The 144,179-nt window shown below is 37.5% G+C and overlaps 7 protein-coding genes across 7 annotated transcripts in view; 1 reads left to right on the top strand and 6 right to left on the bottom strand.

Annotated features, from left to right (window-relative positions):
- Positions 1-29,553: 29,553 nt before the first annotated feature.
- Positions 29,554-30,492, top strand: LOC122748023 (olfactory receptor 51S1). Its single transcript, XM_043993762.1, has one exon. It carries the CDS (start codon positions 29,566-29,568, stop codon positions 30,490-30,492), a length of 927 nt encoding a protein of 308 aa, XP_043849697.1. The 5' UTR covers positions 29,554-29,565.
- Positions 30,493-42,101: 11,609 nt separating this feature from the next.
- On the bottom strand, positions 42,102-43,031 carry LOC122750597 (olfactory receptor 51A7-like). Its single transcript, XM_043997348.1, has one exon. The coding sequence runs from the start codon at positions 43,029-43,031 to the stop codon at positions 42,102-42,104; it is 930 nt and encodes a 309-aa protein (XP_043853283.1).
- A 23,207-nt stretch (positions 43,032-66,238) lies between these two features.
- LOC122748022 (olfactory receptor 51F1-like) lies at positions 66,239-67,183 on the bottom strand. Its single transcript, XM_043993761.1, has one exon. It carries the CDS (start codon positions 67,181-67,183, stop codon positions 66,239-66,241), a length of 945 nt encoding a protein of 314 aa, XP_043849696.1.
- A 10,167-nt stretch (positions 67,184-77,350) lies between these two features.
- Positions 77,351-78,295, bottom strand: LOC122750404 (olfactory receptor 52R1-like). Its single transcript, XM_043997123.1, has one exon. It carries the CDS (start codon positions 78,293-78,295, stop codon positions 77,351-77,353), a length of 945 nt encoding a protein of 314 aa, XP_043853058.1.
- Positions 78,296-105,525: 27,230 nt separating this feature from the next.
- Positions 105,526-106,464, bottom strand: LOC122750102 (olfactory receptor 51F1-like). The gene has a single exon (XM_043996756.1). It carries the CDS (start codon positions 106,462-106,464, stop codon positions 105,526-105,528), a length of 939 nt encoding a protein of 312 aa, XP_043852691.1.
- A 16,427-nt stretch (positions 106,465-122,891) lies between these two features.
- Positions 122,892-123,845, bottom strand: LOC122750015 (olfactory receptor 51F2-like). Its single transcript, XM_043996653.1, has one exon. The coding sequence runs from the start codon at positions 123,843-123,845 to the stop codon at positions 122,892-122,894; it is 954 nt and encodes a 317-aa protein (XP_043852588.1).
- A 20,238-nt stretch (positions 123,846-144,083) lies between these two features.
- The window catches only part of LOC122750074 (olfactory receptor 51F2-like), a 951-nt gene continuing 855 nt past the window's right edge, over positions 144,084-144,179 (bottom strand). The window contains exon 1 of the mRNA XM_043996732.1: positions 144,084-144,179. This exon is cut by the window's right edge and continues 855 nt beyond it. Coding sequence (XP_043852667.1) covers positions 144,084-144,179 — 96 coding nt within the window.

Raw genomic sequence — 144,179 nt, 5'->3', positions numbered from 1 at the left:
AACATTAAGATAGAATCAAAACTAAAAAAAAAATAGGATGGAAAATTAGCAAACAAAAAATTAATCTGACCATATAATGTTATTACGGTGACATGGAATATCAAAATACAACATCAGAAAAAGAAAATGAAATCAAAGCAGCTAAAGCAAAGCCTCAAAAAAAATGTGAACTGGTATCAAGCCTAAAAAGAACTCCTGGAATATGTCAAAAAATTTAAAAACAAAAGAAAAGAGGTAGAGGGAAATTGGGAAGAAAAAAATGAGAGTAAGGCATGGAAAAAGAGTTAGCAGTTTGGTAAGAAAGGAAGAAAAATACTGAAGAAAAAAATCAGAATAGTTCAAATGGTAAAATGGACACAAAAATCCACTATGGAGAAGAATTGCTTAAAAAGCAGCTTTGGCCAAATTAAAAAAAATATTTACATAAATTCATTGGAGAAAATAACTCCTTAATAAGTAGAAATGGCCAAATGGGAAAGGAATCCCAAAAGCTAACTGAAGAAAATAATTCCTTAAAAATCAGAATTGGGTAAGTTGAAACTGATGACTATATGGGACACCAAGAAAAAAAAATAAACAGAAGTAAATGTTAAGTATTTCAACAGAAAAACTACTTTCCTGGAAACAGATCAAGTATAGATGATTTGGGAATTACTGGACTACCTGAAACATATGATAAAAAAAAAAGATCCTTGACATCATATTTTAGGAAATTATCAAGAAAATCTGCCTTTATATCTGAGAAATAGAATGTGAAATAGAAATTAAAAGAATTCACTGATCATCTTCTTAAAAAGATCCTAAAATACACACTCACTGTAATATAATGTAAAAATTCCAGAGCTCTGAAGTCTAGGAGAAAATATATCAAGCTGTCAGAAAGAAACAATTAAAATATAATGGAGATAAAGTCAGGATAACACAAGATTTAGCAGCTTCTACATTAAATGATTGAAAGGCTTGGAATATGATATTCTAAGTAGGATTTTAACCAAGAATCATCTAACCAAAAAAAATGAGTATAATCCTTTGAGGAGGGGGGAGATGGATATTTAATGAAAAAAGAACTTTCAAATATTCCTCATGAAAAGACCTTGGCTGAATCAAAAATTTGACTTTTAAATGCAAGACTCAAGAGAACCAGAAAAAGGTAAACAGAAAACAAATCATAAGAGGTTCAATAAAGTTAAACTATTTGGTTTACATTCTTACATGGGAAGATGATACTTATAACTCCTAAGAAGTTTCTCATTCCTAGGGAAGTTAAAAGAAGTATGCATAGAAAGAGAACATGGGTGTTGTTTGACTCTGATGGGGTGATATATAATAAGTAAAATAAAAATAAGGTGTGAGAAAGAGGGATACACAGGGAGAAGAGGGAAATAGAATGGAGTAAATTATTTCACATGAAAGAAGTATGAAAGAGTTTTTACTCTGGAGGGGAAGATAGGGAAGTGGTAGGAAATGTTTAAATCTTACTGTCATTGGAACTAGTTCAGAAGGAATAATATACTGACTCAGTTGAGTATAAAAGTTATCTTACCCTAAAGAGAAGTAGGAGGGGAGGAGGAACAAAGAAGGAAGGGCCTGATAGTAGAAATGGTGGATTGGAGGAGTTGGTGTTCAGAAGCAAAACACTTTTTGAGGAATCACAGTGTGAAAGAATTAGGAAGTAAGGAGTAGGAAAGGAGTTAGAAAAATAGGGAGGAAATAGGATGGAGGGCAATACACAATAATCATAATTGTGAATGTGAATTGGGACAAATTCACCCATAAAACAGAAGTGGATTAAAAAACAGAATCTTACAATATACGTCTTTCCTTTTTTTTTTTTTTTGGTTGTTTATTTTTTGTGGGGCAATGAGGGTTAAATGACTTGCCCAGGGTTATACAACTAGTAAGTGTCAAGTTTCTGAGGTCACACTTGAACTCAGATCCTCCTGAATCCAGAAACAATGCTTTAACCTCTGTGTGAACTAGCTGACCACTACAATATTCTTCTTCTTCTTCTTCTTCTTCTTCTTCTTCTTCTTCTTCTTCTTCTTCTTCTTCTTCTTCTTCTTCTTCTTCTTCTTCTTCTTCTTCTTCTTCGGACAATGAGGGTTAAGTGACTTGCCCAGGGTCACATAGCTAGTTAAGTGTCAAGTGTCTGAGGCTGGATTTGAACTCAGGTCCTCCTGAATCCAAGGCCAGTGCTTTATCCACTGTGCCACCTAGCTTCCCCCAATATACTTCTTACAAGAAACTTACTTGATACAGTGAGACACATAGAGTAAATGTAGGGGGCTAAAGTAGAATATATTATGTTTCACCTGAAGGAAAAAAAGCAAGGGTGAATTTATGATCTCAGATAAAGGAAAAGCAAAAATACATACAATCAAAAGAGATAAGCAGCAATACTACATTTTTTTCTAAAAGGTATCATAGAAAATGAAGTAATATCAATACTAAACATATAAGCACCAAAAGGTATAGTATTCAAATTCTTAAGGGAAAAGTTAAATGAATTATGAGGAAATAGTAAAAATATATTAGTGGGAGACTCCTTCTTTCCCCTTTCAAAACTAGATAAATCTGGGGCAGCTAGGTGGCACAGTGGATAGATCACCGGCCTGGATTCAGGAGGACCTGAGTTCAAATCTGGCCTCAGACCCTTGACACTTACTAGCTGTGTGACCCTTGGCAAGTCACTTAACCCCAATTGCCTCACCAAAAAAAAAAAAACAACCTAGATAAATCTAAACAAGAAATAAACTAGCAAGAAGTTATAGAATTCTAGAAAATTTAGATGTGATAGATCTCCGGAGAAAATTGAATGGAAATAGGAAGGAGTATACCTTTTTCTCAGCTATGCATGGCACTTTCACAAAAAAAAATGGCCATGTATTACAGCATAATAATTTCAAAAACAAATTCAGAGAAGCATCAATATTAAACACATACTTTTTATACATTAATGAAATTTATTTCAATCAATAAATGGCTATGGCAACATAGATAAAAAATTAATTGGAAATTAAATAATAAATCCTGCAAGAAAGAAATGGACAATGAACAGATAGGAAAGATAATTTCATTAAAGAAAATGACCACAATGAGACAACAATCTGAAATTTATGAGATGCAGCAAAAGCTTTACTTAGGAGAAAACATATCTCTAAACACATACCAATTAAATAGAAAAAGAGCAGATCAATGAATTAGGAAGACAACTAAAATAAACAAGAAAAAGAACAAATTAAAAACAGCAATATTGTTTGATGAAAAACTGTGAATGACTTAGCTATTCTCAACAATACAATGATCTAAGACAATCCCAAAGGACTATTGATTAAATATAGTATCCACCTCCAAAGAAAGAACTGATATTGATGGAACACAGACCAAAGTATGCTATTTTTCACTTTCATTTTTTCATTTATACAAAGTCAAAGGAAAACTAAAGTAATAAATCAGTTATACAATTTCTAGATACTATTAAGGGCAGCTAGGTAGTGCAATGGATAGAGTGCTGGACCTGGCATCAGGAAGACTCATCTTCCTGAGTTTAAATCTGGACACAGACACATAAGAGCTGTGTGAAAGTTATTCACTTTGCTTCAGTTCCTCATCTGTAAAATGAACTGAAGAAGGAAATGGCAAACCACTCCAGTAGCTTTGCCAAGAAAATTCCAAGTATTCTTATTGCTCACATAACCTGGAAACTGCTTTTCTCTTTTAGTATTAACTTTTAGGAGGAAATATCAGGTTTTGTGTGTCAGGTTTTATGATTTTTTTTGTATTAACAAGAAGCTTTTCTATTGTAATGCATGGACATACAGTAAAAAAAGATAATTTGTTCCTGTAAGATTATTTTCATGAAGAGATGAAAAATTGTATTTTATATTTTAAAAACCCAGGTGTATAATAGTGTGATATGTTTTTGGCAGTATAGATTAATCTATTAATCACAAACTCCAACTAATCAATATAGCAAATGTAATTGTGGTCATGCAATAGAGTTTTTGTTTTAAAAAAAACTTGTCTGTCCTAATCAAATAAAATGGCTAATAATATAGATAAGCTAGAGTAAGTTTCCATTAAAAGAATATCATCACAAATCTAATGTTACATACAAAAGGAGGTAGACTTTTACATTTTCCCTAATTATGCCCTGCTCCAAAAGTATAATAACACAGTATAAACAGTAACAGAGCTTTCAAAGATTTAAATATAGGAACTATTTCACAAGTATTAACTGTAAATATAATTGTCTACATGGATTATATGTATGGATCCCATGTTTTCTTTCCTTGATGCAATTACAAACAGTTTAATTAAGGCTTGTCTTCAAGATCCCTGTAGGCTTTACAGTATAAACAATAACAGATTATGAAATGATTGCATAAACAACTTTCCCCAATTCTCTCACATTCAAAATATATCAACCCTTTGTTAGCTTCACGGTTGTCAAGTTATGCTCTTGTTTAGGGTTAAAATTCTAGCTAAACTGTCTAAAATATCTAATGAGTGGTCGCCAATAAATTATAAGCTTTAGCAAGAGTTAGACTTTTAAGCATTTATTAAGGAGAATAAGAATTTGGTAAAGAGAGAGAGAAAGACCTAGATTCCTATCTATTAAAGGGAGAGTGCATTTCTAGCTCCGCTCTCCACCAGAGTCCAAAGGAAAGAGAGTGAGACTGAGCACCAGTCTCTTCCTTCCTCCTCCCACTAGCCCGCATCACTTCCTCACGCCAAAGAAAAGAGTCCTGGTCTTGCCCTCAAAGACCTTCGCTTCATGGGCAAAACTCTTCTACAGTAAGTCTCCAGCAGGTGGCATCATTCCAATCGTTACACTCTGAACAACCATAATTGCCCCAGATCTGATGGCTCAGATATTGTATCTACATATGGTCTAAAATTGTTTGAGCAAGTAATCCATTAATTTTTAAAATGTAGGCTTTTATAATGTAGCATATTAACATAAAGCTTGAAACCAATGTTCTAGTTATCATGATGTATATTTCTCAGGTTTAAGTTCAATGGGTATCTCTCATTCACTGTACTTTGTAAAGGTTGGGCACCTTTCAGTGTTAAATGTTTTGCTTTGTACTTTATAAAAGATGGAAGAGTTATTAGAAGTTCATTTGCTCCATATGAACAGTCCAGGAAAGAATTTGAATAGTAATGATCTTGCCTCTATATTTTTTTCTCCTCTCACTTATCTTCAGTAAACAACAGGAAAGATAGAGTTAAAAAATAAAAACCTAGAGAACCCCAAGTGCTGTTTGGTGACTGTTGATCAAAGGACCATTGCCCACTTATGGTGTAGGGTTCTGACTTAATGATTTGGGAAATGTATTGGCTGGTCACTATAAATTAGGATGAAGTTTCTCACCTAGGGGATTTGGGCCACAGTGATAAGAACAGTAACAAGGAAAGGCAAAACATAAAACATATTCTGCCTTTTCAGGATGACCCTGAAGTTGTTTTCAAAGGTCCCTGTTCTTTCTGAAAGACCATAGCAAGACTGCAGTTGACCAGCATCTTCAGCTGAATGGCAGATTGAAAGAAACAATGGAACTGGGTAGGTCACATGTAGACACATACACATAAAAATAAACATACACATACACATATGCATACACATATATAACTGTCACAAGAAGCAGGGCCATGACTCTAGGAGCATGGCTGTGTGACCTGATCCTTGACAAATGCAAACCTAAAGCAGATAGTCTGCTATCCTGGTGAGGAAATTCCTTATGCATACTGACACCTTCTGTGTGTCTGAGAATCTGAGAAAATTTACCAGGATGTGGAGGGGGGAAGTAACTTGCCTCAAATCACACAGCCAGTGTGCATCTTAGGTGGAACTGTATATTTGCATCCAAATATGCCTGACTGTGAACCTGCATCTCTATTGTAACAGTATACCCTATGACAAAAGTTTTTGAAAATTAAATATTGACTATATCAGAATGTTTCTCATGAAGTCACATATACATATGCACATAAAACACCCTCATATATAGGTATACAGTCATACACATACACAAAACCACACAGCAACATACATATGTACACATACACACATGTTTTTGACAGAGCTATACATATATGTATGTACAATATATAGACAAATATACACATACACTCATATGCACACATATCTATACAGATAAATACATACACTCACATACACTCATACATATACCAATACACATATATGCAAATGCACAAAAATACACATACACATACACTCACATATCCACATTCTTGTATCACACAATCATTGCTTAGGGAAGATTTTTAGAATTTGAGGACAAAACAGAAAACAAGCCACTTTTTCAATGGAAGTGAATGTTGTATACAATATTGTTTTAAGAACAACTTTGATTGATTAAGTAATTTTGACTATCACAGATACCCAAAGTAACCACAAAGAACATATGAAGGAAGACACTATCTGCATCCAGAGAAAGAAATGATAAATAGAAACATATATAGGATAGTTTTACATACATATATACACATATCTATATTATATATACACATATCTATACACACATATACACATATACATGCACACACACATACATAAATATATATATTTGTGCCTTATGATAGCAATTGGGGTAGAGAAAAAAAAGGGGAAAAATTATGTGATAACTTTATTGTATATTTAAAAACAATAGCAAATTGTATGTAATAGATTTCCAGTTTCATGTACAATCATATATTTTTCTATTCTACTATATTGAGAAAATATTTGTATTGTTTCTTAAGTTCAGAGTAAAATAAAATTTTTAATAGAATTTTATTTTTCAAAATATATGTAAAAACAAAATTTTAACATCAATTTTTTAAAAACTTTGTGTTCCAAATTCTCTTTGCCCCTCCATTCACACCCTCCACCCACAAAAACTCAAGCAATTCAAAATAAGTTATACATGAGTAGTCATGGAAAAATTCCCATATTAGCTAGTTGTGAGAGAAAACATTCAAAAAAATCAAAACTTCAGATTAAGGAATTGTCAAAGAGGAAAAGAAAAAAAAATTAAAATGTGTTTCCATCTGTTTTCAGATACTATCAGTTCTTTCCCTGCAGATGGGCTGCAATCTTCATAAGTCTTTCAGGGTTATATTAGAACATTGCCTTGCTGAAAATAAACACATGCTTTCCAGCAGATCATCCCCCACTATTGCTGTTATTTTGTATATAGTACATTTCACTCTGCTTCAGTTCATGTAGGTCTTTCCAGGTTTTTCTGATAGTATCCTGTTCATCATAACCTGTAAGTTTTACAAAGAATTTTCATCATAAAAGCCCAACAAAGTAGGTACCATACGTTTTGCCATTATAATCAATCACCATAACTATTTCCCTCCATCCCACTCCCTTCCCATGACATTTACTCTCTCTTCTTTTTACCTATTCCTCCTCAGAAGTGTTTTACTTCTGACTCTCCTCTCCCTCACTCTTCACTCCTTTTTTTCACCCTTCCTTCCTTATCCTCTTCCCCTCCTATTTTCCTGCAGGGTTAAAATAGATTGCTCCTCCCAATTGGGTATGAAGGCTATTTCCTCCATGAGCCCACTCCAATGAGATCAGGATCCCTGAGCTAATTCTGTATTCTAAATTTTTCTTCCTCCCTCCCTCCTCAACCCTCCCTATGAGATCAAGCAATTCAATATTTCACACTGCTGCAGTAATGCAGAACGTCTTCATCTTCCTTGAAAGTGTTTTGCTTTTTACTGCTCTCTCCCCCAATTTGCCCTTTCCTCCTTCCCTTCTTCCCCCCTCCCCTTTTCTCCCTTCTCCCTCCCCCCTGTCTCAGGGCAAAAATATATTACTATACCTACTTGAGTATGTATGTTAGTCCTTTTTTGAACCAATTATGATGATATTAAGGTTCACTCACTCCCCAACTCCTTCCCCCTCTTCTACTCTCCTCCATAAGCTTTTTTCTTGTTTCCTTCATGTGATCTACCTCTCCTCAGTCCATCTCTCCCCTTCTCCCTCCCCCAATTTATTCCTCCTACATCTTAACCCTATTTTAATGATGTCATCATGGATTAGTTAGGTGGCACAGTGGACAAAGCACCAGCCCTGGACCCAGGAGGCCCCAAGCCCAAATCCAGCCCCAGACATAAGACACCCCACCCTGTCTGCCCTATAAAGAACAAAACATAAATGCTTTACAGATATCATCCCTTCATATTCAGTTCGGCCCTGCCTTCTGTGAATTTCTTACTGAGATAGTTCTTATGATTTCAAAGTATTATCTTCCCATGTAGGAATGTAAGCAGTTTGATCTTTTAATGTCCCTCATGAAGTCTTTTTCCTGTTTACCTTTTTGTGCTTCTCCAGGGTTTTGTATTTGAAAGTAAAATTTTCTATTCAGTTCAGGTCTTTTCATCACAAATGCTTGAAAGACCTCTTTCTCATTGAAATCCCATTTTTGCCTCTGAAAGATTATACTCAGTTTTGCTGGGTACATGATTTTTGGCTAAAGTCCCAGTTCCTTTGCCCTCTGGAATATCATATTCTATGCCTTTTGGTCCTTTAAGGTAGAAGCTGCTAGATCTTGCTTTATCCTTATTGGAGATCCACAGTATTTGAATTCCTTTTTTCTAGCTGCTTGCCATATTTTCTCCTTGGCCTGGGAGTTCTGGAATTTGGCTATGATATTCCTGGAGGTTTTCCTTTGGGAATCTCTTTCAGGAGGTGATCAGTGGATTCTTTCAATTTCTATTTTAGCTTCTGCTTCTAGGATATCAGGGCAATTTTCCCTCTCAATCTCTTGGAGGATGGGGTCTAAGCTTTTGTTTTGGTCATGGTTTTCAGGTAGTCCAATGATTTTCAAATTATCTCTCCTAGATTTATTTTCTGGGTCAGCTGTTTTTCCAAGGAGATATTTCACATTGCCCTCTATTTTTTCATTCAATTGGATTTGCTTTACTGTGTCTTGGTTTCTCATAAGGTCACTAGCTTCCATTTGTTCAATCCTAATTCTTAGGCAGTTATTTTCATCAGACTGTTTTTTTTTTTCGGGGCAACGGGGGTTAAGTGACTTGCTCAGGGTCACACAGCTAGTAAGTGTCAAGTGTCTGAGGCCAGATTTGAACTCAGGTACTCCAGAATCCAGGGCTGGTGCTCTATCCACTGTACCACATAGCTGCCCCCATCAGACAGTTTTTTAATCTCCTTTTCCATTTGGCTTTTCAAACTGTTGACTTTTTTCTCATGACTCTCCTGCATCACTCTCATTTCCCTTTCCATTCTTTCCTCCTTTTCTCTACATCTTCTTTCTATTTCTCCTACTTTCTCTTCAAAGTCCCTTTTGAGAGCTTCCATGGCCTGTGAGCAATTCACATTTTTCTTAGAAGCTTTGGATGTTGGAGCTTTGACCCTGTTATTATCTTCTTCTTCTGAGGTTGTATTGTGGTCTCCCTTATTCCCAAAGAAGTTTTCAATGGTCTTCTGCTTTCTCTGCCTACTCATCCTGGCTTACTATTTCTTGGCTTTTAACTCCTTCTTCAAGTGTGGCACTGTTTCCAGGATACACTGTTCAAGCTACAGAGTGGCCTGGGCGATGGTTGGGCTTCTTCTCAGCCTGCCTGGACTCACATTCATTTGATTTTAGACTTTCCATTGTGGGGTGGGGAGGGTGGGGCTGCTTCTCAACTCCACTCCTGTTCTCAGCTTCAGAGGGTCCCAGGTGTTTTGGGTTGAGGGGGGTTGGGGCAGGTTTTAATCTCACCTGGCCTGTTCTCAGGTCCAGAGATAACCTCAGGCCTATGTACTAAGCAACCAACCAGCAAAGCTTTCTGTGGTGTGGTTCTCAGCTTCGATGAGACTGCTCCCCTGCTCCCCTCCCCCACCTGGGTTTCCTGCTGCTCAGGATTTCTTCCTGGTTCATCGTTGGGATGGGACAGTTGAATCCTTTCCCCCAGTCCACTGGTACCCCTGCACTTACCCTCCCCCATGCCAGCCGTTCAGTCTGACCTTGCTCAGTTCCAGAAGACGGCGGTGCTGCAGCCGATTCAGAGGCACTGGGGCAAATTCCTCTGGTGGGTCTCTGGTGTGTCAGCCTGATTGTGGGGTTAGGCTTTATTCATGGCCCAGCATGGCCCCTTGAAATCTATCTATAGCTGGAGAAAACTCTCAGCCCATATTTTTGTATGTTTTTCTGCCCCAAGGATGCTTTTATTGCTATTTTTGGGGTGATTGTATCAGGAGCCCTAGGGGTTTAATGTCTTTCCTCTGCCATCTTGGCTCTACCCCTCGTAAAATAAAATAAAAAAAAATGACAGATCATAATGCAATAAAAATTACATGTAATAAAGAGCCATGGAAAGGTAGACTGAAAATTAATTGGAAACTAAATAATTTCATTCTAAAGAATGAGTGGGTCAATCAACAAATTATAGAAATCAATAACGTCATCCAAGAGAATGACAATAATGAGACAATATACCAAAATCTATGAGATGCAGCCAAAGCAGTGCTTAGGGGAAAATTTATATCTCTAAATTCTTATATTAATAAAAAAGAGAAAGAGGAGATAAATGAACTGGGCATGCAAATTAAAAAGCTAGAAAGAGAACAAATTAAAAATCCCCAATTAAATACTAAATTAGAAATCCTGAAAATTAAAGGAGAAATTAATAAAATTGAAAGCAAGAAAACTATACAATTGATAAATAAAACTAAAAGTTGGTTTTATGAAAAAAAAACCACAATAAAATAGATAAACCATTGGTTAATTTGACACCAGTATCAAAAATGAAAGAGGTGATTTCACCACCAATGAATTGGAAATTAAAGCAATAATTAGGAACTATTTTGCCCAGCTGTATGCCAATAAATTTGACAATCTAAATGAAATGGATAAATATTTACAAAAATACAAATTGCCCAGGTTAACTGGAGAGCAAATAAAATCCTTAAATAAGCCCATATTAGAAAAAAGAAATTGAAAAAGCCATTAATGAACTCCCCAAGAAAAAATCTCCAGGGCCAGATGGGTTTACAAGTGAATTCTACCAAAGATTTAAAGAGCAAATAATTCTAATACTATACAAATTATTTGGAAAAATAGGTGGAGTTCTACCAAATTCCTTTTATGACACAAATATGTTATTGATACTAAAACTAGGCAGAGCCAAACCAGAGAAAGAAAATTATAGACCAATTTCCCTAATGAATATTAATGAAAATAACCTTAAATAAGATATTAGCAAAGAGATTACAGCAAGTGATCACCAGGATAATACACTATGACCAGATGGGATTTATACCAGGAATGCAGGGCTGGTTCAACATTAGGAAAACTATTAACATAATTAACCACATCAATAAGAAAAATAACCAAAATCATATGATTATCTTTTTTTTTTTTTGGTGAGGCAGTTGGGGTTAAGTGTCTGAGGCCAGATTTGAACTCAGGTCCTCCTGAATCCAGGGCCAGTGCTCTATCCACTGTGCCACCTAGCTGCCCCTCATATGTTTATCTTAATAGATGGAGAGAAAGCTTTTGACAAAATACAATACCCATTCCTAATAAAAACACCAGAGAGCTTAGGAATAGGTGGAACTTTTCTTCAAATCATAAGCAGTATATACCTAAAACCATCAGCAAGCATTATATGTAATGGAGATAAGTTAGAGGCCTTTCCAATAAGATCAGGCGTGAAACAGGAATGTCCATTATCATCTCTATTATTTAATATTGCACTAGAAATGTTAGCTTTAGCAATCATAGAAGAAAAATGAATTAAAGGAATTAGAATAGGCAAGGAGGAAACAAAACTATCACCCTTTGCAGATGATATGATGGTATACTTAGAGAATCCTAGAGAAGCAACTAAAAATTTACATGAAACAATTAACAACATTAGCAAAGTAGCAGGATATAAAATAAATCCACATAAATCATCAGCATTTCTATACATGACCCAAAGTCCAGCAGCAAGAGATAGAAAGAGAAATTTGATTTAAAGTGTGGTAAAATTTATTTGGAGTAAAGATTAATATTCCCATTTTTAGCTAACTCATTTGGGAGGGTTCAAACCTGGCCCACCCAGAGGTTAGGAAGCCAGCTTTTTGAAGGACCTCCCCTTTTGGGGGAGGGGAGATTGAATGCTCCAGAAGGGAGGTGGACTTCTTCAGGTACTGGAGCTGGCTTCTTTCTTTCTGCTTGGCCCCCAGTGGTGGTGGTGCATGGTGCGTGCTGCTTCTCGGTCTGGTGGGCTGTTCAGGCTTGGGTGAGTTAATGATGGAAAACCCTAAATTACTTTGAACTAGCTTAATTGGAAATCAGTATGGGGTTGCATAGGTTAAGTTTAGAGTTAATATTCATCTGTATTTCCATTTTCCTATTTCCTTATCTTTGATTTTTATTAGTTTCACCCTTGTTGTTTAATTCCCAAGTAATAAAATCTGATCCTTTTGTGAACAAAAGCTTAGAGGCTCCTTTCTTATTGGCCTGGGAGAAATATCTAAAAAGGGATGTTCAGAGGGGAGGATGAAAGCTTAAAGGTCCCTCATATTTCTGGGACCCTAATATTAAGGTGAGTCACCCAAATAACACTCAGTGTATCAAATTTTGGCCCTCACAAAAGTAACGGTTGAAAATAGAAAATACTTGGGAGTTTACTTGCCAAGACAAATCCAGGAACTCTATGAACAAAATTACAAAACACTTTTCACACAAATCAAATCAGATCTAAATAATTGGGAAAATATTAATTGTTCAAGGATAGGCTGAGCTAATATAATAAAAATGACCATTCTACCTAAATTAATTTCCTCATTCAGTGCCATACCAATCAAACTACATAAAATTATTTTATAGAGGTATAAAAAATAATAACAAAATTCATCTGGAAAAACAAAAGGTCATGAATATCAAGGGAACTAATGAAAAAATGCACAGGAAGGTGGGCTAGCTGTACCAAATATGAAGCTTTACCATAAAGTGGCAGTCATGAAAAGTATTTGGTACTGGCTAAGAAATAGAGTGGAGGATCAATGGAATAGGTTAGGTACATGAGACCCAGTAGTAAATGACCTCAGGAATGTACTGTTTGATAAACCCAAAGACTCCAGCTTCTGGGATAGGAACTCAGTATTTGATAAAAACTGCTGGAAAAACTGGAAGACAATATGGCAGAAACTAGACACAGACCAACATCTTATACCTTGTACTAAAATGAGGTCAAAATTGGTACATGATTTAGACATAAAAGGTGATACCATAGGTAAATTAGGAGAGGAAGGAATAGTTTACCTCTCAGATCTTTGGAAAGGAGAACAGCTTATGACCAAATAAGAGATAGAGAGTATTATGAAATACAAAATGTATGATTTTGATTACATAAAATTAAAAAGGTTTTTTAGAAACAGAAGCAATGCAGCCAAAATTAGATGGGAGATAGAAAGCTGGGAAACATTTTTTAGCCAATATTTCCGATAAAGGCCTCATTTCTAAAATATATCGGGAACTAAATCAAATCTATAAGAATCCAAGTCATGCCCCAATTGAGAAATTGTCAAAGGATATGAACAGACAGTTTTCTGATGAAGAAATCAAAGCTATCTATTGCCATATGAAAAAATGCTCTAAATCATATTCGATCAGATAAATGTAAATTAAAACAACTCTGAGATGCCACCTGACACTTATCAGATTGGCTAATATGACAAAAAGGGAAAATAATAAATGGTGGAGAAGCTGTGCATTGTTGGTGGAGCTGTGAACGGATCCAACCATTCTGGAGAGCAATTTGGAATTATGCCCAAAGGGCTATAAAGCTGTGCATATCCTTTGATTCAGCAATACTACTATTAGGTCTTTTCCCCAAAGCGATCATAAAAAGGGAAAAGGACCCACATGTACAAAAATATTTATAGCAGCTTTTTTGTGGTGGCAAGGAATTAGAAATTGAGGGGTTGCCCATCAGTTAGAGAAGGGCTGAACAAGTTGTGGTATAAAAATGTAATGGGGGGCAGCTAGGTGGCGCAGTGGATAGAGCACTGGCCCTGGATTCAGGAGGACCTGAGTTCAAATCCAGCCTCAGACGCTTGACACTTACTAGCTATGTGACCCTGGGCAAGTCACTTAACCCCAATTGCCTCACCAAAAAAAAAAAATTAATTAGAAGAAAATGAAATGAAGGCTAAAAAAAAAAAAAAGAATTTCTTAGAAAGGGGGGCAGCTAGATGGTGCAGTGGTTAAAGCACCAGCCCTGGATTCATGAGTACCTGAGTTCAAATCCAGCCTCAGACACTTGACACTTACTAGCTGTGTGAACCTGGGCAAGTCACTTAACCCCCATTGCCTGCAAAAAAAAAAATGTAATGGAATACTATTGTGCTATAAGAAAAGATGGGCAGGTGGATTTTAGAGAAACCTGGAAGGGCTTGCATGAACTAATGATGAGTGAGATGAGCAGAACCAGGAGAACATTGTACACACTATCATCAACATTATGTGTTGATCAACTGTGATAGACTTGATTCTTCTCAGCAATACAATGGTCCAACATAATTCCAAAGGACTCATGATGGAAAATGCTCTCCAAATCCAGAAAAAAAAGAACTGTGGAATCTAGATGCAGATTGAACCATACTATTTCTTTTGTTTTGGTGATATTGTTTTTCTTTTTTGAGGTTTTTCCTTTTTGCTCTGATTTTTCTTCCATACCATGACTAATGCAGAAATATGTTTAATGTGATTGTACATATATAACCTATATCAAATTACTTGCCCTCTTGGGGAGGGGCAAGGGAGGAGAGGGAGGGAGAAAAATTTGAAACTAGAAATCTTATAAAAAGAAATGTTGAAAACTATCTCTACATGTAACTAGAAAATAATAAAATACTTTTATTTATAAAAATAAATGGAAACTAATATAAAACTATTTAAAATGAATCAGGTCACCTAGATATGAAAGTTCTCCTTCCCACTGGGAAAAAAAAATCCCTGAATAAATTCCTCAAATACTAAAGTTTAACTCATGTAAATAGGTTATTACTTATTCAACATGCCTAAGGCAATGGTTTTATACCAGACCAAATAGTGTATAAAAGGACTAGCTGCTTATATAGAATTTAGAGGAAGAGGAAGACTGTGTGCATCAATCCTTTTCCAATTCTCTCCAGAAGAAACTGTACCAGATCCCTGGAAATTCAGAATCCCTTGTGTAATTAATAGCAAGGCATCTGGTTAGCAAGTCATGTTCTTGTGAATTTGGTTGGTGTTAATCATTTCCTCTGAGCTCATCTCTCATGGGTGGATTGATAAAATTAAGTCCTGAGTTGTAGAAGCTGAGAATAAAACTTGACCTAAGGTAACCCTTTCAAGAACCTGTGAATACTGAAGGTCCTGCAGGAGCTTTTGTCTCCCCAGCTCACCTCCATCTTTTTATCTTTAGCAACACATACAAATAGATGTATAAATCACTGCCTTATATATGGTACAGTGAACCACTCAGAAAGTGAGGATTCAAATAATCAGTTATACACATATACACATATATTCACATACATATATACATATACACACATACATAAATGCATGTATGCATGCATGTACATATGTATGTAAATATTCTGAGTTAAAAGTAATTCCCAAGACACTTAAAAACTAACTCCTAAAGTTAGGAACCACCAAAAAAGCAATCAAAAGCAGTTAGCAAAGGAGGCCTTTAGACTCTGAGGAGCTCCCCACAAAAGTCCAAAATATGTTTTTATATTATTTTTGTCAAAAAAAACGCACACTTAGGTCCCAGATCAATCTGCCTGAATGCAAAATTAACTCATTTCGCCTCCAATCTTCACCTTACCTTATTTGCCTACAATAGTATCTGGGATGTTGTGAAAGAATGTGTGTGTGTACGTGTTGAACATAGGTTAACTAAAGCTCTTCCAGTTGCACTAGTAGCCTGTCCAAAAGCAAAAGCTGAGATCATAGGTGTAAGATGAATAATTATAATGATCAGGATTAGCCCTGTGAAGAATTGCAAAAAAAAATGCACCCCTCTCCATTAAAGATTTGGGAAATTAGGGAAGACAGGTGATGAAGTGGAAAGATTCATGGGTCTAGACTTATAAAAACCTGACTTCAAATCAAGACTCAGAAATATACTAGATGTTATAACCCTAGACAAATCACTTAACTGCTTTCTGACTCAGTTTCTTCAACTGTAAAAAGGATATTAAATTTGCACTCACTTCCCAGGGTTATTGTGATACTTAAATGCGATAGTATTTGGAAGTGTTTAGCATAGTGCCAAGAACAAATAGATGCTTCCTATGGGTGTGGAATATTAAAACAATAGAAAAAGAAAATCAAGAAGTGTAGCTGTTTCCCCTGGGCTTTATTGTCTAATCCTGAGCCACAAGGCCACAGAGACATAGCTTGTAACCTGAAGCCTCAGAAGAAGAACGATGGAAGGAGTCAAATCACAGATGGGCACAGATGGACTTTACTATCGTCAGCCACCACCACCTCCTCCCTTTTCCAATCTGAAGAGGATCCCAGTTTCATAACCATGGAGGTCATTAGATCTGGAGCCAAGGCAATAGTCCTATTGTTATATCTTGAGACATCTGTTTTTTCTAGTTTCCTGGGATGGCAGTTAGAATTTAGTGGAGAAGTCAGATTCAGCTCTGGTTGTAGTAGATAAGGGCACATGATATGATCCAAATGGAGACAACCCTTTTGTTCAACTCATTACTCTGGTGTTTAATTGTTTAAGTTGGTCATTAGCTGTGGAAAAAAATACACAGAAGTTCCCAGTCCAATGGATCCTTTCTTGAACACTTGGTCTTTCTGATAAACCTTCTATGGGCAGACTTTATTGGATATGATTAGGGGCAGGAAGGAAGTACCACCCTCTGCTTCTTCTGATCACTTATATATTAAAAAAAAAGTAAAACCACAATAGATACTCAATAGACTAAATATATATTAATGCATTAGAAGTGAATAAGCATTTATTGGACCCTGACTGGGAGTTTTAGAGAATGGAGAAGAGAGAATGGAGGCCCTGATCTTGAAGATTTTTAAGTTTGCCTAGAGATATGAGATTTATTTTATTTTATTTGCCTATGAGATTTATTTGAAACAAGGAAAAGGAAATAATACCACATAACAAATAATTAATTCCTAAAATGGATTATACAAATAATATGCACTAAAATAATTCATATAATTAGTAGAATATAAGATCCTGGAGGATGCAGATGTTTCTTTTCTTTCTCATTTTCCTTCTCCTTCTTCTTGTTCTTTTTCCATAGAGACTATTACAGAATATTATACATAATATAAAATGGCACCCGACCTATGATGTCATTGGCATAAGGAATTCCCAGATATGCAAACTCCCTCTACCAATCTACATAATATATCTTTAATAAACATCCATCTGATTACATTGGCTTGTCTAGGAGAAGATAATTATTCTGGGCCAGTAATCAAGGAAAGTTTCATTAAGGTAGTAGGATGGGGCACAATTAAGTCAGGCCTTGAAAAATGGCTTAGAACATGATTACTAGGTTTGTATCCCAAAGATATAATAGCAAGGGAAAAGGAACCACATGTACAAAAATATTTCTAGTAGCTCTCTTTGTGGTGACAAAGAATTGGAAATTGAGGAGATGTCCATCAATTGGGGAATAGCTGAACAAGTTGTGGTATGTGAATGTAATGGAATACTATTGTGCTATAAGAAATGATGAACAGACAGATTTCAGAAAAACCTGGAAAAATTAAGTGCACTGATGCTGAATGAAGTAAGCAGAACCAGGAGAACATGTACACAGTAACAGTAACATTTTATGATGTTCAGCTGTGATAGACTTAGCTCTTCTCAGCAATACAATGATTCAAGACAATTCCAAAGAACTCATCATGGAAAATGCTGTCCACATCCAGAAAAAGAACTGTGGAATTTGAATGCAGATTGAACCTGTTTCTACTTTTTTGTTGGATTTTTTCTTTTTTTGAGGTTTTGTCCTTTTGCTCTGATTCTTCTTTCACAACATGATTAATGTGGAAATATGTTTAATGTGATTGTACATATATAACCTATATCAGATTACTTGCTATCTTGTAGAGGGGGGAAGGAAGGGAGGGAGGGAGAAAAATTTTGAATTCAAAAGCTTATAAAAACAAATGTTGGGGCGGCTAGGTGGCGCAGTGGATAGAGCACCGGCCCTGGAGTCAGGAGTACCTGAGTTCAAATCCGGCCTCAGACACATAACACTTCCTAGCTGTGTGACCCTGGGCAAGTCACTTAACCCCAATTGCCTCACTAAAAAAACCAAAAAAAAAAAAAAAAACAAGACAAAACAAAACAAACAAAAAAACCCCAAATGTTGAGGGGCAGCTAGGTGGTTCAGTGGATAAAGCACCAGCCCTGGATTCAAGAGGGCCTGAGTTAAAATCTGGCCTCAGACACTTGACACTTACTAGCTATGTGACCCTGGGCAAGTCACTTAACCCTCATTGCCCTGCAAAAACAAACAAACAAACAAAAACCAAAACCAAAACCAAATGTTGAAAATTATTTTTACATGCAACTGGAAAAAAATAAATACTATTAAGAAATCAAAAAATAGATGAAGAAAATTGCTTAGATTTGGCAGAGTGAAGGAGAACAAAGTTCCAGACAGGCAAAAGTCTAAAAAAGTGAAGAAGGTAATAATCATGGCCTATTAGGGTGACAATGAGGAACCTGGCCTTTCTAAACCAAAACATTTAAGGACAGGGAATATGGGACTATAAAAAGAATCAGTCAATTGAAAATCTTATTATGTTCTAATTCCTGTAGTAAGTGCTAGGGAAAGAAAGAAAAAGCAGAAATAATTCCTGCCCTCAAGGGGTTTGCAATCTAATATCTAGTACAACTCCCACACAAATGTCCTCAAAAATATTAATCTTCACTTAAATACCTCTAATGACAGTGTACTCAATCATCTCTGAGACAGGAAATTCCATTTTAGAATTCTACTTATAACAGCTTTCTCACTGACCTCCCTGAGTATTTTCCTAGAGCAATCCACTCTTCACAGGCTACTAGATTTATGTTGTGACTATAGCCTTCTCCCAGGTCAAGAATCCACTTCCTCCTTATCCCTAATTCCCTTCAAAGCTGTTCTCCAGTGTCACCTCCTACATGAAGCTTCTTCTTTACTGTATTCCCCCTCCCAAAGTATCTGCTAACCACTGATCCCATGAAAATTAATTTATATTTACTATGTGCATCATTTGGAAAAGGGAGTGCCTTATTTGATTGCCATTCTTATCAATGTGTTGTTTCCTCTCAAAAATTATCTATCTATATATCAATCCATCTACCCACACACCTCTCTCTCTGTCTCTCTGTCTCTGTTTCTCTGTCTTTCTCTGCCTATGTTCTCATATTTACATATATATACATATACATACACACATACCCACACCCCCCCACATATATATATATATATATATATATATATATATATATATATATATATATATATACATATATACATATGTTGTTTCCTTGGATAAGATATAAGCTTCTAAAAGGGAGAGGCTGTTTCATTTTTCTCTTTATAGCACAGCTCCTGGTACATAGTAGGCAATCGATAAATGATTGTTGATTGTGTGATTGATTGTGCATTATATCTTACTCATAGTAAAAAAATCTTTCATCTCCTTTTTCCTACCAAATCAAGTCTAAAACCATTTGCTTGATACTCAATCCCTGCCTCCCCTAACTTCAGATGCCAGAATTTTAGACCTGAGAGGTTGAGTCCAAGATCCTTATTTTATAGATAGGAAACTGAGGCTCCCTGTCCCTCACCTTTATTTCTTCCTAGATAATTTCACAGCTCTTTTTATATATTAATTGTGACTCTGATTACAAAATGCCCCTACCCCGACCACATATACCAGCTTACTACTGTGCTCCTCTACTCTCTGACCCTTTCTGACAATCTCTTTCCCAATCCTGTTACCATCCCCATTAAAATCACTTCCCTAGGTTAGACAACCATAGACAGTTGTGTTTCTCTTCCAGAACCTGTTCAAAAAATACATAACTTGGGAGAGGAAAAAGGACCTAGAGAAGCCTTAGCAAACTCTCTTTTATTAGCATATTAGCATCCACTTCAAATAACAGATTAAGATATTACTACCACGAAAGGTTCGTCAGCTTGAGAGGATAACATTTAGGGTATGAATTTCTCAGTGATTAAAGAATAAACTGGAAAGGGCCTGAATTGGGAAAACTTGAAGATGCTGGGCCAATAAAGCTAGGCCTTGGGCCCTGAAGACATGGAAGATGGGGAAATGACACAGAATCAATAGTCCCAAAGAAAAAAATTAATGATCCTATTAACATCCCTCCTGGCTAGTTCCTAGATCCCATAATACCAAGACTGAAGAGAGAAATAACTAGGGACGGGTAGAGGGAGGGTGGAAAATTCCTCTTATGGTGAGGGAGTTGATGAAGCCCTGGGGATGCAAAAGTTAATTTCCTGTTTCCCTGCCTCTGAGAGCTTGAGAGAGTTTCAGAGTGACAGAGACTGGAAGAGTAGAACTGAGAGACAGGATCTGGTTACAGGGGCTGGCTGTTGAGGATTATGGTCAACAAAGACACCCTGGTTGAGGGGGAGGAGTGGGCACGAGGGCACACAATGAGGCCATGTGTAGGTGTTAGGGATGCTCTAAGCTAATCCCTACCCATGCTGCAGAACAGAAATGTAGGGAGCCTATTAGGTGTGCGGATTTCCAGAAGATATTTGATCTGTTTGTAAATAGCATTAAGAACATGCGGGAGCTATGAAAGGGATTCGAGAGTTTCCTGAAGATGTGAGAAGAAGAGAGAATAGAGAGGCTTCAGGGAGGGTGAGAAATATGAGGCAGCAGTAAGGTAAAGAGGGAGGTCTATTGTTCTCAATTGTGGTATCATATGCATAGCATCTTACATGCTATATTAAGTAAGTAGGAAGAATATGAGAAGTGTCAGGAATCACTTTGTGACTTGAATGTTTTCTCTGCTTGAGATAACCTGGTCTTCATAAGGATCATGTACTTAACTTTGGCCCTGTTAATACAGTAAGGAACCTTTTGATTAATAGGAATCAGTCAAACCAAAATCAATGACCCCAAGACAGAATAATCTCCCAAAGGGAAAGGCCTGCAGAAGGCAATATGCTACAATGGCTAGAGTACTAGATTTAGAGTCACAAAGGCCTAGGTTTAAATCTTTCCTTTGATACCTACTAGATGTGTGACAAAAGGGAAATCAATATCTTACCTCAGTTTCCTCTTCTGTATAGTAAAACCTGGTAGGACTCTCTCACAGGGTTATTATGAGGTTCATTTCTTAGCATATATATGTAAATCTCTTTGATAACTTTTAAATTCTGTGTGAATGTCACCATCTTAATAATAATTCATGCCCAATAGCAATGGATGAAGAAAATAACAAATAGCAACCACATAACCAAGGATAGGGTTAATAGACTCATAGGCTCATAGGTTGAGAACTGAATGATACCTCAGATGCTAATTCTATATTTTATTTTATTTTTTGCTTGGAGCAATGAGGGTTAAGTGACTTGCCCAGGGTCACACAGCTAGTAAATGTCAAGTGTCTGAGGTTGGATTTGAACTCAGGTTTTCCTGAATCCCGGGCTGATGCTTTATCCACTGCACCACCTAGCTTCCCCCTACCCTATATTTTAAAGAAAAGGAAGCAGAGGCCTAGAGACTCAAGTGATTTGCCTTTGGTCACACAAATAGTAAACATAATAAGAGCTAACGTTTATATAGCTTAAGGTTTGAAAGGTATTGTTTATATGTTATCTCATTTGATCTTTACAACAACTCTGTGAAACAGCTGCTATTATTTTACTCACCTGCCAGATGAGGAAAATGAAACAAAGAGTAGTCAAGTGATTTGTCCAGAATCATACTGCCAGGACATCCTTGAGGCAGGATTTGAACCCAGGTCTTGCTGAGAAGTACAGTGCACATTCTAAGATTTTTACCAATCAATTATGGGAATTGAACCCAGTCTTCTGATTCAAGATCCCTTTTGCTTTTCATTGAATCATTTTCATCTTTGGGTCTACTGAGTATAAGAAGTAGTGGAGGGGGTAGAAGCTGGGGACTTGTCACGTGACTAGTCTAGGACAGACATCACTCCAGTTCTCCTAATGACTTGGGGGACCATAATACAAACTGATATATACACTTCCCTCTAATGACCGTGTGATGTAGATAGTGTGAGTAGAACTATACTTACGGTCACACAGACAATGAGCAGCAGAGGTAGAACTGTCATCTATGTCTTCTGACTCCAATTCCAGAATGCTTTACATTATATCACTACCTCTCTTAGAACATCTATATTCCCTGGTACTTCCTCACTGAGCTGCCTCCACCATGGGGTTCTGGAAAGTAAAGAATGGATCAATACATCTGGCTTGTCATCCCGACTCGGATGCCCCTTCCTCTAGTTTTCCTCTAGTACCATTCCCCTAGGCAGGATACTTGCAGTAGTAAGAGAGGTATGTAATTTAAGTGATTCATATTTTTAGAAGGAAGATGCTGTGGTGAGTGAACCCAAAGAGGAAGCGATGAGGGTAGACCTGGAAGAGATAGGGAGACATGGTAAGATAGCATAAGGCAATTAGATAGGAGATGGGGGAAGAGAAGGGAGGAGAGGAGGGAGGGGAAAAAGATGGCTGAGGTTTGGGGGGGTGTTGAGAAGGGGAGAGAAAGAGAGTCATTCCCACCTGGAATTATACTTCTGAGTATGTAGGAATCATGAGAAATGGCTCACGGCATTCTTCCAATGGGGCCATAGGCAGAGTTTCCAAAATCAAAGCTTAAAAAAATATAAGTCTGTGTTATAAAAAAGCAACTTTCCTCTGTCATTAAATACCAGTTAGGGTTTTGCCTCTTACCTTTGCCTGTATCTGACTGTAAATGCTTACTAAATTGTCTTTAAGAGTCAGTCTTTGACAATTTCATAGTTACCTATCATGTGTTAGGTTCCTAGAAATGTACTATGGGAGCTCTAAGGCCTGCTAAGATCACTCCAGTGATTTTCCTCTCTGGGCTTCCCTAACCACTTCTGACTAAGTCTTCATATTGAAGACTGGGGAAGAGGAATGGAAGACAAAGAGAACTTTGAGCTATTGGTTTTGAGTTTCAAGAGAACAGAGAACTTGTCTAATCAAACTTGCTCATTTTACCATTGAAGAACCTGAGACCTAGAGAAGTCAAGTGAAGAGAAGTCCAAGGTCACACAATGTCAAATAAAAGATTTGAAATCAACCTTTGTGATTACAAATCTAGTACTCATTCCATTAAATATTTTAACTCTAAGGGATCAAACTGGTTTATATTAAGGAGTCTGTGCATCTAGCTGTTACTCCACCTCTCTCTAAGATCTAGGCGAGGCCAACAGAAATGAGACCAAATACTAATTATCCCCTCTCAAAATACTAAAAATCCCTTGCTTCATTTCATAGGCATCTAGGTGGCATAGTACATAGAACATTGGGCCTAGGTGGAAAAAACCACAGGAAGACTTAGGTAAAAATACAGCTTCAGAAACTTTCTAACTGTGTGACCCTGACCATCACTTAATCTCTGTATGCCTCAGTTTTATTTTTTTCAATTGTAAAATAAGGATAATAATAGCACCTACATACCAGGGTTATGGTGAATAACAAAGGAGTCAATATTTTCAAGTGTATAGGATGGTGCCTGGAATACAATAGGCACTATCCATTTCTCTATCCCATTCTTTTCACTTCTTATGATCTTTCCAGCCTTTGGTTCCTCCTACTTCTTTTTGTTTTCATACTTCTGTGGACACCTCTGTTTGTATTTTTCTGATCTCTAAGTTTTCTTCCTCTCTCCCTTAATTCAGTCCCCTACCCTATACACCATTGCTACTATACAAATCCTTTAAGCTCAATGATTCACTTTTACTGTGTCCCTGTCCCTGTCCCTGTCCCTGTCTCTGCCTCTATCTCTGTTTCCTTTTGTCTCTTTCCCTTTGTCTCTCTGTTTCTGTATCTCCCTATTTGTTAATATATTTCTTGTTATACCTCTTTGTTATTTAGTTTTTCTTCTTATCTTTCTTTATTTGCCTCTATATATGAATTTAAACCTATCTATATTTATTATTATTTTTTTTAGTGAGGCAATTGGGGTTAAGTGACTTGCCCAGGGTCACACAGCTAGTAAGCATCAAGTGTCTGAGGCCGGATTTGAACTCAGGTCCTCCTGAATCCAGGGCTGTTGCTCTATCCATTGCGCCACCTAGCTGCCCCTAAACCTATATACATTACCCCTCCACTTCTATGACTTCTATTTTTCTACTTCTCTCCATATTTCTGCTTATTTCTGTATTACTGTTGTTTACTCATAGTGTATTAATATCAAAGCAGTCTAATTGTTTAATGATTGAAATTATTTTATTTTATATTGAGAAAATTATCAAGCGCATCATATTAGAAAGAGAAACTAATTGTACACAGAAAGACCTTAGTTAAATTTCGGCTTCTGATACATACTACATGATCTTGCATAACTCACTTAACTCAGTGCCCCAGACAATTCTCTCATGCCGTAAGTTGCAGAACCAGTGTTGATCAGCCTTGAAAGACAGTGTTTGTTTCCTCATGAGAAATTCTCTACACTCTCCTTACAGGAAAAATATAACAAAATAAACTACCTTAACATCTTTTGTTTTCATCCTCCTTCACCCTCTCACTTCCATTTGGCATTTCCTCCCTCCAGGAGATATTTAAACTTCTACTTCTCTCACTGCTCTTATCAGGACCTTGAGGTATTTACCCAATCACTCAGTATTGTTTTTCCCAGTCTACCATAGCAGAGTCCTGGACACTAATTTGCCACAGAGTGGTGCTGATTACAACTGCTGTCTGTGGTGCTGAAATTCACTAGTCTATAGACCTATCCACTTACTATTTGGGGACAGGTACTACAGTGAAAAGAGGCAAATGTTCCATAGGCTATCCACTGTGCTGAAGCCCCCGTTTTCCTTCCTCGTTGACATAGTTCCAGTGTATGATATTGCATTTAATTAATAAAATATTAGATCAAATCAATGAAAATTTATTAAGCACCAGTCCTATATGACAGGCACAGTACTATGTGCTAGAGATAGAAAAAAGAAATACAACTGTTATTTATTTCAATAATCTCACATTCTAACATGAGAAACAACAAGCTACATATGCAAGATTAATCAGAGATCATCTTGCAAGGTATTAGCATTAAAAGATACCAGAAAGAACTGTAGTACTTATGAAGGACTTTAAAAACAAATGCATTATATTTGACCCCAGAAGTAATGAGTCATTAAATTTTAATTGGGTGGTGACATAATCAGACCTGAACTTTAGGAAGATTAATTTGACAATAAGTAGAGGATGGACTGGAATGGGTAGAGCTTGAGGCAGGCAGACTGATGAGAAAGTTCTTGTAATAGTCCAGGAGTGAGGTAACAAGGGCCTACCCCATAATGATGGCCTTGTCAGAATAGAGAAAGGGACAAAGGAAAGATTTGTTATGAAGGTAGAATCAACAGATTTTGCTTCTTTGGGGCTGGAGTGCCATCTGAGAGACACTGAAAGGCCCTGTCAGAGATGTGAAAAGAGTCTATATTTAGAGAAATAATGGAGATATAGGGATGGAACTTAATATACTCAAGATCATAGGGAGAGGAAGCTGCAGAGTAGAACTAGAAATCTTTGAGATCTTTGAGATCCTTCCCCACATTGTGATTCTATCTTCCAGGTAAGGGGACCTTTCTCTGTACCACATTATTTCCTGTCTTATGGTTCATTTCTCTTTGACCACAATCTTAGTAATGTGCTAGAAGCATGCATGCATTTCAATGGGGAACTTTTGGAAACAGAAGGAATAGGAGTCCTAGAAGTAGTATCTGAGTCATAAGGGGAAATATTTGGAAGCAGGCTTTCAGTGTCTCTCACTAAAAAGTATGCCAAGATCAGCCACCAAAAAGAGCCATAGTTTATACATATATTTTTTCAATACAGATTCTATAACGCAGGTTACTAAATAACATGGATAACACAGTGTTTGTCTTCTGGAGGCTTCCAAAGGCTCCTCAAGGGCACTCGTCAGAGTTTGGTGATGGTAAAGAAACATTTTTATGTCAGTAGGTTTCAAGGTCATCCCTGACCCTGAAATAATGTAGAGCTAATAAGTTTAAATAATCAGAGATGAAAAATACCCTGAATTTGAATTATTTGGGCCATCTGGCAATTATCTAACAGCCTGTGCTTGAAATATATGCATTGCTAAGTTTGGTCTGTGATAGGGATTCAGAAGTGAGAGAAGACTAGAGTTCATACCCAGATAATGTGTCCACACACACAAGTCAGACTCTCAAAGGCAGTTTAATGCTTAGTGCTTGAGAAGCTCTCCTACAAAGATGGTATTAACTGGAAGACAGATGGGAAACTCTCAGGAGTCTAGAGGAGCTCTCTGTTGCCTTGGATACTCAAGTCTGTACTCCTTGCCACCACCACTCCCATCTCTCACATTCCCATCAGCTTCCTCTCCCCTACTTACAGTGGGGATTTATGGATTGGTCAATATAAATCCTCATAAAGAACCTGCATCCACAGAAGCTAAATAGATACTACAGCACTGGTCCACAGTTATCTATATTCTGCTGCATCTATTATTCTGGTGAGTAGAGGGCTTGGGAAAGGACTTGGCACAAGATTCCTCTTCCACCCATGGCCAGAGACTAATAGGTTAATTCAATGGGTCAAACTAAAAATCATCTCTTTACCCATAATTGGGATGCCCTTACCAGGGTTCATACCACCCAGAGTCTTTCACTGTAGGCCCTATCAAGACCTACCTAGCTAGAAGCTAGGCCTTTCCCTGGTACTTGAAACAAAACCTTTCTATCCTGTGTCTCATTGCCCTCAGGGCCATGTTCTCTGATTTCCAAGGTGACAACGAGATACCCTAGTAAATGAATTAACTAATAGGGAAATGCTATTCTCAGTCCCCTCCCAGTTCCCACTGACTTTCTCCATGACTATTGTAGTATAGCATCCCTGGCATTATTGACTAGTCAAGGAACATGATGAAGAAAGAGCATCTCAGATCATTCAGGGTGAAGGTCAAATGTTGGGATAAAAAGGTGAGTTCAAGGTTATCTGAAAGTCTCTTCTAGCTTAGAGTGTATGTATCAAGGAGAGGGAGGACACCAAGATAAAAAGTAAGGGATATGAAGTTATTAATGATGTTTTCTATGAGCTCAGTTGTGTGTGTGTGTGTGTGTGTGTGCATGCACATGAGAGCTGAAATTCAGGGTTTGAATGTTTTGTTATGTTCAAGTTTCAAGTTCAAGTTTATTTATGTTCTCATAATTAGTGATTACACTACAATACAGTTATATCTGGTTTCCATATATGCATACCAACATATTGGTTTCTACATGTATATATAAGCTTCCATGCAATTGTATGTGTTACTATGCAAAGGCACATAAAAGCATAGTCACATGTTTTCAGGTGACTTTTATATGATATATATATATATTATAATTATGAGTATTTCTATGTAGGCATTTATCTATACATATACATATATATTAATATACATATATATGTGTATATGTAATAGATTTTCCATTAATTTTTATATTGAAGCATGTTTTAAATAAGGGTACAGTTGTGAAATTAGGAAGGATATTATACCTATATAGTATATTGTATATATGCATATATACATGTATATCTATATACCCATGTGTCTGTGTGCACACATATATTAATATATTCAAGTGCATGTAGAAGGAAAGGCATTTTGGGAGGATGAATAGAGGTGATAGAAAAGATACTTGAAGAAGGTTAAGAGACTTTCTTGAGGCTTTTCTAGATGTGAGACATATAAGATATTTTGGATACAGTCCAAATTAGAGGTAAACGGTAGACTAAGCATCTGTAATAGTTCTCTTCCAAATTGAGCAGTATAAGATAGTAGAGCAGATATCTCCATGTATTGGTGGCAATCTGGATTATACCGATATATGGGAATCAGTATCTGTATATACATATAGGCATGCAACTTTTATTTAGGAGTTCATGTGAATAGCATGTTACTGAGCACATAAGTGAGTATGAAAGTGTATTTATATGCATGTAGTCAGGTATAAAGCCTGTTCACCTATGTGTGTTTTTGTTACATTGCATCTTTGAATGGATGTGAGAATGGATATATGTGAAATGGATGCTTGTATGTGAATGTAAGGGCATGCATACATCTATGATTATAAGCAAGTTCATTACTATGTTTGTAGGTATGTAAGTGTCCATGTGTGAGCATATTTCAGCCTTTGTTTAGGAGAGGAAGAAGAAAGTTAATGCAGTTGGTCAAAGAGTAACCTGAGGCAGCAAGAGGTTAAGATTGATCAGAGAAGCCTGTTTTCCATAGTTACCCCAAGAAGGGCCAATAAAGTTCATATATTATTCCCCAATTGACTCCCATCCCACCATACCCAACCAGGATAGATATCTTGGTCTATGATAAGTATCATAATCAATAAGGAACTGGAAGGGGGTGTATAGAGGATTGAAGGGAAAGGGACTTCATAAAAAAACCACAATGAAGAGTAAGGTCTCTGCCCCAGTACTGTACTAGAGATAGTATTTGGAAAGAAGGAAGTAAAGGGGAAAGAAGTGAGATCTAAGGAGACACTAGAGGGAAAAATAAATGGAAGGGGTTATTAAGTGAAGAAGGTTAGGGGTCATTAAACATTAGATGTCTGGGGAGATATTAATGATTATTACCTAGGGAATGGACCTTACAGAAAATTAGGAGGAAGAGGACTGGGATCTGGGAAGATAGTAGAGTAAGTGTAGAAAGGAGGAATTCTAGGCATAAAGGTTAGAGAAGACCCTAGAGAGTCGGAGTTTGAGGTCATGAGAGACAACAGAGGTGGAAGTATAACGCATCTCAGAAGTGATAGTATAAGTTGAAGGACAGCAGGATCATGTGATTTTTATGTAGTGTAGTACCTGGTACAGTATCTTCGCATGGCATTTAATGAATGTCTGTTGAGCTTGAAGGCTCAGGACTCAGCTCTCAGACTTTTAGGAAGGCAGATTTAGCCTCATGTATGGTAGAGTCTACTACAAATTACTAGAGTGGAGGACGAAGATGATAATGGGAGAGGTATTCATTCAGAGGAAACTAGATTGAAGTTGATAGGATTTGGAAGAAGGGTCCAGAATTTATGATATTAAAAGGAGAGAGAAGGGTAGGACTTAACAATGTGGTCAGAAGAGTGGAGCCCCAGGAATAGCCAGCATTAGAGAACCAGAGCTGGGAGAGCTGTGACTAAGCAACATCATGCAAAGGAAGTAAAAGCACCAGACTAAATTTCATTGGTGTTTTTCTTTTTTTTTCAAGTTTTTGGTGTCCACTTCTGAGGCCTACAGTGTCTTAAAAATTATTCACACTGGCAAACCCTAGCAACAGCACATCAATGACTCCTACCTTCCTGCTGGTAGGCATCCCAGGCCTGGAGAACACACCATCATGGTGGGCCCTCGTTTTGATTACCATCTACCTCCTGTGTGCCCTGGGAAATGGAACAGTTCTCTGGGTCATTGCTGTAGAGCCTTCACTCCATCGCCCAATGTATTTTTTTCTCTTCTTGCTGGGTATGTCTGATATGGGCCTGGCCACAGCACTAATGCCCACACTGCTGAAACTTTCCCTTTTTGAATTCCACACAGTTCCAGCATTTGCATGTCTCCTCCAGATGTTCTTCATTCATGTTTTCTCTGTCATGGAGTCCTCTGTCCTCCTGGCAATGGCCTTTGATCGGGCACTGGCCATCTGTCGCCCTCTACAATATCCGGCCCTACTCACAAACAGTATGACTAGCAAGATAGGACTGGCCATCATCTTCCGTTGTGTGAGTCTCCATTTACCCTTGCCATTTCTTTTGGCCTGGATGTCCTACTGCCATCCCCAGGTCTTATCCCACTCCTACTGCTTACACCCAGATATTTCCCAGCTATCCTGTCCTGGGGCCCAAGGTGCAACCTACAGCCTTTTTGTGGTCTTGTCTGCTATGGGTTTGGACCCTATCCTCATCTTCCTGTCCTATGCCTTCATTGGGCAGGCACTTCAGAGTATAGCATCACGTGAAGATCGCCGCCGTGCCCAACACACTTGTGCTGCCCACATCTCTGCTGTGCTTCTTTTCTATGTACCTATGATCCTCCTAGCACTTGTTGACCGACTGAGGTTACCCATTCCCCATGCTGCCCACACTTTTCTCTCCTATATCCACTTCCTGCTTCCACCTCTGCTCAACCCTGTTCTCTATAGTGTCAAGATGAAAGAGGTCAGGGAAAAGATCCTCAGAAGGTTCCAGACCATAAAAGTCAAATCTTTTCCATGAGACAGGGAATAAAGCAAAAGTCAACAGGGACATAATGTGACATATTGCCCCATCTTTCATGTTCCAGTGCCAAACACTGGCATGTTTGTTTTCCCAGTAAAATGCTTAACAATATAAAGCACATGCATGTTTTATATGCAAGTATATACATATATTTATGTCCATGTGTGTACTTGCATATGCTTATTATTGTGTAAATGAAATTCCTACATGAAGAGATGTGCACATATCCATTTTGTGTCATTCAGTCCTCAAAGAGAGAGAGAAAGAAAAATCACAAGCAAGGTGGAAAAATAATTGAGGTCCACTGACTCTAAGCTCAGTGCTCTTTCCAGCACACTGCAATGAATTCTGTAAGAAGAAATAAGAAAATAAGATAGAAATAAGACCAAAGGAAGGAAGAAAAGAGGGCTTTAGGAGTTGCTAGTGGCTTTATAACCCTGTATCTGTGTAAAAAAAAACAACTCAGCTACTGACCTAGGAGTGTATGTGAAAGTTTGCAGACATATAAGGACCTCCTCTCTCCCCTCTTTCCCAACTTCCTCTTGCAGTCAGTGGCTCAGGATTTCCCCATAATCTCTCATGGGGATACAAATGAAGGCCAAAAGCCATCTGGAAGAATAAATGGACATATGGATATGGGAAGAATAATAAGGTCTAGCCTATCCCCTACCTCAACGTGGCCATACCTATTTACTGATGGTCTGTAGGGACAGCATTTAGTCATGTTTCAGAACCTCATCCCTACCCCCCCAACCGACTCTTTTTCCCAGAACACTTGAATAAGCCTGTGAAAATAAGATATTGCTTAATTATCATTTTGTTCCCTTACTAGAAAATGAACTCCATAAGGGCAAGAAATTTGTCTGATCTGCACTTTTAATCTCTGACAATTTTAATATCATAGGGGAGGATTGTCCTCTGGCTTCATCAAAATTATTGACACAGATCCTATGCTTATATGCTATTCCTACAAGTCCACTTGGATCTTATCTATCCACTATACACTGATGATACTTACAAGTTGATTGACCATTAGTATTGGAAGAGATTTTGTGACCTTCTGGTCTAAGTCTCTTATTTTTCCAATAAGCAAACTGAAGCCCAGAGAAGTAAGGTGAATTGACCAAAGTGATACAGCTGATAATTGAGATTCAAATGTTGTTCTTCTCACTCCTAGGTCTTTGTTTTCCCTCTATGGTATATTGCAAATGCTTATACAATCTACTTACATGATAGTGTACATGGTGTGATTTGGGGCTTCATTATTTTTAAACATCTTTATGTTATTGATCTTAGGTTGAAAACACCTGAGGCACAGGGGTTGGGTCAATGTACTCTGCAATAGATAGCAACCAGAACAATACTACATTAAGACAAATGATTTCAATAATGTTTATTATAGTGGTGAAAATATTATATTTAATTATGGACATTTGAAAATATAATCGTGCTCTATTAATAATTTAAAAGCTTAGCATGCAGAGGTAAGTGTAATGATCAAATAAAACAAAAAAATTGACAGCTTTTTAATGATTTCAATTTATTCCTTTTGTTTTTACATCACATTGGCTTCCAAATAGATCCTCCATGTCCCCTTCTTTTCTCAGAGAACCTTATCTTAGAACAAATGACATGACATATTTAAGAATCTATATGAAGACAAATGTTTTCTGTAGGGACCAAGGAAAAGATATTTCTAGCTTACACAGTGGCCTCAATTCTGTCCTTCCAGTGTCGTCCAGCCCCTTCATATTTCTTCAGTCTCTGGACCTGGATCCACTGAGCTATCAACTTCACACCACATTCAACCATCCATGGCACACAGATCTCTGTGCCTGTCCTGGTCAAATTTGGAATAACCTACTCCTTTCTCCAGAGTAACCCATAAGCTCCCTCCCAAGGGTAAATTCTTCTAGGGCATGAAAGGATATTTAATTAGAACAAATGTTAACACAAATGAGATGGCTGGTGGTAAAAGTCAGGAGCTTTCAGTCCTCTATAATTCATTACATATATGGGTCCCAGATTCACCATTTGTAAACTGAAAATGACCTGAACATTTTACTGAATCACAAGCTCTAAAAGTGTGATATGACAGAAAACATAATAATGGAATCTTAGGCTTCATTAACCACAATTACAGCAATGGTGATCACAATAGAGGCAGTATGGGACAATGCAAAGACTCCTGAATCTGGATTCAGGTAAGCAAAGTTCAAATTCTATATCTGACTCTTGTTACCTGTGTGATCTTAAAGAAACCATGACCACCTTGACCTTCAGTTTCCTCAATAGTTTTGGACTAGTTACATTCTGAAGTTCATTCTATCTCTAGAACTATTCTAATAACTTAAAATTATCAACTATAACTGTATTAATAGTGAACAATAATAAATTTATATGACTTTAATGTTTACAAAAAGTTTTCCACATAGTATACCATTTTATCTTCATAAAAACTTTACAAGATAGGCAGCATAAATATAATCATACTTATTTTATAGATGAGAAAAATAAGACTCAGATGTTAAGTGATGTACTCAAAGTTACACAGCAGGTAAGTACTGGCATGGGAATTTCACTCCAAGCATTATGAAATCAAGTCCAATAACTTCTCCTGTCCCTACACTAGATTGCTTTCAGCCACAATAAATAGAACCATAGTGTTCAGTGTGAGTGAATTTATAGTGCCTATATATCAGGGCACTTAACTTTTCATACATGTATGCGTGTGGGAGTGAGTGCATGGGGGAAAGGAGGGAGGTGTCAGAGGGGTGACAGGGGGGAAGAAAGAGGACAGAGAGAGAAGGGAGTAGAGAGAGTAGGAAGAGAGAAAAGGAGAGAGAGAGGGGGGAGGAGGGAGAGAGAGAGGGAGAGGGAGAGGGAGAGGGAGAGGGAGAGGGAGAGGGAGAGATAGAGAGATGCACCTCTTTGGGAGAGACTTGTGAAGCCTATGGACTCCTCAGAATAATGCTTTTGAATAATTGAAGGAAATGTTGAATTTTGGTTCGAGGTTAGTGAAAAGGAAGATGTAACTTTCCCATTTAAATTCATGGACCCCGGGGGCAGCTAGGTGGTTCAGTGGATAAAGCACTGGCCCTGGATTCAGGAGTACCTGAGTTCAAATCCAGCCTCAGACACTTGACACTTACTAGCTGTGTGACCCTGGGCAAGTCACTTAACCTCCATTGCCCCGCAAAAACAAACAAACAAATAAATTCATGGACCCCACACTGAAATTTATTTGGGGTCAGAGGTTAAGAACCCCTACTTTATAGTCTTCCCTTGTCAGAGTTAAACAGGAGTAAGGTATTCAGCACTGATTTTTTTTTTTTGTAAGGACACTGATGAGTTCAAAAATGCATATGGGAAGGTGACCAGGGTTTGGAAATGATTCCTTATTATCATTAGAAAGAACTGACAATATTTAACTTGAAAAAGAGGTGATAGAAAAACAAGATGTTATATTCAAATATTTGATAAGATGTCATGATATAGAAGCAAAGTTGAACTTTTTTTTGTGCTTTGTTTTTTTTCTACACTCAAAATACAAAACAAGGACCAATGGATAGAAATGCAAGGAAGGTAGATTTGGGTTCAATACAAGGAAAAACTCCCTAAAGATTAGATATTTTGAAATTTTGTAATATTTACTTTTAATTTTTTGATGTGTTCTTTCCATTTATATTATTATGGTTACTTCATATAATATTTCTTAGCTCTGCTTACCTCACTGTTTCAGTTCATATAAATCTATTCTTGGTTGTCTATATCCATTAAACTTCATTTCTTAAAAGATGGTAATATTTCATTGTGTTAAACGTGTAGCAATTATTTTTTGGCCATTCCCTAATTGATGGGTAGCTACTATGTTTCCAATTCTTAGTTATCATTTTTTTTTAAAGTATTACTATATATGTTTTTGAATGTATGGACTTTTTCCCATCAATAACTTCCTTGAGGTATAACCTGAGTAATGGAATAGCTGTTCAAATGGTGTGCATGTGTGAGTTACTTTATTTGTATAATCCTAAATTGCTTTCGAAAATGGTTGTTCCATTTTATAACCCCACCAACAATGTATTAGTGGACCTATCTTTCCACAACCCCTATTGCAATTTTTTGTCATTTTTGCCAATTTGCAGAGTGTGAGATAAAACCTCAGGGATGTTTTGATTTGCATTTATTTTATTATTAGTGAGTTGGAACTTTTTTTTGATGTGGTTGTGAATACTTTGAACTTCTTTTCAGAATTTTTTATTCATATTCTTTGACCAATTATCTATTGGGAAATGGCTATTAGTTACATATATGTGTATTGTATGTGTTCACATATTATATATAGTCTATATACACACGTGTGCATATGTATGCTATATACACAAAACAAGATTAAATACTCACAATGCATTGTACAAGTAATATACATATATGTAACACATATATGTAATATACATGGTTGCATATGTAACATGTATTATATAATATTTTTATACCAAATCCATACCAGATTAATTTGATAGAGATTTTTTTCCACTTCATATTCAACCACTTACCTCTTTATCCTAGATGCAATAATGGAATCAGTGCAGAAGCTTTTCAATTTTAAATTCACTTTTCTGCTATAAACACACTAATCTTCCTTTAGTCACTTTAATATTTTTAAGGTGGTCCTGTTCCACTTGACTATCTTCTCCTCACCCCTAATCCCTTTACTCATTTGTTATCTCCTCCAATTTTGGGTTTTATTTATTAGTTCCTTTTTCTTTCCTGATTTTATCTGGTCATATTTCTTCTTTCTCTCTTTTTTTTCTCTAAGAAAAGTACATTCACCTTTTCTCACTTCATCTTCATTAGTATTATTCCTTAGTTTCTAAATCTCATTTTTTCACCCTTGTCAACAAAGGATTTTTCCTCATCATCCATTTTAACTTTCTGTTTATTCTAGATTCTCATTCTCTGATTCATGATCTCTATAATTTTCTTATCTGTCTCTCTCTTTTCTGTGTAATCTTCATGTGATCAAAGTTTTCATGGTATTCATTCTAGACTCTTTTCTCTAGGAACTTTCTGCCTCTGGCTTATAGGGCTGGCCCCATGAATACCCCTTTTCCATTGTGCATTACTTCCAGAATAATGACAATTATTACAAGTCTCAAAGAGGACATAGTAAGACCCCTCCCTCATCACATTTCCAATCATGCAGCCCACCACTGATCTCTCTCTCTGCGCCTCTCTCTCTCTCTCTCTCTCTCTCTCTCTCTCTCTCTCTCTCTCTCTCTCTCTCTCTCCCACACACACACAAACACACCTGTGTGTATATTCTACTGTATTGATTTGTGTATTATACTATTAATGAATCAAGAATGTATTCCAAGAAAAGAATATATTCCCAGAAAAATGGTAAACCCAGACACTGGGCAGAAAGTCCAGATTAAGGATGAAATTGATATCATTGGGACGGTGAAATTGATGAAATTGTGAGAGTTTTTTCTCCCTGAAAACAAGCCAGAGTACAACCACTGATGTTACCGTGAACTGGAGACTATAGCAAAGGTCACAGGCACTGATGCATTGAGCCCATATTCAATAATGCCAACTTCAAAAGCACAGTCCCAGGAGGGCCCATTGGTAAGCAAACATGAGTAACCTTGAGGAATGCAGTATGCCATTTTTTGTTATGGACTATCTATAGCACCATCATGCATGTGGTTTAATAAATTTGTTCAATTACCCTAGCAGACAGGAATGAAAGGTTGCTTAGGCAAGTAACCATGGTCAAACATACTGGAAGGGCCTAAAAAAAGATAAATTTCTGAGTACTGATAAACAGTTTTTAATAGGATCTATGAATTATTGATAAACATTTTAAAACTTTAAAATAAAGGCTTTTTTGTGGTGGCAAAAAATTGGAAATTGAGGGGATGTCCATCAATTGGAAAATGGCTTAACAAGTTATAGTGTATGATTATATTGCAATATTATTGTGATATTAAAAATGATGATCAGGATGATTTCAGAAAAACCTGATATACAAACTGATACAAAGTGAATTGAGCAGAACCAGGGGAAGCTTGTACACAGTAATAATAATATTTTACAAAGATTACTGTCTTAGCTACTCCCAGCAATGTAATGATCCAAGAAATACTAAAGGAATAATGATGAAAACTGTTATTCACTAACAGAGAAAGAACTGACAGCATCTTAATACACATTAAAATATATTACTTTTCACTTTGTTTTTTTATGTTAATTTTAGCCTGTCTTTCAAAAAATTGACTAATATGGAAATATGTTTTGTATGATTGCCCACATATAACCTATATCACTTTGCTTACTATATCAGAGAAGAGACAGAAGAATGAGGGAAGGAGAAAATTTGGAACTCAAAAAAATTTTAAATGGTCAAAATTGTTTTTACATGTAATTGGGAAGAATAAAATATTATTAAAAATAAAAAAGAGAACAAACAAAATAAAAAATTAAGCCTCCCTCTCTGCTATAAAAAGAAGAAACTGTTTCAATCATGGTTTCTTTGCTTGCTTGGACTCTCCCAGTTGTAAGCTTATAGGAAATTGAGTCAGTTTCCTATATATTCTGCATGTGTGTATGTGTGTGTGTGTGTATTTGTCTGGAAATCTCCCTGAGTCCATGTTCTCCCACTCCTCCTGGTGCCAGTTTCCCAGAAGGATTCCAACGCCCCATTTCCCTGGATAAGTGGATTTTTTTTTTTTGCAGGGCAATGAGAGTTAATGACTTGCTCAGAGTCACACAGCTAGTAAGTGTTAAGTGTCTGAGTCCAGATTTGAACTCAGGTACTCCTGAATCCAGGGCCGGTGCTTTATCCACTGTACCACCTAACTGCCCCCAATAAGTGAATTTTTTAAGCAACAAATCTCCCAGGACTCATCCAGTGTAAGATTGTTATCTTCCTTCAAGTCACTCTAATCCAATACACATTTATAAAGTGCTTACTACGTGCCAGGCAGTGCATTAAGCTCTGGGGATACAATTAATAAAAAAGAAAGACAGTTTTACAAAAGGAAGCAGGACAGGGGTGGGGAGATGTAGGAATTATCTTGTTTTGTGAAATTGAAATGAAACATAACAGCAATGCAGAGTGGAGTGAGCCCAAAAGTTCATTTTCTGCCCTAAAGTAAATCATTGGGAGTAGGTTGGCACTCCACCTTTCAGCCCTCCAATCAGAGAGGAGTGGTGACTAAGAGAAGTGGTTTCAGTCAAGGTCCGATTTAGCAGAATGGTGATAAGATTAGAAGTGATGTGCTTAACCTGAAAGGGATATCTTGTTCAGTAGGGTTAAAACCAGAAAGAGAAACAAACACAGAGTGGAGTCTTTCACTGATCATCTCTCTTCTCCACTAGAGAACATTCCTTCATAGAACCCTCCCCTACCTCTAAAGTAAGCCCTCCTTTCTGTCTTCCCAATCTTCAATCCTTCGCCCTTTCCTCATCCACTCCCCTGTAGGCTTTGTGAAACCACAGAGGTCACCTTCCTCTCATTATTAGCCTTTAATTTTGACCCTGGCACATCCTTCACTCCTTTACTACTGTTCACCTCCCCCTACCTCTTCCAGGTACTCCCATATTTCATAATGTAGACCCATAAAAGAAATATTCATCTGTAGGCAGAATGTCTCCAGATTCTGTCCATGAGGTCCTCTGATCACCTCTTCACTGTTCTTTGTACCAGATCTGTCTTTTTAGATATCTAGATATAAGGCACTTACTGGTCTTTCTCTTGTCACTCTATCACTGTTGCTGTCCTTACTTGCTAAATTTATTCATTCCCTATTTCTGACATTTGGGGGATTTAAAAAGCAAATAATATCTTCAGTTTCAACTTTTTCTTTTAAAAAAATCAAACCCTTCTTTATTATTTAATGTCCATTTTCCCCCCTTCATGGTTAAATTCAGATTTGCAGGATAGGTTACCCTAGGCAGCATCCTGAACTTTAATGCTTTTCAAAACATATTATCCCATCCCCTACTCCTTTTACTAGTGGGTGTGGGAATAATTATGCAACTTTCAAATGTCCTTTCCTCTGTAGTTGAAGGTCTTTTTCCTAATGGCTTGAAGAATTTTTTTCGGGGTTGAAATGTTAAATTTAACCACTATACATCTTGGAGTTTGTTAGTTGTGGTTTTCTGGAGGCAATCTATGGATTCTTTCAATTGAAATGTCAATTTTTATGTTCAGAAGTTCTGGACATTTTTCTTCTATTATTTCCTTTATTATTGTTTTAGGGGTTTTACCCTGTCCTGTTCTTCTGGGAGAACTATGAAGATTACATTTTCTTTACACATTCTATCTTTGAAATCAAAATGTTTTCTTGAATAGTGAACATATTGACATTTAATGTTATTCAGTTTTGCTTCTCTTCTTCTGGGTTGTCTTTCATTTCTATGTATTTGCATTTCCAATATTTTGTTCTCTTTTTTGTTTATAATTACAGATTTGAGGGTTTTTTGTATTCTGCTTATTATTTTTGTTATGCATGATATAAATTCTGTTCTCATAATTCTCATTTCTTCTTTAACTAAAGAAACTTTATATGGTCCTCACCTTTCTCTGTCTGCTCATCTTGCCTTTCTTTTACTTTATTTTTAGCTCCTTAAAGTGGGACACTGTTTCCAGGCTGCAATATCCCAAGCTTCAGAAAGTCCCAGGTGGTATAATTTAAGGAGGAGCAGGTTCTTCACTCACCTGGCCTTTTCCTTGGTCTGTAGATGACCCCAGACCAACTTGCTAGTCAATCAGATTTATGTGTTGTGGTTGTCAGCTCTGATGAGCCTGTGCCTCTCCCCCACCTGGGCCACTGCTACTCAAGCTTGCCTCCTGGTTCCCAGCAGGAGTGAAAACCCCAAATTCTGCCTTAGCACCAGCATAGACCCCTGTAATCTCTCCTCTGCCATGGGCTTATCCCTTTCACCAAACTGCGAGCTTAGTTCCAGACGACATTGGTGCTTCAGGTGATCCAGAGGCTCTAGGGGGTTTCTTTCTTTGGTGAGGCCTTCCTGGGACTGGATCTGTGTCAGGGTGACTGTGGGGTTGGGCTCTACCCCTGTCTCAGCACAGCAGCTCTCTCCTTCCTACTTTCTAAGCTGTCCTTGGTTGGAAGATGATTTCAACACATTCTTCTGTAGGTTTCTCTGCTCCAGAAATTGTCCTATGGCATTATTTGGATTTTTTTTGGAATGATCATGTCATAAGTTTGAGAGCTCACTCCTCATTCCTTCTTTTAAACCATTCAGAAACAGTGTGCCATGGTACCATATTCTCCTCAAAATCCAAATGGTCTTGTGTCTTGTAAGTGTTGGATCATTTTCCTTTATTTTTCAGTATTTATTCATAAATGGCTGAACTTGTTTACCAGATCTGGAGGCCAGTTTTCCTTCTGTTTTTGTTTATCCTGTCAACTTTTATGTTTATGTTCAAAGTCTTTGAGTTTTCTTCTTCCTGAGATCTTTGGTAATTTCTGTCCCTTCCCCACCCCAACCCCACCCCTTTATTTTACTTTTACTCACTTCCTGACTCCTTTCCCTTTAATCATGGTTTTCTTGGGGCTAGAATATCAAATCACCTCAGCTTCCTTCCACACCAAGCAAATCATAATTCACCAGCCTAGGTCTTTGCCACAAGTGACTTTTGGTTGGTCAGAACTGGTCCCAGTTGGATGTTGTATTATTTTCCTCAGTCTTAGTGGAATGTTGCATAGCCACTCACATGTGAGGTGTCCTATCCTGGTAACCTGTGCTACTTCCTCTCTTCCTCAGTCTTCTGTTCCTCCACCAGCACTTCAGGACTTTTCAGTACTCGTATTCCATGTTACAGCCCTTAATAAGCTTTTGCTCCTGAAGGGCTATGGCTAATCTTGCTGTTGAGGCCTGAGGCAACTTCTACAGTCTGAAGACAGATTCTCCACAAGTCTGGAAAGAGGAAAGGGAAGACTGGAGTGTGACTATGGATGTTGATATAAATCTGTGTCAAGTCCTTTAATCTTTTAGTGCAGCACTGCTACTAGTAGCATGGGAGGAGGAGAAGCACTGTTGAGTGAGCTCAAGGTAGATGATTATCAGTTTCCATTTTGATCAAAGTATCTTTATTTTTTTTTTTTGACAGAGCAATGGAGGTTCTGCTTAAGGTCACACAGCTAGTAAGTGTCAAGTGTCTGAGGCCAGATTTGAACTCAGGCACTCCTGAATCCAGGGCTGGTGCTTTATACACTGTGCCACCTAGCTGCCCCTATCTTTATCTTTTATGAATAACTTCTGTTTTGGAAAGGTTTTAGAGATCATGAAGATCAAAGAAAATTACTAGTCCACCATCATGCTGCTCATATTACCCAAGTAGTGGAAGAAAAAGTTTTACTGGAAATAGAAAACAGAAGATATTTTATATAATTCTAAAGAGAATGCAGAGTCAACAGTTTTGTTTGTTTATGTTATTTTGTTTTATTCTGATTTTTTGAAAAGGGGAATGTCATGGTCATGTCTGGATTTTAGAAAAAAAAAACATTTTGGTAACTATGAGGAGGCTAGATTGGAGTACAAGTAGATTTGAGGTAAAGCAGGCCAGTTAAGAGGTTGTGCAGTTTCACTTTTACACAATTATACTTTTGCAGTTGTACAAGTGGGAGATGATAGGATCCTGAACTTGGAGAATTCCAAGGGATTCAAGGGATTTTGTGAAGGTGATAAGAAGGAAACAACAAGATTGGGCAACCAATTTAATATATAGCCTGAGTCAATTAGGAACCCCAAAATGGCAATGATGCTTTAAACCAGGGCAAGTGGAAGGGTAGTGGTGCTCTTGACAATAATGGGAATAAAAGTTCAGTTGATCCTATTATACAAAGAGAGAGGCGACTGTATCTGTATGAAAATCTCATATGACTCCTACTTACTTAATGCTAGAGTACTCCCTTCACAGGAGAGTTTTATGAATAACCAGTAAAACTTGGATCCATCTGTTTCATTCTTTCATCTAAGGGAACTCCTTTGACTGATTCATCATTTTCTGTGATCTTTCAGTGCTTAACTTCATTCTCTAGAGATTGAAGATAGACCATTATTTGTATCATCATTCACCATGCTTACTTTTGGTCTATGTCAATAGTCTTGTGTCTTCCATAGCAAGTATTCATTAAGGACAGAGTCCATTTCTGGTTTATGGCTTTTTCTAGCTAAGAGAGGCAGCAAGGTGGCTCAGGAGATAGAGTCTGGAATTAGAAAGAACTGAATTAAAATCCTGATTTAGACATCTATTAGCTGTGGGACTGTGGACGAGTCACAACCTCTCAGTCTCACCTTCCTCATTTCTAAAATGAGCATAATGATCTCATGTACTTCACAGGGTTATTCTGATGCAGCAATTGAGATGATGTATAGAAAGTACTTTCTAAATCTCAAAATTATATAGAAATCATACTATTAGTATTTTATATAGTTGAGGATTAAAAGATATAGTGGTGCTGCTGCTCTTTCTGTTGCTGCTGCGGATCTTATTTACACACACAAACGTATAGAGAAACATTATTTTTATCTCTTGATCAGTCATTTCCCAGAATTGGCCTTTATTTTTTTCACTTCAATCCAAGTCTTCCCAGAATCTTCTCACGGATTTGCCGTGTTTTTACACAATATACAATAGGGTTCATTAAAGGGGGAACCATCAGGAAGACATCAGCAATGATGATAATTGTCAAGGGAGATTTATGCTTGGCAAAGCGATGCATAGCAGCCAGGGTAATGATAGGAACATAGAAGATCAGTACAGCACATATGTGGGAGATGCAGGTATTGAGGGCTTTGAGACGTTCCCCATGGGATGCAATGCCCATTACTGTTTTTAAGATCAACATGTATGAAATCACAATGAACACAAAGTCAGACATCATGCAGAGGGCAACAAAAAACCCATAGATAAAGTTGATCCTGTTGTCAGAGCATGCCAATTTCATAACATCCTGGTGCAGACAGTAGGAGTGAGAGAGAAGTCTTTTCTTACAGTAGATCAGCCTCTTTAGAATGAAAGGGAGGGGAAGTACTAAGAGGATACTTTTAACAGCAAACACTAGTCCTAACAGAGTAACTCTTGCACTAGTAAGAATGGAGTTGTATCTTAGGGGATTGCGGATAGCTAAAAACCTATCAAAAGACATGATCAGCAAGACTGAGGACTCCATATCAGTGAAGCCATGGATAAAGAACTCCTGAGCAAAGCAAGCATCAGTGGAGATTCCAGGGGAATTGAACAAAAAGATCCTTAGCATAGTGGGTAAAGAAGAGAAGGACAGGCCCATGTCAGAGATGGCCAGCATTGATAGGAAATAGTACATGGGCTCATGAAGTGAAGGTTCTGTCTTGATGATGAAGAGGATAGTACAATTGCCAAGAGCAGCAATGATGTACATGAAACATATAGGAATGGATATCCAGATGTGCATATGCTCCAATCCAGGAATTCCAATGAGGAGGAAAGTAGAGACGATGCCTTCAGAGATATTCGACATGATGGCAAGAATGGTAATTTAAGCTCTTGAATCTGAAATGATATCCACAGAAATGGCTATTTGCTCTAATTTCTTCTTAGAATATATTTATAGCAAAGGGTTTAGTACAATAGCTGCTTTTATTGGGATATGTATACATACATACACATACATGTAAATGTGTGTATACATACATACGTACACACGCATGCACATACACACATGTATATATGATGATGTTTGTCCTTCATTTTCTTTTTTTTTTTTTTTTTTTTTTTTTAGTGAGGCAATTGGGGTTAAGTGACTTGCCTAGGGTCACACAGCTAGTAAGTGTTAAGTGTCTGAGGCCGGATTTGAACTCAGGTACTCCTGACTCCAGGGCCGGTGCTCTATCCACTGTGCCATCTAGCTGCCCCTGTCCTTCATTTTCAAAGAGGACTATGAAATGGGGGTGATGTCATGACTTGTGAATTGGATTTAAGTGAGGTAGGGCTGTGCAAAGTCACTAGCCTCACTCTTTCCTCCAGAGCCATCTAGGTCCGATAGCAAGATATATATCAAGATAACTGGAGAAGGCCTTGGATATTTAAGGTATCTGGGATTAAGTGACTTACCCAAGGGTCAAATAGCTAGAAAGTGTCTGAGGTGAGATTCCAACTCAAGTCCTCCCAACTTCAGGGCCACTCTATCCACTGTGCCACCTACCTGCCTCTCAGATGTATGTATGTATGTATGTATGTATGTATGTATGTATGTATGTGTACATACATAATGTTAAGTAATGAGAATTAAAGAAGGGAGAGAATTATGTTAAGGAATAATTATATAGATATAAAGTCATTAAGGAATACATGTGTATATATGTGCTGTATATATATAAATGTATGCACGTACAAGTATATGTGTATGTGTGTGTGTGTGTGTGTGTGCTAGGTGGTACAGTGAACAAAGTTCTGGGCCTGGACTCAGAAAGATTCATCTAACTATGTGACCCTGGGCAAATCACTTAACCTTCTTTGCCACAGTTTCCTCATGGGTAAAATGAGCTAGAGAAGGAAATGGCAAACCACTACAGTATCTTTGCCAAGAAAACCCCAAATGAGGTCATAAAGATTTGCACACAAGTGAAATGACTGAACAACAAGTGTGTGTATATGTCTGTGTATACCTTCTTATGTCAAGTAGGACAAGAAATTCCCTCTTCCAACGAAGGTCAGCAACTTCTATGAAATTTATAGTCTTAGAGAGTTGCCTAGAGCATTCTGAGGCCAAGTGATTTGCCAAGCATACTGTAGACAATAAGTGTTAGACTAGACTTGAACACAGGTCTTCCTGGCTTTAAGGACAGCTCTCTATCCATTATGCCAATAGTGTCAAACTCAAATAGAAATGGATCCCTTCAGCCCACACATTGACTTAGTAAACTAAAAATTAACACTATTTGTTGCATTGTGATTTTATTTATTTTGTGAAACTTTTCAACTTTTCCCAGTTACATGTTAATCTGGTTTCTATACAACCAAGTTTGATACCGCTGTATTACATGCACTAAGCTCCCCATGGAAAGTAGATTGATATTTTAAAATATAAACAAATATTTTGGAGTTTCCAATTAAATACTGAACTTCTACTAGGACCCCTGTTTCCTTTTCTTTTCCTGCTGGGGGCTTATTGATAAAGAGAAGATGGGGTCCTGAAAGGAATCACCCTTACAAAAAAGGTCAAATGAGGAGCTAACTTTCAAAGTATTAAACTTATTGAGTGACATTCTATGAATTTTTAAAATTTCTTTTAAAAAGAATTCTGAAATATCAGTTCTTCATTCGATTTTTATTCAAATGACTTTTTTAACTTCTAGAAAGTTCCAAATTTTCCTCTTGATGGCAAACATTGTGTGGTGGAGAGAATTCCAGTAAAAAAAACTGGGATTTTTGTTCTTTCCCTTAATAGCTAAATGTCATTGAGCAAATTGTATTACTTCTTCTTTTTTTTTTTTTTTAGTGAGGCAATTGGGGTTAAGTGACTTGCCCAGGGTCACACAGCTATTAAGTGTTAAGTGTCTGAGGCCGTATTTGAACTCAGGTACTCCTGACTCCAGGGCCGGTGCTCTATCCACTGTGCCACCTAGCTGCCCTTTGTATTACTTCTAATAGTCACAGTGTGTGTATGTATGTGTAAATGTAGATGTAGATGTGTATATAGACATATACCTATATGTATACACCCAAACATGTGCATGTGTATATATATATATGTGTGTGTGTGTGTGTGTGTGTGTGTGTGTGTTTAGATAGACAGATAGAGATATTGTTTGTACATATTTGTTTGCCTATTGCCTCCAACATGAAATTATGAAATCCTTGAGGGAAAAACTGTTTTTGCCATTTTGGGGTGTCCTAAGCATTCTACACAACACCTAACACACAGTCAGTATTTAATAACTGCATCTAGACTTGATTTTACCAATAAATATTTAAATCATTTAGGTAGCATTATTATTTTTAGTATATTGGGGTATTGGTATTTATTTATTATGTATATTGATATATTTATTATATTATTGTATTTTATTATAGTTCTGTTGTTGTATTAAGATCCTCCAACTTATTTAAATTATTCTCTATTTCTTAAATTTATTTTGGAATTGTATTATATAAATGAGTTTACCCTAGTAACCTGATTGATTCTAAGATATTGTAAAATCTTTTTGAATATAATTTATTTTTTATTATTTATCTTTGGAATTTGTCTTGGTATAAAGATATGGCAATAGCTTATGTGGATTTATTTTGTATCCTTTTATTTTACTATTGGGAAACTAGGTGGCATAGTAGATAGAGTGCTGGGCCTGGAATCAGGAAGACCTGAGTACAAATCCAGCCTCATACATGTGACCCCAGACAAGTCACTTAACCCTTTTTTGCCTCAGTTCCTCATCTGTAAAAGGACTTGAAGAAGAAAATGGTAAACCACTCAAGTATCTTTCCCAAGAGAACCCCAAATGGGGTCACAAAGAGTCAAAAATGTCTGAAAAACAAGTAAAACAAAACACAAAATGTGATCATTACTTTTTTTCAATTAGCTCAGTTTATTGTCAAAAGAGTTACTGATTGTCTCAATTTGCTTCTTTTATCTTTCTCTGGTTTTCAAAGTAAACCATCATGGAGTCAATGAGAAAGGATATTTATATCTCCTCTTTGCTCGTGCATAATTCTTTAATTGATTTTTCCTTTGCCTTTTTGCTATCAAAGTATTTCTGGAATTATGCCAAATAAAGACTCAGAAAAAGGGGAATATTTTCTTTCTTCATGTATTTACTGGGAATGGTTCTACTATTTGCTTCTTGAAAATAATAATAGTTTGGTTTTTTAATTGTTTTACATAATATAAATGTATAATATAATACATAAATTAACTGATTTAATAATTTACTTATTTATATCTTGTTATATATTATATAATTATTTTTAATAAATTTAAAAGAAAAATATACTCCCTACATCATACATCTATCCTTAAGGATCTTCAAATAGAATATATACCCAGGGTTTATCTAAATAGAAAAGGGAGAGGTATATTTGCTTGCCTGTTTCTGGCTCATGTACTAAAGGGATATATGAGATTTACAAGCTCCTCTTATTTCTTCAATTGTATGGGAACATTATTCAAAATACTTAAAAATCCTCATTAGACCCTGGGCCAAGACAATGGAGATCCTCATTAAGTGGATAGACTCTGATTACTCTGATAACCCACTCTCATTCAAGGCTCATTCTATCTCAAACACTGGCCCTATCATTTCAAAGAATAAAAGCAAAGGAAAGGTGGATGGAAAAAGAACTTATAATGTTATCATCCTTTTTACACTGTTATGGTATCTCCGTTTTTATGTCTATCTGGACTCTATCATATCCCTCTCGTGTTACTCCATAGTCTCAGCAATCACAGCCTCCAATATGTGGATAAACAAAATAAATAGGAAGTCCTCTAATAGACCAAATGAAGCCTATTTAGCAAACTTTCTGTCTGATACAACATAGTGTTATTGCTCCCAGCCATTATGTCTGATGTTATATGCCCCCTTCTCTCTGATAACTGCAACCACCCTGGTATGAGTCCTCATCTCCTCATGATTATACCTACAGTAGCCTGCTGATTGATATCATTCTTTCAATTCTCTCCCCAGTTGCAGTCTATACTCCACTTAGCCCTCAAATTAATCTTACTAAAGCAAAGATACATACATACACACACACACACACACACACACACAATTCAATAAAATCTAGTGACTCCTTGTTACCTCTAGGATCAAATATAATATCCTGTTTGGCATTCAAAAACTTTTACAACATGCCCCCTTCTTATCTTTCCAGTCATTTTACACTTGACTCCCTCCCATGTGCTCTGTTTACCACTGACACCGTCTTCCTTGCTGCTTCTTGAACAAAGCACTTCATCTCCAGATTCCATGTATTTTCACTAGCTACTCTCCATGTCCAGAATACTCTCATCTCCACCTACTGGATTTCCTTGTGCACTTCAAGTCCCAACTAAACTCCCATTTTGTACAATAAGCCTATCCTAATCTCCCTTAATTCTAGTGTCATTCATCTACTGATTATCTCCCGTTTATCCCATATATAGCTAGTTTGTACATAGTTGGGTTTTTTTATGTTGTTTCCCTCATTAGACTGTGAGCCCTTTGAGGGAAGAGACTATCTTTTTCTTTTCACTAGCACTTAAATAAGTGCCTTGCACATAGAAGGTATTTAATAAAGGCTTGTCTGAATGACTGCTGATAATCATTTCTCCAAGCAACCCAGTCCATATTTTTTCAATTAATGAGCATTTACTTTCCATCCTTTCCACCTCTGCCCCACTCTCATTCCTGAAGAAAAAAAAATTGACCATGTCCCAAAATGTGTTTTATTCTGCATAAATATTTAAATAATTCATCATTTAAGATGTTGGTATAATTCTTCATTATCAATTATCTAAACCCAATCAGGAACATCTGTACATTGTTGGTGTAGCTCTGAACTGATCTTTTCATTTTTGAAAAAAATGTTGAACTATGTCCTAAAAGTTCTCAAACTGTGTATACCCTTGGACCCCTTGATAACTACCAGACCTATACCCTGAAGCAATCAAAGAAAGAATAAAAGGTCCTATCTGTACAAAAATATTTATAGCAGTTCTCTTTAAAATGGGATAGAACTGTAATATAAGGGAATGTCCGGTCTATTGTTGGGTCCCTTTCAGAATGCCAATTAATGTTAACTCTGTCATGTTTACTTCTGCTTATTTATTCTCCATCCCCTATTTCCACTGAACAGAATACACAGGTCTAGGAGCAAATAAGAGGCTTGGGGAGGAATGTCTGCCTGAATAGAAGGAGGTAGGATAATTTCTCCCTTAGGCTGCCTTCCCAAACAGTTCTATTTCCATCACCTGATCCCTATATGGCTTGGATACCATTGCCTTCAAGATCTTTGAATTATCTATATCTTGTCAATTTCCTTCCTAAAAATGATGTCCATGATAATGGGAAGACAACAGAGTGAGAGATTTACTGAGTCATTTTCACAGTCATACTAAATTAATATAAGAAATAGGAGGTCAGTAGGAGATGGAGTTCAAATAAAAAATAAATAAAACAGTGACTACCTTCTGACTTTCAGGAGGAAATAAATCTATTAGATATATTCACACATTTATATATGGTAACTACTAAATTTAACAAAACATAACAATTATAACCTTATATGTTCTCCAATTTTCTAAAAATAAGGCAATTAAAATAGAACAATAACATACAATTTGTTGCATTTTTAAAAGTCCATATAAAACACATAGGACTACACTGCATGAAAATAAATGGATAGGAAAAATACTATTCTTTAGGAACTAAGTAAGTAGGAACTTCTTTTTTGATATCAGATAAAACAATGATAGAAACTTACAAAGTGAAAAAAAACAGGATATGTACATTATACTAAAAGGTAGCATAGACAATGAAAATCAACAATGAGATCATGAACAATATCTAATTGTTCTAATAATAATAATAATCCAATGCGCTAAACAGTATAATATGTAAGTTTGGGTTTTTGTTTGTTTGTTTCTTTTTGTTTTGTTTTGTTTTGCAGGGCAATGAGGGTTAAGTGACTTGCCCAGGGTCACACAGCTAGTAAGTATCAAGTATTTGAGGACGGATTTGAACACAGGTCCTCCTGAATCCAAGGCTGATGCTCTATCCACTGCGCCACCTAGCTGCCCCAATATGTAAGTTCTTAAAAAAAAGTTAATATGATATTGATAATGAAACAACAAAAATTGGAGTCTTTGAACACCTTCTCAAAGATCCAATCCAAAATATAGATATCTTTTAATAAATCTAATAAATAAGAAGAAAACAGAGATCTGAATAAACTGTTGAATAAACTAATTTTGACAGGCCTATGATGATTTCTGAGTTTGTATATTGTATTTCACAGTAACTAGCAAGAAGTTGATTATATGCTAACATATAAGAGTATAAAAACATTAGATATGGGGGCGGCTAGGTGGCGCAGTGGATAAAGCACCGGCCATGGATTCAGGAGTACCTGAGTTCAAATCCGGCCTCAGACACTTGACACTTACTAGCTGTGTGACCCTGGGCGAGTCACTTAACCCCCATTGCCCTGCAAAAAAAAAAAAAAATAGATATAATAAGAACATTCTCTATGTACCATAAAATCTTAATAGAGAATAGAAATATGATCAAAAGATAGACACCTAAATGGAGAATAGTTTATAGCATACTTAATTACTTGATAAAGACATATCATAGAAAAATAATTATGCAACAAAATGGAAAATATTTAAAAACACTGGCTGTAGCTAGTATAGGCATTAGAAAATGTATATGTATGAGAATATATCAAAATGGAAAAGGGAAGTTCAATGAACAAATCACAGAATTTAAAGACTAGAAAACAATTAAATGAGGAATCATAAAACCAGTAAAATAGAAGGATGTTTTTCAATTAGAGCAGCAATAAAGGAATTTGTAAATAAAGAGCTATCAGATGAATAAATAAAACTAAGTATTTGCTTTATTCTTTTCTTTATTATTTATACTATCTAAGTAATCAAACATTTAGCCAAATCAATCAGAAAAAAGATATAGAAATCAAATTATCAGAATAAGAAATAGAAAAGACAAATTTACAAAGGGGAGACACATATTTAGAAATTATCACATTGAATATTTAAAGACCAATTAAACCTATATTACAAAAATATTCTTGAAAAGAGAGACAGAACATCTTCTACCAAATACCTCTTATGAATGAAACATAGTCCTAATAGTCAAATCAAGAAGAGATCAATCAGACAAAGACAAATAATCTCATTAAAAATATTGATGTGTGGGGGCAGCTAGGTGGTGCAGTGGATAAAGCACTGGCCTTGGATTCAGGAGTACCTGAGTTCAAATCCAGCCTCAGACATTTGACAGTTACTAGCTGTGTGACCTTGGGCAAGTCACTTAATCCTCATTGCCCTCCAGAAAAAAAAATGAAAAAAATATTGATGCGGAATTTTACATTAAAATATTTTTAAGGAGACTCCTGAAATACATTGAGAAAACTTTCTGTGATGAACCTGGATTAATACAATATATATAAAGGTAGTTCAACAATTAGAAACTGAAAAATTTATCACATAAATAAAAAAAAGAAAATTATTTAATGAATAGGAAAATCCTTTGAAATAATGCAGCTCTTCTTTTTGAAAACCTTTAAAGCCTAGTAATCAAAAAGCCTTTAATATATTTAAATGTACACATTTAAAATAAAAATTTAACATTATTTCCAGGGGAGAAACACTTCAAGGATTCTTTTCAACAATGTTGAGGTAAATATTCTTCATGGGGAATTAATGGAATATAAATTTAATAGAATATTATTGTTCAAAGAGAAATTATGAATATTAGGAATTCAGAAAGAATATTTATTTGACCAAATGTATAAGGAAATATGTAAAACAAATAGAAGCAATGTGAATTAAAATATTATTAAAAATAAATTTAATTCTTAGTCATGAAAGTCAATGAAAATATTGGAGAAGAGATCATGGAAGAGTCCTCCCCTATCATGGTAGAGGCCAAGTGAGGGTAGGAGATGTTCTATGAGACAGAATATTAAATTATTTGCAGGAATAGTCTCTGCATTCACTACTTTTGTTTATTTATTTTCCTTTGTTATAAGAGAAGGGTTAATCTGCAGAGGAAAGATGTTCATTATATAAAGGGGGGGAAATACCAGTAATGTGTATTTTTTAAAATGTGAAGTGAATTGAATATATAGTGTTTTAAAAGTATGAGTGAAGTTTTAATAAATTTTACTTAGCTTCACTAAGATTTTTGTGACACCCTCTATAATATAGTCTCTATATAGTCTAAGAGTAGAAAGGGATTCTTATCTCCCATATTTTCCTTTTCCTCCCTATATTTTCAACAAAATGTATTGATTACTCATTTTTAATGTTGTAGAATCATAGATTGGGACTTGAAATATATCTCAGTGATTATATGATTTAAATAACTCATCATATAGATGAGGAAATTCAGGCTCAGAATTGTGTAAGGTCATAAAAAGTACCAGAAACAGAATTCAAGCCTGATGATTTTGATTTCATGGATGGATTCCATCAGTCAAAGTTCTTTCAAAAATATATCAAAATTGGAAACAGTACTACAAATATAGTCTGATCCCATATGTAGCTGTGTACATGTTGACTTCCCAGTTAGATTGTGAGCTCCTTGAGAATAGGTACAAATTGGGGCAGCTAGGTGGTACAGTGGATAGAGCACCAGCCTTGGAGTGAGGAGGACCTGAGTTCAAATCCAGCCTCAGACACTCGACACTTACTAGCTGTGTGACCCTGGGCAAGCCACTTAACCCTCATTGCCCCTGCATAAGTAACTGAATGAATGAATGAATGAATGAATGAATGAATGAATGAATGGACAGATAAATAGACAAACAAATAAATGAATGAATAAATGAGGATAAGGAAAATGAGTGAGGATATTGGTCAGTTATGGGAAAACCCAGAGGTTTTTGGAGATGGGGAATCAGAGTTCATGCTACACAGAGAAGGAATAATAACAATAAGGATAATATTAAGAAGAATTAATAATAAAAGCTAATATTTATATGGCCCTTACTATGTGCCAAGCACTGTGTTCAGTGCTTTATAACTATTATCTCATTTGATCTTTGCAAAAGCCCAAATAGGGGCTATTATGAACTTCATTTTATAAATAAGGTAACTGAGCCAAATAGAGGTTAAGTGACTTGCCCAGGGTCACACAGCTAGTAAGTGTCTGAAGCTGGATTTTAATTCAGAAAAAGAAGAGTCGAATTGAGGGGATCAGATGGTGGGGGAAAAAGGAGATCTTAGATATAAAATTTATCACATATGTGCGGACAAAGAGGGAAAGAAAATCATGAATTCAGCATATGGAAGCAAAGGAATTTGAATTGTGACCTCTTTAGAGTCATAGAAGGTTTGATCTAGAAAGGTCATTAAAGGTACCCTGTTGTAATTCATTCCATTTACAGATATGGTACCTGAAACCCAATGAGGTAATAAAGTGTATTAATGTCAGAGGTAGGGCTAGAACCAAGTTTTCTGATTACTGCCTAACACATCCAAAGATAGATGTGTATGTGGAGGGGTGGAAATGTGTGTGCACACACACACTCATGCACATTGTACTTTTCTGGAGCTAAAAAAAAGTGAATCCTTTACAAATGTTCAAACATTTGATATAAGCCTTGCTATCAGGCATATTGGCCCAGGTGAAACTGATTTTTTTTTTAAAGCAAGGTTCTACATTCATAAAAATATTCTCCTTGTGTAACAACCTGCTTAGGCCACTTCCAGGAAGGATCAGAACAACAGTGGGCTTTGATCCATCATTCATTTTACCCTTGACAACAGATAGAGACAATATTTCCATGATGAGTCTTATTGTCTTTCAATAGGGGACAATGGTGAATACATAAACATAGAGAATGATTATTTTTTGGTTTTGTTTTGTTAACATTTTCTAGAATCATAGAAATTTACAACTAGAGAGGACCTTTAGCAGGGATTTGAAATAGGGTTGGTCATTATGAGAAGTTAGTACTATAAAGGTTTGTTTGTTTTAATTTAAAGAAGTGAAGTGAAATAGAATTTTGGTCTGGGAGTCAAGACTCCAGTTCCTGCTTTACTATTTGGTTTTTTTTGGTGGGGCAATGGGGGTTAAGTGATTTGCCCAGGGTCACACATCTAGTAACTGTCAAGTGTCTGAGGCTGGATTTGAACTCAGGTACTCCTGAATCCAGGGCTGTTGCTTTAGCCACTACGCCACCTAGCTGCCCCCTTACTATTTGCTTTTTATGTAATGATGGGTAATTCACTTTCTTCTTATCCTTGGTTTTCTCATATAAAATTGGAGAGAATACTCATACTTCTCATACTATATAAATCAGAGAATTATTTTGTAATCATAAAGAGACAGATAAATGTAAATCATAATAAGCATCAACACTCCTCCACTAAAATCCAACTCCATGACCTCAGGATTATTTAGTAGTGACTCTGGTTCTCATTGACTATGCTAGTGGAGTCCAAACTCTCTCAAGTCTTACTAGCTTGTAAAGGATTTGAACAGAGGTTGAGGGATGGACTAGACTTGTAATTTTGAAGGCCTAGACTAGTTAAGTGTGGAGATGTTCATCAATAAGTTCACTATATGCCAATATATTTTTCAGCAACAGTAGTTCTCAAGGATCATACTAAGTTACAAAGCATATATCTATTGAATTGATGGAAGGAGCCTCCAATGATGAAAATATATATCCTTGGAGCAGAGAGATACTTGAAATATATATGATCTTCTGTTGTAGGAAATACTTTTACTACAGTGGAATAAGTACCCTCAAATGATTTGCCTGGCATAATAGAGATCAAGTGACTTGTCAATTGACCCTTATAAAATAGTAATTCTTAAAAGCATGATTTTTTTGGGAGGGGAAATAAGGGTTAAGTGACTTGCCCAGGGTCATATAGATAGTAAGTGTCAAGTGTCTAAGGCTGGATTTGAACTCAGGTCCTCCTCAAACTAAGGTCAGTGCTTTATCCACTGTGCCACCTAGCTTCCCCAAAAGCAGGGTTTTAATCAAGTTTTTTCCTGCTTCAGAGTCTAGAGCTCATTAATTCTTTAAGTGAATGGTTGGATGTATATATGTAGTATATTCATATGTAAACATATTCCTCATATGAATTTCTGCATATGTATGCATATATGTATATATGATATAGATATACATATTTGGAATGGACTTGTGATTGTATACCCTTCAGTGAGGATAATCCAGATAATAAATGCAGATAATCCAGATAATGCAGATCATCAATGTCTTTGCAATTTATGGGTGAAAGGATCTTAAAAATTAGGAGGAACGAATGATATATAGTCCCCTATGAATAGCTGTCATCTCTGTTGATGCTATTATTCTTCTGTCTTGAACCTGATATTCTCCACATTATATACACACAGACAATTGATATCCCCCACCAATATCTATATCTATATCTATACATACACACACACACACACACACACATATATATAGTGCCAATTTTTTTATTCATATACATAAGCAACTTCAATCAATCACCCCCTAAGCTCAAACAGCCCCTATATTGGATCTGGTCCTTCTATGCCTGAGAACTCATCTCTGTGAATCAGAGCCATATTTAAGGGGCGTTTTTTTGCTAGAGTACTTACTTGGTCACAGCCTCTGTTCCAGAGATTGTAGGTGGAGGGGATGTGAGCTCAGTCTATTGGTTTAATTAGCTTTCTTTGCTTTATTACAAGACTCTGCTAATATTTATCTTACCAGCTCAAACATTATTTCTAAACAAAGAGCTCTCTCCCAAGGGTAAATGTCTTCTGGGAAATATTCAAGATTACAAGTGGCTTTTAGAACTGGGAATAGACAAATATAGGTATATTTGGAGTTTCATGGATATCCTCTATGCCTCCCCAGACCCTTTTCTTTACAGCAAGGCCCAGATATGACTCTCTTAGATTTTATCTGTGAAGAGAGCTTAATGTCACTTGCTTTCTGACTGGCAAAATACCATTACCTCATGTCCAGGCAAGACTGAAATAACAAAGAGAAGATAGAGGTAGCATGGATGGAACGAAAAGGTTGCTAAACTTAGAGACAGGAGTACTTAGGTTCAAGTCTTGTCCCAGACACTTAGCAGTTGTATGACTCTGGGCAAGTCAATTAACCACTCTGTGCCTCATCTGTAAAAGGGAGAGGTGTTAGAATTGATGGCTTCTAGGATCCCTTCTATTTTTTGGGGGGGGAGCAGTGCAATGGGGGTTAAGTGACTTGCCCAGGGTCACACAGCTAGTAAATGTCAAAGGTCTGAGGCTGGATTTGAACTCAGGTACTCCTGAATCCAGGGCTGGTGCTTTATCCACTTCGCCACCTAGCCGTCCCCTGATCCGTTCTATTTTTAAACCTAGTACTGTTGTCCAGAATGTAGACCTTACTAAAATTGTGATAGCTTTTTTTCACTGCCCAAGCCCTGTGTTGCATACTTTGCCTTAAGATTCCCCAGAAGTTTACACTACAGTGAGTTAAACTTTCTAAGGAAAAGACATAGAGCAAATGATACTCAAAACAGAAAAGGGAATTCTCCCATTTGAAATCTATTCATAGATGTGTAGCTCTTCTACCCTGAATAAAAATATCAAAACCAATGAATTTGTTGATTGGGAAGTTTGATTTTAAATACTATTGATTTATTATATGAAAAGAAAAAGTCTGAGGGACAAATTTCAGAACATAAAGATTTAATTGCAAGGCCAATAGGTTGCCAATAAATCAGATCATTTCATCCCTTAGTAATTAGAGATGTCTAACAGGTTTACAGAGTTTATTTTTATAGCAGCAAAAAAAAGAACTACAATTGACAGCAATCATAGGAAACTTGTCTTGAACAACGCAGGTCATCTGACTTATCATTAAGCATCCTGAAGAACAGTGAATGCAATGTGGTGTTATTGCCAACACTGGGAGGGTGGGCATGTCAGGGACATAAAGGGGATTTTCCAGAGTAAGACAATTGCTAGATGTAATATTTTATTGGATTGGAATTCATGTTTGTCAGTCTGTGACCTTTTTAAAGAAATGCCTTTTAGTGGTCTCTCAAGGGGTGTCTACTATGAGTCCAGGAAGCTTATTGAAAAAGGAACTTGTGGTCAGTAAGCCACCCCATCCTTCAGTTTATGGTCAGTAAGTTAGCAGTCAACCGCAATCTTTCACCTGTAAGAAAGGAAAGCTTAATCATGGAAGATTAAAATGTCTAACTTTTAATTACTCTGTTCCTATAATAATGTGTCTTACTCTTATTCATCTGCTATCAAATAACATCTTATCAATCTTTCTATTCACTAAATCCATAGACAATTTAGGCTTATGATGGTTTAGTTTACCTATTAGAGGGAACTCATCCTTAAAAAGGAATTTATTTAAACTAAAATGAATCAAAGTAATTACTACTGATTTAGAGATTATTCTCCTCAACATTTCAAAATTAAAATGACAGTGGGACATCTTGGTGGTGAATTTAAGTTAGCAGTTGGAAACCCATGACTGGAGCATTAGAAAAAGTTCAGAGCCTAGGATGGGATTTGGCAATCTCTTGCATAGAATGCAAGAATGTAAGAGTGCAAACTGTACTGTTAGATCAAATCACTGAGAAAGCTGAACTAGCTCATACTAGTTCACAAGAGTAGATTAGTAAATTTTCAGTGTGAGCATTTATATCTCAGAAACAGTCATAAGTTATAAATCAGGGCTTGACTTATTGTTTTGTTGCTTTCTAGACTTAAGAAAGTTATGGAGAGGAATTTTAATGATACAGATTAAACTTAAATGTATATGCAATGTGGGGGCAGTTAGGTGGCACAGTGGATAGAGCATGGCCCCTGGAGTCAGGAAGACCTGAGTTCAAATCTGCCCTCAGACACATGACACTCAACTAGCTGTGTGACCCTGCACAAGTAATTTAGCCCCAATTGTCTCACCAAAAACAAAACAAAACAAAACAAAAAAACAACCAAATAAAAAAAAGTATATACAATGTGACTTTCTTCATTTCTGGTGAGCCAGTTGTTAAATATTTATCCGAATACTCCTACACTCAATTATATTTCACAACAAGAATTTCAAATGTTATAAATGACAATTATTATGGTAGATCTACCATACATCTTTGGACTTCAAGCAGTTCCTTTTCTCGCCTATCCCAGTCATAATGATGGAGGAGACTGAAAGGGTTAACAAATGACCTAAGACCTGAGAACCAATTAAGACCTGAGTTCTAATCATCAGTAGCTAAAAGGGGCTAACAGATAATCTAAGAACAGTAGCTAAAAGGGTTAACAAAAAAACTTAAGTTTGAGAACTTATCAACTGTTATCAGGCCAAATCAACTACTGCTATCAACAGAAGCCTAAGGATACAGTAACCAGGGACCATTAACCATTAATAGCCATTAAAATTCCTAGATGACGGTGGTAGGGGGGGAATAGCATGGTTCGGTCTGTGTTCCCTCAAGAGGCGTTCTTTTTCAGGAGTCGGATGTAAGTTTCCTACTTTGGGATTGTCTTGGGGAATAGCCAAGACATTCAAAGTTTTTCATGGAATAATATTGCTGTCACTTTGCACAGCCTTCTCCTGCTTTTGTTTGTTCACTATCCATCCATCTGTGGAAGTCTTTCCATATTTTTCTGAAGTCCTGCTTGTCATTGCTGATAGCACAATAATGTTCCATGAAAAACCATGTATCCCAGCTTGTTTGGCCATGCCCCACTTGAGGGGCATCCCGTTGATTTCCAATTCTTAGGCAAGCCCTTTCAAAGAGCTGCTGTAGATACAAAATCCTCTTTCTGGGAAGACAGCTGGGAAGGAAGGATGCTGTCAATCTCCCTAGCTCTCCTGGACTGGAGTGTCCTGGCTGCCTGGCCAGAAGAAAGGAAATGGGTTGGCAGGAAACTTCTTCCACTGCTGCACAGGACTGGCCAAGCTGCCCTGGAATTGGGAATTCAGGATCACCTGGTCCTTTTCTTTGGCAGAGGTTGCAAGGGTATACTCTCTGGGCGCTGTTGCCCATGGATCTGTCATCTGCAGGCCTGATAAGGTACCACACACACACACACACACACACACACTCACCATGGGATGCCCCACCTCCACCGCCCCACCCCTCCACACCACCAGCTGGCAACTCCACACAGGTACCACAGCTGGGAGAGTACACCTACCTGAGGACAAAGTGCAACCTGGACTCATATTTTCCCCAAGAACTTTACTTGGAAAATGAAGAAGAAAGAAAGAAAGAAAACAAGCATATTCCCTGAAATGAAGGGAGCCCTTACTCTGGTCTGTTCTCAGCTGGGTGGCTCAGTGGCTAGAGCACTGGGCATGGTGTGAGGAAAATGCGGTTGGCAATGGAGCCAGAGGGCCTTTCTAGCTTCAGCTGGGTCTCAGTGTCTCTCCCTAAGAATGAGCCTTCATCTGACCCAGGGCACTGCCAAGGGTACTTAGAGAACATGAAGCAGGTCCTCCTGATGGTGCTGCCTCACCCTGAGCGGACAAGTGGGAAACTTGCCCTGCTACTGACATATTGAGCTTAGATGCCTAGGAAGTTCCATGCTCCAGGACCCCATGGAAAAGCTGGAGACTGGCGGGCCAAGACATGGAATAGCCATGTCCATTGTGGCCTCTCCTCCATTTCAGTCTTTGCTTTGAGCTGTCCGTGGGCCCTGACCCTTAGCACTCTGGGTAGAAGCCCAGGGACGCTGACTGCCCTCCTGGCTGTTCTTCAAGCACACTCCTCCTCCAGGTAGCTAGAGCTGATCTCATCTACTCTCCTTCATCCAGCCTTACCAGCTTAAACAGAATGTCTTCTTGCAGCATGTTCAGTCTCTCTGTCTCTGTCACTGTCTCTGTCTCTGGGTCTCTGTCTGTCTGACTCTGTCTGTCTGTCTCTGTCACCCTGTCTCTGTCTCTCTCTCTTTCTCTCTATCTCTGTCTCTGTCTCTGTCTCTCTCTCTGGGCTGGAAGCTTCTCCCTGAAAGACATTCTCAAGCTAGTTAGTGATGCTGCTTCCTCTTCCTTTCCTTCTCTTCCCCTTGATGCTTTTTTCTCCTCCTCCTTCTGCTACTTCTACTTCTCCCTCTTAGACATAATCTGACCCTCACCACTCAGATCACCTCCGCTCTACTCTGCTCAGCTCCATTATCTTTCTCGTCACCCAGGCTTCCCTGCCCAGGTAGGTATTTCTTTGCAGTGTTAGCTACAATATCACTTTCTTCTGGAAAACTTTTCTGAGTTAGCTTCCTCATATTCCCTGCCACAACCCCAGTGGTTACCCTCATCTGCTACCTTCCAAGCCTACATCTCTGTATTAGAGCTCACTTCCCTAGAGGGTTGCATGTATTCTAACAGCTCACTGTTGTTGAGTGCTCATGTGGCTCAGCCCACCATAGGTACATGTGATGGATGCCTATGTTTCCTAGCACTTGTGCCTGTGTGTATGATCTCTCATAGAACACTTCAGTGGAATGAGCAAGTTGATCCTGTGCCCACTCTGATTTCCCATGTTCCAAACAGCCATTTCCTCCTTTCCATGTGGAGCTGCTCTGCCTTTGTTGGGACCTCAGAGGGGAAGCAGGAGATACTCTTTGATGAAGACAGAAATCCTGCATGAGATTGCCCAGGGCCATGGAGAAAAGGAAGGAAAGCAAAGTGTTTTTGGCCAACCCAGAATCTCCACAGCCCCAAACTGAGCTGCACCCCCTTTCTCTGCTTCATGCCCCTCCTCCTCTCAGACTCTTGTCATATTCTGTGCATACTTGGTGGCTGATTCACCCTACCACTAACTGTACCTATTGCCTCATGTGAGTCTTTCCAGGTGTTTCTGAAATCATCCTTTTCATCATTTCCCACAGCACAATAATATTCCACTACAATCACACACCACAGCTTGTTCAGTCATTCCTTCAGTCTCCAATTATTCGCCACCACATATAGTTTCTGTAAATATTTTTGTACATTTTTTCTTTTCTCTTTTTTCACAGTTACTATTGTTAACTGTTTCCCTCCATTCTTCTACCAAAAAATTAAAGAACAATGAATCTCAATACTATATAAATTATTTGAAAAAAATAAGAGCTTCAAAAAAGCTTGGAAAGACATGTATGAAATGGTTTATTGGGAAGTGAGCAGAACCAAGAGAATACTCTACACAGAGACAGCAATATTGTTTGATGAAGAACTGTGAATGACTTGACTATTATAAGTAATGTAATGATCCAAATCACCCAAAGGAATATTGATGAAACATGCTATCCACCTTCAGGGAAAGAACTGATATTGATGGAACAGATTGGGGCATATTTCTCACATTCTTTCATTAAGTTACAAATATGGTGATGTTTTCCATGGTCATATATGTATAACCCGTATCTTATTATTTACCACCTTGGGGAGGGGGGAGGGGACAAGAGAGGGGTAGAGATTAGAATAGAAAAATATAAATAAAAATGTTTAATCTAGAAAGGTGGGGGACGACTGTGCTGTGAAGTGATACAAGTGTGGGAGATGACCTAGTAATTAATTGCAAAGTCCCCTCTATGCAATAGAGAGGGAGAAGAGGATTTGGAAAAAAATACTGTAAATGTTTACGCCTCAAATCTAAGAGCTATATTAAAACATTTTTTTTTAATATGTATGATCAAGGTGATTCAGAATCCTTTCCTTTAGCTCAGTAATTCCATAGCCACTGCCATGGGGACACTATGCTTTCCCCTTTAGCCTCACAATACCTCATATGTTTTTCACCAACTTTCCCCACCCATCATTCTATCCACTTGCTTAACTCTGATTATTGCATTTATCTTTTCTTATTTTGTTCTATCTAATTGATTCTCTTATGCTAATACTCTTTGACTGTTCAGGTTTCATTACATAGTCTTCTTTTATAATCTTTAATACTGCTTAATTGTCATTGATCCTTCTTCCTTGAAGTAGAATCCAAACCAATATCTGGGCCTGGAAATTGTTCTTCAAACTATTCTCAATTGTATAAACCGACACCTCACATCATATGCTGAGATAAAGTCAAAGTAGGTACATCATTTACATGCAAAATGTGCTATTATGAGTAAATTAGGGGAGCAAGAAATATTTTACCTGTGAGGTTTATAGATAAGGGAAGAATTTATGACCAAATAAGAGAGACAGAGACAGAGAGACAGAGACAGACAGAGAGACAGAGACAGACAGAGAGACAGAGACAGAGAGACAGAGACTGTTATGGGAGGTAAAATGTATAATTTAAATTACATAAAATTTAAAAAAGGTTTTGCATGAATAAAAGCAATGCAAACAAGTTTATTTTTATTTATTTTTTTGTGGGGGGCAATTAGGATTAAGTGACTTGCCCAGGGTCACACAGCTAGGAAGTGTCACGTGTCTGAGGCCATATTTGAACTCAAGGTCCTCCTGAATCCAGGGCCAGTGCTGTATTCACTGATCCACTTAGCTGCCGAATGCAAACAAATTTAGAAGGAAAGTAGGAAACCAGGGGCATTGGCTGATTTTACAGCAAGATTCTCTGTTAAAGGCTTCATTTCTCGAATACATAAAGAACTGAGTAAAATCTATAAGAATACTGATCATTTCCCAATTGACAAATGGTCATAGGATATGAACAGGCAGTTTTCAGAAGAAGAAATAAAAGCTATTTATAGTCATGTGAAAAAATGCTCTAAATCACTGATTAGAGAAATGCAAATTAAAATAACTTTGAGGTGCCAACCCACAACTATCAGATTGGCTAATGTTGGATCGACATGGGAAAACTGGGACACCAGTGTAGTGTTGGTGGAAGTGAACAGTTTAAAACTATGTTCAAAGGGTTATAAAACTGTACATACCCTTTAACCTAACAATATCACAATTTAGGTCATATCCCAAAGAGATCAAAGAAAAAGTAAATAGATCTATATATACAAAAGTATTTATAGCAGCTTTTTCTTGTGGTGGCAAAGAATTGTTAATTGAGGGGATTTCCATCAATTGGGGATTGGTAGAATAAGTTGTGGTATATGATTGTGATGGAATTCTACCGTGTTATAAGAAATGATGAGAAGGATAGTTTCAGAGAAACCTGAGAAGATGTATTGAAGCAATGCAAAGTGAAGTGAGAAGAACCAGGAGAACCCTACACAGAAACAGCAATATTGTGTGATGGTTAGCTGTAGATTAGTGCTATTAGCTATTCTCAGTAATACAATGATCCAAAACATTTCTGAAGGATTTAAAATGAAAAATGCTATCAACTTTCAGAAAAAAAATTGATGGAGTCTGAATACATATTGAAACATATTTTGTCACTTTATTATTCTTGGGTTTTTGGCCTGCATTTTCTATTGCAATATGGCCAATAAGGAAATTTCCTTGTTTCCTCTAGATTTAAGGATCATTCTTGAAGTGACTAGGTGGCTCAGTGTACGGAGCATCTGGCCTGAAGTCAAGAAGATCTGACTTTAAATCCAATTACAAATACTATTAGTGTGACCTTGGGTGAGTCATTTAACCTCTCTTTGCCTCAGTCTTCTCAACTGTAAAATGGGGAAAATTAAATACTTGCCTTGCAGCGTTGTAGTGAGGATCCAATGAGAAAATAGTTATAAAGTGTTTAGCCTAGTGCTTGACATATAGCTCTATAAATGCTGATTCCCCTTCTCCCTCACTAGAGCTATTCAAGCCAAAACTGGTCTGCGGTTTGGACATATTCTATAGAGAATTGTTTCTCAGGTATGCTTTGGACAAAAAGGCAGCAAAAGGCCTTTCCAACTCTTAGATTTTGTATGTAAGATTCAAAATTACCATGCCTTTATTCTTCATCCAGCTCTAACATATAACAGGAGTTAGTAAACAAAGAAAAGTGAAGAATAGTGTGCTCTATATATCCTCATGGCCCAGTTTATGAACAAAGAACTTAGATCAAGGGTTCATGGATAATTGATACTCAAGAAGCTGGTGCAAGCACGAACTTTATTACTTTATTACATAAAGCAGGCAAAAACAAAAGCGCACACACTATACAACAACAGAGAAATACAGAGATTTGTCCACGCAGGGCCAAAGTCACTCACATAAGGGAGACAGGTAATGGTAAAGTCTCTTTGGTTGTACATACTAAGAAGTGAGTTTTGTACCTTAAAATCAGGCTTAATTTGGAACAGGTAATTAGTGCCAAATATGGGAGGGTACATTCCTAATCAGATCCAGATGTAGTAGTAAAATTCCCTGGGTAACTTTTAATTACCAGATTCAGATTGCGGAACTTCCTAATGAGAACCAGAAGATGGATGAGAGTCCTAATTTATCAATGGGAATCCCAGAAATGGGCAATCAGACAGGCTCCTAATCCAATAAAAAGCCATGTTTATTTATGTGTTTAAAAGTGTTAGAATGAGTCAGGCCAATAGAAAACACAAACTATCATTGCTTATATATATTTTAGTCCTTAGGACCACTTAACCTAAATAATTCCAATATTGTAGTCCTATCACTTACTTTAACATCAAACAATATATTTTTAAAAAATCATAATTATAACAAGATATAAAAAGAAAAAAATAATTTAAAAATAATAATTTTTCATTTTTCCTATTGAACAACTCACCTTCCTTCCATGTTTATTCCTCCACCTTGATACATAATTCTTTCTAGGGAGAATATATCCAGCCTCTCCCTAGGAAAGCATATATAGGCACTTTGGAGATTTTTATCCAGTCACAAAACTTCCTGGGAGGAAATGGACAGGAAGCAGCCAGACTCTCACAGAGGTATATAAGCAAATTTGTATATACAGCATTCTTAACCACCTCACTTGACCCCTTCTTCAGTGTCTATATCTCTGAGCTGTCAGGAGTATATAATCTTATTTCTCATTCTGCTTCTTCTTTTCTTCCTGTTCCAATTAGCCACCACACTTCCTGATTCCCCCAACTTCCCCTGGCTCCAGCATGAACACATCTCTTCTTCCCCATAATATAACGAGATAGAAATTGGTTTTTTTGAAACTATCTTATTAGCTACTAAGTGAAATACAGCAAAGTAAAACCTCTTTAAAGAGTATGGAATTCTTGGATTCAAAACTTGAAAAATTTAAATTAACATACCTCTGATCTAACTAGTACTGACCAGTACAGTATCCTGAGATAATGGACCCTATTATTACCTAACCAGCTCCTCAGCCTATCCTCCCTAAGGTTTCCTGATGAAGGAAACCCTCATTCACAGTTCACAAATCTTTTTTTTTTTGGGGGGGGGGAGGGAAGCGGGGCAATAAGAGTTAAGTGACTTGCCCAAGGTCACACAGCTAGACAAGTGTCTGAGCCCAGATTTTTTAACTCAGGTGCTCCTGAATCCAGGGCTGGTGCTGGATACACTGAATCACCGAGCTGCCCCTCACATAGCATTTTTTCCACTTCCGTTTGGACCTAATTCTGGCCTTTTCCCACAGTATGACACATAGGCTCAATGTTTTCAGTCCCTTTATCCTTCTCTTGAAGTATTCTTTGTTGTCCACATTTTCAAAGTCCAAACTCCTCTTCCCAAGTGCAGAGGCATTCCTTATGTTTATATCCTGTCTCCAGGCAAGTTTGTATGACAAATCCCTATTTACAATGACATACAGAGAATAATAATCTATACAACTTCAACTAACAGTAAGGAAAGGCCTATTTCCCAAGCAGGACAAGATTCTCCCCTGTCAATGTCCTTCTATTCTTGGTTTTCTATTGTTTATCTTAATAATTCTAACCTCCTTTGCCAGGAATTCAAGACCTTCTATAAAATGATCCATTCCTGCCTCTCCTTAGTCCATGCAGGTCAGACTATATTCAATACCCCACAAAAATATAATGCCCTTTCCTGAATCTATGCTTTTCACCATATTGTCTTTTCTCTTATTACAATATCCTTCCTTATCCCCTCCCACTGCAAATGAAAAAACAACTGCTGCTTACTTGTGAAAAGCATTGAATGAATAATCTATCAGTCTGGCTAAACCCTAAATATCCCTCAAAGCCTAGATCATCTCATCTCCATAACAAAGGCTTTCTCGGAGATACAGGGCAATTTTGTTACTATAGTGTCATATTTTATACCCACAGATAGATAATAAAGTTCATGGATTCATATATTATAATATGACATCATGCAAAGCGTGTTTCCACATTATTCATCTTCACACACACACACACACACACACACACACACACAAAAGGCAAGAAAAACGAAGAAAAAATATTCTTCAATCTGCACTCAAAGTCCATAAGTTCTCTCTCTGTAAATAAGACTCATTTTTTTTTAATCAGGAGTGCCTTGAAAATATGATGAATCATTATATTGATCAAAATTACTTTCTTTCACAGTTGATTATTTTGATAATATTACTGTTATTGTGTACAAAGTTCTTCTGTTTCTGCTTATTTCACTTTGCAAATAAGCAGTCAATCTAGCATAGTGCTCAGTTTCATTTTTATCGCAATCCTTCCAGATTTATAAGACAATTTGAATTATTTAGCATCCATAGTTACACTGGCATGTTGAAAACTCTCTAGTAACCTATGGAGGATAGATTTCTTAAGGTACATAATCATTCCTTTGGGGATGCCAGGAATTTGATTTATTGTTGCACATAGCAGGCTCCAAACTAATGTTTATCAAATTCATGTTTTCTGAATGAATTACCCATCACTAAATCTACTCAATTACTTTTTTGGAACCAGATTGACTAAATATTTGCTAATCACACCCATGTTTGATCCCCCCCTTTTTCTGTTAGCCATGGTCTCTTTTCCACATAACCCTCTTGAGAGAAGAAGTGATCTTAGATAGATCCCATGATTTCATATCATCACTCATCAGTCTGGGATCCAAGTCAGATAGTGGGTTTTGGAAGGAGAGAATATTTTTAAGTTATTCTGTTGCAGAAAGCCATTAGTCTACACCCCAGATACCTGACATTTGTTCATCTTCTAATATGAACTCACTTATAGTTGCTCTGTTTCAGCTTCAGTAGCCTTTCTTCAGAAAAAGTTTGATGATGGCTCTACGGATCTGCTTGGTTTTCACACTGTAGATGACTGGGTTTAGTACAGGGGGCAGAAGTAGGAAGGCATTGGACATCATGGTGTGAACAAATTGGGGTGCCTTCCTTCCCCACCTATGAACAGCAGACAGTCCAATGAGGGGGATGTAGAATATAGCCACAGCACCAATATGGGAAATGCAGGTGCTAAAAGCCTTGTACCGCTCTTCTATGGATGCAATTCTGAGCACAGAATGAATGATCAGCACATAGGAGAAGCCAATCAAAGGAGCATCCAAACCGGATGTAGAAAGGAGTGCAAAAAGCCCATAGATGCTGTTGATCGTGATATTGGAGCAGGAACATTTGATCACATCAGGGTGGTAGCAGTAGGAGTGAGAAAGAATATTATCCCTACAAAATGACAGACGCTTAAGAAGCAGGAGGAGGGGAATCATGATCACAACCCCTCTTCCCACTATCATCAGCCCTATCTGGATAATCCTGGTTGGAGTGAGGATGGTGGCATACCTCAGTGGGTTACAGATAGCAATGTAGCGGTCAAAAGCCATGGCCAAGAGCACCGAGGACTCCATAACAGTAAGGAAATGAATGAAGAACATTTGACTAATGCAAGCATTCCAACCAATTCCTTTACTATTAAGACAGAAGACACCTAGAGTAGTGGGCAGAGTGGAGAGAGACAGGCACATGTCAGTGGCTGATAGCAGGGAAAGCAAATAGTACATGGGCTCATGAAGGTTTTGATTGGTGATGATGATGAATAGGATGATGCTATTCCCAGAGATGGCAATGGCATAGAGGAAGCAAAAGGCAATAGAAACCCAGGTATAGGCAGCTTCCAAGCCAGGGATGCCTGTTAGCAGGAATGTCAGGGATATGATTGTGGTATTTGGCCAAATCGACATGATGAGTTGAGGAGGCATCATTCATATGGAAAAAATTTCCAACCTGTAATAGTAAAGAGAATGGGAAGAATATAGGTATACTGATGGCAAATTCCCAATGATCACACAAAGGATAATACTGAACCATCACTTTCTGCCTCCTCCTTGTATGTGAATTTCACTTTATACTCCAATTCAATTGACAGTGAAAAGAAGTAGAAGACAAGTTGATGACTCTTAGCCATCCATATTAGATACAGCTGTGATGGTGATAGTGGCAGTGATCATTAAGTTCCAGAAAATTAAAATTAGGATTGATCATTGTGAAGATTAGGTCATATGTAGGAGAGCTAAGAAAACTAAGGTAATTTTAAGATGGGAAATAAAATGTGAAAGGAGATGATCTGAGCTAGCTCTCTTCAAACATGTTAAAGGCTGTCATTTCCTTTTGTGTGTGTGTGTGTGTGTGTGTGTGTGTGTGTGTGTGTCTCTTTTGTGAGGCAATGAGGGTTAAATGACTTGCCCAGGGTCACACAGCTAGTAAGTGTCAAGTGTCTGAGGTCAGATTTGAACTCAGGTCCTCCTGAATCGAGGGCCAGTGCTTTATCCACTGTGTCACCTAGCTGCCCCTTAGGGCTGTCATTTCAAAAAGGAGAAAGATTTATTCTGCTTGACTCTAGATGGAAATATCAGAAGCAGCAGGAGAAAGTAGCAGGAAGGATTTCAATCCTATCATTACAGTTGACATTATTTAGTATAATGACTCCCTAACAATTATAGAGTAATAGAGTGCATGTGTAAGGATTTCTGTCCTTTTTTATCTAAACTTATGATTTCATGATAGGCTACTCCAAATGTGGAAACTCTTTCCACCACTACAGATTAGTAACTTATTAGTACAGATTAGTAACTTATTTGTTAACATTTTCATATTCAGGAGTTCTCCGGAACACTGACAGGTCAAGTGGCAATCCCTCAGCCAATTTATATCCCAGAAAGGATTAGAACCAAAGCCTTCCTGATTCAAAGGACATTTCTCTATCCACTATACCACACTGCTTTCTTGCTGTTTTTCTTAGTATTATTTTATTGAATATTATGTCTAGCTCTGGGAAACATACTGTAAAAGGAACATTATCCAACTAAACAGTTTCCAGAGGAGGGTAGACAGGTTGGCATGAGGTTAAGAAATCATGATATATAATGAATGGTTGTGCAATCTGGGGTAATGTAGTCTGGGAGAAAGAAAATTGAGGAGTTATAAAATTAATCTTCAGATATCTGAAAGTTTATCATATGAAAGAAGAAAAATATGGTGTGTCAATCTAGAAAATATAATTAAGATTTAAGAAAGAACAAAATAACTAAATTATTTTCAGCTGTAGATAAGGAAAAACCTATCAATGATGTGTCCCACAGGAACTTCTGAATTCCCAGTCACTGAAGCTTAAATGTATAACTCAGTAGCTGATATTTCAGGGAAATAATAAAAATAACAATAATAATTATAATAATATATTTTATCCAGGATGGGAATTTTAATAAATCATCCCTATATTTTCTTTCAACGTTTAGATTCTACACTTGTTTTATTACAGCAACATTTATCTTGTTCAGATGTCACATTCCAAAATTTCACATATCCAAAGCATAACAGTAAAGAATAAAATATAAAACAAAAACTTCTGAGCCATAAAAGGGAATGTCAAAACCCCCCTACTGTATTATGGCTCTTAAACTTCAATAATAAAAATCATGTCATCAAATAAAGTTCAAGCTCTTCATCTTGCTGAAAAATATAAGCTTAAAGGGTTTAAATACTTTATCCAAGGTAATTTCTGGAACATTAAGAAAAATAAAAAGTTCAATTAAATTAAGGTACATGGAATTCTTGACTTATTGAATATCCTAAGGGGGCCACAGTCTCAGATGAAACTAAGACAAGTAAAGGGATTTGCTGCCCTCCCCTTTTAATAACCTCAATAAACAAAGTCAAAACACTCACTGCTTGATCCCACAGTGGTCTTCTTTCTCCACTACTAACCCCATCAATGTTGGAGATTCAGGAATCCATCAGAGACCATTCTAACACTACTCTGACTGAAGACAGCAATTTCTCCCTTAGATCAGACAACGGGGATGAATCTTATAGGATTTCTTACAATCAACCCATCGATCCACAAGCATTTCTTAAATGCTTACTACATCTCAACCACTGTGCTAAGCACTGATAGAGGATACAAGAAAATCTACCTCTCCCCATAAAAAAGAAAGAAAAGAAAAGAGACATATGTCATAGTAGAAAGCACTAGCTTTAGCTCCAGAGAGTCAAGATTTATTTAAATCCTTCAACTACCACTTAAGTACCATGGGATTTGGTGCAGGTAGCAAAGTCTTAATTCCCTTCTCTATAACATAGACACAATCACAATTAAATTACCTGCCTCAAAGGATTATTGGAAGAAAAGTGAATTGGCAATAGGAAAAATTCTGCTGGCCTATCTGAGAGGGAGAAACCATGAAATTAAGGTAAAAAAAAGAGTATTAACTAAGCCCAGACTGTGTTACAGGCCCTGTGCCAACAATGGAAAGTGGATCTTGGTTACTTTGGTGACTCATCTATGTTTCTTAAAGAGGATGGAAAGTGTTCTGGTATTACATCCCGTATTCCATGCATCAGCCTTTTCTCAAATACTTCCCTATTTTTCTAGCAGGCAGCCCAAGAATATGGGGAAGGCATGTCAGATCCCTCTCTGCAAACTGCCCATGGATTTAAGGGTATCTCTACTTCTGCCTCCCCTATGGAGCTAAGCCTGATACTTATCTGGCATCTTCATGAAGAAGAATCTTGCTCAGATTCACAAAGCCCCACAGCAGAGAAGAATTAAAAGTGACTCCCAATATGAGGAACTTTATCCTGAAGCAAGTGAGTCCCCCATCTCTGCTCACTAAAGCCCTTATCTGGGGAGAGAAGTTGAAGTATCAGATCTTTGAGTAGAAGGGAGAAAGTCTGAGTTTGGTTCCTAGATGACACTTTATGGAGAACAATCTTGCCTATTATCCGTGGCTATCCCTTGACAGTATATGCTTTGAGCTAGGATGTTCTCAGCAATGTGTACAAGGGAAATGACAATAAAGGTGTACCAGTTAGGAGCAGCTAGGTGGCACAGTGGATAGAGCACTGCCCCTGGATTCAGGAGAACCTGAAGTCAAATCCAGAATCAGACACTTAACACTTACTAGCTGTGTGACCCTGGGCAAGTCACTTAACCTCCATTGTCCCACCTAAATAAATAAACAAAAGATAGATAGATAGACAGACAGGTGAATGAATGAATAGATTTTTTAAAAAATAATGATTAGACCAAGTGGTTTTGGTTTCTAATTTACCAAGGAATATGATTAGGCAATACAAGGGTTTTCAAATGTCCAAACAACATTATCAAGCTAAATAAGGCTTCCCCCCCAAAAAAAATTGTGTAAAGAAATAAGAAACAGACTCTGAGCAAGAGTGCTTTCCTATGATTTAAATGTGAAAGCCTTAATGTGAGGTGTTTTTGACATTTCCTTTAACAGTCCAGTTTCCTCATTTCTGATTTCTGGATATGTTCTGGAAAGTTGAAACTTTTAGGACCTAACCTCTTGGCAAGTCAAGTGTCATTATGATAACTGAAGTGTAGATTCAGTGTTGGAAGTATTAGTGACCATATGAAGATGAACATATGGATATAAAAAAGGGAAGGAAGACAGAGGAGAAACATTAGTTCTAAAAGAACATAGAACCAGGAGAGGCATACTGCTTGTTGAAATTGAAAATTTCAGTTATCGAGGCAGAGTTCAGCATTGAGAGTTATATTGAATAAAGAAAAGAAATCCGTGCAGAATCACAGAATTTCAGAGTTGAGAGAGACCTCAGTGACCATCTAGTGCAAACACCATTTTGAAGTCATGATAGGGTAGGAAAAGTCAGAGGATAAGGGAAATTGGTAAAAATGGCTAAGGCATCAAGAGAAACAAGATTTATACCCTTTGGAATTTCAAGTACTAAGCAAAGTCATCCATCCCTGAGGGTTCTCTGAATATCAAATCACTCCTAAAATAGACATGATTAAACTCAATACCTCTTCAATGTCTGTACTATTGCTAAAATGCACTCTAGTGAGCCTTTATCACCTTGAAAAGAAAGTAACTTCTGTACATTTTAAATGTCTTCCACCAAAGTTTGTTTCCTTCATGGTGATCAAAGATGAGGGATGAGGACTTAAGATATACTTAGCTTACAAAGGGTAAAAGTTCACACACTTTCACAATCCCAGAATGGAAAAGGCAATCTAGTTCAACTCATACCTAAACTAGAATCCCTTTTGACAAAACAAACAAAAACCATTTTCAATGGTGGGCTCCAACATTAAAGAAGGATATCAATAAACTAAAGTGTGTTAAGAGGAGCTCAGTAAGTATGGTGAAGGATTTGCAAAGAAGCAATGATACATGAGCACTTGCTGAAGTACTTTGACGTCTTCATCCTGAAGACAACCTTAGGTAGCTTATAACTGTCTTCTCAAGTTTTAAAGACATAAAGTGAAGAGAACTTAAGAGACTTAAAGGATTTTGTGCCAGACTTCAGAAACAGAGGCAATGAATTCAAATAGCAAAGAGTCAAGTTTAGACTGGGATGATAGGGATGAGGATGGAATATTTTTTAAAAGAGCTGTTTGAAAGTGAAATGACCTACTTAGAGAGAGGACTTTCTCCTTATCCTTGGAAATCTTTAAGATGCACAATCACTTGCCAGTTACAAGTTAGAGGGAATTCATTTTGTGTCCATGGGTTGGATAAGGAAAGATATCAGATGAAATCTTTTCCACTTATGAACTTTGTTTTTATTATTTTTTGAAAACTCCCTATGGAGGGGAAGCACACTACTCATTGAGTCAACCCATTCCATTTTATTTTGTTTTTTGGGGCATTGGGGATTAAGTGACTTGCCCAGGGTCACATATCTAGTAAGTGTCAAGTATCTGAGGACGGATTTGAACTCAGGTCCTCCTGAATCCAGGGCCGGTGCTTTATCCACTGTGCCACCTAGCTGCCCCCAACTCATCCCATTTTTAGATGGCTCTATGTTTTGAGTGAGGAGGTTTCAAGTATTTTTATATTTGTATATCTAGTTAGACAGTCGGCATGAATTTATTAACTACTTACCACTCACCTATTACTGGGCTAATTACTGGAGATACAAAGAAAGCCAAAAAGAAGTTTCCTATCTTTAAGGAGCTCACATTCTAATGCTTAACCCCAAGTAAAAAGTACTATAAATAAAATATTGTGGGGACCAATTTTTAATTGAAGAGTGCTAGCTAAGCAGCTCGCCTCAATATTGGGGCAAGGAAGGAGACCAGCAGCCTCCCTCAAAACAGAACAAGATTTATTTTAACAAGAACGAACTTAAAAAAAAAAAAACCACAAACAGGATCAGTAGGATCAAGGGAAAGGAAATAAAATGGGGAAAGAGAAATTATAATACCTGAAAAAATACCACCGCCGAGGAATCAGCTGAAAATACGCAGCAGAATGCCTGTGGCTTTCCAGCTTCCACCTAGAATGCCCAATTCTCCTCCCCCAAACCTAGAAACACCCCACACAGCCCCAGCCAATGGAATGGCCGCTCTGACAGTCACATGACTGCCCTCACTAGGCTTCCAATCATTGTAATTTTGCCAGGCCCATGTAGGCGTAGGTGAGTGGTGATGACATGAGGTGCCAGAGCCCTGGCAATGGCTACAACCAGTGGGTGGAGCACCGTGAAGTTTGCGGAGCCCCAGGCCAGCGCTCACCAAGGCATAAAAACCTCAAATGACAATTAATTCTTTACAATATTCAATTAAAATTGTAACTAACTGTATCATTTTCTTTTAAAATTTTTATCGATTGCATTACTTTCAAACAGTTTTTGAAATAGAATAGTGCTAATGGTTCACTGACAAGCAGAATTTATAGCTTCTGAATTCCCGGAGGAAGTATGGTTTTAATTATGGTGAAGGGTAGACACAGGTTATTTAACAGGCTTTGAGCTTCTCTACTTAATTATATAAGCTTTGGGGGCAGCTAGGTGGTACAGTGAATAAAGCACCAGCCCTGGATTCAGGAGGACTTGAGTTCAAATCCAGCCTCAGACACTTGACATTTACCAGCTGTGTGACCCTAGGCAAGTCTCTTAACCATCATTGCCTTGCCAAAAAAAAAAAAAAAAGTAACAATTATATAAGCTTTTATATTAGTTTACTCATTTCTTCTTAAGAAAATGTTTTGTTTACTTTATCTTGTTTTTATTGAATTGAAAGATTTATTATTTTTTTTTCAAAAGCAAAGATTCATGGAAAGCAGAGATTGGGGAGAGGTTTGGGGCAACTACTATAAAATATGTGACCATTTCCAGATGCTTCTGGCATTGCCAGTTTATTGAGATGAACAGCTATTCCAAAGAAGAAGAGTATGAGATTTCTTCTACTGTATACATTACTGAACTTCCATTAAAGGTGAAGCAGACACAGCCTGGAAATCCTGCTGCAAAGTCTGAGGCCTTTTTGCTTTAGGAATACCTCATTCCTATGTCTATGAATATGGAAGCATCCATAATCAGAGGAGATATATTTTGGCAATGCATAGAACAGAGAACAAAAAGCCAGGTAGAATTCCAGAATTTCAGAATGGGAAGAAACCTCAGTGACCATCCATTCTGCCATCACACCTGAATAAGAATTGCCACTACTAAATTATTGACTAAGAATCATTTAGTCTTTGCTTGAAAAAGCTCTAATAAAGGGAGGGTAGAGAACACTATCTCCCAAAGTATCCCAGTTCAATTTCAAATATCATTAGTAATTAGAGGATTTCTCTTCACATTGTGCTTAAATTTATCTCTTTGTCAATTGCAGCCATAATATCTATTTTATACTTTCTATGGTCAGGCAGACACATCTAACCATATCTTAAAGTCATAGGGAGCATAAAAATTAGGCATTAGTGGACAATCTCTCTCTCTCTCTCTCTCTATACATACATATAAACAATATATATATATATATATATGCATACATACTTATAGAGGGAGAGATTACCATATATGTATATGTGTGCATGTATACATATATAGTCTCAATCTGGATATGGATATATATACATGGATATTGTCTCAATATGCATATATATACATACACACACACACACACACACACATATATATATATATCCATATCCAAATTGAGACCATATATTTTTTTCAGACAATAATTATTGTGAGCCTATTCTGGAAGATGTTCAAGGTTACTGTGAAAACCCTTGTTTACCATTCATCCATGGCTTCTTGGACCCAAGGAAATCATGACACTAAAGAAAGTCCCAATTTTGGTTTTGACATTCATCTCAAATGCTTCATCTTCTACAAAGACATAACTCCATGATTATTAATAATATTTTCCATTAGAATTCCCTAGGAATTTGTTTCATGCATAATGATCTGATCATGTAATCTGTAACAGATATTTTTGCCACTATCATATCTCCTTATCAAATAATTTCTATGAAGGTAAGATCAGTAACTCATCTAAATTGTGTAACTGCTAGAATCACCTACACTATGCTTGGGACAGAATAGAGAGTAAGTATTTCATCAACATTTCTGGTATTCTATTATTATATTCATGGTATCCTACCTAGAAAGGTATAGGCTAGGGGCAGCTAGGTGGCGCAGTGGATAGAGAACTGGCCCTGGATTCAGAAGGACCTGAGTTCAAATCCGGCCTCAGACACTTAACACTTACTAGCTGTGTGACCCTGGGTAAGTCACTTAACTCCAATTGCCTCAGGGGAAAAAAAGAAAGAAAGAAAAGTATAGGCTGCTGAACCATTTTAGGGAATCATAAGATCTCTCATTTGAAAAGAAATTCAGAGGCCATATGACCCTATCTTTACCTGAAGGGGAATAGAATCACTTCTATGTTATATGACTCAATCAGTCATGCAGTTCCTGTCTGAAGACCTTTCACAGGGAGAAGAGAAGTGAGAGGTAATACTTACTTAAGCAGCTCATTCTATATAGCACTAATTGTTTTGGACAGCTCCAGTTCTTAGGATCTCTGATTCTTACACTGTCCCAGGACTCTGACTACCAAAAGCTTCTCCTGGCAGTTTCATAGATTTGGAAACAGAAGGTGTCTAATAAATCATCTAGTTCAAAATCTTCATATTGTGAAATAGGAAAACCTAGGTAGATGAATGATTTCCCCAAACTAATACAGGTGGTAAGTGATAGAACTAATTTTTACATAATATTGACTCTCTATAACCTTCTGGTTGCTAAATATCAAACAGTAGTCCAGATTTCTCACAGCCTCCATCTATGGGGATGTTCTGTGGGGTGGGCAGAAGAAAAGAACTCACTAATATTGATTCAATCAATAAACATTTATTCAATTACTGCCATGTTCCAGGAACTCTGCTAAGTTCTGGAGTTACAAGTGCAGAAAATTAAGCAATCCATATTTGCAATGACCTCATGTTCAGTATTTATTTATTTTAATAAATTTCTTTTTTTTTTTTTTTTGCAGTTCCTGAAAATCCACCTTCCGTTCCTCCCAACCCTTTCCTCATTGCAAAAGAAATTTAAAAATAAAGCTCTGTGGGGCAGCTAGGTGGCGCAGTGGATAAAGAACCAGCACTGGATTCAGAAGTACCTGAGTTCAAATCCAGCCTCAGATACTTGACACTTATTAGCTGTGTGACCCTGGGCAAGTCACTTAAGCCCCATTGCCCTGCAAAAAAAAAATAAATTAAATAAATTAAAAAAAAGAAACCTCTGTAACAAATGTGTATAGTCAATCAAACAAACTCCCACATTGGCTATCATAATACATATGTACATCTCCATATACTATATATGTGCTTTCATATACACACAAATATAGATTGATGATAGACCAGGAGAGTGACATGAGACAGAGAAACAGAGACATGGACAGAGAAAGAGACAGAGAGAGAATGACTAAAAAACATATGAAATTATTTTCTTGATTCCATTTGCTTCACTGCATCAGTTCATATGTCTTCCAAGGTTATTTTGAAATCCTCCCCTTTATCATGTATTACAGCACAACAGCATTTCATATTAATGTGCCATATCTTGTTTAACCATTCCTTTAATGATAGACACTTCCTTAGTTTACAATTCTTTGCCACCACAAAAATAGCTGCTATAAAATTGTACATATGGATCTTTTCCCTCTTTTCTGATATCTTTGGGGTATGGAGCTAAGTTTTAAATCCCTGGGTAATAGGTTATTCAGTTTAATAACTTTTTGAATATATTTTCATTTTTCTACCTTTTTTCACAACAGACTGATGAAAATATTCCCCCTTACCATCAAAAAAAAAATACAAAGCTATTCTTCCTGTCAAAGATCAGAATCAAAGAGAGGTGAGCAGTCGCAGAATAGCATTATGCCATTTTCCAAAAGATCTGTAATTGTATCAGTGTGGAGAACTCTCATATATCACATACTTTAGTAAATAAATATTAAAGAATTGATTGAGACACTGAAGTTCAGTGACTTATCCAGAGTCACATATCTGGTAAAAATATGGGAGGTAGAATTTGAATATGTCTTTTTAATCCAAGTTCAGTAATACATTGATTGTGTTATATTGCCACTCACTATTATGATGTGAAAATAATGAAAATCTCTGTAAATGAGGCTCAATTAAAACTCAGAAGGTTTCTTAGACACCAATAATTAGATAATAATCCCTCCATTGGTACAAGAGTGCTCTCATACTATTGTTTTATTTGTCTGAAAGCTAATCAAGTATAATTTCATTTAAATACAAACTTCCCTTAACAGTTCAAATACCTAATGTCTTCATTTACAACTCTTTAAGATTTATACAAAAACAGAAACATTTTATAATAGTTTTAGAGCAGAAATTTATCAAATCTCCCAGGCTCAGGATAATGATCCTTGTTTTCTCCGCAGTGAGGTGGACATCTGGAGCACAATTTCCCCAGCCTGTTCCAAAGATATCCTCACACCTTGGGAGCCATGGTGAATGAAAGTTCAGACTTGCATCCAGCTTATTTTCATGACTTCATCTGGGTCAGTAGAAAAGCATAGAGCTGGACTAGCCTATGTCTCAGGGAACCTTCTGGCAAAAAGCATTTACTACTCTGTCCCGAATCTGTTTGGTTTTCACCCCATAGATGATGGGATTCAGCATTGGAGGAACCAGGAGGTAGACATTAGCCAACATTACATGAACTGCTCGGGGCACATGATGGCCAAAACGATGGGAAAGAAAGGTGAAGAGGGCAGGTATGTATAAGGCTAGGATAACACAGATATGTGAGGCACATGTGCCAAATGCCTTGAGGCGGGCATCCCCTGATGGCAGATGTAATACAGCCTGCAAAATCATGATATAGGACACAGCAATGATTATGATGTCAAAGCCAGCCACAGAGAAGGCCACAAAAAGCCCATAACCACGGTTTGCTCTGGTGTCTGCACATACAAGCTTCAGTACAGCCATATGCTCACAGTATGATTGGGGAATAATTTTGTTAGGACAAAAGGGCTTCCAAGTGACCATAAAACAGAAGGGGCTCACCCACAACACACCTCTTACCATCACTGCAACACCTAGTTTGGCCACTACTGAGGTAGATAGAATAGTTGAATGTCGTAGTGGGAAGCAGATAGCCACATAACGATCCAGGGCCATTGCCATAAGAATCCCTGACTCCACAGAAGAGAAAGTATGAATGAAGAAAACCTGAGTGAGGCAGGCATGATACTCAATCTCACAAGAACCAAACCAGAAAATTCCCAGCATCTTGGGAAGGGTGGAAGAGGATAGAACTAAGTCAGTGAAAGCTAGCATGGCCAGGAAGAGGTACATGGGCTCATGGAGGGTGTGGTCAGTACGAATCACATGAAGAATGGTGATGTTTCCCACCAAGGCCATAGCATACATGGCACAAAATGGGAAGGCAATCCAGAACTGAATTTTTTCCAATCCTGGGATTCCAAGCAAGATGAAAAAAGGAGGATGGAAGGAGTTGTTCCCAAATGTTGACATGATGTTATCCTTCCTGTATGACATGCTTGGCAAAATAATTCTCTTTCTCCCTATAAAAAATTATAATCACAAATTAAAATTAATCATGTATTATACTTTTAGAAAGTGACAAAACTATGAAAATGTGAACAAATTAAAGACATACAAAGAGAATAGGATAATAAAAATTAGTACTTTCAAGAGTGAATTCACTTAGTTTATTAAAAAACATTTTTCTTTTTAAAATCATTTTAAAATAAATAGAAAATGAAAAGGGAAATTAAGACTACTATTGGGCTATTTAACTATGAATAAGCCATGCACATCACTTAGTAGATACTTAGCTATTACTGAAATATTTTGGTTCTGTTATTTCATCTAGAATATTAAATATACAAACACATGTTGCCATCAAATTTCACTGTAAGGTTGGACCATTTTCTTTTCTAAAACCAACTCTTTTCATAAGATACTTATCAAAGGCTTTGTTTTTCTTGCCTTTGATGGAAAAGAAATAGTTGTCTTTGTTTTGTTCCTCTGCATTGTTTCTGTAACCTTTGTTTAAAAAATAACAACAACAACAACAAAACAGAGATGAAAAATGGCCACATTCGTCTAATAAGGATTGGTGAATTGGCTGGGGGAATAATACACAGTAGAGAAGGAAGAGGAAATGGTAGGGTCTGAAATTACCCCCTTTTTACCTCCAGATTCCTTGTTCACTCATAAGTTCATATTCTTCTTGTAAAATCTGACTCAAGTGTTCTTTCTCTTCTAGAAATAGACAGTGTCTTCTACAAGCATGTGTTTGTCCCCAGGAGGCACAGAATTACAGGATTTTAGAATTGGAAAGGAATCCAGAGGCCATATTGTCCAATATATACCTGAAAAGCAATCCCCCCTACACCATATTGAACAACTGATCATTTTTCCTCTTTCTAAACATCTTCAATAAGAGGGCGCCTACACCCTCCTAATAAGTCTATTCCATCTTTCCATAGATCAATTTTTTTTTCTTTTAGTGAGGCAATTGGGGTTAAGTGACTTGCCCAAGGTCACACAGCTAGTAAGTGTTAAGTGTCTGAGGCTGGACTTGAACTCAGGTACTCCTGACTCCAGGGCCGGTGCTCTATCCTCTGTGCCACCTAACTTCCCCTGCATAGATCAATTTAAAAAAAAAGTTCTTTTCCCCCGACATCAATACTAAATTCCCTTCTTTGAAACTTGCAAATACTTTTGCCTCTGAAAAATTTAATTCTATAAGAATCTGTATAAGAATGATATAGAAGGGGGCAGCTAGGTGGTGCAGTGGATAGAGCACTGGCCCTGAATTCAGGAGGACCTGAGTTCAAATGCGGCCTCAGACCCTTGACACTTACTGGCTATGTGACGCTGGGCAAGTCACTTAACCCCAATTGCCTCACCAGAAAAAAAAAAAAGAATGATATAGAGGATATTTAAAGATTACTTGAGAAAGAGGAGATACTTGGCTAGAGTAAAATTTCTTCTGCTTTAAGGACTTGTTTCTATAATCAAAGTCATTGCATGTTTTGCCAAGTAATGCTATTATCATAGAGTTAGAAGAAACTTTAGATGACATCTAGTCCAAATTCCTCATTTTCCAGATGAAAAAACTGAGTCTTAGGAAGTTAATTTGATTTTTCAGAGATCACCTAGATAGCAAGTGGAACAGAAAAGATTGCAATTGAAACTTCTGACTAAAAATCCAATTTCCCCCCCTTTTACATCAAGACAAAAATCTCAGAATTCCTTTCTTTCATAAAGCCCATTGGCTACCTTCTTTGAAATCGATTAGCGTATTCTTTAGTCCTTCATTTCTGTGACCAACAAATATATTAAATAACAATAAGCTTACATTCATAGAAAGTTGGCTATAGCACAGAAAATTCAAGTGACTTGCCCAGGATCACCTGGCCAGTATAATTCAGAGGCAGAAATTGGTGTCAACATTAATAACTCCAAGACTCATTAACTGTCCAATACAAAATGGTATAATTGAAGACTATAAACTGTACATTGGGTATTGGTCAGAATTTTTAGAGGGTGTTTTCACACTGATAGTTTCCTACAATAAAATCATGTCTGGTCCCTTCCCCCCCCCCATCATATAATCAAAATTGAAAGAACTCAGGGATGCCAGAGGCCATATAGCACAAAGCACAGCCATACTTGAGCAAGAATCCTCTCTACAACCCATGTGCCAAATAGTACAGTGTTATAATTACACAAAACTATATCCCAATGCATATTTCTATTGGTTCTTTCATTGAATCCTTACAGAACCTATATGGGAAAAGCAGTAATGCAGAAAATTGATTATTACGACCATTTTATACATAAAGAAATTGAGTTTAAGCATCTTTAGGGGGGAAATGCAATAAACTTCCTGAAAATTTTCATAGCAAAATATAAAGGGGCTACACAAATAAACTACTACCTTCTCCTAACCTCTCAACAAAACTTTGCAGGAGAATCTATAGCAAGACCAATTGCTACAGGTCAAATCTGACATGTTTATCTCCTTATAAGAAATATCTTTGTAGATAGATCCCAAGGGATCATAACCTGTGTCCTTTCAGCCATGCCCTGAAAAATGTCTCTAATAATTACTGGGTATACTGATCCCCAAGCCAGATCTCCTATGTCTGCTAGATTTTCACCTCTCAGGTATCACTTCTAATACCTTAGCTTTGTTCTTATGACCTCAACATATTCTTGAACTCTATAGGATCAGTGAAAACTCATGTAGCCTTACCCTTTTCCCTGAGGACCTCTCTCTTCAGCTCCTTCTTCTTGAAGCAAATGGTAGGAAGGGAAAAGCTCAACTTTGATAATATTATCAACCCAGAGCAGTTTTTTAAAACATTAATATCATCATTGATATAGTAGTAGCAGGAGGGGGAGGAAGAGGAGGAAGCACTAACATTTATATAATGCTTTAAGGTTTGAAAAGAACATTGTATATTTTATCTTATTTATCACTTTAATATTTATTACCCTTTTTTCTTTCTTGTACTACACCTTGCCATATCAATGTGCCCAAGTTATGGTGCTTAACTGCTACTGTGGAACACTGAATGGGAATGGTTCTCTGGCTAATACTGAGTCTGAAGTATCAGTATGTGTCCTTCTACTATTCAACCTCAATCATCATTCAGGGAAGAAAGGATGATGAACAAATTCATTCTGAAGTATGAATAGTTAGTAACTTGTATATTGAATTACAATTTACCAGGCATAGCTTATAACACTTTAGAAAGAGAGGTGTCTTTACGGCCCTCTAGTTCACTGTCCTCATTGGTACAATGAAGGAAACAGAGGCCCAGAGAGGGGAATTGACTTTTTATTTTATTTTATTTGCGGGGCAATGAGGGTTAAGTGACTTGCCCAGGGTCACACAGCTAGTGTTAAGTGTCTTTGAACTCAGGTCCTCCTGAATCCAGGGCCAGTGCTTTATCCACTGCGCCACCTAGCTGCCCCCGGGAAATGACTTCTTAAGTTTACAGAGGGAATTAGTGACAAAATTAGGTCTATAGCCCAGAACACAAAGGTCAGTGTATACCCCTCTTAGGTGGACACCAAATCATCTAATTAATTCTCTATAAAAATACATTTCATTATCCTGATATTATTATGTTGGGCCACAAAGTAATTGGTAGGGAAAATTATATATATATATATATATATATAAACTAGAGGCCAGAAAATGTGTCATTTTTTAAAAAAAGTTTTTGTCATGTAGAGTCAGGAATAGTGGTGTTAACAATAGTTATTATTCATATAATGTTTCAAGATTTATAAAGCATTTTATATGTATGCATTGGTATATATTTTATAGAGATAAATGTGTGTGCACAATCTATCTTAATTCTAATGATAACTTTGAATTAGGTACTATAGATATCATTATTCTCAGTTTTCAAATGAAAAATTATTCAGAGATATTAGTTGACTTGTTATGGTCACATGACCAGCATGTCAGAAGCAGGATTTTAACCCAGACTTCCCTGACTCTAAGGCCTAGACCCTCTATCCATTATTAAACATTATTAAATATTATATTTCTTAATTGTTATCTCTATTAAGTATATATATACATATATATATGTATTATGTTGGCATACCACATTTAAAGAGAGTAATCACTAAACTTGACAGTGTCAGGCAAAGAGAGAAACAAGAATAAAGTGGGGTTTATAAATCATATTACAGGGGGCAGTTTGGTGGCACAGTATATAAAGCACCAGCCCTGGATTCAGGAGAACCTGAGTTGAAATCTGGCCTCAGACACTTGACCCTAACTAGCTGTGTGATCCTGGGCATCTCACTTAACCCTCATTGCCCTGAAAAAAAAAAGAATAAAATCATACTATAGAGTAAATAGTTATGTAACCTGTGGACACATGGTCTGGAAAAGGAAAGGTTGAGGGATGGATATGTAATTTATCTTCAGATATCTGAAGGGTTAGTATGACAGGGAAAAAAAAGAATGTATATACTGTGTGTTTCTAGGGAGAAAAATTACAGGAAAAGAATAAACCAGTATTTTGGAGTGTGGCCTAAGGATACAGAAGAACCTATAAATGATAGGTATGTAACAGATTGCTTTAGAAGTTATTGGGCTCAATAGTCCATAGAATTCATAATCATAACTACATCAGAGTTTGAATGACCAACTTTCAGGGATACCACAGGAGAATTCTATACTGAATGAGGTGTTTAATAAAATCATTCCTACATTTATCCCATCGTTCAAGGTCTATGGTGCTATTATTAAAGAAACATTTTTCTTATTCAGAAGTCATATCCTAAAACTTCAAGTAAATGGAACATAGAAAATAAGAAACAAATGTGTCTGGGTGTTAAACAAATGTTACAAAATTCCTATACCAAAGCTTTTGAATTTTGCTTATAGGAGATCATTTCAGGCCCTCACTTAGGACCAGTTTACTCTTAATTTACACAAAATCTAATAAGTTTGGTTACTTGGATTTCAAATGCATTGTAGATTGGAAACCATAACTAATGAGTAATAGATACATTGAATAATGATAGAATCAAGTCTAGTGGTAACCTTGAGAAGTGACAAATAACAGACTGATGATGAGACAATAAAAAGAAAAGTAATTTCACAAACTTGACTCAGGAATTCAGAAAGTTTGTAATCTAGGACTGATTTACTATAGGGGAAAATAGGCCAATACAAGTATAGGGTGGGCCAAAAGTCACTGCAGCTTTTAATAATTTATTTTTTTTGTTTTTAATCTATAATTCTATAGCATCATATACAGTATACATCATATACACATATAGGAAATGAATTTACATTGTGTGTGAAAAATCTAATCTCATAAATGGCATAAATTCTTTGAAAATAATTTTCAAAAAGTTATAAAAACATCAGACCCCTTTGTAATTTTGGCCCATCCTATATGTATAATATATTAACTATTAGTCAGTCATTAAAGACAACTTAAATGTTTTCAGAGTATCTTCCCTGTAAATATCCAAGAAACAGTATCTTTTAGTACCATAGAATGTTAGACTTAGAAGGAACCTTAATATTATCTAATCCCAGTTGCCTTCCTTCCCATGTTTCAGATGAAGAATTTCATGCACAGAGAATTTAAATAATTTGCCAAGGTCATACATATAGATATGTGATTATGTACAGGAGCTCAGAGGCCCAGGAAACTCAGCCTAATGAGATTTGCTCACCTTGTTTCCAGTAGCCTGGAATCTGAAGAGAAAGAAATTACTGCTCAGTCTGAACAATGATGATCTCTCACCACTTTCTGTTCCATCAGTTCATGGAATATTGGGACCCACTAAGAGCTCATTCTGTTGATTCTCAGACTGAAGTCAACACTGCCTCTCTCCCTAGCTCAAATAGATGGGGAATCTCTCATCTTATTCCTTACAGGCAGTGTAGTGAAAAAGAAACCATTGCATTTAGAAGCAGATGAACCATGGTTTTCGATCTTTATTCTACCACTTAACAATTGAGTGACTTTGGGCAGGTCAATTTCAATGTTATACATATTAGGGGGCAGATATATGCTTAAATGATTGACTGTGATTTGCCTTATCTAGAAAGTGTGCAGGATCATATTTAAACCACCTATTTCATGGGACTGTTGGAAAAAGTGCTTTGACCCAGGTAGGATGAATAGTTTGGAAACAATGAGAAAAGGAAGGAAAATGAGTCATTTATCCTGAAATAAATCCTTTGGGGGAGATGGGGAAGAGGAGATAATATGAGGTATTTAATAAATGTTTATTGATCAACTGGCTGTAACTGACTTACTGATAATTAAACTATAACTCATTCTTCTGTTTAGATTTTTTTCAAACACCTTCCCCTTTTTCTAGCATCAGGTCTCAAAATATGGGGCAAATGTATTGGCTGCCTCACTCTGCAGTCTGCCTGCAGGGTTAGGGCTATCCCTGCTGTCCTAATGGATCTGGGCCTGACACTTACCAGACTTCTGCACAAACAAGAAGCAGAAAAAGGCAAAAGTTGTTCCCAATGCTGTGGACTTTATCCTTTGGCAGGAGAGAGAAACTGCTTCTTTTTCCCTAGTGAGGAAACCCTTAGGGAGAAGTTGAGACATCAAATCATTGGCTCAGAGGGAGGAAATCTGAGTCTGTATTCTAGGCTGAAACAATGGAAAACTGCCTTCTGCATTTTCTCTGTTTCTTGCATCTCTCTTTGGTCGGGATATCTCCTGTGGTGTATCATAGGGAAAGGACACTGTAGATGTACCAATAAACAAAGTAAAGAGGCCAAGTGGTGTTGGTTCCTAATTGACAATCAAATAGAAAGATCTAGCATAGTACATAGAAATGACTTGCAAAGGATAAAAAAGGAATGGAAGAAGGGAGGCAGGAAGCATCAGTTCTATGGGAATCTGGAACAAGGAGAGACCTATTATTTGAAGAGTTAAGGGAGCTCAGCTCCAGAAAGATGTTTACTTTAGATGGAAAAAAAAGTCACTGTGAGAATAAATAAATGGTTTCTGTCTCTGTCTCTCTGTCTCTCTGTCACTCTGTCTCTGTCTTTCTTTCTCTGTCTCTTTGTTTCTCTGTCTTAGTCTTTCTCTGCCTCTCTGTCTCTATTTGTCTGTCTCTTTGTCTCTCTCTCTTATCAGGTGACTCAGGAAAAAAATCAGCCTAGATAGGGTGGAAGGCAGAAAGGGACTAAGCAAGATAAGACAAAAGTCCTAAAAATCTGAGATATAATGTTTTGCTTCAAAATAATATGAAGCAGGGCAGCTAGTTGGCACAGTGGATAAAGCACTGGCTTTGGATTCAGGAGGACCTGAGTTCAAATCCAGTCTCAGACTTGACACTTAACTAGCTGTGTGACCTTGAGCAAGTCACTTAACCCTCATTGCCCCGAAAAAAAATAATATGAAGTTACATGGAACAAAGAGAAGTATCTAGTCTTAATGCTTTCCTCAACCAAACACAGCTAAGTGTTTCCTATATCTGTGCTGCTTCCTGGGCATATGTGTTCAACTTTTCATGTTGGAATTGGAGTTTTAAGCTATTTTTTCCTCATCCATAAGTGGAATGTAAGCCTCTTTGAGGGCAGGCACTATCTGGATATTAGGAATTTAATAGATAGATTCTTTTTATATAGATTGGTTATATCTTCCAAGCCCTAAAACTGTGTTTCCTTCCTATCAAGAGTAGCATGACAAAAAAAAAAAAAAAAAAAGGGAAAATAATTGAACTCATCACATGGCACTTAAACTCCAGAGAGTATGTATATCAATATCATGGAATTTGGTCTGGAAGTCAAATGAGAACCATCCAAGGCAAATTCACACCCCAGAAAGAGTCCTTTCTGCAAACATAGTGAATATATTCATGTATTCTTTGCTTGAAAGCCTCTAGAGAGGAAAAACACACTCATCACTAAGGTAGCCCACTCCACTATTGAATAACTTATTTTAGTGCCATGTTTTATGATATCTCAATTTAGAATCCCCACATCTTGTAGCTATTGTTCTCAAATCTTCTTGTGTAGCACTACTACTCCACAGATTTTTCATCTTCTAAATACAAGAAGTAGGTGGGGTTTTAGGAACTCATTGTGAGGGAAAATCAATCCTCTTCTCAATAATTCTCAGGAACTCAGCAGCAATGTGTCAAAGGCTCTTTATTTACTTCTCCTGAGAAGGAGGCACCCTAGTGTGCAGCTATTGGGTACAAAGAAAGGGGGCTCACAGGCCCTGTTTTATACCCTAGTCCCTAAGGCAAATGGACCCTCCCCTTTTTCATCATTGGTCCCAATTACTCAAGTGTTACAAAGTCCAATCCCTCTTCCACATCAAAACACTTCAAAAATTAAAGACAGCTGGGGGCAGCTAGGTGGCACAGTGGATAGAGCACCAGCCCTGGATTCAGGAGGACCCGAGTTCAAATCTAGCCTCAGACACTTAATACTTACTAGCTGGGTGACCCTGGGTGAGTCACTTAACCCCAATTGCCTCACCAAAAAAAAAATTAAAGACAGCTATTATGATACCCCTAAAACTTTCCCAGGGTAAAAAAGTCCCAGTTCCTTTAACCACTCCTCATATAGTATAAAGTCAAGGTTCTTTAATATTGTGGTTGTTTTTATGCATTGCTTAGGGAAGTCCTTAACATATGGCAAACAAGAAATGTTTGTTGACTTAATTCTGAATGCTTTCTAGCTTATCTGTGATCTCTTTACATTTTGAGACCAAGAATTGAGAATATTATTCTCCATGTTTTTAGAACAGGGTGGTCATCTCCACAGCTAAAATGACTTTTATATAAATTTTCTAAATGTTAAATACATTTCACAAAGAATGATTAGGTGGGATTTATACCACGAATTCAGCACTTAATCAATACTAGGAAAACTAAGCCTAAAATAATCATATGAATAACAAAAAATCACGTGATTATGTGAATAAATGCAGAAAAGATTTTTGACAAAATTACCATACATATTCCTATTTGAGACGTTAAAAGGCATGGGAATAAATGGAGATTTCTCTAAAATGAAGAGTAATAACTTTCTAAAACCATAAACATGGATTTATTTGCAAAGGGCGAAAACTAGAAGCCTTCCCAGTAAGAGGAAGGGTGAATGGGGGCAGCTAGGTGGCGCAGTAGATAGAGTACCAGCCCTGGAGTCAGGAGTACCTGAGTTCAAATCCGGCCTCAGACACTTAACACTTACTAGCTGTGTGTGACCCTGGGCAAGTCACTTAACCCCAATTGCCTCACTAAAAAAAAAAAAAAAAAAAAAAGAGAAAGGGTGAAACACCAGTACTATTCAATATTGTACTAGGAATTCTAATTTTAGCAAAAAGACCCAAAAAGAAAATTTAAAGAATATTCATAGGCAATAAGGAAAGAAAAATATCATTCTTTGCATGTCACAAGATGGTAAATTTAATAAAGTCTAGAGAATCAGATCTAAAAAATTAGTTTAAAAATAACCTTAGCTAAGTAACAGAATATAAAAGAAACCCATACAAAAGGTCAAGAATATAAAATGAATCAAGGGGAAAATAACTTTGAAGGAAGGTGATTGAGCAGCATGAGATTTCAAACTGCATTGTAAAGCAGTGCTTATCCAAAAAAAATCTAGTACTGACTAAGAAATAGCGAGTTGGGTTAGTACAATGAACAAGGTATAAAATATACAGCAGTAAATGAACAGAGTAATTTGGTGATTCATAAAACTGAAGTTCCAAGCTTTGTGGGTAAGAACTCATGATTTGAAAAAAGTTTCTGGAAAAACTGGAAAGCACTTTGTCAGAAACCAGGAATGGGGCAACATATAAAAAACATATACTAAGATGAGGACAAAATGGGTATATTATTAAACATAAAAAAGTGAAAACATAAGTAAATTTAGGGACTGTGGAAAATTTTGCTCTTATATTTATGGATATGGGGGAAATTTCAGACTATATAAAAAATAGAGAAGGTCATGGATATCAAAATAGGTAATTTTTATATTATTTCATTTAAATGTTTTGCACAAACAAAACCAATGAAGCAAAAATTGAAAGGAAAACAGGAAATTAGGAAAAAAATACAGCACATATCACTAATAAAAAGTTAATTTCTCAAACATAGAAGGAACTGAGTCAAATATAAAAAAAACAACAACCAGTTTGCTATGGATAAATGGTGAAAGGATAGGAATAGTCAGATTTCAGAAGAATCAAAATCATCAATAGTCCCATGAAAAAATAATTTAAGTAACTTTGTATTAGATACATGAAAATTAAAAAAAAAATCTTAGGTACCATCTAACACACCAAATAGGCAAACATGAAAGAAAAGAAAAATGAAAAATGTGGTGACAGGGGGAGGGAGAGAATAGAAAAAACAACAGCCCAGTGCACTGTTGTTGGAGATTTGAACTGCACCAAACATTCTAGAGAATCTTTTGGAATTATGTCCAGAGACTAAAGAAGAAAAAGCACTTATTTGGGCAATGATATTTATAAGTGTTTTGTTTTGTTTCTGATGGCCAAAAAAGGAAACTGAACAGATGTTCTCCATTGGGATATGGTAGATCAAGTTGTGGTTTATGATATTGATTGAATAATATGGTTCTCTAAGAAAAGACAAAGGTGATGATTTCAGAAACATCTCTCGTATTCCCCTACAGCAAACTCCTTCTGAGGTACCATTCTTGCCCCACTCACCTCTCCATTCTCTTCACTGGCCTCACCTGACTCTTTGGGCTTCTGGAAACATCTGCTGACCTCTAGACAGGGGTCTCTAGTGAAGCCCTTACCCCTTTGGTGTGCAGGACTCATGGATTCCACTGAGTTCAAATGTTAAGTGAATCATGGGGCAGATGCTATCCAAGGGTCACAAAAGAGATTGGCATCCTGAGTCTTTTGAGTGCCTGTGGATGGGCAGGCATCATCAAGGACAGTGGGGCAAAGGAGCTCAGCTCATCTGGGGACCTCAGGCAGCTCCTTTTCTTGCCTGCCCCAGTCATTCCTCTATGGAAAAAGATTTTCCCTTCTATCTCCTGCCTCTGCCATGGGTCCACATTCCTCCCCAGCCAACATGCTTGTCCATGTCCTCCACCACCAACACTCACAATCAGCTCCTTTACTCCTCTTCTGCCACAGCTTCTCCCAGGTCTCCTACATATCTTTATTTTTTTTTTTAATGGGCAATGAAGGTTAAGTGACTTGCCCAAAGTCACACAGCTAGTAAGTGTCAAGTGTCTGAGGCCGGATTTGAACTCAGGTTCTCCTGAATCCAGGGCCAGTGCTTTATCCATAGGTCTCCTACATATCAATGCATCACTGGGATCTCACACAATGCTTTGCCTCCACTCAAAATCTCAACAGTTTGACCCGAGTCAAGTGACTTCTGAAGCTTTCCTCCAATCCACAAGGGTTTCCAGTTACTCTTGGCATCCAAAGTGAAAGGACTGCTTCAGGCCCAGCACTTGGAGCCAAAGACAAAATTCCTCATGTAGAAAAGTGTAGGGATTAATTATCTAGGCACTGCCATTCAAAACCTGGGCCACAGACAGGAATCCTGCCACCTCCCACAGTGACCCCATCAGACTGGCTGCTTTACATCAGCTAACAACAAAGTCAATAGTGACTCAAACATGGGAATGCACCTTTGAAAATTCAAAAGGAAACTAAAACAGAAAGGAAAAGGGGGCAGCTAGATGGCACAGTGGATAGAGCACTGGCCCTGGAGTCAGGAGTACCTGAGTTCAAATCCGACCCCAGACACTTAACACTTACTAGCTGTGTGACCCTGGGCATGTCACTTAACCCCAATTGCCTTACTAAAAAAAAAAAAAAGGACAAAACAATATTCTTTCCTTAAAAAGTAAATTAACAAAAAAGTGAAATCCCTAGGAAAAGGACAAAAGAAACATAAGAGATAAGGAAATAAAGGAAAAGAATGGGAAATGAATGATATGGAAAGGAAAGGAATGGGAAATAAAGGAAAGGAAACTAAAAAGAATAGAAAAAGGGAATGGAGAAAAGAGGAAAGGAAAGGAAATAGAAAGGATTTTCCAGTATGGAAAGACAAAATCTTCTTGCTTTCTTAATTTTAATAAACTGTTTTGTTTAAAGATTTCCATTCTAAGTTGTATTCCTCCCTCCCTCACTCCCTCTCTGCCCTGCCCTCCTTAATACTTCAGACCATAGGCCATCAGATATACATTTTTACCAGTGAAATTAGGTAACAAATTTCTATTAAAGAACAAAACTCAAATTGAAGAAAAAAAAATGAAGGAAAGAAAGTGCAAAAAATAGTGTGCCTTGTTCTGTGCTCACTCAAGATCAGGTCTTTCTCCGATGTTGGATGGTATGTTTCCTCCTTTGGGATTATCTTCGATGGTTGTATTACCTAGAATAAGCAAGTTATCCACAATTCTTCATGGAACAATATTGCTGTCACTTTGCATGGCTTTTTCTGGTTTGTATTCATTCACGATCAATCAGTTCTAAAGAAATCATTAGAGGTTTATCTAAAGTCATCCTGCTTGTTATGGCTGATGGCACAATAATGTTCCATTAAAACCAAGTACCCACCTTGTTTGGCCATTCCCCACTTGATGGGCATCCCATTGATTTCCAATTCTTAGGCAGCCTCCAAAGAGCTGCTGTAAATACAAAATCCTCTTTCTGATAAGGTACAAGGTGGAACAGGTGGGAAGGATGTTGACTATTTCCCTTCCCAGCTGTTCTGGACTGGATTGGCCTGGCTGCCTGGCCAGAAGAAAGGAAATGGGTTGGCAGGAAACTTCCACCCCTGCTGTAACGGACTGGCCAAGCTGCCGCCAGGAGAGAATCCAGGATCATGTGGTACTTTCTTTTCGGAAAAGTTGCAAGGCAATGCTCTCTGGGACCAGGTACCCATGGGGATGCCCCCTGCAGGCCTGCTAAGATCCTGCCCCCCCCCTCCCAACACAAATAAACAGTCGAGCCGGCACCTCCACAGAGGTTCAACAGCTGGGAGAAGACTCCTGGCTGAGGAAAAAGTCCAACCTGGACTCATATTTCCCCCAAGAACTTTACTTGGAAAATCAGGAACAAAGAACAGAAGCAAAACAAGCATATTCTCTGACATGAACGGAGCCCTTCCCTGGTCTATTCTCAGCTGGGTGGCTCAGTGGCTAGAACACTGAGCGGGCTGTGAGGAAGATGCGGTTGGCAATGGAGCAAGAGGGCCTTTCTAGTTTCTGTTGGGCCTCAGTGTCTCTCCCTAAGAATGGGCCTTCATCTGAGCCAGGGCGCTGGCAAGGGTACTGAGAGAACATGAAAAAGGTCCTGTAGATGGCGCTGCCTCACCCTGAACGGACCAGCCGAAAAGTCGCTCTGCTGCTGACATTGTGAGTGTATTTGCCTAGGAAGCCCCACGGTCCAGGATCCCATGGAAAATCTGGAGGCTGGCGGGCAGACGTCTCGAAGCCGTGTCTGTTGTGGCCTCTCCACCTTTTCAGTCTTCTTTGCTTTGAGCTGTCCCTGGGCCCTGTCCCTAATCGCTCTGGGTGGAAGCGCAGGGACACTGGCTGTTCTTCAAGCACACTCCTCCTCCAAGCAGCTAGAGCTGATGTCATCTACTGTCTTTCATCCAGGCTTGCCAGCGGTTCACTGCGTATCGGCGCCACTCCTGACTTGGAGCACCTATTTGCTTCGGAACCCTATTTGGTCCGAGGTCAGCATCTTCCAGAAGCGTTTCGTGACTTGGGCTCCTGAGGATTTCCATGGCCAGCCGCCAGCCGCCAGCCGCCAGCCGCCCCCCTTTCCCTGTCTCCAACCCCCTAGCCCTGCGGGATCCCCCAAATAGTCTGTGAATGTTTTGTGCGCGTTCCCCCTTCTTCCTGTCTCCCCTCCACCCTCTTGCCAGTGCCCCACATTAGGTATGCTGGAACCTATACTTCTGGCGTTCGGGGTCGGTGGGGGCATCGCCCTTGTGGCCAAAGTCGTGAAGAAAGTGCCAACTGCTTGGGGGGGGTGGAATTCGGGGTACAGGAAGTCGATGTCCATGGCTTCTTGCAGGTTGGCTAGAAAAGTCAGAAAGTTCCAGTTCCCCAGGCGGACCACCACCCTAGGTTAGGTGGCAAGACCACGAAAGCCTCCTGAGGAGTGGAAAGTGCTGAACCACCTGGGTCAAGTGCTGCAGATTGCTCTCCAGCTGACCCGGTGCTACCTCTTCCAAGGCTGCCACCATGTTCTCCCGAGCATCTGTAGATGACTGGGCCACTTCCCCCTCTTCCTCCAATTCCCACAGGTGACCTTGCAGGTCAGCCAGCTGCTGTCCAATTGGCGAGGGTTGAAGTTGACTCCGGGAGGCCCTGAGCTATTATTCCAGGGTCTCCAGGAATTGCTGCCAGCCCTTGAAGTCTTGCACTTGCCAGACACATGAACTGTCACTGAGCCAACCAGGAATTAGGGTCAGAATTGCAGGATGGGTGATCTGCAGGTTTTCCTGCCCACAAAGGAAGCAGGAAATTTGCAGGATGCTCAGGTGCTCTTGCTGTAGCTCTAGAACCTTAGGCTTGAAGCTGCTCTCCAGAAAACATTCTCAAGCAATTTGCTGATGCTGCTTCCTATTCCTTTCCTTCTTCTCCCTGTTTTTTTTTTTTTTGCATTATACTCCTGCTCCTGCTCTTCCTTCTCCCTCCTCATCTTCCTCATCCTACTTTGCCTCCTGCTTCACCCCCTTTCCCTGCTTCGTGTACCTCCTCCACTCAGACTCCTGTGATATTTTGTGCATGCCTGGTGGCAGTTTCACCCAACCCCCACCTGTACCTATTGCCTCATCCCAAGTCCCTGCCTTCAGGACTGGTCGACTCCCAGGACCTTCACAGGTCCTAGGAATGCCCAAAGGCTAGCCCACTCCACCCCAACCTTGGCCACTTCCCTCTTTTACCTGATTAGCTACACCCCCAAACCCCTCTCTGGAGACTCAATGTTTCTCCCACGTGCCCTCCTGGAGGCCTCCAGCCTACCCTCTTTATTTCTTTCCCCCCACCCCTAGGCCCCCATCTAATATCCAAACTGTGGAGATCGCACTCAGCTAGCGTTCAGGTTCAAAAGGCACAGGGTGCCTCTGGACAAAATCATCAAGAAAGTACAGCGGCTGAGAGATTGCTGGTCTCAATAAATGTTCCATGGTTTCTTTCAGGACAGCCAGAAGAGTGAAAATGTATGGATTCCCTAGGTCTGGTCGGGTGAGAAGAACCTGGAAGGCTGCTGGGGCACAACTGTCCTGAAACACTTGGGACAAGTGCTGCAAGTGGTTCAGCACCTGCCCAGGGGCCAGATCTGCCAGGGTTGACAAGATGCCTTCCAGAGGATCTGGCAAGAAGTCAGCTGAGTCTACAGACTCCAGGGCTTGCAGTACTTCCTGCACACGACCTTGCAGGTCCAACAGCCTCAGACAGACAAACAAAGGCTGCAGTTGGTTGAGGGAGCCTCCGAGGTTCTGAAGGATTTCCCGGAATTGCTGACAACTCACGAAGTCCTGGTCATTGCGGAGCCATGGACCATCTGTGTCCCCAAAAGAAATTTCATTTAGGATGCCATGACGGACCATATGCAGGGACTGTAGGTCCTGCAAAAAGTTTTCTTCTTCAAGTACCAACAACCTCTCCTGCAGAGCTTGGAGCTTCTCTCTCAGGGCCATTCTCAAGCTCTCTGCTTCTCCTTTGTCTTCTTATCCAGATTCTGCTTCCTCTTCTTTTGCTTTTTGCTTCTTCCCCTTCCCCTTCCCCTTCCCCTTCCCCTTCCCCTTCCCCTTCCCCTTCCCCTTCCCCTTCCCCTTCCCCTTCCCCTTCCCCTTCCCCTTCCCCTTCCCCTTCCCCTTCCCCTTCCCCTTCCCCTTCCCCTTCCCCTTCCCCTTCCCCTTCCCCTTCCCCTTCCCCTTCCCCTTCCCCTTCCCCTTCTCCTCTTTCCCTTTCTCCTTATTCTCCTTGATCTGACAGACTAGCCTCAGCACAGCAGACAGGCAAGAAGTGAGTGGGGCCTTCTCCAGAGGAGGCAAGATATAGACAGCTAAAGTGGGAGGAGCCTGGAGGCACAGCCAATGGATTGGCTCAAAGACTTCTCCCCTGGAGCTGAGTTCACACCTCACAGCCAAATGTTTTGCATTCCAGGGCCATGTACCACCTTTCTAGACATCCTCCACATCAACCTCCTTTCTAGGTCCCCTGCTTGCCCCACCCAGCTCTCCATTCTCTTCACTGGCTTCATGTGACCCTTTGGGCAACTGGGGAAGTCAGCTGACCAATAGACAAGGGTCTCTAGGGAAGCCCTTGCCTGCTTTGGTGTGCAGGGTTCATGGATTCCACTGAGTTCAAACATTAGGTAAACCATGGGGCAGATGCTATCTGCAGGTCACAAAGGAGATTGGCATCCAGAGCCTTTTGAGTGCCTATGGATGGGCAGGAATCAGCAAAGACAGTGGGGCAAAGGAGCTCAGTTCAGCTGGGGACTTCAGGCAGCTTCTTTTCTCACCTGACACCCCCCCCCCCCCGTCCCCCACCCTGTCATGCTTCTGGAGGTCCAGAGTCTCCCTTCTCTCTCTCTCCCATCTCTGCCATAGGCCCATATTCTTCCCCAGCCAGCATGCTTGTCCATGTCCTCCACCACCAACACTCAGAATCTGCTCCTTTACTCCTCTTCTACCACAGCTACTCAGAAGTCTCCTACACATCAATTCATTTCAGGAGCACCAGGCTCTCACACAATGCTTTGTCTCCTTTGAAAATTCACAAGGAAAGTAAAGCAGAAAGGATAAAAAGTTGTTTCCTGCTTGAATAAAAACGAATACAATGAAAAAGGAAATCCCTTGGGAAAAGACAAAAGAAATGCAATAGGTAAGGAAGGAACAGAAAAGCATGGAAAGGAAAGGAGGGGGGGTATGGAGACTTGAATAAGAAAGAAGGGAAAGTTAAGGAAAGAAAAGGAAATTGAAAAGAAGAGAAAAAAGGAATGGAGAAAAAGAGGGAAAAGGGTGAAATAGAAAGGATTTTCTCACATAGAAAGAAAAATCTCCTGTTGCTTTCTTTATTTTAAATAAACTGTTTTATTTAAAGGTTTCCTTTCCAAGTTGTATTCCTCATCCTACCCCCACCCCCCTACTCCCTTCCTCCCAAAACAAAGAGGGGAATGTGATGAAATAATGGGATTTAGCAGATACTCAAACACCCACCTGGAGATTAATCTAAACTGATTGTATCAAGTGAGAGTGATTGACTGCTGATTAGTCTACTTCAATGTTAACTAGATTGTAATCACACCTGCCTAGCCCTTAAGAAGGTATTGTTCTCAGAAGCTACACTTTGAGCTTAACTTGAGAACACCTTCAAGTTCAGTGAAGCAATGGATTTGGAGGATGCCAACCAATCATCTTGAAGCAGTGTGTAAGGACCGCCTCTGTTCCAAACCTAAAAAAGCTTCCACAATCAGTTTGCTAGTGAGTTCCTCATTGAAGCAGGCTCATGGGGGAGGACTTGAGGAAGTACCCAACCAGGCTGTAACTCTAGGCTAGAAAGGCCTTTTCTTAACTTTCTGAACTCCACGTTAATACCTGTATGCTTTAATAAATGCTTAATGCCCAAAGACTGGTGCTAAAGCTTCTAATTTAAGGTGACCACAATTTATATTTTAAACCTCCCACTTCCTTCCCTGCTCCCTGCCCCAATTCAGACCACAGGCCATCAGCAGAGGTTTCTTCAAGTGTGATTTGGTAACACATTGCCACATTAGTCATTTTGAAGAAGAAAATTCGAATTGAAGAGAAAACAAAAGTAAGAAGGTAGGGAAATAGTATAGTTCGGTCTGTGGTCCTTCAAGATTCCTTGGATGTAAGTTTCCTCCTTTGGGATAGTCTTGGGTCATTGTCTTGCTGAGAATAGCCAAGGCATTCAAAGTTTTTCATGGAATAATATTGCTGACACTTTGTACAACTTTCTTCTACTTTTGTTCATCCAATATCCTTCCATTCTTGGAAGTCTTTCCAGGTTTTTCTGAACTCATCCTGTTTGTCATTGCTGAAAGCACAATGATGTTCCATGAAAAACCATGTATCCCAGCTTGTTTGGCCATGCCCCACTTGAGGGGCATCCCGTTGATTTCCAATTCTTAGGCAAGCCCTTTCAAAGAGCTGCTATAGATACAAAATCCTCTTTCTGGGAAGACAGCTGGGAAGGAAAGATGCTGTCAATCTCCCTTCCTGGCTCTCCTGGACTGGAGTGTCCTGGCTGCCTGGCCAGAAGAAAGGAAATGGGTTGGCAGGAAACTTCTTCCTTCCACTGCTGCTCAGGACTCTCCAAGCTGCCCTGGAGGTGGGAATTCAGGATCACCTGGTCCTTTTCTTTGGCAGAGGTTGCAAGGGTATGCTCTCTGGGCCCTGTTGCCCATGGATCTGCCACTTACATACCTGCTAAGGTACCATGCACACACACTCTCCATGGGATGTCCCACCCCTCCATGCCACCAGCTGGCATCTCCACACAGGGGCCACAGCTGGGAGATGACTCCTGGTTGAGGACAAAGTGCATCCTGGATTCATATTTCCCCCAAGAACTTAGAAAATGAAGAGCAATGAAAGAAAACAACCATAATCCCTGACATGAAGGGAGCCCTTTCCCCAGTCTAGTCTCAGCTGGGTGACTCAGTGGCTAGAGCGCAGGGCGGGGTGTGAGGAAGATGCAGTTGGTAATGGAGCCAGAGGGCCTTTCTGGCTTCAGCTGGGTCTCCCTAAGAAAGAGCCTTCATCTGAACCAGGGCGCTGGAAAGGGTACTGAGAGAACGTGAAGCAGGTCCTCCTAATGGTGCTTCCTCACCTTGAGCGGACCAGCTGGAAAGTTGTCCTGCTCCTGACATCATGAGTGTAGTTGCCTAGGAAGTCCAATGGTCCAGGATCCCATGGACGTTCTGGAGGCTGGTGGGCCAAGACGTCTCGAAGCCATGTCTGTTGTGGCCTCTCCTCCTTTTCAGTCTTCTTTGCTTTGAGCTGTCCATGGGCCCTGCCCCTAAGTGCTCTGGGTGGAAGCCCAGGGACACTGACTGCTGTCCTGGCTGTTCTTCAAGTGCACTCCTCCTCCAGGCAACTAGAGTTCATTTCGTCTACTCTTCTTCACCCAGGCTTGCCACAAGTGCCCTGGTTATCAGTGCTGCTCCTGATTTGGACCACCTATTTGCTTTGGATGCCTATTTGCTTTGAGGTCAGTGTCTTCCAGAAGAGTTTCATGAGTTTGGCTTCTGAGGATTTCTTTGACTAGTCACCAGTCACCTGCTGCCAGCTCCAGGCTTCCTCCCTCCTTTCTCTGCCTCCACCCCCACTAGCCCTGCCACATCCCCTGAATGCTTTGTGGTTTTCCCTAATTTTCCTGCCAAACCTCCTGGTTCTTGGTCTTGCCTCAAGCTAGATAAGGTGGAGTTCATACTGCTGGGGTTCCAGGTCAGTGAGACCAAAAGCATGAAGAAAATGCCAGTTGCAGTGGGAATTCTGCATCCAGGAAGTCAACGTCCACCCCTTCTTGTAGGTTGGCCAGAAAAGCAAGGAAGTTCCAGTTCCCCAGGTGGGCCACCACTCCGGAATGGGAGGCCAGACCTTCCAAGCCTCCTGAATTGTGGAATATCCTCAAGCACAGGGGTCCAATGCTGCAGGGATTTCTCAAGCTGGCCCAGGGCCAGCTCTTCCAATGCGGCCACAATGGCCTCCAGACTGTCTGGAGATGACTCAGCTGGCTTTCCTGCTTCCTTCAATTCCTTCAGGTGAGCTTGCTGGTCTGCCATCCCCAGGCGGATTAGCTGGGGCTGCAGTGGGCTCTGGGAGGCCCTGAGCTCTTCCAGGGTCTCCAGGAATGGCTGCCAGCCCATGATGTCTTACACTTTTCTTACTCAGGGACTGTCCCTGACTCAACCAATAATCACAGTTAGGCTTGTGCCAGGGATGAGCTACAGGTTCTCCAGCTGAAACTGAAATCCTTTCTCTTGTCCCTAGAAGCCAAAAGGGTCAATTGAAGCCAATGAAGAGAATGAAGAGGTGGTTTGAGAAAGCAGGGGACCTAGGGAGGTGAATGATGTGAGTGGATCAGAATGTTGATTGGGGAGACAAGAGGTGTGGCATGATTGTGGAGTCCAAAGGTATTAGGTAGTGAGATAGAGAAGCCTTCGGGAAGATGTTGATCTCATTGCCAGCATCCAAAGCATATAGCTGTCTGAGCCAGGAGGGGCAATTATGACCAGAGATCTGATGGCAAACCTGGGTGACTGAGAGTACATGAAATGTCCTCTAGCTACCCAGTGGAGGAGTGTGTTTGAGGAACAGCCAGGAGGAGGCCAGTCAGTCTGGTCCCTGCACCAGAGTGTTCAGGGGTAGGGTTAGGGCCAGGGGCAGATCTAGGGCTAGCGAGTCAGTCCAAAAAAGACTGGGAAAGGTTGAGGGGCCACAACACACCTGCCTGGCTCAGTGGCTCAGCAATGATTTGCTTCACCACCCTCCAGATTTTCCATGGCATCCCAGACTAAGTTACTTCCTGGGCAGCCACTGGCAAGATATCAGCAGCAATTCATTTCTGGCTGGTCCACTCAAGGGCAGCCACCAGCACAAAGAGGACCTCCTTCACATTCTTTCCACTGTCCTGGCTCAGATGAATACCAATTTTTTGTTCCATTAAATTTTATTATTTTCCAGTTACATGTAGAAATAGTTTTCAACATTTGTTGTTATAAGATTTCTAGTTTCAAATTTTTTCCCTCCCTCTTCTCCCTCCCCCCTCCCCAAGACAGCAAACAATCTAATATAGGTTATATATGAACAATCACATTAAACATATTTCTGCGTTAGTCATGCTGTGAAAGAGGAATCAGAGCAAAAATGACAAACCTCAAAAAACAAAAACAAAAATGAATAGAAATAGTATGGTTAAATCTGCAACTAGATTCCATAGTTTGATTTTTGTTGTTGTTTTTCTGTATTTGGAGAGCATTTTCCATATGAGTCCTTCGGAACTATCTTGGACCATTGCATTGCTGAGAAGAGTCAAGTCTATCACACTTGATCAACTTGATCAACACACAACACACAATGTTGATTCTGTGTACAATGTTCTACTGGTTCTGCTCATCTCACTCATCATCAATTCATGCAAGTCCTTCCAGGTGTAATGATTGGAATGATGCCACCTGCTGGAGACTTACTGTAGAAAAGCTCTGCCATGAGGTGAAGGCCTCTGTGGTAAAAAGTTTTAACAGTCGGTTAGATAATGGAGAGACGCCAGTTTTTGAAGGACCACCCTTTTGGGGAGGAGCCCAACGGCATGAGCTATGCACGCCAGCCCGCCTGCTGCGCACGTCAGACTGCCTGCTACGCATTCGACTTCCGGGGTGCGAGCTTAAAAGGCAAGGAGAGAAAGGAAGTGGGAGCTTTTTCCTGCTCCGCTGGTCTCCTGGCTGCGCTGCACAGACAGACTCGGACTGGAGTTTGACTCGGCCCGGCTCTCGGTTAACAGCACGCGCTTGACTCGGTCTCTCTCCCCAAAAGTGGCCTTCGGTTTTGGTGAGTTTTATACAGAATATAGACTAAGCCTAGACTTAAGACGATTTGTATTGTATTTCTACTTTCCTATCCTTCTAATCAACATCACCTTGTGACTACCATACAATAAAGGCTCTATCTAGAAAACCAGAAGCTTCTTCCATTTACTAGTCTGGGAGATAAATTAAGGGAAAGGTTAAGTAGGGGAGATTTATGATCTAATATCCAATTTTAATCTCACACCTCTGAGCGCAAACCATGTGGTCAAGGTCCTTAGCATCAGGAAGTGATGTTTGCCTGTGGGTACTGTCTATCAAGGTTACCAGCCAATCAACTTGAGGAGCCTCCCATTTCTGGGAGGGGGACATGAAATAGGAAGTGGATGCTGGCGGAGGGGTTCTGTCTCTTTTGGTTCTGACCCACCATTATACATAATGAATATTAATGTTTTTTAAAGTAATAAATATGTTCAATTGCATTTTCTTAGAACTCCCTCTTCACGTCTCTGTAATTTGGCATTGTTCACAACTCTGTCCTACACATTCTCTCTCCCCTGAGTTTTTTGTGATTCTGTACTCTCCTGGTTCCCCTCCTACCTGTCTTCTGGCCATTGTTTTTCTAACTGTGTAACTTATATATATATACATACATATATATATATATACACACACACACACACACACACACACACACACACACATATATATATCCCATTTTATTTTTCTCTGGTGTAGTAATGGAGAAAGGAAAATTATAAGAACCTAGCACCATAGATTTAAAATTGGGAGAGAAATTAGAAGTCAGCAGGTCTAATCCACTTGTTGTAACTTGCCTAAGCCATGTAAGCCTAATGACAGTAAACTATTATGTGTCAGAGCTGGGTTTTGCATCCATGTCCTAAGGCCATATCTACTTGTTTTTTCCACTGTACTATAAGTCACTCTGGCTAGTACTCTGGTCTCCCTTGATGAGATCATCCTCTCCCATAGGTTTAATCATTATACTTAATCAGATGACTCTCAGTTCTACATATCCAATAGCCATCTCTCCCCCAATCTCCAGTCTGACACCAACAATTGCCAACTAGTCCTATATGTTCCATAGGCATCTCAAACTGAATAAATCAAAGGAGATAACTGAATTTGTTCAGGAAAAGTCTCCACCACTTACTATCTGCATGACCTTAAGCAATTTAACTTTTCCATCCTAATTGCTGTTTGTTAAAGTAGGATTATAGACTAGATTATCTCTTACTCTCTAAGCCAGGTAATAAAGTGGACAGAATGCTAGACTTGTAGGCAGCAATACCTGAGTTCAAATTCAGGCTTAGATACCATCCTTTTATCATAAGTAAACTACTCACTTCAGTAAGTTACTCATAAGTAAGAACTTCAATTCACATAAAATGAGAAAAATAAAAAGATACTCATGATTGTTGTGATGATAAAATTAGATCACGTTTATAAAGTGAATTAGAAGTTATAAATCGCAAAGTTCTATATTAATATTAACTATTATGATGATGATTTTTGACCAAATCTAACAGTATATAATCACATGACAGAGAACGTTATGTTCAGGAAAAGATTAGAAAGAATGATGAGCTACGGTGGTTTCCTTAAGGCATTTAAAGAAATAAAGTTAGAGTTTGGGGAGAATCATCTATCTTGAATAATTTATAGAAAGATAAGTTTAAAGATCATTAAGGCATGGTGGGGTTATGATCAGCGCTCATGGAAAGAGTACCTAGAGGCATGAAATCATGGACCTACCACAGTATTAATCTAAATCAATCAGATTCCCTTATGTCTGGAATTTTTAAACTAGAATGTGTAAAATATGTTGATAACTATATTTAAATACAATCAGTTTACTTTCTAATTCTATGTATTTGGTGCATTTAAAAATATTATTCTGAGAAAGGTTCTATAGACTTCACCAGACTGCACATGGGATCCATGACACACAAAAAAGGTTAAGAACTCTGACCTTAGGCAGAAAACAAAAAAATAAACAGGCAGTTAGGTGGAACAATGGACAGAACTCAGGACTAGGGGTTAAGAAGAACTAAGTTTAAAACTTGCCTCACACACTTACCAGTTTATGACAGTGGACATGTTACTTATGTGCTATGTGCTTTACTTTCTTCATTTATAAAATAGGTATAAAAATAGCACCTAATTTATAAAGTTATTTTGAGAACCATATCAGTTAACAAATATAAAGTGGTTTGCAAACCTTAAAGTGCTTTGTAAATGCTAGCTAGCATTATTTTTAAAACCATATTTTTCTCCCCACCTCCCATCCTCCTTTCCTTTCTCCCCCTCAACCTGCAACCCCAAACAGTAATTTGCCAACCTCTAGGAAGTTCCAGAGTTGATCTTTTAAATTCATCACTCTCACCAACCCATCTAAAATGACAAAGAGCATTGGGATTTGAGAGTGCTTTCTCAGCAGTGTGGTTGATATATTATCACATCACCGAGTTCCATAGGTATACCCAACCCCACAGCAATCTTCATTCAAAATACAATCAAACAGGGACCTGAGAAGGCTATTGTTACAGAGACAAAGTATTAAATTAAGTCCCATCTTACAGTCTTCTATTATAAATCACTTCATACTGGCATATTCCATGGGTGTAGGGAGGTGTAAAACACATTTGGACTATCAAGAAAGTGACATGTCCACAATCTACCTCCCCACCCCCTAACTCCTGCTGCCACTGCCCAACTCAATATACTCTATAGATATATGTTCACTCTCAGGACACTCATATTATTTTCAAGATAAATCCCAAACATTCAGCTATATCTCACAAACAAGTTCCTCACTCATTGCCTAAACTAATTTATGCTCAGAAAATATCTTTGTTCTCATTCTCTAATCTCAGTTAAACACAGACCTGCAAATATTGATATTAGTTACTCATTTTTTACATGTTATGGTGCTCACAGCTTATAATTCAGTCTCATAAAGTACTAATGGATATACAGTAGCCCCAATGATACTTTTTTAGTGTTCCTAATTTCTGTTACCTCACCTGAATTGCAAGTACTTGCTTTTTCTTTACATGCATGTCAAAATTAGAGAAAATGGGAAGAGAATATATTATGATGATGGAAACATCTATCTCTGCTTCAATTTACCAACAAAGTTAAACATGTTTCATGTTCATTCTAATCATTAATAAATAGAATTTGCTTCAAGATGTAAATAATTTCTGACTTTAGGATGGATGTAATCATGTAGCGGTTACATAATCCAATCCTCTGCCTTCAAATTAAACTCTTCTTTATCCTGGTGATTGAGAGCCTGGGCTATTGAGCAAGATGCATTCAGTGCTCTGTTTTGATGTTGTTTTTGTTGTTTGTATTGTTGAGGATACCCAAGAACAACTTTATACTGGCTGGCATCTCTATTGGCTAAGAAAAAAAGATCATTCAAAACATCTAACAAATGTGCTATGTCCATAAAAAGAGGAAGGGAGATGTTGGCATGTTGTATTCTGGAAAATTCAATGGGCATTGTGTTAAATAAAATTATTGTGAAATATGAGGCAATTAGGAACATTTCATTGGACTTTCTCTTCAGCCTTCTCATCCCAAACCTCATGTCATATGGAATAATGACACTGTAAAATATTTTGCCCCAGAAGATAAGCTAGATTTGGAAAACCAAGGAAGCAGTCTTTGGATTGATAATAAAGTAAGCAGAACTGGGAGAAAAATTTACATGAAAATGACAATAATGAAAGAAAAGCAACAGTGAGAGATATTAGAACTCTGATCAATCCAATAAATAATCATGACTTCAGTGAACTCTTCTGTGAAGCATTCCTCCCTTACCTTCCCTCCCAAAGATGTGGTGAACTATAGGTGAGGCATAAAGTATAGTTGCCAGACATGGCTAACATTTTGATTTGTGTTATATAATTGTATTTCTTTGTAGTGGTCATTGGTTCGATTGGGGGATTATGAATTGGGAAGTGACAGTGATGAAACTAAAGAAACATAAAAATACATTTATATATAAATATTAAGTTAATAAAGGTGTTATTTAAAACAGAAATAGGTAGATTTATTTTGCATATTAATTTATGGACCTTTCCAAGGAGCATTTGTCTGAATCCATATTACCTTTTATTTTATAAATAATCCTTAGAAAATACATTTTAGTGCATATTCTGGAGGGTAGTTTGGTGGTACAGTGAATATAGCACTGGACCCAGAGCCAGAAAGACATGAATTCAAATTCAGCCTCAAATCCTTTCTGACTGTGTGACCCTGGGCAAGTCATTTAAACTGTTTGCCTTTGTTTCCTCATCTATAAAATGAGATGGAGAATGAAATGGCAAACCATTCCAGTATTATTTTTACCAAGAAAACCCTAAATGGAGAAACAAAGAATCAGACATAACTTAAACAACTGAACAACAACAAAAATAACAACAACCTACCCTGGAAGTTATAGAAAAGCAGTAGATGGAAAAGAAGGAAGGGAAAGTTGGAAATGAATAAAAGGCAGTGTCAAAAGGGAGGTAAGAGTATTAGAGTTTAGTCATGGCAGATTTCTGAGCCCAGTGAACCAAACAGACCTCAAGATTAGAAAGACCTAGGGTTCTCAGTGTCTCTAGTTGGGGTTGAGTAACCAGGTGAGTCTGGAAGTCAATGATGGATGAAATCCCTACAAGGTGAAGCCAAAATCATTTGGATGGGTTCTAAGGATAGGAATTGGCCTCCCAGGTAGTATGAATGAGTCAGTGAAGTTTAAGGCCTTCAATCATTCCCAAGGTCATTTATTGAATTCCCTCTCTAGGCAGAGTCCCTACATTTTGGGAACTTCTGAGATGATGGGGAAGATACCCTGAGGGAGCCTTGATTTGAGTGTGACGTTCAGCACATAACTTGCCTAAGGGGAAAGATAATAGACTAATGACTTGTGTGTTGATATGAAGGAATAAGATATGTAAACAGTCATAGCTGGTATCTGATGTAAAGTGACATGTATATAACTGCCAAATGATAAACTGGATGCCAACAAAGAGCTAACCTCAGGCAGAATAATCTCTTGATTCTATCCCCTTTTCTATCACAATTCTTTAAATATTAAGATAATTATCCTCAAAAAGAATGCTTACTAATTATTTCACCTAAATATACCTTAGAATCCAATGATACTTAAACTAGAAATGCAAAACCTAATTCTCTTATCTCAGTATATTCTAAAATATGTGTTAAAAGAAACCCACAACTTTACCAAAATTCTTTTTTAAAAAGAATGGCTTGAATATAATCAGCACTTTCCTTTCTTTTTAGCCTGGTCAGATTAGGAGACAATTTCTCCTCTAATTATTTCAATGTCACTTGAACAGGCAAGAAATATAATTCCCACAGTCTAACCATCACAATTTTAAGCCAAAGTAGAGATCTGAAAGTGTTTATTTAAAAGTTTATTATACTAAGGACCATTTTTCCTTTTATTTAGGGGGATAGTATTCAGAATGTGCCTAAATAATTTTGCTCTCACTGCAAAAACATTTTAAAGGAACATGAATCCCAAGATGATCTGGGTAACTGCTTTAAAAAATATTTTTAGACCCATTCATATTTTAAGCAAATCTCTCCACCAAAGTGACATCACACTGCCCATTTTTATCTGTCATTGTTCCAAATTCACACTGGAGTCTACTTTGCAAAGAGTAATTTGCCCACCACCTTGCGGAGCTGGGCTGTTTTCACACTGTATATAATGGGGTTGAGCACAGGTGGAAGCATAAGGTAGATGTTGGCCATCATTGTATGTACAAACTTGGGAGCCAGTTGACCATAACGGTGCACCAGGGATAGGCTAATCATAGGGATATAAAAGATGGCAACAGCCCCAATGTGAGATGCACAGGTGCTGAAGGCCTTGTGCTGCTCTTTGGGGGATGCTATACTGAGGACAGAGCGAATGATCAGGATGTAGGAGAGCACAATGCATGGTGTATCAATCCCTGTGCTCAGAATGAGAGCAACCAATCCACACATACTATTGACTTTGGTATCTGAGCATGACAACTTAATCACATCAGGGTGGTAGCAGTAGGAATGAGAAAGACCAGTAGGACCACAGAAAGACAGCTTCTTAAATAACAAAAGCAAGGGCAGCATTAGAACTATCATACGTATTACCATTATAACACCTAATTGTGTGATCCTGGCATTGGTGAGGATGGTGGTATATCTCAAAGGGTCACAGATGGCTACAAATCGATCAAAAGCCATTGCCACCAGGACCCCAGACTCCATGAAAGTGAACCCATGAAGGAAAAACATCTGGACAACACAACCATCTAAGGTGATCTCTCTGGCATCAAACCAAAGGAGGCTCAGTGTTGTTGACATTGTGGAAATGGTCAAGCCCAAGTCAGTAGCTGATAGCATGGAAAGGAAATAGTACATGGGCTCATGGAGGCTCTGTTCTGTCATAATAACAAATAGGATCATGCTGTTCCCCAAAAGAGCAATGGCATAGAGGCAGCAGAAAGGAATGGAGATCCAAACATGGACCTCTTCTAGTCCTGGGATGCCCATCAAATGGAATGTTGAAAATGGTGAAGACAAGTTCCTGGAAATTTCCATCATGGCTTATGGAGTAGCACTTAAACTTGTATATCTCAGATTCTGCAGAAACAAAAGCAAAATTTTATCTGTTTGTACAAAAGTAATAGATGAGATTTTGGTTTCAAGCAACTTCTCTTAAATGAATATACCCTCATCTCTAAAAATTGTGCCATCCTTCAATGTCTATCAATTGCTCATTATCTGCTAAAATAGCAAGAAACTCCTAAATTAAACGAATGAGTGATAATTTAAAAGAGACATTTTGCACCAATAACATGACTGCTGGGAGTGGTATATCTAGCAAAAGGTATGATCTACACTGTGCTCTCAATGTTCTCTTTTCGGTATCCCTATGAAGAAGGGGGGGGGAACCATCATTATAATCATATGAAAAGAATAACAACAGCACTGGCATAGTGCTATATAGACATATAATTTTTATTATCATAACAAAAATTGGAGGTCCTTTAGTTATAGAAACAAATAAAATGGGTCATGTTGTTGGGGGGTATTTATGATAGGATGAAAGGCCAAAATTGCCAAGACTGCCCCAAAACACACACAAGAAAGAGAAAATATACCAAACCAAATTTTGAGCAGAAAAGCCAATTAAAAGTCACAGTGGGTCATTTTTTCAGCCTAAGGCAACTTAGGAAGAAACAAAGAGTTTTGTAGACACTGGTGTTGGGGCTGGTCAGGAGTGCATAACGCAGCACATGTGGCACTAGTGGTGGCAAGACCTGGCTGTGCCAATGGCTGTTGTAGTGGGGAGAAGTTCCAAGATCACGGATAGAAAGGACACTGAATGCTGGAGCAGAAAGAAATCCTAAGGAGGCCCTAGGAAACCACTGTATGCAGGCTCAGGTGCCATTTGGCAGCTCTGATCCTACGTACATAATTCTGGCTCATAGTTACAGGGAAGAGATGACAGGTCGGGTCTCCAGGGGGCACCTGACATGTGTAAGATCCAAATCACAGACCAGGAGGGAAAGGAAAATACTTTTTTAATGGATCATACCACATGGAAACACTGCAAAATTATTTGTGAATACAGCAGAAGGAGAAAAAGGACAAATCAAGCCAGTCATCCTTTTCTTCACACCTAGTGATAAGAGCTCAACTTTAACATAAAGTGGAAATTTGAGAAGTAGGCTATTGAAATTAGTAATCTAGAAAAAATAACTTGAGCATGGAAAGATACTATAGTGAAAGGGAAACCCAAGACAGAAGCAATAACTTGAAAATAAATAATAGGGGGAGGGCAGCTAGGTGGCACAGTGGAAAAAGCACGGGCCCTGGATTCAGGAGTACCTGAGTTCAAATTTGGCTTCAGACACTTGACACTTACTAGCTGTATGACCCTGAACAAGGCACTTAACTTTCATTGCCCTGCAGAAAGATAGATAGATAGATAGATAGATAGATAGATAGATAGATAGATAGATAGATAGATACATAGGCAGGTAGGTAGGTAGGTAGGTAAGTAGATAAATGAATGAAAAAATAAATCAATGCTAGCAAAGTCTCAAAGAAAAAAATATGGATCGGATACAAACCCAGCAAGAATCATTAGAAGAGCTAAAGAAAAAGTTTTTTAAAAGAGTAAAAAATATTTTAAAACAGTAATAGTGGTACACAAAAATATGAGGAAAGAGATGAGAACTACATAAGAAACATATGAAAAGGGAATTAATAGCTTGGGGGAAGAGGCATAGAAATATTGAAAAAAAATCCTTAAAATCAGAATTAGCTAAATGGTAAAAGAGGTACAAAGCTCACTGAAGAAAATAGCTCCTTAAAATTAGAATCAGACTAATGGAAGTTAATGAATCTGTGAGACATCTACAATGAAATGAATTTAAAAGAATGAAGAAAAAGAAAATGTGAAATATCTCATCAGAAATACACTACCATCTGTGGACTGAGAGGTCTGGAAATCACTACTACCACCACTGATTCAGTCACCCCTGAGGGCTAGTGTTTGTTGTGTGGGGCAGCCTGCTCTAGACTGTACTTCACTCTAGTCATGGTGTAACACACCTTTTTTTGCTTACCTTCTAAGTTACCACGGTCTGGATATTATTTCACCCCATCCTTTTGTGTGTTTCAACACTCCAGAATTTGTTTGGAGGACTTATTTAAAATGATTTGAGGGACAGCTAGGTGGCATAGTGGATAAAGCACTGGCCCTGGAGCCAGGAGGACCTGAGTTCAAATCCGACCTCAGACACTTGACACTTACTAGCTGTGTGACCCTGTGCAAGTCACTTAACCCCAATTGCCTCACCCCCCAAAATATAAATAAATTAATGAAATGAAATAAAATAAAGTCATTTGGAGGGATTTGGGTGAGGGCTACAGAGTGTACCTGTCTTTCCTCTGCCATCATAGCCCCACCCCCAGCAGGAAACATTAAATAAGTTATAGGAGGAAAGAGAAAGTAAGACTATATTGCCCGAGGGCCTTAATTTGCTGCTCTCAGGCAAAGATAAATCTTACTGTAAAGTGAAAAAGAAAGTAGTGAAGAAAAATAGAATTTTAGAATACTTGGACATGATGAACTTCTGGAGAATATTGAATGGAAATAGAAAGGTTTATACCTATATTATAGCAATACATGGGACATTCAATAAAATTGACCATGTATTGGTGCATAATAATCTCAAACAAATGCAGAATGGCAAAAATATTAATTATACCTTTTTGAGATCATAATACAATATAAATTTTATTCAATAAGGGGATTTTGAAGCATGTAAGAAAAATTAATTAGAAACTAAAAAATCTAATTCTAAAGAAGAACTGGGTCAAGGAATAAATCATAGAAATAATCAAATCATAAATATTTTATTAAAGATAATGACAACAATAAGACTACATACCAAAAAATAGTGGGATACAACCAAAGGAGTACATATGGGCAATTTTATATTTTTGAACATATACATAAATAAAAAATAGAAAGAACAGAACAATTAATGACATGCAACTAAAGAAAACCAGAAAAACAAATTAAATATCTCCAATTAAACACCAAATTCTTTAAAGTTAAAGGACTGATTAATATAATTAAAAGCATTGAACTAATAAATAAAATTAAAAGCTATTTTATGAAAAAACACAAAGTACATAACACATTGCCTAATTTCATTTTTTAAAATAAAGAGAAAACCAAATTAAAAATGAAAAGAGCATAGCTACTTTGCCCCAGCTACATGACAATAAATCTGAATATCTTAATTAGTGGATGAATATTTCCCTTCTCCCCAAATGCCCAGATTAACAGAAGAGAACATTGAATATTGAAATAATCATATCTTAGAAAAGGAAATTGAATAAAGGACAAAATGTCCCTAAGGGAGTAAACAAACAGGACCAGATGGATTTAGAAGTGAATTCTACCAAACATTAAAAGAACAATAATGCTAATACTAAACAAAATGTTTGAAAAATAGGTAAAGAAAGACTCCTACCAAAATTCTTCTATGAAATGAATGTGGTTTTGATACCTAAATCAGGGAGAGCAAAAACAGAGCAAGAAAATTATACAACAAGTTCCATAATAAATATTAACACAAAAATTTTACGTTAAATATTAGCAAGGAGATTAAAACAATATATCACAGATATTATACCATATGAACAGGATGGATTTATACCAAGAAATCAAATCAGGGCTGATCTTTACATACACACACACACATATGGATATATACACACATACATATATTATGTATGTATGTGTTTGTAAACCTATAAGCATAATTTACTATATCAAAAACAAACAAAAATAATGTGAGTCTGTTGAGATTCAGGAAAAAAAGCATTTGACAAAATACAATACCCATTCATATTAAAAACATTAGAAAATATAGGAATAAATGTAATTGTTTCTTAAAATAATGAGTATATACTGGAAATATAGTCTATAAAGAGAGTCTATTGAGGAGAACAGACAGTTGAAAAAGAACTTTTTAAGGAATAAACATCTTTAGGTTTTGGCAAGTGGATTAGATGTCAGAAAAGGAGACTGGGAAAGAAAGGTTAGAGTGTCTGGAGAACAAGAACAACATAGCGTTTCTTCAAGATGCAAGAGAACAGGATGTCAGCAAAGATGCCTTTGGAACTAGTTAGTAAATAAGAAGTTGGATCTTAATCCTGGGAAAATTTTCCTGCTTTCCAAGGAAAATTTCTATGCACAATTACTAGCCACACCAGCAATTGTCTGAGATAGAAAAGATAAATAATGATGACTCACTAATAAGGGCTATTGAGGCAACCAGATATCAACAAGAGAAAAGTACTCTGGCTTTGTAAAATTACAAACTCAAAACCTTATTGGTAGAATTACCAATAGAAATTCTGCAATTACTCAAATTATACCTAAAAAGAGATGGATTCTATGTTGTCCCAAACTTCTGCTTATCCAATATCTGTTTAAGATCTCCACCAATGGGAAACATATTTTTTTGAATTGAATAACTAATTAAGAATTTATCTGAAAACTTTTTTTTCTTGTACCCTGACATAAAACATAGGATTGAGAGGCTTTTGAGTAAGGGGTATAGTGTACCTAAGTAGAGAAATTTAAAATGATTTTTTCAAGACTCTTCCAAAATCTAATTAAGAATGTTTTCACTGAAAAAGAGAAGAGAAAGATATTGGTGCTAAATAACAGAGAAGAGCTGGCATCAAATAGTAAAAATAATATTATGAAAGAACACCCATATATTCTCAGTGGGTAATAAAATGATAATCATCCAGGGTCATATAACATATCTGTTAAGGGTTTGCCCTTATTTCCGTCCATGGGATATAATTTAATGATTTCAACACGTATATCTAAAACACTGAAAGTATTTTAGGGATACAAAAGGAGGATGAGACTTAGACTCTTCTTCTCTAGATCTCAACATCTTCCTGAGGATGAAATATATATATATATATATATATATATCCCTGAAACATGCAACAATACAAGCAGCATAAGACCATGTGTAATAAAATCTTAATTTCAAAAGTATCAAGAGTATAAATTTACAAATATGTAGTACATTCTGTTAGGGCCTATCCCTTATTAGGATCAAGTTAAAGGAAGAAACTCAGTTTTTGTTCATAGAAGTAACATCTCTTTAGTCCTGGGAATCATGAATCTCAGGTTTTTATATTGATACAGGGCTGAATGAAGAAATTATCATTGGGATGTGATTCTCCCTGGAGCTGTGACTAGTTCAAGGGAGGTGTAATATCCAACTGTCTCTGGGGATGGTTTTCTTTTTAGTATACAGGGCAGAGCACAATAATGTCACAGAGGAACTGGTATACAAACTCCAAATGAGCGGGAGCCCAGAGTGATTTAGAACCAGAATCAAAGTGGGGGGAAAACAACCAACATTTCATGAGACTTTGTGATAAATTAGTTCTGTAAACTTATTTGTAATGGCATTTCTATGCACAGAACAAAAATAGCAACTCCCCAAAGAGTAGGAAGATTATAAGAAAGCATGTAACTATTCTTGATTCTAGGGACAATGAAAAGGAGACATCTCCAGTTCTTCAAATATTGGCAGAACAATAATGTGGAAGATGGATTTGACTTGCTTTGCTTGACCCCAAAAGTGAGAACTGCAAGGAATAGGAGGTAGAGAGAGTTGGAAGTGGAGGGCAGATGAAGAAAGGCAAAAGTCAGTGTGATATAAAGGACAGACTTCCCCATAATTATATCTTTCCGAAAGTTGAGTGTGCTATTCAAAATATAGTGAGTTTTTTCTTCAGTGGAGATCAAGAAAAATCTGGGTTATTTTTTGGGTATTTTGTAGTGGAAATGCTTGTTCAGGACTGGATAGATCTATATGACCTTTATTTCTTTTTCCTCCTCTTAAATGCTGTGATTCTCTGACCAGGGGAGCATATAGAAAACTACCAGGTGCTTAGAATATTAGGTATAAAGGAATTATTCAAGATAAACAGACATGATTTTTTGTGACAACCTACAAACCTTTTGAATCTTTCATTTCTTAAACCAACACCATCTTTTTAAACTCTGTTCCCCAACTTTCAATGTATGAGTTAGTCTAATTTGGAGGGTTGTTTTTTGGTTCTTCATAGAATTTCTCTACTTTTTTGTAGACTCTACTGAGGGGACTTGAAGAACAGATATGGGCTTTATTCCTCATTCTGCATAAGGTTCTTGATTTGTTGTTGTTGTTTTGTTTTTATGGAGGGACAACACAATTCTCTCCCTCTTGGAGCTAAGAATCTGCAGATTCTTTTTTGTGAGACTGGGAAGAGGCATAAGATTGGAGAAAGATATGAGGGGGGAGTCAGCCTGGGCTGGGCATTGGAAGATAGGTGCTCAAATTTAACCTCCATGACTTCTTTTTCTATATCTCAGTTTCCCTATCTGTGAGATATAGTTAGCTGACTTGGTTCTCCATCCTGACAAGGTCTGTTGTGAAGATGAAATGATCCCATGTTGTAATTCCCCCAAGGTTCTGAAATGCAAGTGACTGATCCATGGCAGAGATACAATCTTTAAAGCCTCATCCTCAAGGTGCAGGAGGGGATCAGAGATTTTGTAGCATAACTGTCAACAACCTCTTAGAACTAGAAACATGCTGGGTTTGAACTTTTCAGGAAAAAGATTCAAATATGTATTTTAGAACATCATATCATATTTCTATAACACTAAACCATCATCTACAATCTACTTCTGGACAGGTTTCCTGGGACTAGAAACCTTTTCCATCTGAATATGTTTCTCAGTGCTATTGCCCTCATAGGAAATAGCATGAACCATTGTGTAGTGATACAGGAGATCAATTTCCATAAGGCCATGTATTATCTTCCCTTGGTGTTCTCCACCATTAATCTGGGCTTGACTCTGTCCTTGATGTCCACCTCTCCCCCTCCCCCCCCCAGGTATGTTCTGACATTTGAGATCACCTTTGATGCCTTTATCTTCCAACTTTTCAACCATATTTCCAGTGATAAAATCTCTATGTTCTAGGTCATGGCCTTTGACTATTTCATTGCCATGTGTTAGCCTCTAGGGCATACTACCATATTAATTGATTCTAGAATTGTCAAGACTTTCTGGTGCTTATGATTAGAATCCATTTAAAATATTTTATTTTAATTTACACACATATAAAAAGGGTTTTACATACAAAGTAGCTCATAAATATGATTAAACCACAAATTTCTATTTTTGTAGTCTTATATATATATACATACATACATATATATATATATATATATATATATATATATATATATATATATATATATATATATATATATATATAAATTCCACGTTACTTTAGGCTGCTTGTCTCTTTTTCCTTCTGAACTTCATTTTGATCTCTTATGTGAATTTTTTTTCAATGGCCTTTGTGTGTGGAGGGGACAGCATCAATATTGCTAACATTTTTCTACCTCCCTAATAAAAAAAATAAAGGAAAAAGCAAAATCTTATAACAAGTAAGCATTGTTAAGCTAAATGAATATATTCAGGGTCATGACTAAAATTATGTCTCTGTACTTTAGGTCCATTGCTTCTCTCCTAGGAGGTAGGTTATATGTTTCATCATAGACCATCTGTAGATTGTGTTGGTTATTTCACTGATCAGAGTTTTTAATTTTTCAAAGTTTTTTTCTCTTTACAATGTTTTTTTTTCCTTATAAAATTGTTCTCCTGGGTCATACTATGCAGGATTCTCTAAAATCCCATTGTCATTTTGTATTGATGCTTTTCAGTCATTTCAGTTGTGTCTGACTCTTTGTGATCCCATTTGGGGTTTTCTTGGCAAAGTTACTGGAGTGGATTGTCATTTTCTTCTTTGGTTCATTTTTACAGATGAAGAAACTGAGATAAACAGGGTTAAGTAATTTCCCCAGTTTTGCACACCTAGTAAGTGTCTGAGGCCAGATTGGAACTCTGAAAGAGATCAAGGCCCAGCATTCTATCCATTGTGCCACCCAGATGCCCTAGCTTGTCACTTCATACATAACAATAATATTTGATTACATTTCCCCATTTTGTTCAGCCATTTAAAAAATTGATTTCAAACTCTTAGATTCTAGTTCTTTCCCTTTTAATTGCCCCTTCAGGGTTAGGAATTTTGTTTTGCTTGTAGTGTTTGTTCACTGCACTGAATTATGTTGTTAGAATGTTAATCAATTAATGCTTGTTCAAGTTTCTCATTTTGCAAATTGTTATTTTATAAGATCTATGTTCTTTTCCATTCTGATTTTTTCTATCCTGATGTGGTAAAGGTAGAACAAACAGGACAAATAGTTTTACAGGTTTAGTGGCTTTAATTTTGGTAATAATAGACATAATTCTCTCCTGTGTTCTCATAATTTGTTCTGTGCTTGGCCTTGCTTTAGATGAGGAGCAACACAAGAACTTTGGCATCTCTATCTCTCACAAGGATACAGTTGCTATCTTCTACTTTTCATAGTTGGCCCTGAATGTTGTGCAAGATTCTTGCATTAAGCTGTTCCATGTACCTACTCAGTGTTGTCCATTCTCAATTTCTTTATTCTCCCAGTATTCAATCCTCTTACAAATAGTGAGAAGACCAAACCAATTCACAGAGTCTACCACAAGCTCATTCACCTCCAGGCAATAGAGCTCCAACTACAGGATGGATGCTGGCTGTAGGCCTACTCAAACTCCAATGATCTGTGCTCATGAGGCTGCATGGTCCTCTTCTTTCTCTTCATTTTTGATTCCGTGGGTGGGCTATTCCTTCTTCTTCTGATAGCTCAGTGACTTCCCTGATGTACTTTCTTGTCTTTAGTTTTTCTTCCCAAATATTTCTTTTTCTTTTTTTTTTTTTTTGCCAAGGCTTATTGCTCCTTTGTTATCTGTTGTAAATCAAAGTCATATGCTTGTGGGTATGAGAGGCAGGTGTTAGCATACTACTACCACTACCACTGCAATCACCACCACTACCACTACCAACACTACAACTATCACCACCAATACTAGAGTCACTACTACTATTACTAATACTACCACGACCACTATTGCTACTACCACTACCTATACTGCTGATATCTCTATTATTACTACCACCACCACCACTAATACTACCAATATCAATACCACAACTGCTTCTACTCATAATTAGCATTCACATCTTTAAAGCATTTTAATGTTTATAAAACCTCCCCGACCATTCACCTCATAAGATAAGTAGGATCTCTACATCCCAGATAAGAAAATTGAGGCTTATAGGTGTTAAGTAGTTTGTTCATAGCCATACAGCTATTGATTTTTGAAGTTGAGATTAGAACACAAATTGAAAAACCTTCAAGGCCTTCTTCTTCCTCTTTTTCTTCTTCCTTTTCCTCTTCTTCTCCTTCTCCTCCTCCCTCTCCTTCTCTTCCTTCTTTTTTCTTCTTCTTGTTATTAATTTTCTTCTTTCATATTGCCTTTTACACCAGTGCCTTTCCATTCCTAATGACTTTAGTTTCCTTAATGACATTTATGATTGTGCATTATTATTATATTTTTCTATTCTGCCAATTACTTATTCTATGTAGGTCATAGGTTCAATTTTCATAATTCAAATTTCTCTCTTGAACCATGCAAGAACATTTTGCCATTTTTCTAAAATTTCTTCTGAATCCACAGAATCATCTGCCTCATCAGTTATTGACTGATTTCCTTTTCTCTTTCAATATTTATTCATAAATATCTCAATTCCAACATCTGTCAGTTGATATCACTTAATCAACCAGATTTAATTAGCATTTAATTAGGGACACTTCCTAGAGTGCAATAGTAAGAAAAATAAAAAGAGAATAAAAAGATGAAAAGAAAATAAAAACACAAACATTCCTCTGAAAAGTCTATGTTCTCCCATCAATACATATAGATTTCATGGGAAGGTGGATTCAAGCTTAGAGAGCCTATGAGACAAAAAAGGATCACTCACAACTTCTAATTATTGAAAGGCCTTTTTTCAGTTCTGTGGCACATTCAGGAAGTTCCACCGAAGTAAGTTGTAGTGGTTTTGTTGTTGTTGTTGTTGGGTTACTTGTAGAGTTGTGAGGCTGCCTTTCTTCAATGTGTCTAGTTTGTCCTTTAATCCCAATAGACACTTCATCATCTATTATGGGAATACTGTGCATAAGTAATTCTTACCTCTTCTTTTTTTATTTTTTTATTTTTTTTGGTTTTTTTGCTGGGCAATGGGGGTTAAGTGACTTGCCCAGGGTCACACAGCTAGTAAGTGTCAAGTGCCTGAGGCCGGATTTGAACTCAGGTCCTCCTGAATCCAGGGCCGGTGCTTTATCCACTGTGCCACCTAGCTGCCCCCCAATTCTTACCTCTTCTTGATTGATTCAATTGGGAATTCAGAGCTCTCAATATTGATTGAGGTAGTGGTATACACAAATTAAGTTCACAGGAGAAGATAATAACTTTCCCCTTAAAATAGAGAGGTATGTGTGGATGTGGGTGGATATCCCTGGAACAGAATATTATATCTTCATTTTTGTCCCAGGGAACAGAGTTCAATTTTGAGGGGTTATGTGCAGTAAGTATGATATAAAAAGAAAATTTATCTATGTAAGTATTATAATTATTTTGTGTTAATTATATTCATGAATTTAACTATGTTGCATATATGTACTTATCACTTCCATTTAGAATGTAAATTCCTTGAGAAAAGGAATACTAACATTAGGTAGCATTTATGTTATGTTTTAAGGTTTATAAAGAATTTCAAAAATATTATCTCATTTGATCCAACCAATAACCCTGGGAGATAGGCACAGTTATTGTCCTCATTTTCTATAGATAAGGAAAGAGAGATTGAGAGAAGTTAAGGTCATACAGCCATTACATTTTTGATGAAGCATTTGAACTAAGATCTCATTGACTCCAAGTCCAGAGCTTTATCCACTGTGTCACCTACTGTCTAATATCTTGAATTTGTTTCCACACTATTTAGCTTAATGCCAGGTACATAATAGGCTATTAATAAATGTTTTTTGATTGAATTATTGAGGGCAGGGATTTCTTATTTGTTTTTGTATCTCCAGTAACCTAGTGTAATTTAGTTATTTAACTTTGTAACCTAGTGCCTGACACAAAGTAGATGACTAATAAATACTTTTTTTGATTGGTTGATTAAAGTAATTGATTAAATGATTGCCCAAGTCTTTTAAATCTTGTCAGTTAAATAAAATAGATGGAGAAGGTAAGAGGAAATAAAAGCCAAAATAAGCTAATTGGAGCTACTGTAATGTGTGTATCCCCTTATAAAAAGGATTCTTCTGGGAAATATAGCTATTTTACAGCTGGAAGGAAGCATGAGAGGATTATAAAAAGTGGAAGCCACTCAAGATGGGAATCCCTAGGGTGTGGATGTTTAACAGATCAATGACCAGATTATTGCAAGGGCATGACAATATTACCCCAAAACTTAATACATTCATGAACAACTGGAGCCTTGTCTGGTTCCCAGACCTGCTTGGATAATTATTTGTCTTGACAGAATTTGCTTTTACTCTTTGACTCATTCTACTTTCTCTCTTCCCACTTTTGCCTCACTACTGAATGATGAATCACTATTGTCAAGATTTTTGTGCCCTTCTAAAATCTTTCTTATTTGCCATTTGTACTCTTACAATGAGCCTTGTCTCTAGATAAAGATCTGCCAACTTTTAAATATATTATGAGTGTGTTTGCAATAAATGAGTGGACCACACCACGAGGAAAGACAAACAGGAATCCCTGGACCAATAGAATAAATATATTTAACATTTCTGCTGTATTGAAACAATCTCTTGCTGCCTCTGTCTCTCTCATGCTTTCCCCTGAAAAGGAAAAGAGGCTTCAAAGTTTTTACTCTAAACCTCATAGCTTCCATTAAATATTCTTGCCTTCCACAAGCAAATGTGGCTGGTAGCAAAATCTTTAAGCCTTATTCCACAGTATGTATTTAGAGTTTAAAAACTATTTGCTTAATGAATGGGTGTGTCTTTTGTGATATATTATATACATCAAAAAGGCAGGGATCACATATTATCTAAAAATTTTGCCCCTCCTCCACATTATTAAACATGGAAAATTGTTCCATAATCAATGTGTCTCAGCGCCTCTATCCACATTTAGGAAATTGAAAAATGAAAATTCAAAAGAATCAGAGTATTTAGAACGTGAAAGAAGCTAAGAAAGAATGTAGACTAACCACTTCCTTTGAGAGAAAAACAAAACTGAAGTATAGTGATTTGAAAGGACCTGGCCAATGTCAAACAGTCCACAAGTAGCAGAGGTGGGGTTCAAAACTGTTGCCCCCAACTGTAAATTCAATACTATTTCAATAAAACCACAACTAATGTTATCCACTTGTACCTGAACAGGAATCAGTTTGTGAAAGGTTACAAGATGATTTCAATTTGGGTATAGATTGCATTAGGTTGTAGGACATCCAAGGTTCCTGGAAATTGTGCAATTCTATGATACTGGAATGCTTTCATCTCTCCTCACTTCATGCATATTAATGTCATTTCCAACTTCCATGGAGGGACATCTTAGGAAGCAAAGGGAGTAGATAATATGAGGAGCAAATAACCTATCCTCTGACCTCTATTCTTTTCCTTGAATGAAAGAGAATAAGCAAAAATTGAGGCTGAATTTGAAACTGGTCTTTCCTGTTTCCCTGGCCCAATGTTCTTTCCACTATGCTACATTACCTTTCATGGTGAATAATACTATAGCTTCCTAAGGGATGACTTTCTGGATCTTCATCCTCCCAATATAGAAAAGAATGCATCACACTGCTGATATGCTAAATCCTCAGGGGCCATTTAATATAAATATACATATATAAATGTGTGTATAAAATTCTGTATTTAGTTAAATAAAACTTTAAATTTCCCTACAAAACTAGATCATAAAAAGATTATAGTATGTGAAACCATGAATCTTTATTATACATAAGATTAAAAAAATAAAAAAATGTATAAGGAATTCAACATGTTACTTTCACAACTGTCTTGATTGTGTTTCCTTAAAGAACTTCCTTTTGTTCTTTACTATTAATTTAAAAAATGTGTCAGTTATTTGCTTTTCTTTTTATTCCTTTATTTTTCAATGGGCAAGATTATCATCAGTGCCTCTCCCCTAAAAGACCTTTTTTAAATAAAGAAAAACACAACCTTTGTAACAAATATATGTAGCTAAACAAAATAAATCCACACACTTCCATGTCAAAGTATATCTTTGTCACAGTGGAATAAAGAAACAAAGTTTCATCCAGACAAGTGATTTATTTATCAAGACATCCAGTTGTAGAAATAAATTGCTTGCAAGGCTCTCTGTATAACTAGGACAATGACCATTGGTTTATACATTGTTAATGTATAATTTGGAGGGAGTGAAAAATAGGATATAGGGATTGACACATCTGTTTCTTATTGGTGGAGAAGATGGAGAGACAATTGAGGTGAGGAGAGGGCTAATCTGGTGACATACCTTAAGTTGAATGGCAGTGCGGTGGGGGGGGGGGGCACGCGGACAAAAGAGGGAGTAATCTTGTGACTTCTCCAAAATCAGGTAACTCTGAGACTTAACTTCAAAAATGGCAGATAAAGGGCAAAATTCATGCTATTTTTAATGTTAACACTCCTCCTTTGATCCTAGGATCACTTATTTCAATATTTTATCTATTAGAGATTTTCTAGACAGAATGATTGTCTACCTTAAGGGGTATCATAGGGATAAGGGCAGAGACACAAAGAGTACAAGCTGTCTTAATCTCATATTTTTTCTCTAAGGAGACAAACTTTGATAAACAGATTATAGGCAAACCAAAGCAGACTACAGATCACACCACTTAGAGGGCACAATGTAGACTAATCTGAGAGGGAAGATTTACATGTTACTGAGGTAACCAAAAAGAAAAAAAAAACCCTCAACAAACATAAATACCATAAAAGAAAAAGCTGAAGCAATATAATAATGATCATAATATTAAATAACAATGAATCTCCTTTCAAGATGTTAACCCACTCCTAATGTCCATTTCATTTTGACTCTCAGATGTAGTCATCTGGTCCCTGGAATCATCTTCCCTTGGACAGTCTGGAATAGATCTCATTTTCAGTGAATGTCTGAAAGGGGCAAAGATCTGATTCTCTGGATCCAAGACCTAGGTAATTCTATTAAAATCTGTCAATAACAAGACTCAATGAAATTTAGTACAACCTTCAAAATTTGGTTTTCCAATAACTAGTTCCTATGTTAAAAATCAGTTTAAGCCTTAGGGTTCTGATCCTATTAGTAGAACTACAAGAAGAACATCAAATTAGGATGCCACAATTCACCTGAAAATTCAGAAAATGTCAGTTTTTACATAACACTTGTTATTTCTATCTTAAACTCTGTACCTGAAGTTGACACTGTAATCAATAGGCTGAAGGAAGAATCTTAAAAAGGAATCCAAGTGATTCTGACTAGGAAAATGAGCCTTTCTGTTTCTTAAACTTATCAGACACATACTTCAAAATAGGAAAATTATTTCACTTTTTAAAACAATTATCAATGTAATTTTATATGTAAAATTATTAATCCAATTTTGAGAACTTACTGCTAAAACATATTCAAGCACTATCTATCCCATTAGGAACATTTGGAAACCAGATAGATGGATGGATGAATGGATGGATAGATAGATAAATAGATATGTGTGTACCTATCTACATATGCATGTATACACATATACTATATATGTATATATGATACACATTTATATGTATATACAAATCTTAATTCTTAGAGAATTTTTGTGGCAGTTTCTCAAAATGTAGTACTCCATTTAATTAGAAAATATTTATATCTTCATCTTCTTTCCCCTTTTAAGAATATTATCTTATACATTAATATATAACTATTAGGAAGTGGATGGCAATCCCAAGAATTCATTTATTTAGTTGTTTCAGAAATGGAATTGATTACAACTCCAGATTAAAATAATATCTATCATATTGCATCTTGTTTATCAACTCAGATGCTTCAGCATTAATCTATGAATTAATAGTCTTGGCTTTACAATGACAAACTCCTACTAGTCGCCTCACCTGATTATAGAAATTTGTTATGAAAGAAAAAAGGAGGAACATGGTAATGACAATGGCAAAGGCACAGATTGATCTGACACAAGCTATATCAGGTAAAAAACCCTTATCTCTGTTTGATTCAAGACAAGAGTAATAGTTAAAAGCAAATCACACAACAAAGTTCTACATTATTCACAGTGTATCAAAACCAGGGTCAGAATTGAAAAGGTGGGACATTTTCCTTTCATCAAGGAAATAGCATAATGGGGAAAGTGAGTCAAGAGGATCTTACCTTAGCCTATGTCAAGTTCATTCCTTCAAATTTTCCCAGGGAGAGGCAACTAGGTGGCACAGTGGATAAAGCACCGGCCCTGGATTCAGGAGGACCTGAGTTCAAATCTGGCCTCAGACACTTGACACTTATTAGCTGTGTGACCCTGGGCAAGTCACTTAACCCTCATTGCCTTGTAAAAAAAAAACCCACCAACAACAAAAACAAATTTTCCCAGGGACAGACATCCACCTATAGCAGTTTTCAGACAGCACTCCTTTTGGGTAGCAAATGATATTTCCCTTGAATGGGGGACGATTGGCTTAATATAATTTAGATAATAATATCTAAAATTAAAACTTAGAATAATCCCAAATTACATTACCATGAGATTTTACCAAAAACAGAAAAATTTCACTAACCACAGATTAAGCCCGGGTTGCTTTTTTTGTTCATATTTCAATAACAGTTAAAAATGAGCTCATATAAGGACAGCTTATTTGTCCTTAACTTATAAATTAAGAATCTTTATATTCTGGAGTTTCACACATACAATAAATACATGCTATTTGGCTGAAAACCCTAGAAAAATATCCAATCTATTGCCTATTCACCCCAAGGCAAGATTGAAATCTTTGAATCTAAGGGATATTGTTACTCAGTTGTCTAAAAGTTGTAACTCCAATACAGATTACTTATTAACTGGTACAATTTCATAATTTTCACAAATGATAGCCAAATAATCTATTAGATAAAACTCATTCTTTACTATAAGCAAACCTATAGTTCCTTCACTTTGACTGGGTGTTCTCCTAGTTTCTTCAACTTCAGAACCTTAGAATTTTATCACAAATAACTTCCAGGCACAGTTAGGTGGTGCAGTGGATAAAGCACCAGCCCTGGATTCAGGAGGGCCTGAGTTCAAATCTGACCTCAGGCACTTGACACTTACCAGCTGTGTGACCCTGGGCAAGTCACTTAACCCTCATTGCCCCACCCCCCCCAAAAGAAAATAACTTCCATGAAATTTTTTGTACATATGAATCATTTAAAAAAAAACTCTTTGAGGAGCATCCTTTTTATAATTCCTCTTTCACACCTGGTCCCCCATCCTAATAAAATGCTTAATTATAGCCCTGCGTATCTGTTTGGTCTTCACACTGTAGATGATGGGGTTAAGAACAGGTGGGATAAGGAGGAAGACATTGGCCATCATGGTGTGGATGAAAGGGGGTGCCTTCCTACCATATCTGTGCACAAGAGACAAGCTAACAAGGGGAATATAGAAAATAGCAACTGCACTAATATGAGAGACACATGTATTAAAAGCCTTGTGTCTCTCCTCAGGGGATGCAATATTGAGCACAGAACGGATGATCATGACATAAGATATAAGAATACAGGGGCAGTCAATGCCTGTTGTTGAAAAGAGGGCAAAAAGTCCCATGATGCTGTTAACCCTGTTGTCATTGCATGAAAGCTTGATCACATCTACATGGTAGCAATAAGAGTGAGAAAGAACCTTTGACTTACAGAATGACAGCCTCTTGAGAAGCAGAACCACTGGAGTCATGATTGCAACATCTCTTACAACCATGGCCACGCCAATTTGAGCAATCTTGGTGTTTGTTAGAATGGTAGCATAATGAAGTGGGGCACAGATTGCCACAAAGCGGTCAAAGGCCATTGCTAGTAGCACACCAGACTCCATGAATGTTAGTCCATGTAGGAAAAACATTTGGATGATGCAGGCATCAAGGTTGATCTCTCTGTTATTGAACCAGAAAACTCCCAGTGTGGTAGAGAGAGTGCAGATTGTCAGGCCCAGATCAGTGGCTGAGAGCATGGAGAGGAAATAGTACATGGGTTCATGCAGACTCTGTTCACGTATCACAACAAATAGAATCATGCTGTTCCCAGAGAGGGCAATGACATACAGGAGGCAGATGGGAATGGAGATCCATATTTGAGATGCCCCGAGGCCAGGAATTCCAGTCAACAAAAAAATCAGTGGCTGGGAACTGGTGTTATTGAAAGCTGACATCATGGGCTGAGGAGATATGAGTAAATAATGAAAAGTCATGCCCTAAAAAAAACAAATTATAATTTATGCATACAGCTCATCCTCACCCAAAGTATACTTCAGGATTTTCCTTTCTAGATGTGTGTATTCACTGAGTGGTTTGATTACTTAATCAATTTTAAAAAGTATTTTGTGCCTTATAACCCGAGAATCCTCATCACAGTTTTATACTCATCAGACATGCCTATTCCATTGTCTATTTTATCAGCAACAGAATCTATAGAAGACCTATTCCCATAGACCCCTTCCTCTTTTTTGTTTTCCTTCTATAAGATACTTACCATAATTTCTTTATAGAATGTTATGTTCATATTTGTATGTTTTTTTTTAATCCTGGGTCTTCTTATCTCATCCACACTTGAAGTGCAGAGTCTGTTCATGGGTACAATTTAATTCCTGATCAGTACAGGAGAGTTGATCTGCTCCATCTTGACCTGGGTCAGTTTACCCCTTTATGTGAAACTTGGTAAACTCTTCACTGAGGTTTCATTATCTTGATGCCAGACTTAGAGAAAATACCCAAATGGCTTAGCCCACTGCATCTTAAAACTCCCAACCTCAAGTAATCAACAAACCTCAGTTTCCCTGGTAGCTATGTTTACAAGCATGTACCATCATGCCTGGAAACAATGCTATGATCTATTAATGTGTGAGGAGATACATAAGTTACAAGAATTTTTATAAATTAGCTGCTTATTCAAACTAGGAGAACCAGTCTTAATCTTAATGACTTATTTCTGTTAATAATCAACAATTTATTCTCTCTATATTTTGTTTGTATGCTACTGTTTTCTTGTTGTCTCTCCAATTACATTGTGAGCTTGAGCTCAGGGGTTGTGTTTTGCCTTTTTCAAGTCTCCAGAACAATGCCTGTGGCACACAGCAAGTGTTTAGTAAATACCTGTTGACTGACAAATAATGGAGATACATGAACTAGGCAACTGTGCAATTAAGCAGATTTAAAACTAGCTGAATAAATTGTTTGAATGAATAACCATTAAGAGATCATTGTTAAGCAGAATGCCCCAAAGATCTCTTCTTTTCCTTATGATGTTTACCATTTTTATCAAAGTCATAAATGCTTATCTTTGTTATTATACAGATACTTGAGAAATAGCTAATATATCCGATGACAAAATCAGAAATTAAATTGATCTTGATTGACTAGAGTGAATGAACAAATTAATAAAATGAAATTTAGTATATATATATGTAAAAGCCTACTCCTACTTTCAAATAACCCATTATATCATAATAGTATAGGAATATGTGGCTGGTCATTTTTTTGGTGTCAAAAAGACCTTAGTATTGTAATGTACTACAAACTCAATATGTTCTATGAAATTGAAGCTAAACATACAAACTAATAACAATAACAAAAACAATGGACCTGAGTTCTTAGGCTTCATTCACACATATTTAGTGTCTACAAAGAGGGATGTTACAGTTCCATTGGATTATACCATGTTCAGATATTGTGTTGTTATATTGTATATTGGTAGTAACATTTTAAACAAGGATGATGACAAACTGAAGGATGTTTAAAGGTGGGTTACTAAGATGATGAGGGAAATGGAGATTATTTTGAATGATGATTGGAAGTAAGGGCATTTTGCCTGGAGAAAGAAAAAGACTAAGAAGGGACATGATAAGAGTTTTAAAATATTTGAAAATCTCCCATGTTTTAAAATGATTAATATTGTTCCACTGAGCCTTGGAAGGCAAAAGTAGGAACAATAGGTAGAAGTTGAAGAGAGGCAGATCAAGATTCAATGTAAAAAAATATACGAAATGAAAAGTTGCTCTCAAAAAGTGGAATGGGGTTTCCAGATGGGTAACAAGTTTTCTGTTCTGGAGGTCTCCCAGCAGAGGCTGGATAAGCACTTGCTATCTACATGGTAGAAGGGATTCCAGGACAGGTAGAGTTGGATTAAGAGAGCCTGTGAGGTTCCTACCAGGCTTAAGAGTTTTTGAAAATGAAAAGGAGACAGGTATCAAAGACTTGCATTCTGTCCAAATATGGAGGTTTTGCTTTTGAGTAGAACTTCTTTTATTGTGGATTTCTTAGGACATTGAGAGGAATCAGTAAACAAAGCTAGGTCTCATCAAAAGAGTAAACACCTACTGTGGATCCCCAACTTATGTCTTGTTCATCTTTCCTTTTCAAATGAAACCTTCCTTGTATGAAAGGTTCCAGCATTGCCCTGTATTCTACCACTTCCAATAAAACAAGTGGTGTTGAACCCAAATAGAAACAGGGGCCATTAAACTGTACATAAGAATTCCTGTAGGGGCAGCTAGGTGGGACAGTGGATAAAGCACTGGCCCTGGATTCAGGTAGATCTGAGTTCAAATCTGGCCTCAGACACTTGACACTTACTAACTGTGTGACCCTGGGCAAGTCATTTAACCCTCATTGCCCTGCAAAATAAAAGCAAAAAGAGCAAAAAAAAAAAATAATTCCTGTAAGCGACTTAGTGACTTAGAAAACTACATATTGACATTAATTAGATTCTATTGTATTTTTTTTATCCTGTGAGATATTTGCTAGATCTGGCCTCTTTTGGGATTGTGGTGGGCATTGTGTGGGGGCGAGGTTTGGGAATGGTACCAGGTTTGACACCTATGCCCTATATTTTCCTGCTTCCTGGACAGTCTCTATCATATTCATTTGATTGGCATTGCTTATATTTCCACACTTGGGGAGATGTGGTATTTAAGACTGATTTTTGACTGTGTATCAAAAGATTTTGCTGGCTAGAAAAATGTTTTAGGTGCAGTATAATTATAAAGAATAAGATTGGCCCCCAAGAAAAGTAGAGAAAATCTGTTTCCTTCCTTTCTTTGTATAGGTAGGGGACTATAGGTTTGGAACATTGCATATATTGAAATATAGAGTTGATGTGCTAGTTGTTTTTGCTGAACTACTGTTTTTCTTTATTTTTAAAAACATTTTTGTTAAAAAGGCTATATTATTTTCTTAAGTAATAAACATTTATTTTATTTTATTTCTTAATTTATTTTACCCCTCTTTCCCTCCCATCCCTCCCCTTTCTCTGAGGTGGCAAGCAATCAAATATGGGTTATAGATGGACAAATATATAAAACATTAGCATATTAGTCATTTTGTATAAGAAAACTTGAATAAAAGAAAAAATGAAAGTGAAAAATAGAACACTTAAGTCTGTGTTCCATCAATATCAGTTCTTTCTTTGGAGGTGGAAACTATGTTTCATCCTTAGTCCTTTGGGATTGTCTTGGATCACTGTATTGCTGAAAATAGCTGTCATTCACAATTCTTCATCAAACAGTATTGCTGTCTCTGTGCACAAGTTCTCTTGGTTCTGCTCACTGCACTATATATGAGCTCATATAAGTCTTTTCAGGCCTTTCTGAAATCATCCTGTTTGTCAGTTCTTATAGCACAATAATATTCCATCACTATCATATACCACAGCTTGTTTAGGCATTCCCCAATAGATGGGTATTCATTTGATTTCTAATTCTTATCCACCACAAAAAGAGCTGTTATAAATATTTTTGTACAAATAGATCTTTTTCTCTTTTGGGGGGATTTCTTTTTGGGAAAAAGATTATCTTGTTGAGTAGGAGAAAAGAGAGTCAGGGTATATTTGGAAATAGAGATAATGTAAAAAGAGATATGAATGCAGACAGGTATTTATAGATGAACGTATACATGTATCCATAGATAAGTGTATATGCATAAAGATTTCAATCCAAAAACCAGGTGAAAAATAAAAACTTCCCAGTATGCCTTCCCAAATATCCATCTACTTATTGAATGAAATGTTTCCATTTTAATCGAGATTTGTGGTTTGATGGAGGATAGTCTCATATCTGTGTGATTTCAATAGTTTTGTCTTGGATATAGAGATAGGAATATATGTCCAAAATATATCATGCCAGGTTAATGACAGTCAAGTAATCGAAAATCATTTGTTAAATGTTTACAATACACTAAGCTCTGGGGGATACAAAGAAAGGAAAAACCCTGTCCTCAGCCTAAAGGGGCTCACATCCCAGTGTGGGAAACAAAATGTAAATAACTTTCCATAAGATATATGGAAAATAGGGGCAGCTAGGCGGCGCAGTGGATAGAGCACTGGCCCTGGAGTCAGGAGTACCTGGGTTCAAATCTGGCCTCACACTAACACTTACTAGCTGTGTGACCCTGGGCAAGTCACTTAACCCCAAATGCCTCACTAAAAAAAAAAAAGATATATGGTAAATAGATGGAAGGTAATCTCAAATGGAAGGCATTAAAAAAAAAACAAGAATAAACTGGGAAAGGACTGCTACAGAAAGGAGATGTAAATTCAGTATTTTCTTTCTACCAGTACTATCCGAAAGGAAAGGAAGCAGGATACAGGAGGGGTTTTCTGACTGTCCCTCTGAAAAGGCTTACACAGCTTTTTTCCTCCCCAAAAGGGAATATCTCTTAACTTGAATTTCTGTGATAAGAAAATAAAGGGGATCACCACTTAGTTTCACTTTACACCCTAGAAATACTCAATGACAAATGTCACTCTTTGGAAGAGTTGTGGGAAGAAAAGTATACCTGTTCATTGTTGGAGGATCAGTGAATCAATGCAACTATTTTGGGAAGCAATTTTCAATTATGTAAATTAAGTGGTTAAAATGTTCCTAACCCTTGACTCAAAGATTCCATATGCCTATGCCTCAAGGAAGTAATTGATTTTTTAAAAAAGATCCCACATATACCAAAATATTTATAAATGCATTTTATGTAAGAAAAGAAATGAAAAAAATAGATGCCTATCAAGTGGGTAATTGTTAAACAAATTGTGATACATGTATGCAATGGAATATAATTCTGCCATAAGAACCATTAATAGGAAGAATAAAGAAAAGCACAGGAACTTGTGGGAACTGATTAAAAGTGAAACAAGCTATTTTTTCAGTAAAATTATATACACAACATCAACAATATAAATGGAAAGAGCAACTAAAAAAAAAAAGAAAAATGTATATTGCAAAATTACAAAGAACATTTTTGCCCCTTAAAGAAGAACTATGAAATTTCACCTCTTCCTAATCCTTTGCAAATAGATGGAAGGATGACCATTGGTCTGGAATATTATATAAACTGTCAGAGTATTTTGATACTTTAATTGGTTTTGTGATGTATTTTTCTCTTAGCATTTTTCTTTTAAAAATAAATTATTTGTTATATGAATTGTATTTTTTGTAGAAGAGGGGATGGATGTGGGAGAATTTAAGCAATGTAAAAACAAAAAATCCATTAAATTATTTTTTTTTTTTTTTTTTTTTTTTTAGGCAATGGGGGTTAAGTGACTTGCCCAGAGTCACACAGCTAGTAAGTGTCAAGTGTCTGAGGCCGGATTTGAACTCAGGTACTCCTGAATCCAGGGCCGGTGCTTTAACCACTGCGCCATCTAGCTGCCCCTATTAAATTAATTTTAATAAAAGAAACTAGGGATCATGATGGGCAATTAAATTAGAGAATGAAAAAAATACTTAGTCTCTTCAAAAGCTGGAATCAATGAGATTATATAATTATTGGGAAGATAGAAAAGAGTGAACTTAGCTCAGAACATAGATTAATTTTCCTAAAGAAACTCTCTATCATGACATGCCACTCTTGCTTGAAGAAAATTCAATGGATCTCCATTTCATACTGAAGAAGTTCATACGTGTCAACTTGGCATTCAATAAAGATCCTGTCTCTCCATTTTTTATTTCGTACTACTAACTTATGATCACACAAATGCCCCAGGAAAGTGAGAATTTTTCTCACATTTTTCAATCACAGATCAGTAACATCAGTGAAGACTCTTTCTTTGTGAATAATGGGATCCATTTTCATTGAGGCAATACTGGTTTTGAAGTATGTCCCCTCCCTCAGCCCTGCCTCACTTAAATCCAATTCACTTGCAAGTCATGATATCACCTTTCCAATGTCATGGTCCTCTTCAAGAATGAAGGATAACAACAACAGGACTCTACAACAATCCAGCCAATGGTATTTCTATCAGGATCTCCACCACCTTTAAAACATTAGGAATAGGGGCAGCTGGGTGGCACAGTGGATAGAGCACTGGCTCTGGAGTCGGGAGTACCTGAGTTCAAGTCCAGCCTCAGACACTTGACACTAGCTGTGTGACCTTGGGCAAGTCACTTAACCCCAATTGCGTCACTAAAAAAAAAAAAAGAAAGAAAAAAGTAAAAAAAACCCAAAACATTAGGGATAACAAGAAAGTCTGTACAATTCAATGTAGGAAGGAGCTCATCTATTACCAGGGACTTCTTAACTCAGTGGGATATATCTGAATCGGTCTTTAAACCAGGATAGGGAGAAAAGATCTTTATTTTAATATAATTGATTTCCTTGTTAGCCCTATGCACTTTAATGCATTTAAGACACTATTGTGTGAAGGGGTCCATAGGCTTTACCAAATAGCCAAGGGTACATAATATAGAAAAGTTTAAGAATCTCTGACTTAAGTTGTGTCCCAAACAGGGGAGGCAAACAACTTGGAAAATAATCGCAAGATCAAAGATCTACACGTGGAAGGGACCTCTCACAGTGGCATCATGGAATACACTAACTGACTTCACTTTACAGATAAGGAAACTAAGACCCAGAGATTTGAAGTTCTTGCCACAGGAAGGTGAGAGGTGGGATTTGAATTCATAGCCCATATATACCATGTTGTTTAGAAAAATATAAATAGAGAATTCTGCTCTGTCATTGAAAAGAGCTCAAAGGACAGGCAGTTCTCCTTCCCTTATTTCCTTGTTCTACTCCAGCTGCCTTTCAGGCCTCATACAGACTTAGAATTCTGAACTGGGAGCTTACATGGTGATAGTTTATGAGATTTCATGCTCATAAAATCCTAGTTTCAGGGGCAAAAATTGAAATTCAAATCTGTTTCCTGGCTGAGATGAGATGAAGTGGGAACAAAAGCCCAAATTCTAGCCATGATTAAACTGCAAATTAAACAACAATGAAACATTGGAATTTGGAAAAGAAAACTCTAGAGCAATTTCTAAAGTGAAGTGCATATCTATCCTGGAAAGAATCTCACTTACCAATTTCTTCCTTCCATCTCATTTGAATTCATTTTTTTCCCTAGGATCTATCATGTACATATTATGTGCGAGGCATTGTGCTAAGTGCAACAGAATCAAATATGACCAAAATGCTGCCTGCTCTATTTTTTTTTTTTTTGCTTTTAGTGAGGCAATTGGGGTTAAGTGACTTGCCCAGAGTCACACAGCTAGTAAGTGTTCAGTGTCTGAGGCCGGATTTGAACTCAGGTACTCCTGAATCCAGGGCCAGTGCTCTATCCACTGTGCCATCTAGCTGCCCCTGTGCCATCTAGCTGCCCCTCTGCCTGCTCTATTTTAAGTCCATTTCTTTCATAGCCAAAGGTTTAGCCCAGCTGGCACCCTCAAGCAAAATAATTATTCACTTTGTGGCTCTGTGATTAAATGCACATGGGCCATGGTTTTAGCCAACCCAAGCATTCCTATTTTGATCCCAGGACTTTTCCACAGTCATTTTTTTAACCCAGATTTACTTACTGGTATCTGCCAGTTGTAGTCAGTAACTGCCTTGGCAGTGAATGTGAACTGAAGCAGCCCAACCAGTTCAGAAGCTTTTATTGAATTCAACAGAACTGGAATCCCTTGGGGGTGGAGAAGACAGGTGTAGCTTTGTAACCTGGTTACAGAGAATTCTCTTCCATGCATGTAGTTTGTGCATTTATGTGTGTGTGTGTTTGTGTGTTTTCCTGAGATGGATCAGAGGATTTAAAGCTGAACAAGACCTTAAAATTTAACTAACTGACTAAGCTCTTTTTGCAAAGGAAGAAATTGAGTATTAGAGAAAGAAAATGATTAGCCTAAGGTTGCACAAGGATGAAGTAGCCAAACTTGGATGGAAACCCAGGTCTCCTAAACCCAATCCCCGTGTTCTTTCTACTACAAAAAATATTTGAAGGATTGGTATATGGAAGTATTTAATTTGCTCTGCTTGATATCAGAGGGGATACCTAATAGCAATGAGCAGAAGTGACAGAGAGACAAGTAAAGGAAGAATTTTGTAGCAATTAGATCAGTGGCTCTGAAATTGGGATCCTCCATGAACTTATTTAAAAATATTTTAATAACAACATTTCAACATAATTGGTTTCTTTTGTAATATTCTATATTTTATATATATTATATTAAAAAACAACAGTATTATCTTAGGAAGTGGCCCACAGGTTTCACCAGATTTCCAAAAGACTTGCTTATATGGAAAAGACTAAAATCATTTGAATTATTAACTAATCGATATTGAAAATGACTTCTTCAAGAACTAAAGTGTTTCTTCTTATGAAGAAGTAAGTTGGCATAGTAGGTAGAGTGCTACTCTCAGAGTCAGGAAGAATTGAATTCAAATCTTACTTAGGTAGCTCAATGTAGAAAGCTCTGGGCCTGAAGTAAGAAATATTGGAATTTAAATCTAGTCTCAGAAATTTATTATCTGTGTGACCCTGAGTTAATTAACTTCATTTTTTTCAACAGTAATTTTGGAATAATGTATAATAGCACCTACTTCCCAAGGTTGTTAATATTTGTAATGTGTTTTTTGTCACTCATAGTAGGTGATATCCAGTGGTTCACTAGATTGCAAAGGGCTTGTTAGCACAGAAAAGGTTACAAACACCTGAATTAATTGATCCAACATTGAAATGCTTAATAAGTACTTGCTTTCTTCTTTCCTTTGTGACTCTGAGAGTCATTTAACCTATATAAGCTTAAGCTTTTCCATGTGTAAAATATGTTGATAATCATAGCACCTTTCTCCCAGGGATGTTATGAGGAACAAACAAAACAATAAATGCAAAAGGCTTTGTAACGTGGAAGTCTTATATCAGTGTCCAGGAGTGTTATGATAGATCTTCAAGCAAGGGTTAAATTGCCACCTGTCCTGTGCTCTTTGGGGGGGGGGGGGGGCTCGGAGCTCGAGAGCCTAGAGTGTATCTCAAACTTGATTACCTCTAAGGTTACTGCCAGCTCTAACATTCACTGATTCTGAGAATTCCAGTTAAGTACACAGGAGAAGGATTTGCAATAATGTGTATTTTAAAACCAACAAATAGCATCCTTTTTAACTGGTAGTGCTTGCTTGGAGTTTAGGCAGTTTTAATGTGAATATAGCAATTTGCAGAGAGGTTAGAACAGAGTGAACTTAATGGCTCCTAGTTTCATTAAGTGCCTAAGTATATAATTAAGTACTTAATTAATTACCTAACTGTTTAACTACAAAATTATCTAGTTACCTGAGTATCTCATTGTCTAATTACCTAATTAATAAATTACCTAAGTACCTAAATACTTATAAACTAGGCACTTAATATATCCTTAAAGATCAAGGTTCTTAAGTATCTAAGTACCTAATTGAATACTTGAGTATCTAATTAACTGATTTACCTTTGTCAATTATTGTATTTTGCCTGGCTCCTACAGAAAAAAATAAATCAGTGAACAGAATGTCTCCTACAAGACAAAACTAGATCAGACCAGAGAAATTATTTTTATAATGTCTCCTGCATAAAAAACAAAATTTGAGAAATTGTATATTTTTATAATTATTTTACATGAAAAACCAGATCAGAAACAGACAGGAAAAAACATAGTACCAGTTTATTTGTCCCAAGAAGAAACAAGCATGATGCATTTTGGAGACCTCTTCCAAAGGAGGACCTCTCTAACTCTCTCTTTCTAAGAGTATATAAGGTTTCTTTGCTCACTGGTTACAGGGTAATGCCAGTCTCATTAGTTTGATACAAATCAACCCAAAATTAGTTAAACAACACAAATCAGCTTAACAACCCAACTTAAAGCAGATGCTATGATTTGATTATGTGGAGATAGGAAAGGTTTTATCAAAGACAAGGATGCCCAGATACTCTCTTGGGAAAAGAAGATAGTGAATGGACTTCAAAAGGTCATTTTGATTTGTTTACTCTCTTGGAGAAATAAGTTAGTAAATAGGGACTATCTGGGTTCAGTTTGAAGTTTTAATCAAAGGACATTTTGCTCCTATTAATCCAGGGTCTCATAAAATCCATTTAGGTAATATGGCAGCTCCATCAAATCCAGGTGATCCATACATTCATATTAACAATCCCACCTGTTAGTCAAGAGGTCAATCTAACTGACTCCCATAGACCAAGATGCTTCTGTTCGGAACATAACTTTTATAATAACACCATTTGATAATTCCAGTACCAGTGCCAGTAGGATGTCTGCATGGACAGAAAGAAAGAAAAGGAGAATGAGGAACAGGAGGATTATGGAATTCCCAGTCCTACAGGGAGGAAAGAGAGGAAATCATAGGTTTCTATGCTCCATGTATTTAGTCTAAAGGCCTGTTTACATATGCAGTGGTCATTATCAACTATTTTGTGATAAAGATAGGGGAATATAGGTGATATAAAAACAGAAGTCAATAAAAATTTACTTTAAAAAGGAAAACAATGTTCATCTAATTTTTTCCCAGTGTGTCTCATGTTTTTATGAATTTTGCACCCTAGGTTCTCCCTGGAATAGGATAACTTACTAACAAACTAATGAACTGATTTTTACATCAAAAGAACTTGACCTGAATTGAAGCTCCTAGAAATTTTTCAAATGAGCTTGTGTCAGAGAACTTGTTTTTAAAGATAATTGGGCATTTTCTCATCAACTTCAAGAGTTTCTGGACTAAAAAAAAAAAAATCACATTACTTTGTAAGAACCCACTCCTGAAAAGGTCATTTGGCCATCTCTTTCCTATACCAAAGACAATTATAGAACTGGGCCCACTGATAGCCCAAAGGCTCCTCCATGGGGGAGGGTTCACTCTCCACCTCATTGAAGCTGGGATACATTCTTTGAATTGATAGCCCAAGGCTGGGGGTGATCTGAGTGGCGATAATCTCTCTATTTAGCAATCAACTCGACCCCATTGAACACCTACTGTTACAAGGGTCTATAAACTGTGAGCCTCACCTCTATAATGGTTTTGTCTAAGAGAGATGGCTAAAGGACCAACCTTTTGTTAATAACCTTCTGTCCTTATTAATAAGATGATTAAATTGCCCAGAGACTATGTCTCATTTTTAAGCATGAAAAATAGCTAATGGTTTATTTGTTGTCCATCCTTTTCCTCCTATTTTTGTTAAGAACCCACCCCTGAAAAGGTCAGTCAGTCTCTGAAAGAACATAATTGAGTGATATTACTCCCAGCCCCCACAGAACCTGCTAGTTAACTAAGTTGTGCAGGATCCCACTCAACTGGGAAACCTGATTTCTGTTGAGGGTCTAAACAGAATCCAGTCTGGACGACTTCTCTCCATGGGATGGGGGGAAAGAGTCCCTGTCCTTGATCCCCTCCATTAGAATTTAGGACAACCCAGTTTATGGAGTAGAAATCAAACCAGAGAGAACCTGATCAGGATACCCAGACTGCTGAAGGCTGCTGAGTCTCATGATTCAAACCATGTTCTCAGCAAGAGATGCTGAAGATTTTTAGCTCACCTCCTTATTAAATGTCCACCAATCAGTGTTGGGTTTAGTTTGTCAGGGGAGTTCCCTGTCAAAAGGTACACACCTAGACATGTTTCAGTGTCTCCCTTGGCTTATTATTATCTATTGGCTCCCAGTGGCTCCCTTTGGTTATTGAGAGAAACCATTGACTATCAAGTTATTAATTATTGGCCATCCTAATTAACAAATTGATTATTAATATCTTGAAACTCTCTCAGGATTTTATTAGGGATAGTACCAAATAGAATAAATCTATGTCCTCTTGCCAAATGAGTGATCTTTAGATGCTTGAAGTCAGCTATCTTATCCCTTCTAAATCTCTTCTCTTAGGTGGATATTCCCAGTTATAACAAATCTATATAAGAGAAGTTATTCAAAATATTCATCACCTGATCAATTATTCTGCACATATTTAAGATTATCACTTGATATTGACAACCTGGAGAGTGTCCAAAGGAAGGATGCCAGGATATTGAAAAGCCTAGCTCTTATGACATATGAGAATAATTTGAAAGAATTAGGTTTGTTTTTCCTGGGGAAGAGAAGCTTCAGAGGTGGTGATGGAGTGGAATATGATCTCTGTCTTTAAGTATTTGAAGGGATATTATGTGGAAGAGGGTTTAAATTTACTCTGTCCTTAAAGGGTTGAATCAAGAATAACAGACAGACAAAGAGTAGTCTAGTAAAGCTGGAATATAGAATATTTGAAAGGCAGTAGTATGGCTCAGACGACTTGTATTCTTGAATGCCACAATTAAGAATTTATAAAGTATTTGGTATGAAATGAGTAGAAAAACAATATTATTAGATTTAATTCAATAACCATTTTATACATGCTTGTCCTTACTGAATAGGAAGATTATTTGTGCAATAATGTGAAGGATGTATAGGAAAGTCTATTATTTAAAAATTCTAAGACATAAGAGATAAGACCCTAAACTAGGGTGTTTGCTGTTAGAATGGTAAAAAGGGAACAAATTGACATATTTTCATGGTGGCCTCAAAGGGGACTGGATCTTGATAAAGGACATGAATGTAAGTCCTAATTCTGCTACCTGATCCCTATGTGACCTTGAGCAAATAACTTATTGATATTTAACAATGTACATAGACTTTGGAACAGGTAGTTTCTGGTTATTGGGGAAAGCTGACTCAATGTTCTTCAGTCCCATTTAAATTTATTTATTTATTTAAAGTATTGAGTTCCAAATGCTATCTCATTCCCTCCCTCCCTACCCTCTCCACTGCCCAAGGTTGCAAGCAATCAGTAGAGGTTATTCATATGCAATTATGTAAAACATTACCATATTAGTCATTTTATATAGAAAGACTCAGATTTTTTTAAAAAAGAGAAAGCTCAAAATAGTATGCTTCAGTCTGTGTTCAATCAATATCTGTTGTTTCTCTGGAGGTAGATAGTATACTTCATCATTAGTCCTTTGGTATTGTCTTGGATCATTGCATTGCTGAGAGTAGTAGTCATTCACAATTGCTCATAAAACAGTAATGTTGTCACTGTGCATAATGTTCTCCTGGTTCTGCTCACTTCACTATACATCAGTTCCTATGAGTCTTTCCAGGTTTTTCTGAAATCATCCTGTTTGTCAGTTCTTATAGCACAATAACATTCCATTACAGTCATATACCACAGCTTGGTCAGTCACTCCCCAATTGATGGACATTCCTTTGATTTCCAATTCTTAGCCACCAAAAAGAGTTGCTATAAATATATTTTGTACAATTTTTTCCCCACAGTTACTACTGTTAACTCTTTCCATCCATGCTATTCCCTTCACCATGATATTTACTTTATTTTCTATCTTCTTTCACCCTATCCCTACTCAAAAGGGATTTGATTCTGACTACCCCCTCCCTTAATCTGCCTTCCCTTCTTTTACCCCTGCCTCCTTATCCCCTTTCCCTCCTCCTTCCCTACAGAGTTAAATAGATTACTCCACCCAATTGAGTGTTTATGTTAAACCCTCCTTCAGCAAACTCTGATGGGATTAAGGTCTTTGAACCTATTATGATGAATGTAAGGTTCATTTACTGCCCTGCTCCTCCCCTATCTCTCCCCCCACTCCATAAGCCCTTTCCTGTTTCTTTCATGGAGTATTTCACTCTATTCTACCTCCCCCACTTTCCCCTCCCCCAGTGCAGTCATATCACCCCTCAATTTTACCCTAAAGATGTAATCACGGGGAAGCTAAGTGACACAGTGGACAAAACACCCACCCTAGACTCAGGAGGAACCAAGCCCAAATCTGGCCTCAGACACAAGACACTCACCCATTGCTCCTCCCCAGGCACATCACCCAACTCCAACTACCCCACAAAAAATAAACAAAAAAATATTTTATAGATATCATCCCTTCATAATCAATTCCCACCTGTATCCTCTATTTAAATTTATTCCTATCATCTGCCCTAAAACTGAGAAATCTCTTAAGAGTTAGACACATCATCTTCCCATGTAGGAATGTAAACAGTTTAACCTTTTAACATCCCTCTTAATTTCTTTTTCCTGTTTACCTTTTTATGCTTTTCTAGGGTCTTGTATTTGAAAGTCAAATTTTCTATTCACCTCAGGTCTTTTCATCACAAATACTTTAAAGTCCTCTTTTTCATTGAAGTACCATTTTTTCTTCCTGAAAGATTATAATCAGGTTTGCTGGATAGGTCTGGAAAGTCTCATGACTTTCTTGAATCACACTCATTGCTCTTTCTGTTTTTCCTCTACCTCTCTTACATTGTCTTCAAAGTCCTTTTTGAGCACCTCTATGGCCTAAGACCAATTCATATTTTTTTTGGAAGCTTTGGATGTATGAGCCTTGATTTTGCTATCCCTCTTCTGAGGGTACACCTTTATCTTCCTTGTTGCTAAAGAAACTTTTTATAGTTCTCAACTTTTTCTGCTTTCTCATCTTGCTGGTCTTTTACTTGACTTTTAACTCCCTCTTTCAGTGGGGCCCCACTTCCAAGCTATACTTTCCCAATCTTTAGAGGGTCCCAGGTGGTTTGGTTTAAGGAAGGGAAAGTTCTTCAATCACATGGCCTGTTCCCTGTTTCATAAATAACCCCAGGCCAACTTGCTTATTAACCAGAGAGCAAAACTTTATGTGCTGTGATTATTAGCTCTGACAAGCCTGTGCCCCTCCCCAACCTACTGACGAGCCACTGCCCCCACAAACCTACTTCCTGGTTCCCACCAGGAGTGAAAAACCCAAGTTCTGCCTCAGAACCAGCAGAGACCCCTGGAATCTTCCACCTGCCAACCACTTAGCCCTCTCACCAGACTGTGAGCTTAGTTCAAGATGACTCTCACTCTACAGATGATTCAGAGATTGCAGGGGTCTCTTTCTCTGGCAAGATCTGCCTTGGACTGGGTCTGTCAGTGTGACTGTGGGATTGGGCTTCACTCCTGGCCCGGCACAACAGCCCCCTCCTGTTGACCTTCTAAGTCATCTTTGGCTGGAAAATGATCTCAGTCTGTTCTTTTATGGGTTTTGCTGCTCCAGGAATTGTCCTATGGTATTATTTGGAGCATTTTGGAGTGATCGTGTTGTGAATTCTGAGAGTTTACTTCAGTTTCATTTTTAAAAACAAGATACTCAACTTAATGTCTAGGGTTATTTCTAACTCTAAATTTTTTTTTTTTTACTAAGAAATATGTGAGCAGATTGTCTGGATATACTTAAAGATGAAAATTTCCTGATTTCCAATTCCCTTTAAATCCACCACCTTTGATATCTCAGGAATCTGATCTAGTATTAAGGATTCAATGAATTTGGACATCCCCACAGTTTCAGAAAACTTCTTAAAATATTAGTGTATTAAAATACAGGAAGACCAATGACACCCACACTTCTTCATCCTACACCTTGAAAATCACTACTCTCTAGTCTCTAGTGCCTTAACTTTTAGTGCCTGATATCTTGTTGTATCCACTCCCTTCTTTGACTTAGAGTATTTTTGGTATCTCTTGCTCTAACTTTTCAAAGAGCCAAAGAGTAAGATGGTGAATTCCTGGCCTCACTTTTTGAAGTTAACCCATCTGCTCCATATGAACTCTGGACTGTGTGAGGAATACATTAATATGTATTCCTTTCTGATCTAACACATGGAAACTTGGAAGCCTATTTCTATACATGTGGGACTTAAAGGCTGATAGAATGATAAATGATGAAAAAAAATCTTCTAATTGGCTATGGAGTCAGATGAACTAATTATGTGTGTGTGTGTGTGATTTATGAGTTTATTTTGTCTACAAAAGAGAGAAGCCTCAAATTTCTCATTCTCTTTTCCTTCTTAGTGAAGAATGAAACAAGGAATGCTATGAATAACTTGGTTCAATGAAGTTACCTTCAGTCTGATTTTTTACTGTTGGATAAAATATTTTGTGTATTGGGAAATATGTTTTGGGCAAAAATGCAGATGAAATATGAAAACCTTCTATTACTTATTCCCAAATACTCATGTTTAGTGTTTTGTATTTTAAAGTATCTTTTTGTTTGCTTTTTGATGGATAATTTTGAATGCAAGTATGTGATGAATGGAATTACATGCTATTAAATGTCTTATTTCTGCTGTGAAGTTGGGCATATAGCAGGACTATATTAATCCAATTTAATGATTGTAGCATGTACAGTATGTGATTATTGCCTGGCTCAACATTACACTTTTACCTACTTCCATAAAGAGGGATTTTTACCTGTTCATTTTTGGTAAGACCAAAGTTTAAATTCTTTATCTTGACATTCAAGGCACTCTGCAAACTATTCTCTGCCCATACCTCCAATATTTATCTCTCCTCATCCCTTTACATTATTTCTATTCTTTCAAGAAAATGATATTTTACACTCTACCCAAACACAAACCAGAAATCTTAATAAAGACTCATACTTTGTGGTTAGTAGGGTTCAAACCCACCTATGCAACAAGGGAATTGAAAAATAGCCTTTTTACTCTTGTGTTGTTTAAAATTTAAATGGTGGGTTCTAATCTGCCCCACCCCCTGAGTTTTGGGGGGAAGCTGGATAAAATCACTAATAAATTCAGCAAGACTTTAGGCTTTTAAATATTTATTAAAATATATATTATGAGTTAGTAAAGAGAGAGAACAGATTCCTTTTAGAATGGAAATCCTAGCTCAGATATAATTTGGTATAGCCAGAGAGAAAGAAAGTCATTTCCTTTTCTAGTAGCCCATGTGAAATCTCTCACCACCAAGCCAGTGTCTGAATGACTAGGAGGGCCCCCTCCTTTTCTCTATCTGCTGCCACATTGGTTCCTCCTCACCAAAAAGAGAGTTCTTCTATGAGTGAGCATCCACTTACTAGTTCCTCTCTTCCTCCCCCAAAGGGAAAGTCCTTCAAGCTGGTTGGTTGAGAGTGGTCTCTTGCTGACATCAGTAGTACACTAACACATCACTCAGGACCAGCCAGGTGTGGCCTCCATCCAATCATCCTTAAGTAGGTACTTAGTTTCTCATTCTCACCCAATTCAAACAATACTAAATCAATCAGGTGGGACCCCTGGGTGTCTGCCAAATTCCATAATTTTATCACACTCCCCAGCCCCTACATGTTCTGACCCGAAATGTCAGCTGAGTAGAAGTAAGATGAGAGTAGCATGTTTTTCATTTCTCCTTCCTTCCTTTCATTTCTACCACAAGTCATTTGATGGCATTCTATATTCAGAACCCAACCACCTATAAAGACATGTTCACTATAGAAAGGATATTCATCTTTCCACTATGGGATAGAACTTATTTCTGTCTCACAAAGGAAGAATTTGTGTAACCTTTTGTACAATATGGTGACCTGGGGTCACTCTTTGCAAGTAAACAAACTTTGTTTTTCAACTGAAAGGGAGAGAGTCTAAATCGTTTATACTAGCAAATGTATATTAATGAAGCACAAATTTGAAAGATAAAACTCACAGCTATTTATTTCTTTTTAGAAAAACATTTTAATCTTTGCATTCCTTGAAAAAAGATTACTCAGATTTTTTTTCTTCTACTTTAATTTAATTCAACAAGATTTTATTGTGTCCAAGATATTTTTCTAGGCACTAGGGAAAGATTAAAAAAGCACATCCAAATCCTATGTGCTTGATTTTAATACAATTCCTTTTGAAAGTCAGGTTGGGATGAAAATTCTCATTTCATTCATACTTCTCCCACCATTATGATTCACAGTCAAGGCCCCTGCTTCTTTCCAAGTTGGGTCAGATTCTTAAAGTCTCTCAAACTATACAAATCAGGCCTTCTTTCACTCTGTTATTAAATACATACAGACCATTGGTTTACCTACACAGAACATAATTATCCTGGGAGTATGACTTTTTTCTACTCCTTGCTGACAACTATTCTTGTTGTGTTGCAGGGAATATTTCACCCAGATAATAGGAACCAAGATAACTCCCCACTTCAGGGGCTTTATACACCATCAAATAAAGCCTGAGAATGTTGAGAAAGAGAAGCTAAGACAATGTGTTCCATCCCCATACTTTTTATTTACAGAGTGGCAGGGAATCTCTGCCTCTGGAGAGCATTTGACCTTTGAGTAACATAGAAAATTTTGGGTTAATTGAAAGAGACAAATTTGACAGAAATAATAGAATTATATTAAGTAGTTGATTATATGTTAAGGATTAGAGAGAATGAAACATAATTACCTAGTTTTTTTATATTTCTCCAAATACCACTTTATGAATGTCTTTTAATATTCTCTTCTTTAATGCCTACATATATTTTAAATACATAACTTTTTTTCTTATAGAAAAATCATACCTAAGTGTAAATACTTATATTGTATCAGAGAGACCTAAAATTAGAAAGGAATGCAGAGGACATTCAGTCCAAATCACATCTGAAACATTGATCTCAACTAAGTAAGGCAGTGAGATGGTGGAATGGATAAAAAGCTAGAATTGGAATGAGGAAGACCTAAGTTCAAATCTAGCCTCAGACATTTAATAGCAATGTTATCCTGCATAAATAACTTCACCTCTGTGAGTTTAAGTTTCTTCATTTGTAAAATAGAGATGATAGCATCTACTTCCCAGGATTCTTATGGTGATATAATGAGCTAATATTTGTAAAGCACTTTGCAAACCAAAAAGTGGTTAGCTATTATTGGTATTGATATCATTATTATCCACCAACAAAAGGTCATACATCTTCTGGTAAAAATTTTCCAGTGATGAAGAACTCACCAGTTTCTGAGGGTATCAATTCTTCATATATAGAGATAAAACCCTCAGAACTTTCTGTTTTTTCCTTCTATTGGGCTTTGATCTTTTTCTACCCATTTATCCTACTTCTTTCCTTGGGGGATAAGCAGGATCGTATGTTCACAGATCTACAGCTGAAAGGGGTCTTAGAGGTCAAAATAGTCCCAACCCAACCCCTTTTTACACATGATGAAACTGAAGTGCAGAGAACTTAAGTGAAAGAATCCAAAACTTATCCTCATTGGATCACTATTCTGTTATTGGTTACCTCTATTTAAGTTCCTGATGTATAGATCCATTAATCTACCATAAGAATAGTTTCTATGTGCTATCCCTGAATAACTGACACACCTTTCTCCATGTTGACTATTCACTTAATATGAAATTGATAATCAAAATAATCTCCAAATAATAAAAAGGGTTGAATGTGAATAATATTAAACCTATATTTTATCTCATTAAAATGTATAATAACTGGATCTATTAACCAAATAATGACCATAAAATATGAGAATAATTAATTAAGCATGATGGAGTTTGCCAAACTGTTCTCTTAAATGAAAGCAGAGGTCAGATATCCTTAATTACCTTACAGAGAGAAAGTTTTGCCAACTAGCACATATACCCAGATGGAAAGGCTACTATGTGGCACAGTGGATTGGACACACATAACATTTCTTCAGACTGAGAGTCAGGAACACCTTAGTTAAATCTGGCTTCTGACACTTATTAGCTATATCACTTAATGTCTGTTACCTGCAGTGTCTTCCTCTGTAAAATATGGATAATAATAGTATCTAACTTCCTGAGTTGTTGTGAGGATAATGAACCTTCCTGATTTCTAGCCCAGTACTCTATCCACCATGTCACCCATCCACCCCATAATATCTCTAAAGCACTTTGTAAAACTAAAAGTGCTGTTCAAATGATAGCTACTATTTTTATATATCAACTCAGTAGCTGTCCAGCTCTATTTAAGTGTACAAATGGGTTCCTGTGACTAGCTCTTTTGGTGGGGCTTGAAAAAATATGTAAAGAAAATTCAAACGATTTGTGAATTTTTAAAAAAGCCCAACCAGATACATATCTAGCTTGTGAATTTACTATTCAGCATGGTTTTCGGTAATATGTCTCTCCCTGGATATAGGCTTAAGTGTTTTTAACAAGACTGGATTGCCTGCATCAGATACTCTAGGAAAGGAAAGAGCTTGACTAGTTTTATCTTTCTGTTGCAGAAGAAACAGATGTCCTAATCACTTAGATCATTTCCTAGCAGTTTGGCCTGTTGGATATATGCCTAATCATTCTGCCAGAGTGAGGCCTGATCAGTTGAAGGAATCAATTTCAAGGTCACATTTTCTAAGCTCAAAATGTCTCATCCTAGACCCAGTTCCCTATCCTATGGAAAACCTTGATGATAGCCCTTCGGATCTGTTTGGTCTTGACACTGTAGATAATGGGGTTGAGTACAGGAGG

The sequence above is a fragment of the Dromiciops gliroides genome, chromosome 3, assembly GCF_019393635.1.
Source record: "Dromiciops gliroides isolate mDroGli1 chromosome 3, mDroGli1.pri, whole genome shotgun sequence".
NCBI classification, from domain to species: domain Eukaryota; kingdom Metazoa; phylum Chordata; class Mammalia; order Microbiotheria; family Microbiotheriidae; genus Dromiciops; species Dromiciops gliroides.
Note: the sequence above shows the minus strand (reverse complement) of the source record. Positions and strands in the feature narration are given on the sequence as shown.

Excerpts from the sequence above, each read along its gene's own strand:
- LOC122748023 (XM_043993762.1), top strand. The coding sequence starts at position 29,566 with ATGACTCCTACCTTCCTGCTGGTAGGCATCCCAGGCCTGGAGAACACA.
- LOC122750597 (XM_043997348.1), bottom strand. The coding sequence starts at position 43,031 with ATGTCGAATATCTCTGAAGGCATCGTCTCTACTTTCCTCCTCATTGGA.
- LOC122748022 (XM_043993761.1), bottom strand. The coding sequence starts at position 67,183 with ATGTCGATTTGGCCAAATACCACAATCATATCCCTGACATTCCTGCTA.
- LOC122750404 (XM_043997123.1), bottom strand. The coding sequence starts at position 78,295 with ATGTCAACATTTGGGAACAACTCCTTCCATCCTCCTTTTTTCATCTTG.
- LOC122750102 (XM_043996756.1), bottom strand. The coding sequence starts at position 106,464 with ATGGAAATTTCCAGGAACTTGTCTTCACCATTTTCAACATTCCATTTG.
- LOC122750015 (XM_043996653.1), bottom strand. The coding sequence starts at position 123,845 with ATGATGTCAGCTTTCAATAACACCAGTTCCCAGCCACTGATTTTTTTG.